Source organism: Rattus norvegicus, chromosome 2 (genome assembly GCF_036323735.1).
Source record: "Rattus norvegicus strain BN/NHsdMcwi chromosome 2, GRCr8, whole genome shotgun sequence".
Taxonomy (NCBI): domain Eukaryota; kingdom Metazoa; phylum Chordata; class Mammalia; order Rodentia; family Muridae; genus Rattus; species Rattus norvegicus.
In genome coordinates this window covers 105,626,409-105,770,587 of record NC_086020.1, presented here as the reverse complement: position 1 = coordinate 105,770,587, position 144,179 = coordinate 105,626,409, and positions in this window count along the sequence as shown.

Below are 144,179 nucleotides of genomic sequence, written 5' to 3'. Positions count from 1 at the left end.
CTTTAGGTAGTGGCTTAGTCCCTGGAAGCTCTGGTTGCTTGACATTGTTGTACTTTTGGGGTCTCGAGCACCTTCAAGCTCTTCCAGTTCTTTCTCTGATTCCTTCAACGGGGGACCTATTCTCAGTTCAGTGGTTTGCTGCTGGCATTCGCCTCTGTATTTGCTGTATTCTGGCTGTGTCTCTCAGGAGCGATCTACATCCGGCTCCTGTTGGTCTGCACTTCTTTGCTTCATCCATCTTGTCTAATTGGGTGGCTGTATATGTATGGGCCACCTGTGGGGCAGGCTCTGAATGGGTGTTCCTTCAGTCTCTGTTTTAATCTTTGCCTCTCCCTTCCCTGCCAAGGGTATTCTTTTTCCTCATTTAAAGAAGGAGTGAAGCATTCACATTTTGATCATCCGTCTTGAGTTTCCTTTGTTCTAGGGATCTAGGGTAATTCAAGCATTTGGGCTAATAGCCACTTATCAATGAGTGCATACCATGTATGTCTTTCTGTGAGTGGGTTATAAGGCTGGTTTTCAATAACAACAAAAATGACAGAAAGCCGACATATACATGAAAGCTAAACAAAGCTCTACTCAAGGATAACTTGGTCAATGGAGAAATAAAGATATTAATGACCTTTCATATTTAAAGAAAGTGAGGTGCAACATTACCAAACATATGGTACCTAATGAAAACAGTGCTAAGAGGAAATCTCACAGCTCTGAATGCCTGCAAAAAGAAACAGGAGAGAGCATACATCAGCAGCTTGACAGCACACCTAGAAGCTCTAGAGCATAAGGAAGCAAATACACACAAGAGTAGAAGGCAGGAAATAATCAAACTCAGGGCTGAAACCAACCAAATAGCAACAAAAAGGACTATATACAAAGAGTCAACAAAACCAGGAGCTGGTTCTTTGAGAAAATCAACACGATAGATAAGCTATTAACCAGACTAAGCAAAGGGCACAGTGAGTATATTCAAATTAACAAAATCAGAAATTAAAAGGGAGACATAACAAGAGAATCTGAGGAAATTCAAAAAATCATCAGATCCTCTTAAAAAAGCCTATGTTCCACAAAACTGGAAAATCTGGGAGAAATGGACAATTCTCTAGACAAATACCAGGTACTAAGGTTAAATCAGAAACAGATAAACCATTTAAACAACCCCATAACTCCTAAAGAAATAGAAGCAGTTATTGAAAGTCTCCCAAAAAGAAAATAACAAAATTCTATCAGACCTTCATAGAAGACTTTATACCAATACTGTCCAAACTATTCCACAAAATAGAAATTGAAGAACCACTACCAAATTCCTTCTAGGAAGCCACAATTATGCTTATACCCAAACCACACAAAGTCCCAACAGTGAAAGAGAACTTCAGACCCATTTCCCTTATTAACATTGATGCAAAAATACTCAATAAAATTCTTGCAAACTGAATCTAAGAACACATCAAAGTGATCATCCATCATGATCAAGTAGGCTTCATCCCAGGTATGCAGGGATGGTTCAATATATGGAAAACCATTAATGTAATCCACTATATAAACAAACACAAAGATGATCATTTCATTAGATGCTGAGAAAGCATTTGACAAAATTCAACATCCCTTCATGATAAAAGTTCTGGAAAGATCAGGAATTCAAGGCCCATACCCAAAGATAATAAATGTAATATACAGCAAACCAGTAGCTAACATTAAACTAAATGGAGAGAAACTTGAAGCAATCCCACTAAAATCAGGGACTAGACAAGGCTGCCAGTCTGTCCCTACTTATTAAATATAGTACTCAAACTTCTAGCAGAGCAATCAGACAATATAGGAGGTCAAATGGGTACAAATTGGAAAGGAAGAATTCAAAATATTACTATTTGCAGATGATATGATAGCATACATAAGTGATCCCAAAAGTTCTACCAGAGAACTACTAAGCCTAATAAACAACTTCAGCAAAGTGGCTGGGTATAAAATTGACTCAAACAAATCAGTAGCCTTCCTCTACTCTAAGGATAAACAGGCTGAGAAAGAAATTAGTAAGATGACACCCTACACAGTAGCCCCAAATAATATAAAATAACTCGTTGTGACTTTAACCAAGCAAGTGAAAGATCTCTATGACAAGAACTTCAAGTCTCTGAAGAAAGAAATTGAAGAAGATTTCAGAAGATGGAAAGACCTCCCATGATCATGGATTGGCAGGATGAATATAGTAAAAATGGCCATTTTGTCAAAAGCAATCTACAGATTCAATGAAATCCCCTCAAAATTCCAACACAATTCTTTATAGAGGTAGAAAGAACAATTTGCAAATTTCTTTGGAATAACAAAAAAGCCAGGATAGTTAAAACTATCCTCAACAATAAAAGAACTTCTAGGGGAATCACCATCCCTGACCTCCAGCAGTATTACAGAGCAATAGTAATAAAAACTGTATGTTATTGGCACAGAGACAGGCAGGTAGACCGGTCAAATAGAAATAAAGACACAGAAATGAACCCACATACCTATGGTCACTTGATCTTTGACAATGGAGCTAAAACCACCCAAATGGAAAAACTGATAGCACTTTCAACAAATAGTGCTGGTTCAACTGGAGGTCAGCATATAAAAGAATTCAAAACGATTCATTCTTATTGCCCTGTACAAAACTTAAGTCCAAGTGGATCAATGCCGTCCACATCAAACCAGATACACAGAAGAAAAAGTGGGGAAGAGTCTTGATCACATTGGCACTGGGGAAAATTTCCAGAACAAACCACCAATGGCTTATGTTCTAAGATCAAGAATTGACAAATGGGACCTCATAAAACTGCAAAGCTTCTGTAAGGCAAAGGACACTGTTGTTAGGACAAAATGGCAACCAACAGATTGATAAAAGATCTTTAACAAGATCTTTTTATCTTTATATTTGATAGAGGGCTAATATCCAAAATATACAAAGAACTCAAGAAGTTAGACTACAGAGAGACTATTAGCTCTATGACAATATGGGGGTACAGAGCTAAACAAAATATTCTCAGCTGCGGATTATCGAATGGCCAAAAAGCACCTAAAGAAATGTTCAACATTCTTTTTTTTCTTTTTTTCTTTATTAACTTGAGTATTTCTTATTTACATATCGATTGTTATTCCCGGCCAACATCCCCCGATCCCCTCCCTCTCCCCTTGTATAGGAGTGTTCCCTTCCCCATCCTCTCCCCATTACTGCCCTCCCCCCAACAATCACCTTCACTGGGAGTTTAGTCTTGGCAGGACCAAGGGCTTCCCCTTCCACTGGTGCTCTTACTAGGTTATTCATTGCTATCTATGAGGTTGGAGCCCAGGGTCAATCCATGTATAGTCTTTGGGTAGTGGTTTAGTCCCTGGAAGTTCTGGTTAGTTGGCATTGTTGTTCATACGGGGTCTTGAGCCCCTTCAAGCCTTTCCAGTCCTTTCTCTGATTCCTTCAACGGGGGTCCTGTTCTCAGTTCAGTGGTTTGCTGCTGGCATTCACCTATGTATTTGCTGTATTATGGCTATGTCTCTCAGGAGAGATCTACATCCGGTTCCTGTCGGCCTGTACTTCTTTGCTTCATCCATCTTGTCTAATTGGGTGGCTGTATATGTATGGGCCACATGTGAGGCAGGCTCTGAATGGGTGTTCCTTCTGTGTCTGTTTTAATCTTTGCCTCCCTATTCCCTGCCTAGGCTACTCTTGTTCCCATTTTAAAGAAGGAGTGAAGCATTCGCATTTCAATCATCTGTCTTGAGTTTCATGTGTTCTGTGCATTTAGGGTAATTCAAGCATTTGGTCTAATAGCCACTTATCAATGAGTGCATACCATGTATGTTTTTCTGTGATTGGGTTACTTCACACAGGATGATATTTTCCAGTTCCCTCCATTTGCCTGTGAATTTCATAAAGTCATTGTTTTTGATAGCTGAGTAATATTCCATTGTGTAGATGTACCACATTTTCTGTATCCTTTCCTCTGTTGAAGGGCCAGCATTTGCTGCCACCGGAGTTTTTGATCTTAGCCATTCTCACTGGTGTGAGGTAAAATCTCAGGGTTGTTTTGATTTGCATTTCCCTCATGACTAAAGATGTAATGTTCAACATTCTTAATCATCAGGGAAATGCCTGTCAAAACAACCCTGAGATTCCCCTTCACATCAGTCAAAATGGCTAAGATAAAAAAAATTCAGCTGATAGTCAGTGCTGGTGAGGATGTGGAGAAAGAGCAACACTTCTCCATTTCTGATGAGATTGCATACTTGTACAACCCCTCTGGAAATCAGTCTGGAGTTTCCTCAGAAAATTAGACATTGCACTACCTGAGGCCCTGCTATACCTCTCCCGGGCATATACCCAAATGATGCTCCAACATACAACAAAGACACAGGCTCTGCTATGTTCATACCAGCCTTCTTTATAATCTAGAACCAGGAAAGAACCCAGATGCCCTTCAATAGAGGAATGGATACAGAAAATGTGGTACATCTACACAACGGAGTACTCCTCAGCTATCAAAAACAATGACTTCATGAAATTCATTGTCGAATGGATTGAACTAGAAATTATCATCTGGAATGAAGTAACCCAATCACAGAAAACACACAGGGAATGCCCTTACTGTTAAGCGGACATTAGCCCAAAAGCTCGAGTTACCTAAGATACAATTCACAGACCTCATGAAGTTCAAGAAGGATGACCAAAATGCAGATGCTTCTCTCCTTCTTAAAAAGAGGAACAAAAATATTCATAGAAGGGCATATGGAGAAAAAGTTTGGAGCAGAGACTGAAGGAACGGCCATTCAGAGCCTGTCCCACATGTGGCCCTTATATATACAGCTACCAAACTAGATAAGACTGGTGAAGCTAAGTAGTGTATGCTCACAGGAACCAGATGTAGATGTCTCCCGAGAGACATCATAGCCAGAGCATGTCAAATACTGAGGCGAATGCTAGCAGCATACTACTGAACTGAGAAAGGGATCCCCGTTGGAGGATTAGAGAAAGGATGGAAAGATATGGAGGTGCTTGCAACCCCATAAGAACAACAATTCCTACCAACCAGAGCTCCCAGGAGCTAAACCACTACCCAAAGACTGTAAATGGACTGACCCATGGCTCCAACTGCATGTATAGCAGAGGACAGCCTTGTTGGGCACTAATGGAAGGAAAAGCCCTTGGTCCTGCCACGGTTGGACCCCCCAGTGTAGGGAAAAGTCGGGTATGTGTTGGAAGGGGGGTGGATGGAGAGGGTAGCACCCTTATAGAAGAAGGGGAGGTGGATAGAATGGGGGCTTATGTATAGGAATGCTTTGGAAGGGAATAACATTTGAAATGTAAATTAAAAATATCCAGTAAAAAAAAAAGGAAAAAAAATGTGATGGTTAGTTTTAATTGTAAACTTGACCTCACCTAGAATCATCTGGAGGAAAGTACTTCAGTGAGAAATTGTCTAGATCAGGTTGACTTGTGGCCATGTCTATAAGAAATCATCCAAATTGTCTTAATTGATGTGGAAGATCTAGCCTGAAAGTAGGCAACATCAATCCCTGGTTTTAGGCTCTGTATAGTATAATAATAAAGAAATTAAGCTTGGCACCACCCTGCATTCATTTACTTTTCATCTGCATACAACTATATTTGTGTTATGACTTCATGCTTCAAGTTCCTGCCCTGACATCCCTGCAATATTGGATTATAACTTAGAATTGTAGGTTTAGAACCTTTACTCATGTAGCCCTTTCTCCTATAAAGTATGTTTTGTCAGGCAATGTATCACATCAATGGAAATGAAACCGAAACAGAAATGTTTGCACATTTCACTTTTAAATTACCTATTTTTGACAAAATTGAGTGTACACATCAGTAAAGCAGACTCAAAACTGCAAAGGAGATACTAAGAGAGAAAAGAAAGCATCCTGGTATTAAATAATGCTTGTGCTCAGATGGGTGATTTGAAGCCCTGGGAAAAATGAACATGTTCAATTAACCACTTGAGGTATGAGGGATGGGTAGAGAAAAAATGGCAGTAGAGAAAGATCCACTCTAAGTGAACATGTTACGCAAACAGCACATAAAGTCCAAGCTTTCACTCTCACAGAGAAAATATTTATTTCATGAAGACTTTATTTTTCTAAGCTGCAACTATTTTTCTGCATAATATTTTTATCTACTCTGTGAATTTCACATCACTTACCCCAATTCAATTCTTGGCCACCCCTCTGGGCAATGACCTCCTCCTCTATCATCAACCTTCTCTTACAGTGTCATAGCTGTTGTATCTCCAGTTTTGCCTTGTATGTACCACTTCACTACTCCATCTTTTCTTGCCTTCCTATCAAACACTCATTCATTCATTCATTCATTCATTCAATGTACTCGCATTGGAAGTTGCAGTGTTTCACAATGTATATCCTTTTGCCTAAACAGCTTTATTTTCCAGCTACATCTTTTATCTATCCATCTTGTGTTTTAGAGTGCTACATGTTGATATGTTTTGTACTATACACTGTACCTAAACACTTTTTTAAAAAATTAGCATGGTTATTATGGTTGTTGGAATAGGCTCAGGTATTTGAACATACAGTCTGCAGTTGGTGGCAATATTTGGGAATGTGGCACAGATTCCTGAAGGATGAATACCATCTTGAGTGTCCACAACCTGGCTCTACTCCCATTTTCTCTTTTTGTTTTGTGCTTGCAGTTGAAAGTGTGATCTCTTCGCTTTCTACTCTTTCCTCTAGCTGTCATGTGCATGCTACCATTATGGACTCTTCTCTCTGGAACCATAAGCCCAAGTTACTTTTTTTCTTTCTAAAAGTTACCTGGTCATGACATTTGATCACATCAACAGAATTTCAGTGAAATTGCTACACAGATCAAGGATAATTCTGTCATTTGTCTTTCTGTGGCATCGACTCAAAACATAGCCTATCCCAAACATTCACATGTCAGGTCTTTAAGGACAGAATATGTATCCTTTAAACCATAAAGATCTCAGTGAGTAGAATACTCTAAACACATAGGTGCTACACAATGGCAGTTTATCAAATCAAACATCATTTAACACGTAATCCTAAGAATTGAGTTCAATGTTTTGTTTTGATTTTCTTTTTTTCCTGAATTCTCATCAATACGCTAGGCATACTCAAGCTCCATGATGCCAGGTCTTGATGCTCTTCAGTCATAGGTTCATCTAATGTCCCTATTCTATTTTCCTGCCATGGGACACTGAAGCCCACACTCTTATGTCCCTCAGCTAGAGTGTCTCCATATTACATCTCCACAAAGAGAAAACAAGACAAGTTTTTTAACTACATGCCTCATGTGGACACAATGACAAACTGAAAGGCTCTATTTTTCTGTGGAATCCTTAGCTCCATTGACCAACATTTTCAGTAACAGATATTCATGAAAAGGAGTCAAAGAAGGAAGTATTTTGGAGAGGAAATTAAACGTATTAGGCATCATCAAAATTTAATGACAGATTCCCAAGAGAAATAAATTCATTTTTACTAGGAAAAAAATCTAACAAGGCTTTATCTCCTGACTAGCTGTGTAAATTACTAAGTCTGCTTGATCTTACTGACTTTACTGCCACAAGGTAGAAACTTCTGATGAGCGGATTAAGCAGTTCTCATTACCTCAGTGAATAAGTTGTTTGGAGACACTCAGCTCCAACATACATCACATTTGATTAATGCAGTTCACTGACTTCCAGAAAAATCATAAAAACAGAAAATATATTCTTTAAAAAGGTCCATATTATTTGCTCAAAATTTCTAAAGAGGCAGTCATTATGTTGAAAGTTCCCTGACTAATGGAAATTCTTTCCAAGTGGAACAAGAAGTCACTGTTTTATACATTGTTTAGAATTACTTCTCTTCACCAGTTTTGGCCTCTGCTTGCTCTTGGCCCCAGATAAAGTAATGTGAATTATTATATAGATTGACTTGCTAAACATAGTCAGGAGAGGTTCACACAGTTGCTCTTGGATGGAAGAAATTTTGTCATTCTGTTTATTAAGGCAGCTTGCCACCTTGGCTCAAATCTCTAGCGCTAAGAGAAGATGAGCACCTAAGGAACTCTATATGAACTTTCAGATAAAATCAAGCACCCAGGCAGAGGTAGCAACATTAAATTCTAAAGGGCTGTTCAAATTTCCTATGCATGGCATCGTGTATCTAAACTGTTAGTGAGAAGGCTAACAAATATTTCTTGCTCTCAGATTTGTGGAATTTTCAGCATCTTATTGCCATTAGGGTGGAAAACAAAAGAGTTGCTTTGTCAAACATTCCTGGCAAGGTGATAGGACCTTAAGCAGATTTTTTTTCTTACATGTATATCTGAGACTATAGGAACAGATTGATTTTTTTTTAACTATACCTTGTAAGTAAAAGTATATTTGCTACAGTTTATGTTCTCACCTCACAAGTTGTATTTCTACCAAAGACAGTATTCTTCTTTGTACTTTTGTTCTCCTTGATATTCATCTTTAGAAATTGTATGCAATTTCTGATGGGAACATTTGTTTCTGGAATGAGCTTGACCAAATTTTAAATGCCTCCAATGAAACATCTTGTACTAATAGACATATCTTCCTCTTACTTCAAAACCTATCACTCCACAGTTTTTAAAGAACATTAATCAGAAGTTCCTAGACAATCCTGCAACTTCAACTGAACCAATTAATTTTATACAATGAAGAATCTGAAGGGATTCTCTTCACTGCCTTCCTGACACTTCAAATCCCAAGATGCTTCATTTTTAGCAATAAGTGATTGAGAGCAACATACATGACTGTTTTTAAAGGTAGTATATGAAGCTCTGACGGACTTTCTTTGTTAGCATAGCAGAATTCTTTTGCCGAACACCTCATAATTTGAAGTCTTGTCTTACTGTGTCATCTTCCATTTGAAAAAGTCTGAGAAAGCAATTAGGTTATCTGAAGAAAGGTTACAAAAATAAAATGTCCTGGAAATTTTTATCAGTTCATCTTAGTCCTAAGCATCTCATATATTTAGATGGATTGACTCTAAGAGTTATGGATGAAAACAGATTTTTTTTTATTATGGTTACCAAAAACACGTGTTTGCTCTTTCTCAGAAATCCATAATTTTTTTTTTTGTTCTTTTTTTTCGGAGCTGGGGACCGAACCCAGGGCCTTGCGCTTCCTAGGTAAGCGCTCTACCGCTGAGCTAAATCCCCAACCCCAGAAATCCATAATTTTTAACTTATAAAGACTTTTTTCTCCAAATACAGAGAATAAACACTTTCCCAGCTCTCATGCATGTCAGATTAGATGAAGGCTATACCATTGTCTTTTGCCATTGCCTTCTGAGAATGAGTAATTATTAATATATTTACAATTATATTATTAAATAATTGTTACTTAGCAAATTTCCCATTATTATTGTGTTATTGTGTTATTATGCAACTTTGTGTTTATTATCAACTTTGCCATATTGTTTTCTAATCTTGAGAATTTGCCTTATAAAATTCCAAGGGCATTTAAAAATCAAAGCTTGGAGAGATGGCTCAGAAGTTAAATGTGCTTGCTCCTCTTTCAAAATACAAGAATTCACAGCATCCACACGGAGCAGTTCACAACTGCCAGCAAGTCCATATCCTGGGAATTTGACAATGTAATCTTACCTCTGTTGGTATTCCCACACATGTGGTATACATACACAGACACACATATATGTGTTAAATATTTATTTTATGTGTACGTTTGTTTTTGTCTGAATGTATGTTGGCACCATATTCATGCAGTATGTATAGACACCAGAAGATGACATCAGATACCTTGGAACTGGGGTTACAAGTAGTTTTGTGCTGCTCCATGGGTGTTGAGAACTGAACCCTGGAAGAGAACTGGCCTCTGAAAGAGCAGTAAGTGTTTTTAATTGCTAAGCCAGCCAGCCAGACAACCTCCCCAGGTCAAAGCTTTGAGGGTCAGTGGATCCTATCTTAGTATTTAATAAAATCTAGCCTACTCATCCAGTCTCTGCATATGCCCACACTAATCTGTCTTTAAGATGCCAAAAGACACCAGTCCACCAGTGTCAGAAGGTCCCTCGACTGCAGGACACCATTACACTTTTTTCCATAAACTTAACTGATCACATTGCCTCTGACATCTGTGATCATTTCTCTGCATACAACATATTTATGTTTCTCATCAAGCAAAACAAAAGAAGGCAATGATATTATTTTTGAATCTTAGTCCATCTCACTTTCTCCTTCAGTTTGAAGACAAGCTTTCTGAAAGTGTAGGTGTCTTCCTTCTAGTGCTGTTGTGAAATCATTGTTCATATCCCACAACTGTGTGAAGATATGTGCCAGGGACCAGCTCTAGCCTTAACAGGCACTGCTAAGGTGGGACACGGTGTTGGATGAAGGCCAAAGACTGATGGACTCTAGTCTTATAACTCCCTCTTGCTGTTCCGGGGGGCCAGAAGTTCATGGCTTCTGGAAATTTAACTCTCTCCCTTTCTATTTTTTTGTGGCTTTTAGCAAAAGCCTGTTGGTAGCAGCAGGGATTTGATAAAAGCAGTTGATTACTTGCAGACCCCTACTGACCAGGCATGATGCTCAGAGTTCAGTAACTCTTTGTGTGCCATAGAAAAAGGAAAAAGAAGAAAGTCATGCATGCATAAAAATACATACTCTGGTTGAAGCTGAAAAATAATGCACCATCATTTTATTGCAGTGCTCAGTTTTTATACTTTTCTAAACAAAAACCTCATAAAACTATCAGGTAGAGTAATTACAGCAGGATAATTGATTACATAATTTTCTAAATAATTTTCCATATTAATACATGCATAATAAGTTTAAGACCATAATTCATATCACAAATTTATAAGACTTACAGAATTACAACAAAATTGTTTACATGCCTTTCTATTAAGAATATTATCTGACTAAACATTCATTATCTTCCATAAGTTCATTATAAGTTTAAAGCAATAATGTTTACATCACAAGTTAGGACAGTTTTGTCAACAGACAAATCACCTACATTGTGTCTTACTAGTTTGGAAGTTTTGTCTAGTCAATATTTTATTTTTGGTCATTGCAGTTACAATAAATAAACTGTCCAATCACAGTTTATAATGTTTAGTTACCAGATAAATCTCCCACATCTAACTTAGAAAAAATATTTTTCTTCATACATTTGTTCCAAGCCTGCTTTCCTTTCCTAGTGCAATTGGCTTGTGATACATGAAGATTTGCATAACTCTATTGGCAGCTTTTATTCTATAGAGGACTTGAAATAATTTGTATGAATTTAAGAAATCTGTAAAATCACAATCAGGTTTGAAATCATCAGTTTTTCTACATGGTATTTCTACGGGAGAGTATATCTTCATGCTGTTTCTGCAGGAAATCTGCCCAATATGGTGGACTCTTGCTCTGGGATCACCAGGCTATGTAATAGTGACAGAAAAGGCATACAGGCAGCAAGAAACAGTCCTGGGATGAAGTCTCTAAGGACCCTGCATCTCATAGCTCACCCATTGCAGGCCATGCAAAATGGCGGACTATCTCCAGAAAACTTACTTTTATGTCTCAGCCATTCCTAGATGGAGTCTGACAGATGTACCCAGATGTTTGTTTTTTTGTTTGTTTGAATGTAGCCTGCTGATTCTATATACACTAGAGTTATAGAGGACATAGTTTGCTTCTATTCATTCTGTAATATTGTCTGTCAAGGTCTACTTCTCATTGCCTCATTCTTTGGATTTTATCTTTTGTGTTTTATTTCTCTATTCTGTTTCATATTTTTAGTTTTTCTTTAGATTCTAATAGTCTCATTTTCTCAAAGATCTGTGCTTAAATTAATTTTCTCAGGGAAGTTGTTCCTAAAATAATCCCTGGATATGCTAAATATCACTTGCTCATTCAGCATTCCTTGCTAACAACATCTAATTAATTATTTTCCTAGCATATTGCATGACCTTTTAAGCACTAAGTTTTCATTTGCTCCATGTACCTTAGTAAATACAACACCAATGAAGACAAGCACAACTTCAAAGTTTAGTTGTTTTTGTTGCTGTTGTTGTTATTTTCTTTCTTGTTAAATTTGCTTGACTTTTAGAGATGTGAATTATATTGGGTTTTGGTTTTGGTTATATTTATTTTTTAAGCATCTGGTAATTTTAAATATTTAAAAAGCATGACTTTAATATCATCACATTTTATATCACATTAATGTTGGCCACATAGAGTGGTGAGAAAATGTTTCCTGTCTTTCCATATTATAAAGACATTGATCGCCTTTGGGTTATTGCTTTTCTTTAATGCTTAGTGAGTGCATCTGGCAGCTTTTTGCATGATCTCAACTCTTAGCTTATTCATAAATATAGACTTTACTGCTTATCAATTTGTTTTAGTAATTTATGGCTCACCTTTTTTCAGATTTGCTGGCCTAAGGTTATTTATCATATTCTCTTCCTGTGCTTTGCATGTTGTTTGAGGAATATGTATTGCTATCCTTTCCATTTATGACATGGAGCTTTTCTTTATTTCCTTTTTTTTTACCTTCTGCTGATGATTTGAGGTGAATATGAAAGATTTTAGAGTTTAATTTACCTTTCAGTAGCAATTATAGACAGTGTCCTTTCTGCTATCTTTGTGTTTTCAGGTTCATTTATTTCTACTCTTGCCTTTTTTGTCCCTCCTTATGTCCCTACGAGATTTAGCGTATTCCCCTTCTTTTCATTCTGGATATTTATGTAAAATATCTAGACTTTTCTGGCCCAGTGGAAATATGAGTGGGGGTACTTGCCACAGGAGATGTGTTCAATCTTTCACAGGACCCAGATTATAGAAATAGAGAATGGACTCCTGCGTATTGTCCTCTGACTTCCACATATATGCCTTGACATGTATATACACTGTTCCCCACACACAAACTAAATAAAATCTAAAAAAGTATACTAAAGTACTTATTGATATAATGTTGTTAGACATAAGCATTGTTAAATGTATATTTCAGACATTTTGTAAGTGAAGTTTTCACTTTTTATTCAGGTCGATACATTTTCTAATTTTCTTTGGGAATTCCTCTCTGATCTACTAGGTATTGTTTTCTTCCTCAAACATCTGGATATTTTCTAAATATCTTCCCACGACTAACAAATAGGGTGGAAGTGTTGTGATCAGATTATTAACTATGTGTGTTTTCAATATTTTTACCTCAAAATAATTTTATAAGACAGAACTTGAGCTGTCTTTCTTAATGTTATCATGCACTTTGGAAGGCTAGATTCTCTTGGTATGAAAACTACTCTTGATAGTGGGAGAATTGTTTAAGTATGCTATTCAGGGTATAGTAACCCCATACCTTTTTTTATTAATCTCTGATTTCTGAGAAAAAAATGAAGTCACCAGGCTACAGTAATAGATGTACAGATGTCTCTTTTTAGTTATACTGTTTTTATTTTATGAATTTCCATAATCACCTTTGGGTTTATCACCAGACAAATATGTCTCATCTTCTAGAATATTGTCAGTGAATTCTTTGCTAAAACTCCATAATCATTACTCCCTTAGACATGTCCTTTGACCATTTGCCTTTTCTCCTCCACCCTGCTCTCTGTTTTCTTATCATCTTCTTTTTTAATGTATCTGACTTATAATAAACCAACTATTTTGCCAGTAACTTTTCATCTTCTGAGAAGCCCCATGAGATTAAATCATTTCTCATGTTTACTTGTTTTCATTGGTATATGCAGCTGTCTTTCAAAGCAGCATCATAGGAGGCTCTTCCTTTCCTGGCATCTGGGATTTTTCTGGTGGCTACCCCAATTCCCCATCCCCCATTGCTACACACCCCTGTTCAATTTCCTGACCCTCCGTATATCATCCCAATGTCTCCTCCCATACCTGATCCTATCCCCCTTTTTTCCTCCCCTCCCTCCTGTCTTCTTCCCAAGTCCCTCCTACCCTCTATCTCCTGTGAGTATTTTCTTCCCCCTTCTAAGAAGGGGTGGTAAGAGAGGGGGACCACCCTTATAGAAGAAGGGGAGAGGAATGGGATAGGGGGCTTAGGAAACCAGGAAAGGGAATAACATTTGGAATACAAATAAAAATATCAAATAAAAAAGTAAAAGAAAAAATAAATAAAATAAAAAGGCATCTAACACACACACATACACACACACAAACACACACACACACACACACACACACACACACACGAACAAAAGAAAAAGAAGGACTGAAGCATCCACACTTTGGTCTTCTTGAGCTTCAAATGTTCTGTGAGTTGTATAATAGGGATACAGAGCTTTTTGTCTAATATCCGATTATCAATGAGTGTACATACATGTGTGTTCTTTTGTGACTGGGTTACCTTACTCAGGATGTTATTTTCAAGTTCCATTTATTTGTCTGCAAATTTCATGAAGTCATTGTGGCTCCCAGGACCCAATAGGAATGACATTGTCTGAAAAATCCAACAAAGGGGAGGGAGAACCTGTAGAGACAGTATCTAGAGGTTAGGCAAGGCCCCCAGTTGAGGGATGGGGAAACCCACTTATCTCCAAATTTTTAACCCAGAATTGCTCCTGTCTAAAGGAAATATGGGGAGAAAGTGTGGTGAAGAGACTGAAGGAAAGGCTATCCAGAGACTGCCCCACTTCAGGATCCATTCCATATACAGACACCAAACTCAGATTCTATCGCTGATGCCAAGAGATGCTTGCTGGCAGGAGCCCAATATAGTTGTCTCCTGATAGACTCTGCTACAGACTGGCAAATACAGATGCGGATGCTCACAGCCAACCATTGGACTGAGCACAGGGAACCCAATGGAGTTGTTAAGGAAAGGACTGAAGGAGATGAAGTGGTTTGCAACCTCATAGGAAGAACAATAATATCACCAATCCAGACACCACCAGAGCTCCCAGGGAATAAACCACCAACTAATGAGCACACATAGAGGGACCCATGGCTCCAGCCACATATGTAGCAGAGAATGGCATTGTCTAGCATCAATAGGAGGAAAAGCCCTTGGCCCTGTGAAGACCCATTTCCACATGTAGGGTAATGCCGGTTGGAGTGAGTGGATGGGAGTGGGTACATCCTCATAGAAGGAGGGGGTGGGGAAATGGGAGAGAGAGGAAAGGGGATAACTTTTGAAATGGAAGTACATAAAAAATCCAAGAAAAATAAAATTATAGAAAAAGAAAGGACTGAAGCTGAAAGGGTTTGTAAGCCCATAGGAAGAACAACAATATTGACTAACCAGAACCCCACAGGGCAGTCAGGGACTAAAACACCATCTAAAGAGTATACCCATGGCTCCAGCTGAATATGAGGCAGAGAATGGCCTTATTGGATATCAATAGGAGGAGATGTCCTTGGTCCTTTGAAGGCTTAATGTCCCAATGTAGGGTAATGCCAGGCCAGTGGGGTAGGGGTTGGAGAGTAGTGGTAGAGCAACCTCATATAATCAGGGGAGGGGTGGTGGGATAAGGAGTTGGTGGAGGGAAAATGGGGGAAGGGGACAATATTTGGAATGTAAATAAATAAAATCTCCAATAAAAAAATCAGCTTCATTCTGCACATATAATGCCCATAGACTCTGAATGTGTTACATTGACCCTGCCTCTTATTTTATTTTTCTCTTCTCTTCTCTTCTCTTCTCTTCTCTTCTCTTCTCTTCTCTTCTCTGCTCTGCTCTGCTCTGCTCTGCTCTTCCCTTCCCTTCCCTTCCCTTCCCTTCTCCGACCCTCCCCTCCCCTCTCCTCCCCTCCCCTCTCCTCTGTTTTCCTCTCCTCTTTTCTATTCTCTTCTTGTCTCTTTCTCCCCTACCTTTCCTTCTTCTTTTTGATACAGGATCGCCCTGTGTCATCCTAGTTGACCTCAAACTCACAGAAATGTACTTGCTTCTGCCCTCTAAGTGTTGAGATTAAAGGCATACCTCACCATGCCTTTCCAATCGGTTTTCAACAGTTATTTTAAAGTCTCATCTTATTTCTTCAACATTCAGTCCATTTCTATCTGGTTCCAGTGACTATTAACAATTTGTTTTCAATGTGTTGTTCCATTTCATTTGAGTCTTTATCATGTATGATTAGATGACCAAAACAGAGTGGAACAGACCTTCAGAGTTTGAGATAAACAGCATCTTGACTCCAGAAAGGACTGTGCTCTTATATAGTAAAGTTCTTAATGTGGAGAATATATTTACTGAGATCAGTAGTTGGCCTTAGCTTTGAAGGGTTGCTCTCAGTTTGGTACAGATTTCAACACCTTTGTGTCAGTACCCATGAACTGGAGCACATTATGCTGCCTGGGAAACAGGAGATCTCTCTTTGCTTACCACCCACATCTATTCTTGGTTTTACTATGTGGCGGGGAGTCCCCTCCTACCAGTTGTCAGGATGGGTGCTGAACATTGTTCAGTTATTGCTTGTTGCTTACTTTTAGAGATCCAAAGGGGCTTAAGAACTAATTTCTGTTTCTGTTGCAGTAGTGAGGATCAATATCTCATCATAAATATTAGGCAAATGTTCTACCATTGGGCTTCATGCTCCATATTTAAGAAACTTTCTTAATTTCTTTTACTCATCAGCTTTATCCAGGTCTGTGTCTGGGCCTGTGGTTTAGGATTTTTCTATACATCCCTCCTCGTTTCCCATTGAAAAGAGCACCACTCTGTCTTTCTAGGTGATCTTAGACCTCTTAATTACCCTCTAAGAATGGCAGATGCCTTTTTCTGTGAGTGTAGGATGATAGCTCAAACATAATGCTGTGTGTTCTCTTGATATTAGTTTAGTTCATTTTATGAAACAGAACACCACCAATCAAATGGTCCATAAACCACGGAATTGAACTTCTTACAGTATAGGAAGTCCAAAGTCAAAGCTCTAGACTCAGTGTCTGATGCCCTGCCCCTGAACTTCATAAGGCTATGCTTGTTTTGTGCTCTAACACCAGTCATGACCTCTCTTGGTTCTCTTTTATAACGACACTAATCCCCTCATGAAGGTTTGACATTTATGATCCTATCCCACCCCCCAAACTAATTTTTTGTATATCATTGTGCTGGGGAGTAAGTTTCATGGGATGAGAAACAAAAACATTAAGTCTATTTTGCCTCAAAAGAAGAGCCGCTAAATTTCTATTCCCAATTCACTAAGAATGAGTACTTGACTCTGGGAAAGAGGCTTTTCTGAACTCCTGTACCTGAAGCAAGGCATCTTTACTGATAACTAAAAGATGAAAGCTCAACAGATAATGGCCTTAGTTTTGTAGATAAAAACACCATGAAATGTAAGCATAATTTTGGCTTGGCTGGTAGTATCCTTCTTGATGGTCGTTTCTGGCAGTGCTGAGCTCTGTCTTCTCACCTACGACTAATCTGATCAGCACTCTCTGTAGACCTGTGCAATGGAAAATGAGAGTTATGTGACTTCTCCTGTGTCTGCTTCCACTGCCTACCCTAGTGGACATGCTGGGCCAGTTTTAGAACCCACTGTATGTTAGTTAATGTCTCTTTTTAGAATTTATGATTTAATTTCGTGTGCATGGGTATTTTGCTTGCATGCACTTTCCATAGAGACGAGAAAAAAGGGTTGGAGACTCAGGAACTGCAGCTAAAGGCAGTTGTATACCATGATATGGACACTGAGAACTGAACCCAGAAGAACAGCCTGTGGTCATCACTAAGCCATCACTCAGCTCTGAATGTAACTCATATGCATCATATCAATTTCATATGCACCATAGTATGCCAATGTAAAAATATGTGTATATTTTGATATTTTATAAAATTATTTTATGTATTTACATTCCAGTTGTTGATCCCACCATGGTCCTTCAACCCACAGTTCCTCATTCAATTCCTCCTCCCTCTTGCCTCAAAGTGGGTTCCCCCCACAAGACCTCCCCCTTCCCTACAGTCTCAGGTATCTCAAGGATTAAGTGCATCTTTTCCCACTGTGGCCTGACCAGGCAGACCTCTGCTATAATTATGCCAAGGAGCTTGGACCAGCCTCTATATTCTCTTGCTTGGAGGCTCAAGTCTCCTGGAACTCCCTGGGGTCTGGGTTAGTTAAGACTGTTGGTCTTCCTATGGTATCGCTCTCCCCTTCAGCTTCTTCAATCCTTCCCTTAATTCAACCATAGGGATCCTCAATTTCCATTCAATGATTGGGCATAAATATCTGTTTTTTTCCCAGTCAGCTGCTGGTAGGGCCTCTCAGAGGATAGCCATGCCATATTCTGACCTATAAATACACCATAGAATCAGTGTTAGTGTCAGGCCTTGGTGACTTCCCATGAGATAGATCCCAAGTTGGGCCAGTTTTTCCTTCAGTCCCTTCTCCATTTTTGTCCCTGCCGTTCTGTTAGACATGAACAATACTGGCAAATACATTTTGACTATGGGCCTTCAATTGAGGCCCTGTCTATCTACTGGAAATGGACTCTTCTACATCCCTCTTCCCAATGCTGGACATTTTGACTAAGGTCACCCCCATTGAGTCCTTAGAGACTCTTACTTCCCTGGTCTCTGGTACTTTCTAGAAGGTCCCTCTACATCCCACTTCCTGAGGTTGCTTATTTTCATTCATTCTCTTGACCCTATGGGCTTCACTCCTATCTCCCCCATATCTGATCATGTTCCCATTTCTGTTCCATCTCCACTCTCCTACCCAGATCCCTTCATCTCTCTGCCGCCTGTGATTATTTCTTTCCCCCTTCTAAGTGGGATTGAAGTATCCTAACTTGGAGCTTTCTGCATGTTATACTTCTTAAGGTCTATGGGCTGTATCTAAGTATTCTTCACTTTTTGGCTAATACCCACATATCAGTGAATATGTACCATGCATGTGAATTTGGGTCTGAGTTACCTCACTCATGATGATATTTTCTAGTTCCATCCATTTCCCTATAAAATTCATGATGTCCTTGCTTTTAATAGGTGGATGGAATTCCATTGTGTAAATGAGCCACATTTTCTGTATCCATTCTTTGGTTGAAGGGCATCTGGGTTGTTTCCATCTTCTAGCTATTACAAATAAGGCTGCCCTGAACATGGTGGAGCATGTGTCCTTGTAGTATGGTAGGGCACCTTTTGGGTATATACCCAAGAGTGGTATAGCTGCCTCTTCAGAGAGAAATATTTCCCATTTTCTGAGGAACCTCCAGATTGATTTCCAGAGTGGTTGTACCTGACATTTATTTAAGTGCTTCTCAGCCATTCAAGATTCTTCTGTTGTGAATTCTCTATTCAGCTCTGTACCTCATTTTAATTGGGTCATTTTTGTCTTTTGTAAGTTAATTACTAGAGTTCTTTCTATATTTTTGTTAGTCCTCTGTAGAATGTGGGCTTAGTGAAGATTTTTTTCCCCAATCTATAGATTACTGGTTTGCCCTATTGATAGTATCCTTTGCCTTACAGAAGTTTTTCAGTTTCATGAGTTTTTTATCACTTGTTGATTTTAGAGCCTGAGCCATTGGAGTTCTGTTCAGAAAATTTCCCCTTGTACCAACGAGTTCAAGGTTCTGTCCCACTTTCTCTTTTATTCAATTCAGTGTTTCTGGTTTTATGTTGAATTCCGTCATCCACTTACACTTGAGCTTTGTGCCAGGTGATAGATATGCTTCTATTTTCTACATACAGATTGTTAGTTAGACCAGAACCATTTACAAGAAAGAAGATGCTTTATTTTTTTCCATTGTATGTTTTTGGTTTCTTTGTAAATATCATGTATCCATAAGTATGTGGATTTATTTCTGGGTCTTGGATTCTATTCCATAAATTGATCTGTTGCTTTGAGATAAAGGCTACTTGATCATGGTGAATGATGGTCTTGATGTGTTCTTGGATTGTGTTTGTGAGAATTGTATTGAGTAGTTTTGCATTGAAATTCATAAGTGAGATTGGTATCAATTTCCCTTTGTTGGATCTCTGTGTGATTTAGTTATCAGAGTAACTGTGGATTCATAGAATGGATTAGGTAATGTTCCTTTTGCTCCTATTTTTTGGAATAGTTTGGAGAGTTTTGGTATTAGCTCTTCTTTGAAAGTCTGGTAGAACTCTTCACTTAAACCATCTGGCCCTGGGGTTTCTTTGGTTGAGAGATATTTTTATTATTATTGCTATTACTATTTTCTTAGGGGTCATATGACTGCTCACATAGTTTACCTGATCTTGGTTTGTGCCGCGCCCAACCTCAACCAGCAAGGAGACCCGACCACAGGAGATCTTCTTCAAGCAGTTTTACTCAGGAACCTTGATAAAATCTTCTGACCTCTATCTCTTCTGACTCTCTCTCTCTCTTTCTCTCTTCTGACTCTCTCTCCCTGGGAAACGCCCTGCACCACACTTAAATAGCTAGCACTGGCCAGTCCTAGCAAGCCACGTGGGTCATCTAGATAGGCTGTCACTATGCGGAAGCTAGCAGGCCAGGCAGACATAACCAAATAAGGACTTGTTTACTGCAAGGAGCGCTCACCGTTGGGAGGGTGGAAGGCAGAAACCAGCGCTATCTTTGAGGTACGGCACGTCACAGCTCTCTACAGGTTTGACTTTGGCACACAGTATCTGTCTAGAAAATCATTCATTTTGTCAAGGTTATCCAGAATTATAGAGTATAGGCTTTTGTAGTAGGTTCTGATAATAATTTGAATTTCCTCAGTTTCTATTCTTATGTCTCTCCTTTTGTTTCTTTTGCTAATTTGGATAGTGTCTCTGCGCTCTTTAATTAGTTGGGAATAAAGTTTTTTTTCCAGCTTTTTGATTTTCTGGAAGAACCAGTGCTTGGTTTTGTTGATTCTTTGTATCATTCCCTTTGTTTCTTACTGCTTGATTTCAGCCCTCAGTTTGATTATTTCCTGCCATCTACTTATTTTAGGTGTATTTACTTCTTTTGTTTTAGAGCTTTCAGGTTTACTAAATTGCTTGTATGGGATATCTCTAATTTCTTTATGAAAGTACCTAGTGCTATGAAGTCTCTTCTTTACACCACTTTCATTTTATTCCCTAAGTTTGAGTCTGATATGTCTTTATTTTCATTGAACTCCAGAAAGCCTTTGATTTCTTCAATTCTTTCTTCCCTGGCCAAGTTATCACTGAGCAGCAAGCGGGTTGTTTTGTTTCCAGGATTCTGCGCTTTTTGTTTGTTTGTTTGTTTGTTTATTGCTGTTGTTTTATTTTGTTATTGAAGTCTAGGGCTATTTTTTTCCCTTTGGATAAGACAGTTCTTTGAATTGCACCTTTCCAGATTGGGTTGTACTGTACTTGTTTCTCTCTAATTTTTATATGCTGAACTGAATGTGTTGGTTTTAGGAGGCAGAGCCTTTAGGGCATTTACAGTAGAGTGAGGACAGGATTGTAGTTTTTAAAACAAGAGACACAATAGGTTTGGTCTTACTTCCTTTATCTCTACAACGTGAGGATGTCACAAGAAGCCCATCTAACAAGCAGGAAGAGGATAGTCCAACCCCACCATACATTATTCTGTTCGATCTAGAAGGTCAAGGGCTGTCAGACATGCTTGTTTGTTATGTAAGCCACCTAGGCTCCAGTATTCAGTTATAGTAGCTAAATGGATTAAGATACATTAGCACTACAGACAACTGTAGACTCAGAACTCATTATTTGGGAAACTACATAGATTTCCTAAGCTGAGGGAAAGGGAAATTTTGTATCATTCAATATCACTAGGAAAACAACCTTGAAGTGAATGCCAGTCTACTGCGAGGTGGACGTCAAACTTCAGACACCAAGATTTCACTGTTTCTCTAGTTCTAGCTACACTTGTCAAGCTTAATGTCCCTTTGCAAAATTCTGGTCAGAAACAGATTGGTCCAGTGACAAATGCTAAGAAACTTTGTTATCATTTTTCAAGTTTCAAAGGATTGAGTGGTTGGTTGGATTGGACAGTTAGGAGCACAAGATACCTGATACAAGTTTATAGATGTAATGATAAATAGAAGGGACATTGAAGTCTCCAAATGATGTAAATCATGAAAGCATGGAACCATAACATCTTGTAAAATTTAAATTTTCTCTTTGATATACATTTGTCAACTTCTTGCAACTAGACAATGTTCCTCAATTTTCCTGTCTATAATAAAATATCCAAGATAAACAACTTTAAGGGAGAAACATTGATTTTGCCTAGTTGTTTCAAACCTTTTATCTCATGATTTGCCAGTTTCATTTTTTTTTTGTTCCTGAGACAAGAAATAGTATCATGGTAAGAATGTCATGATAAAATGAGTATGTGTTGGAGAAAACTCCTCACTTAATGATGGCCAGGAAGCAGAAAGAACATGTTTAAAGAAAGGACCACAAGTCTTTCAGCTGCAAGAATTTAGTGACTGGCTGTAGATCACCTTGACATTCATATTTTTTTTAAATTTATAATGAAAGACAAAAATAAAGTTTAAGCCTGACAGAAAGGACAGCAGGATGCCTGAGTGCTGTGAAAGAGGAAGACAGAAGTCCCTAAAACATTTGCTTTAAAAAAATATTTGTGTTAGAATTTAAGGTAAGTTTTCACACTGGCTGAGGCAATATCTTGACTCAAATTGGGCAGCCAAGTGCTTTGGGCATCACTGCATGTCAGGTGAACTCTGCATAGACTTGATTCCCTAGGGGATATTTAACCTTAGTTATTATCATGATTTCTAGTTTCTCTTGATTCTTGACTATATTATCACATATCAGGGTCTATAAAGGATTCATCAGTGGAAGATAGGGGACAAGCACATGTTTTCTTGACATGCAGATTATACCCATTAATATCTTGTAAATAAATGATTCCTATTTTATGAATATTCAAATACAGCTCATAGAAATTCTGAGTCAACAAAGTAGAAGAGACTTTAAAAGCAAGACTATGTGAAGCATGAATATTTTTAGGAATCTACATGTAAATTATACTTTTGTATCAAGTACCATAAGTTGACCTTTCTGCACTGGTTATATATACATTAAGGAAACAAAATCAATGAAAAGCCAATTCTTTCATGGTTCACTTATTCTTTCTCTCTCGGTAGAAGAAGCAAGTTTTTAAATATTTTTAAAATAAAATTCCCCTTCAAATTTAAAACTTACCAGAAAGCTTTTGTAAAAAAGTCTTACACATTCTGCTAATTCTCAGCTTTAAATATTTTAAGTTAAAGAATACTGTATCTAGGATAGAAAATTTACAAGACAAATACAACAAATACAATATCATTACAATGAAACGTTGCCATCTTTATAGTTAGCCTAGCGTGATCAACTCTCTCGCAGTAAACTGTCTAGACAGAGGCTTTTGTAGGAATAAAATCTAGAGAGACATTCTGTTTCCTGAACTGTGAAAGGCAGACTGGATTTGTAAGCTATACTCTGGCAAATGAGTAAATGTGTTCCAAGTATTCTAGCCTGTATTTGAAAAAAAAATTACCAGTCATACTTCAGACAAAAGGATTTTATTTCTGCTGTTAGTTTGCTAACATTGGTGGTGATTGGAAATGAGACATCTGAAACATTTATACATTACTCTGGCACTTGTCTCTCTGAGCTTCTCTAAATTCTTTTCTACTCTTTACTATTCAACTATTTGTTTAAGTAAGTTTCTGACAAGGAAAACAGTGAAAGTAAAGCCAGTGTGAAGGAAAGGCAAATTGGTTTAAGTCTGGGCTAGAAAGCTAGCGGGGAACTGGCCAGAGAAGAGTTTCACCACAATCACAAGAAACTCTAATACTTGAGCACCCTGTGCGTTCATACTCACTCTGATAGTGGAGGAAGTGTAGGGACATAATTTCTTATGAAAAGTCTATGAATAATGAATGTACCTTGTCTTTGACATACTGTAAGATATCTATAAATTTCAGAGCCTAAGATACAGCAGTGCCATCTACAAAGGCCATATTTAAGAAACAAGAATATGAACATTGCAATCAAGTTACAGAAGCATGTCACATACACAAAAGAGAAGCATTTCACAATGTTTTAAGCAAGTTTACAACTTTGAATTAGCTATTTTCATAGCCATGTTGGGGAGTATGCAGCACGTGGAACAGGGGTTAGATGCAATAAAAGTAGAAAAAGGACCCTGGTCCAGGTTAACATTGCTTGTCTGTATAATAATCTTCTATAAACCAACTTGTTTGAGTCTAAATAATGATAAAAAACTGCATGGTATTGCAGAGACAGACAGATAAACCAGTGGAATAGAATTGAAGACCCAGAAATGAACCCACACACCTATGGTCACTTGATTTTTGACAAAGGAGCCAAAACCATCCAATGGAAAAAAGACAGCATTTTCAGCAAATGGTGCTGGTTCAACTGGAGGTCAGCATTTAGAAGAATGCAGATCAATCCATGTTTATCACCCTGTACAAACCTTAAGTCCAAGTGGATCAAAGACCTCCACATCAAACCAGATACAATCAAACTAATAGAAGAAAAAGTGGGGAAGCATCTTGAACACATGGGCACTAGAGAAAATTTCCTGAACAAAACACCAATGGCTTATGCTCTAAGATCAAGACTCAACAAATGGGATCTCATAAAACTGCAAAGCTTCTGTAAGGCAAAGGACACTGTGGTTAGGACAAATCGGCAACCAACAGATTGGGAAAAGATCTTTACCAATCCTACAACAGATAGAGGCCTTATATCCAAAATATACAAAGAACTCAAGAAGTTAGACCACAGGGAAACAAATAACCCTATTAAAAAATGGGGTTCCCAGAGCTTCCAGGGACTAAGCCACTACCTAAAGACTATACATGGACTGACCCTGGACTCTGACCCCATAGGTAGCAATGAATATCCTAGTAAGAGCACCAGTGGAAGGGGAAGCCCTGGGTCCTGCTAAGACTGAACCCCCAGTGAACTAGTCTATGGGGGGAGGGCGGCAATGGGGGGAGGGTTGGGAGGGGAACACCCATAAGGAAGGGGAGGGGGGAGGGGGATGTTTGCCCGGATACCGGGAAAGGGAATAACACTCGAAATGTATATAAGAAATACTCAAGTTAATAAAAAAAAATGAACTGAAAAAAAAATGGGGTTCAGAACTAAAGAAAGAATTCACAGCTGAGGAATGTCGAATAGCTGAGAAACACCTAAAGAAATGTTCAACATCTTTAGTCATAAGGGAAATGCAAATCAAAACAACCCTGAAATTTCACCTCACACCAGGGAGAATGGCTAAGATCAAAAACTCAGGTGACAGCAAATGTTGGCGAGGATGCGGAGAAAGAGGAACACTCCTCCATTGTTGGTGGGACTGCAGACTGGTAAAACTACTCTGGAAATCAGTCTAGAGGTTCCTCAGAAAATTGGACATTGCACTACCTGAGGACCCAGCCATACCACTCTTGGGCATATACCCAAAAGATGCCTCAACATATAACAAAGACACGTGTTCCAGTATGTTCATAGCAGCCTTATTTATAATAGCCAGAAGCTGGAAAGAACCCAGATGCCCTTCAACAGAGGAATGGATACAGAAAATGTGGTACATCTACACAATGGAATATTACTCAGCTATCAAAAACAATGACTTTATGAAATTCGTAGGCAAATGGATGGAACTGGAAAATATCATCCTGAGTGAGGTAACCCAATCACAGAAAAACACACATGGTATGCACTCATTGATAAGTGGCTATTAGCCCAAATGCTTGAATTACCCTAGATGCCTAGAACAAATGAAACTCAAGACGGATGACCAAAATGCGAATGTTTCACTCCTTCTTTAAAATGGGAACAAGAATACCCTTGGGAGGGAATAGGGAGGCAAAGTTTAGAAAAGAAACTGAAGGAATGCCCATTCAGAGCCTGCCCCACATGTGGCCCATACATATACAGCCACCAAACTAGATAAGATGGATGAAGCAAAGAAGTGCAGGCTGACAGGAAGCAGATATAGATCTCTCCTAAGAGACACAGCCAGAATACAGCAAACACATTGGCGAATGCCAGCAACAAACCACTGAACTGAGAACGGGACCCCCGTTGAAGGAATCAGAGAAAGGACTGGAAGAGCTTGAAGGTGCTTTAGACCCTATATGAACAACAATGCAAAGCAATCAGAGCTTCCAGGGACTAAGCCACTACCCAAAAACTATACATGGACTGACCCTGTGCTCCCACCTCATAGGTAGCAATGAATAGCCCAGTAAGAACACCAGTAGAAGGGGAAGCCCTTGGTCCTGCCAAGACTGAACCCCCATGAACGTGATTGTTGCGGGGAGGGCGGTAATGGGGGGAGGATGGGGAGGGGAACACGTCCAGAGGAGGGGAGGGGCAGGGGTTAGAGGGATGTTGGCCCAGAAACCAGGAAGGGGAATAATAATCTCAATGTAAATAAGAAATACTCAAGTTAATAAACATTAAAAAAAGAAAAAGAAAACATGCTGTGTATTGATGTTTATTTTAATGGAAAAAAAAAAGCATGTAATCCTCTCTTAGGGTCTTGGTCAAAGCAGCAACATTCAAGTTTTTGTCCTGGCCTATGTAAAAATTCCAGTTAAATTCCTGTATATCTACACTGACAGGGATAGACAAGATTTAAGTTTAAAGAAAAAAACACTCAAAGATTTAATTGTGCCTATTACATCAAACTTACATAAACCAGCATGCGTCTCAATCTATTTTAAAAGTCTCAGTCTTTATGGTTAAGGCAAAAAAGAAGCCTCTAGTTAACCTTCAATTAGCTGTAGCTGCCCAGAGCTTTCTCTTAATCAAGATTGGACTTCTTCCTGCAGTATTTTTATGACATTCAATTTTGTCTGGATTCTTCAATGTATTTCTGAGATGTGAAATAGCTTTGTTTTACAGATGGAAAGTGAATCTAGACATGGGCCACTGACTGAGTGACCTTCATAAAGTCATCTCTCTGAGGATCTTTTCTCACTTTTAAAATGTCAATAATGAGGTCCGTTTCACTGTGCTGTGCAAGCATGGGATGAACCCATGAGTAGAAGGAGGAAGGTGTTGGAAAGACTGGAAACTTGAACAGCAGCATAATGTATTTTTCATCATGTTCACGCTATGGGATACCAGGTTAGGTAGTTTCTTTTCAATAAAATGAGAATGTAAATGTGCTGACTCAGCTAGAATGTCTGAGCAGAGGGACTCCTGTATCTGCCACCATCTCCACAGCACTGGATCACTGGCGCCTACTATGCCCAGCCTTTTCCATGGTGCCAGGAATCTGGGTGCACATGCTCACACGACAAGCACACACGTGAACTAAGATATTCCCCCAGCTTTCCCTCCTAGGTTTGTTTTATAAAATATTGATAAAGGATAATAAAGGGGCCACTTTTGTGGCCCTTTCATAGTTCTTTTGCTCCTCTCACTGAAATGGTAAAATATTGTTCATAGAGAAAGTCACCACTGCAGCATCAAATAGACATTCTCAAGCCTCCATGCAACAGGTTTAGCACAAGAACTTAAAACCCCACTTCTCGAGGCAGCATATTGGAAGTCTATCAGTTGGATTTGTATTCATGCTGTTTGTTTTAAAAAAGGAAAGTTGTTTTCCAGTTGTGGCAAAATATTCACAGTAAAATGTACCATCTTATCTATATTAAGTACAGTGGTATTATGCAAATTCAGATATTGACCGCAATAACCCTTTCTCTAATCTTTATCTTGAACTGACATTTTATACATATCAAACAAAAAGACCCCACTTCCTGACATTCATCACTCTGTTTTCTGACTGAATCTGACAAGTGTAGGTATCTAAATGTAAGTGAATTACACACCCTCTGTCCTTTAATGATGGGCCTATGTCACTTGGAACAGTCTTCAAAGTTGGTTCAAATTGTAGCAAGGATTTCAATAACCTTCCTTCGTAAGGCTAAACAATATTCTCTCAATTTTTTTCACCCAGATTTCTGAGGATGGGTGATATCTAAGGTGATTTCAAAAGCAATATGAAACATAATGGATTTGTGAATAGACTTTGAGCAAACTTCACACTAATCTTTCCCTCTCTCATTCCAATTTGAGTAGACATGCTGTTAAAATGAGGTGAGTACCCAACTGAATTTTGAAATTGTTGTTAAAATAGTCAGTTTCAAATGCAAGGCCATTACATACATTTAATCCGGTTATTGGTGGATTTGTTGTTGTTGTTCAAAATATAAAGAATGAGAGAAAATAGGAAAAAATTTAATCTTTAACTAATTAAACAAATTTTCTCTTTTCTTTCCCTCCCTTCCTCTATTCTCCCTCCATCTAGTTTTCATTTCTTTCTTCTCTGTGTGTATGTTGAATTAATACTTCAGAATTATCAAACACCCGTGAAAGCCACCTGACCCTCAAGTCAAGAATATAAAGAACATGGAGTAGATGAGAGATAAAGTAATATAGTGAGACAAGCTTGATGTGTGATGGAAATACAGTATTTGTTACTTTGTACTGGGAATATGTAAAATAGTCTAGAAGATTCCCATGAGTTGACATGGACTCCTCACTTTTCACTGGAGATCTAAGTATTGCTTAGAATTGAGTTATTTTTATAATGGTATGTCAGGAGTTAAAAGTGAATTCAGTATCATTCATGCACATTCCTCTTTTATAGACTATGGAGGTAGACAAAGAATGACTTGAGGCTTTGACAAAGAAATGTGAATGAATATTTGCAGTAATACAGGATACTGTCGGAGCTCAGAAAACATACCACCCATATTAAGGCTGTTCCCCATCTTTGGCATTTTTCCCCAACCATATGTAGATTTTAAATTATTGTGATAACTTCTTCCATGTTATTGAAAATATGCAGCATGTATTTATCTAAGATAAATATGATTTTACTTGGTATGTTTTTGGAAAAATAGTATACAATATGTACCAGAAAAATAAGGCAAATGTATAATAATAAAATTATTTGTGAGCCATATCTGCTTCTGCCAGACTTCTTAAAAGATATATGTTTAACAGATGTAAATGTTTACGTCAGATCATATGGAATAAAATTATTCATCTGTCTTTTGAGGGAATATAGAACTTTTCTTCTGTCTTAGCCAAGTTATTTTAAAGTGCCATAGTGTCTTCATGTGACTCTGGTTAACACTTTCTGCTAGCTACTTGACAGTGACCTTGGCATCAAAGTAAGTGAACTCAAACATTGTTTTAACTGACAGGGAGTATGGCAGGATAAAAAATAAATGCATAGATGGATGTATGAAGAGATAGATATCAATGAGCCAAAGTAATGCTGCTGATGCATTAGGTCAGACCTTAGTTTATAAAACATGGAGGCAAATTAGACATTAAGGACATTTATCATATGCCGAACCATAGTGCAAGTTTATAAGAACATCCAAAATTTTGTCTCTTCATAATATTGTGAAAAGAAAGCTGTGCACAGCTCTTAGAAGGGAAACCAGATGTTGAAATTAAGAATCTCAGTGGATCTCAGACTTTGAGTAATGGCAGTTAGCAATCAATTACTTGGGAGAATCTAAGTCCAGGTGCCACCACACTGCACTGTTGTGTGAGACAAACAGAATCCCAATCCTTCTCCTGCTCCTCCTCCTACGCCTTTACAGTTCCTCAAAGCCACTCCCAAAAAGTTTTGGAACTTCTGAACAAATATTCAAGCTCTAGTAGTTACTAATAATAACAACAAAACTCTAAGTCAGACAGAAAAGGCACCAACATTTTGCTCCTTCTCTGTAGACAGATATTGCCAAGGAGGAACAGCATTAGCCCAGCGCTGTCAGAAGATGCAGATTCCTCATCACCATGCAGGATCTGGAACTGTACTGGCAACTTTCTTTAATAAAGGCCCACTGTTGACTCTGCCACTTGGTGGATTAGGGAGCTGTTACCTCAGAGAGATTCTATCAGAAAGGCAATTATTTTGCTGAAAAAGCACTCAAACCTTAGACCAGCCCGCTCTTTATTTGTGCATCAAAATCCAAAGTTCTAAAAAAATGCAGATTTTACACAGCCAGAAATGTATGTGAATGAAGAAAACTTTTATAAAATGAAAAATGCAAGTATAAAGAAATTTTAAAAGAATATTTGCTGAGAATGAGAAAATAATCACAAGTTATACATTTTCAGCATGTTTAAGCCTTCTACAAACATCATAATTTTCCCAGGCAGCACTGTATTAAACAATTTCCTAATAGTCTAGCTCCTGAGTTTTTAAATAAAGATATTTCTATCATGTGGACACTCCATCATCCTTTCAAACTCTCTCTTGTAGGTAAATGCATAGCTCATTTTATTTTGAGACAGGGTTTTACCAGCCTAGAACTCATAAGGATCTGACTCCCAAGTGCTGAAATGTACCACCATGCCTTGTAATTTTTGCATTTTTCAATGAGAGTGCATGATCTTCCTATTGTCATATTTTCGGAGATTTATCTTCAAAGGATGCTTAGTAGTTATATCACAGAGTTTAAGATGAAAACACACATTTAGTTGTATCAGATCTCTCTAAACCTCATCTTCCAAGGGTTGGAATTATTTCCTTTCCAGCACTGATTGACCTTTGTCCTCACAGCTTTTTTCTTTAGTTTTTACATTTGCTGGGTAAGAGACAGGCTCTAGGTATTGTTTTGATTTGTATTTCGCTATTTTACACTTATTTATTGTTACCTTTTTTACATGCAGCTACTCATACATATGTGATTGTATAAATGCTACATATGGAGGTCTGTTGCACCTTGCTACTAAGTTTGTAGTTTACCTTGTCCCTCAGGGAGAGATCCACACAGTGTTGTTCTTGATTCCCCTAGTAACTGATAAAGAGCTTTACACAATGTCGGGATCCCGTGATGTCCTACAGATGAAGGAGAAGGATGTCCTCAAATCCCTTCCACAGGAATCCCCTTAGGTGGCATCAACCTTGTCTTCCAGGTGAAGCAATATATCTACAAGAGGCAACGTGACTGCTATCTATATCATAAATCTGAAGAAGATCTGAGAGACGCTGTTGCTTGTAGCTCAGGCTGTTGCTGCCACCAAAAACCCTGCTTATGTCTGTGTCGTCTCCTCCGGGAACACTGGCCAGTGAGCTGTGCTAAAGTTTGTTGCTGCCACTTCAATTGCTGGCTGCTTTACCTCTGGGACCTTCACTAACTCTATCTAAGCAGTCTTCAGAGAGCCACGGCTTCTAGTGGTGAATGATCGCACGCCTGACCACCAGCTCCTCACAGAAGCCTCTTTTGTCAACCGACCCACCATTGCTCTGCATAACATAGACTCTCCTGTATTATGTGGACATCGCCATTCCATTCAACAAGGGAGCTAACTCAGTGAGTCTGATGTGATGGATGCTGGTCCGGGAAGTACTCCGCATGCGTAGTACTATCTCCTGTGAGCGCCCGCAATAAATTATGCCTCATCTTTACTTCTACAGAGACCCAGAGGAGCTTGAGAAGGAGGAACCGGCTGCTACTAACAAGACTCTGACGAAGGGAGAAATTTCAAAGCAAATGGACTTCATTAGCTCTTGAGTTCAGTGCTGCTCAATCAAAGGTGGCTGACTGGTCTGATGGTGTGAGCATATCCTGTGTCCATCCAACATTTCCCTACTGAAGACTGGAGCACACAGCCAGTCACTGAGACTGCTAAACAGCTCCTACAGTGCAGGCCATTAACTGGGTTGGAGCCACCACTGAGTGGTCCTGAGTTCCTCTGCAGATACCTGAGCCAAGGGGTAAAATGGAAGAAAATGATATTGGGCTCCTCAGATCAGGCAGAGCAGAAGAAACTCTGCTAATAAAAGGGAGCTCTCTATTTTGCACTGAGCTTAGGAAAGCTGTCTGGACAGGCTAGACTACAACCTTACTAGCGAGGGGAACAGAGGTCAGAATTGACAACTTGGGAATCGGTCTTGTCTTGTAATATGTAAGTCTGGGAATCAAACTCAGGTCATCCAACTTGGCAGCAAACGCCTTAACTGACTGAGCCGCCTCATCCGCCCTGGGGCTTACGTGTTTCATTTCTTGAATTTTTGAGTAAGGTTTAACATCCAAGTCTATGTTTATAGGTTTTATTTCTTATCTTTCTTGTGAATTGACAATTTTAGAAATAGAAAACTGGAATATTCCAGTTTTTGCCAGGTGTGACAAACACACTGTAATTTCTCCATATCAGTTTCTTTATATACAAACTGTATTTTTATAATTAATGTAAGTGGTGCAATTATATGAACAAACTATGAATAATGACATTCCATTCCAGGTGACACATTTAAAAGGCACATGCTTTAATTTCTGTAATTAAATCTTCTAACTGGAAAAAAAATACTGAGCCGAACCCATAAAAAGTAGTAGAAATAGTTAATAAATAATTGTTTTATTTCTTTATCCTAGGTAGTAACCAGTTTGTTACCCTATATTTTAGAATGCATTTGTGTATAAGTGTAGGTGCCAATGTGTATCTATATACACGTGCCTGCAACTGCCTGTGGAAGTCAGGACAGGGCACTGGGTTCCCTGGAGCCTGAAGTCTTGTGTCCTAGCAACTGAACACAGGTTATCTGAAGACGAACAAACAACAACAGCAACCAACTATCACATGCTCTTAACCACTGAGCCATCTTTCTAGTCCCAAAATTAACACCACATTTCTTGCATGATTTCATGTGTTTAACACCATAAAATCTAGAAAATCTAGAATTTTCCACTATTTTATGTAACATTATAGTAATAATTATATAGTAATAAAATTATGTATTGTTATAGTAGTTACATGTTGTAGATAGTAGATTCAAAAATTTGTTCCACAAACATTGCTTGAGAGTTTTACATCAGTGGATATTTATATTTATTTTAAACCACAGCTTTGGATATTCTTTTACTATTTCCTGTCTAGCCATTGTGCCTGCAGTTGAGTGTAAATGGTTTTGTGTTTGGTGGTGTGTGTATGACTGAAGTATCTTTAGTCACTGATATTATAATGGCCAGAAGACATACAGGTTATGAGACATGTCATAGAAAAGAAAAACAATCTTATTTTTTTTTTACTTCGGATACAATTGCAGGTTTCATCGTTTTCTACTATTTGGAAAATTGTGGATGCAAATAGAAATCTCTAATTGCTCAGGCAATGGAAAAAAATTCAAATCAGATAAAAAAGAGGATGACATGAGAAATCAGAATACCACAATGAAACCGTGTCCTTGTTGCTGATCTAGAACTATCATGAAATTTTGGGTGTTTATAATTTTAAAGTTCAAAATAAATATTTTATAATATTGTGCTTTAAGATGTTACATAATTTATATTCAAAAGATATATCTGTAATTGTATTTTTATGTGTTTGTTTTAGAAAAGTTCACCAGATTTATTTTAGGGTTTTAGCACTTTTCTCTGCAGGTTGTATGCATTTTTTCCACTATAAGATATTTTCTGTTTCAGTCGGGATTATATGATGCAAGAAATAAAAAGTGCTAATTTAATGTCATTTACACAAAGTGAGTATACAGATTTTAAAATGTTAAACCAAAAACCAAGATGCTAAAATTTTAAAATAATTTTATATTTTTAAAATAGTTTTTCTAAAAAACTAAATGTGTTATTAATATGTATTAGTATTTTAAATCAAAATGCTTTACAACTCAACCTTAAAATTTAATAAATTCTAGATTTTATTTTTATAAAATATTTTTATAGAGTTGAAAGTATCTGCAAGTCCATTTTCTAATCAGGATCCTGATTCACATAGGCTGCAGGCATACACTTTGGCTAATAAATTACATAAAATCAAAAGACATTTTTCTACCACCGTGTGCATGAGTTAGAGCAATTATCTGTCTGTAGTTCCAGAAATATGATTTGGAACAATGAAAGAGGCTGGACGTGGAACTTGTTCATTATGCAGGTTTGTGTGATCAGCATGAACCAAGGGCAAGGAAGAATTTGTCCAGCTTCCCTTGGTTCCTTCCTGTCTCCAAAGTAGTATGGTCCCTGTTTACAACATGGGAAATGTTACTTTCTGCCTTCATTCCAGAACAGGCCTGAAGCCTTCTCCAGGAGCCTGAGTAGAGTTGGTTGTAGAGTGGCCCTTTGCTGTCTTGGGGCAGTTTGGGACTTTCTTATTGTATATTGCAGGATTTCAAGACAAGCAAGCTCAGAGTAGTGCTCCTCAACTATGCATAATCTTAGAGAATAAAGGAATGACTTTGTCTCCTTAACATTGTCTTTGTGTGCAATGTTTTTGTAGCCTCTAGCTGGCACTCAGCTTTAGAGAGAATAGCTTATGCATTGTATTGTTGCATCACATGTCAATTAAAAGAAAAACCCTATGACCTATAGAAAAAGGTAGAATAAAGGGTGGGACACCTGGGAAGCAAAAAGAATTCTGGGATAGAGCCAAGCAGGAGAGAATGTGAGAAGATGTGGTAAGACAGACACGTGGTACTTGAGCACAGGTAACCAGCCTCATTGCAGAATGTAGGTTAAAGTAAATGGGTTACATAATAAGTTAGGATTTAGTCAGAGAAGAGCCTAACTATAAGGCCAAGGTAGTTATAAATATATTTTCAGTCTGAGCCTTATTTCTGGGAGCATAGGTCTGGGAGGAGGAAGCAGCGCTAACTTCTATACTTAGCTTTGTCCTCTAGACCATATTTCTACAACAAATACATATACATTTACCTTAAAGACTCAGGAGGAATCCTATTGAATAATCAATATTTACCGTTTCAGATAATTAACACAACAACTTGGGAACAAACAGTTGTTCACCAATCTGATTTATTTCTAGGTCTCTGGTTAATGTGTTTATTAATTAGGCCATTTATTTTCCTTTGAAATAGAAATGGAAACATATTGATATTTTTCTCTTTTAAAAGATTCCACATTCCCCTAAATAAAAAACTGAACTGTTTTTCTTTTAAAGTATAAGAAAAATTGAAATAATTTCACTACATTCATGTCAACTGCCTGGAAGGACAGATGGAAGACAGTTCATTATTCTGCTGAGTGCTTTATGGGCTGTGCCCATTGGTATGGGTTTTAAAATGTAGGGCTGGTCCTGCTTTTCCAAGCCTTTCTTTCCCTCTTAGAACTTTCATACTACACAGAGGACTGATGGATCCAACCCGGAAATCAGATCTTGGGGAGACTTGTCTTTTTACAGTTTGAGACCCTGCAGGTTCCTCAGGCTCTTAGCCACAGGGCTATGCCGTTCAAAAGTTTCTTCTGGTTGTTTCTACTATAGAGTTGTTTGAACCAGAGGTCATGTGTGTTTCTTTCTTCCTCTTTCTTGCTTTTATTTGTGGATTAGCACTTTCTTGCACTGCTGGGTTGGATTCCTCTCTTTCTCTTGTATGTGTCTGTTCTTCCAAATGGACTCTGTGTACACTAGGCACATGTTCTCATGATGGCATCCTTTTGCTTCTAGATGTAGGATTCTGTGCATTTTTAATTAGCCCCCTGTGTTAGTAATAATGTGAGAACTTACGTTTGATTCCTGGAACTCTTATGCAAAGCTGAATATGTTGGAGTGTCCTTGTGATACTATTGCCAAAGAGACTTGAGTATCACTCTGATTTGAAAGAGTGCAATGTGACAGGTGGACGGCGCCTGAAACACAATGTCTAAGGTTAGTCTTCTGGCCTCTCTCTCTCTCTCTCTCTCTCTCTCCTCTTTCTGTGTGTAAGTATGGTGTGTCTGTCTCTGTCTGTGTCTCTGTCTCTCGCTCCTTATTCTTATCTCTGACAACTATGAAAGATTTATCTTTGGACACTGTTCCAGACTGTTCAAAGCCACGTCTTAGCTCTCCTGCTTTTCCAGCTAAGCTGAGACATTACAACACTGAAGGTCTATGTGGGGAAAATTTGTGCTCCCTATCCAAAAGAAGGACATTGAACCCTATGTGCAGACATGACACCATATTTTCCCTTAGAGTTAGTTCAGTTGGGTAGGTCAGATACTTGGCCAAGGAACCACCCTACAGAAAGTCAGGTTCACCTTAAACCATGATAAAGAGAAAGATGATTATTTCTTTAATAACATAATATACTTTTTCATCATAAATTTCCAGCCTTCTATAAGCTACTAAGAGGTTGTGGTGGGTCTTTCCACTTTTGGGAGTCCTGACAAAAAGATGCAGCATTTTAACTCCCCCCCCCCTTTTTCTTTCAGATGCTAGCCACAGCCAAAGTATGATTTCTGTGGCATTTTAAGCTGTGGTATATATGTTGGGATTTAGCTGTGATTCTGCCTCTTCCATTTTCTTCTTCATGGTATCCAGATACCTCTGCACACCAGGCTGGAAAGATAAAGAGAAGTCCTGAATGGGTGGGGTCTGCAGGATCTTTGTCAGGCTGGGAATAAATTCAGGGGAGGGGCATACACATACACTTTATTCAAGATTACTAATGCTATATATCTATGAATGTTAGAGAGTGGGAAGACATTTTGAGGAAGAATGAAACCATTGGCTGCACTTTAAAGGACTCTGCGTGCTTCGTTTGTATGATCACTCATTGCAATAATCCCAGATACTTGCTGGGAAAAAGAGGAAGTTGAATTTGTCAGTTTGCCAAGGACTACGTGACATTCCTCTGGTAGAAGACTGGGTTGGGTCCCAAATACATCAAAGAAGAGGAAGCCCTGCAAGAAAATAGAGTCTTTCAGTCCTCTTTCTAACATCTCCACTGGGGACCAATTCTCTGCTCAATGCTTGGCTGCAAGAATTCACCTCTGTATTTGTCAGGTTCTGGCAAAGCCTCTCAGGAAACAGCTATATGAGGATCCTGTCAGCAGGAACTTTGTGGGATCCCCAATATTATCTGAGTTGGTGGCTGTATATGGGACAGATCACCAGGTGGGGCAGTCTTTGAATGGCCTTTCCTTCAGTCTCTACTCCATGCTGTGTCTTCATATTTCCTCCTCTGAGTATTTTAGTCCCCTCTTCTAAGAAGGACTAAAACATCCACACTTTGGTTTTCCTTTTGCTTGAGCTTCATGTGGTCTGTAAATTGTATCGTGGCTATTCCGAGTGTTTGGGCTAATATCTACTTATCAGAGAATGCATATCATGTGTGTTCTTTTCAGGCTGGGTTATCTCACTCAGGATGATATTTCTAGCTTGATACATTTGCTTGCTAATTTCATGAAGTCATTCTTAATAGCTGAGTAGTACTCCTTTGTTTAAATGTACCACATTTTCTGTATCCATTCCTTTGTTGAAGGATATCTGAGTTCTTTCCAGCTTCTGGCTATTGTAAATAAAGCTGCTATGAACATAGTGGAGCATGTGTCCTTGGTGTATGTTGGAACATCTTCTGGGTATATGCCCAGGAGTAGTATAGCTGGGTCCTCAGGTAGTACTATGTCAAATTTTCTGAAAATCTGCCAATATGATTTCCAGAGTGATTATACCAACTTTCAATCCCACCAACAATGGAGGAGGAGTGTTTCTCTTTCTCCACATACTCACCAGCATCTGCTGTCACCTGAATTTTTGATCTTAGCCAGTCTTACTGGTATGAGGTGGAATCTCAGGGTAGTTTTGATTTGCATTTTCCTGAAAACTAATGATGTGGAACATTTCCTTAGGTGCTTCTTGGCCATTCAATATTCCAAAGTTGAGACTTCTTTGTTTAGCTCTGTGGCCTATATTTTAATAGGGTTATTTGATTTTCTGGAGTCTAACTTCTTGAGTTCTTTGTATATATTATCCCTCTATTAAATGTAGGATTGGTAAAGATCTTTTCCCAAACTGTTGGTTGCTGTTTTGTTCTAATGTACATTGTCCTTTGCCTTACAGAGACTTTGCAGTTTTATGAGGTCCCACTTATTGATTCTTGATCTTAGAGCATAAGGAATTGGTGTGCTGTTCAGGAAATTTTCCCCTGTGCCCATGTGTTCGAAGCTCTTTCCCACTTTCTCTTCTATTGGTTTTATGTGAAGGTCCTTGAGCCTCCACAGGACCAAGGGGCTCCTCTCCCAGTGATGCCTGATAGGCCAATCCTCTGCTATTATCCAGTTGGAGTCATGGGTTGCCCCATATGTATGCTTTGGTTAGTGGTTTTGTCTCTGGGAGCTCTGGGGGATCTGGTTGATATATATTTTTGTTCTTCCTATGGGGTTGCAAACCCCTTCAGCTCCTTCAGTACTTTCTCCAACTTCTCCATTTGTGGTCCCCATGCTCAGTCCAATATTTGGCTACATGCATCCACGTCTGTGTTGGTCAGGCTCTGGCAGAGTCTCTCACAGTACAGCTATCCCAGGCTCCTGTCAGCAAGTGCTTCTTGGTTTCAGCAATATTGTCTGGGTTTGGGGTCTGCAGATAGAATGGATCCCTAGGTGGGGCAGTCTCTGGATAGCCTTTCCTTCAGTTTCTGTTCCACTCTTGGTTGCTGCACTTCCTTTTGACAGGAGGAGTTCTGAGTTAATATTTTTGAAGTGGGTGGGTAGCCTTATCCCTCAAGCGGGGGCTGTGTCTATCCACTAGATATGGTCTCTGCATGTTCTATATCCCCTTTGTTGGGTATTTTGGCTAATGTCCTCTCTATTGGTTCCTGGACACCTTTTGGGTCCCTGGCATCTGAGACATTTTAGTGGCTACCCCTGGTTCCCCCTTCCCCCTGCCATACATCTCCTTTCAAATTCCTGACCTTTCGTACTTCTCCCCCATCTTCTCCCTCATCTGCACTGGCCCCCATTTTTCCCTCCTCTTCTTCTCTCCCTCCCTAGTCCCTCTCTCCTACTTCCTGTGATTATTTTCTTCCTGCTACTCAATAGGAGTATAGCATCCACACTTTGGTTTGGTCTTTTTTTTCTTCTTGGGGTTCACATGGTTTGTCTTGTGGGTATTCTGAAATTCTTTATGGCTAATATTGACTTATCGGTGAGTACATGCATTAGTGAGTATATACAGTTTTTATGTGACTGGGTTATCACAGGATATTTTCATGTCCCATCTATTTACCTGCTAATCTCATGAAGTCGTTTTTTAATAGCTGAATTGTACTCCATTGTTTAAATATACCACCTCCTCTGTATCCATTCCTCTGTTGAGGGACATCTGGGTAATTTCCACCTTCTGACTCTTATAAATAAGGCTGTGATGAACATAGTGGAGCATGTGTCCTCGTTATATGTTGGAGCATCTTTTGGGTATATGCCCAGGAGTGGTATAGCTGGGTCCTCAGGTAGTACTATGTCCAATTTTCTGAGGAACTGCCAGACTGATTTCCAGAGTGGTTGTACCAGTTTGCAATCCTACCAACAATGGAGGAGTGTTCCTATTTCTCCACATTTTTGCCAGCATCTTCTGTCACCTGAGTTTTTGATCTTAGCCATTCTGACTGGTTTGAGGTGGAATCTCAGGGTTGTTTTGATTTGCATTTCCCTGATGACTAAGGATGTTGAATATTTCTTGAGGTGCTTCTCAGCCATTCAGTATTGCTCATTTGAGAATTATTTTTTAGCTCTGTACCCCATTTTTAAAAGGATTATTTGATTCTCTGGAGTCTAACTTCTTCTGTTCTTTGTATATATTAGATATTAGCTCTCTATTGGATGTAGAATTGGTAAAGCCCTTTTCTGAATCTGTTGGTTGCCATTTTGTCTTATCGACAGTGTCCTTTGTCTTGCAGAAGTTTTCAGTTTTATTAGGTCCCATTTGTTGATTCTTGATCTTAGAGCATAAGCCATTGGTGTTCTGTTCAGGAAACCTTTCCCTGTGCCAGTTTGTTTAAGGTTCTTTTCCACTTTCTCTTCTATTAGATTCATCCTATCTGGTTTTATGTGGGCATCCTTGAGCCACTTGGACTTGAGCTTTGTACAAGGAGATAAGAATGGCTTGATTTGCATACCTTTACTTCCTGAACAGCAGTTGAACAAGAATCATTTTTTGAAAATGTAGTCTTTTTTCTACTGAATGGTTTTAGCTCCTTTGTCAAAGATCAATTAACCATAGGTATGTGGGTTCATTTCTGGGTCTTCAGTTCTGTTCTACTGATCTACCTGCCTGTCTATATACCAATACCATACAGTTTTTATCACTATTGCTCTGTATTACTGCTTAAGTTCAGGGATGGTGATTCCCCCAGAAGTTCTTTTATTGTTGAGTATAGTTTTCCCTGTCCTGGGCTTTTTGTTATTCCAAATGAATTTTCAAAATTCTATGAAAAAGTAAGTTGGAATTTTGATGGGGATTGCATTGCATCTGCAAACTGCTTTTGGCCAAATGGCTATTTTTACTATATTAACCCTGCCAATCCATGAGCAAGTAAGGTCTTTCCATCGTCTCAGATCTTCAATTTCTTTCTTCAGAGATTTGAAGTTCTTGTCATACAGATCTTTCACTTGCTTGGTTAAAATCACACTGAGGTATTTTGTATTATTTGGGACTATTGTGAAGGATGTCATTTCCCTCATTCCTTTCTCAACCTATTTATTCTTTGAGTAGATGAAGGTTACTGATTTGTTTGAGTCAATTTTATTTCCAGCCACTTTGCTGAAGTTGTTTATCAGGCTTAGTAGCTCTCTAGTGGAACTTTTATGGTCATTTTGGTATACTATCACATAGCTGAAGGGGTTTTCAACCCCATAAGAGAAACAATATCAACCAACCCTCTCAGAATCCCAAGGACTAAACTACCACCCCAAGAGTACACTGGGATGGATCTATAGATCCAGCCACATATGTAGCAGAGGATGGCCTTGTTGGGCATGAATGGGAGGAGAGGCCCTTGGTTCTGACAAAGTTAGATGCCCCAGTGTAGAGGAATATCAGAGTGGAGAGGTGTGAGGGAGTGGGTGGCTGTGGAGCACCTTTATAGAAGCAGGGGGAGAGGAGATGGGATAGCGGAATTCTTCAGGGAAATCTGGAAAGGGGCTAACATTTGAAATGTAAATAAAAATTTATCCAGTAAAAACACCAAGTATGGTAAAACAAAGAATGAAAGAAAGAAAAGAGAAATAAAGAGTCCACCATTTTGGGAAGAGCTCAGAGAAACTATCCAGCACTGCAGACTGCAACCTTAAGTAGGAAGGTGCAACACTGAATAATTTTGCTTTTCTCTTTTATTCCCCCTTTCACACTACTTGTCAAGTCATGTGGCCGATTTCCATTTCTAATTTATACAACCTCTCTCTCTCTCTCTCTCTCTCTCTCTCTCTCTCTCTCTCTCTCTCTCTCTGTGTGTGTGTGTGTGTGTGTGTGTGTAATCATCCAGCTACGATAATACATTCTCTCTAAACCTCATCCTCTGTGTATCATCACAGAATTTCATTTTTTATTATGATTTGAACCACTGTGCCAAGTGGCTTTCAGTGTTAATTGAGTTTCCTGGATATTCTCTCATTAAAGAGACCTCTACTCTTTAGTGAGACAGAGATTTTCTTATTTTTATTTGATTTTTTATCTGGCTATACATTGCAAAGGTAAATATATCAATCATGAAACAAGTCACATGGCTTATTTCAGAAAAATGAAACTTTTGCATTTTAACTTCTTGGGAAAGGAACATACTTTGTACAAACTATTTTTACTTCTTTTGAGACTATTGTATTATATTTAATTTAAGGAGTAAAGTACACATTGTTATTGAAAATATGCCTTTTTGAAAGATCCAGACAAATTTATGTAAAGCAGAATGAGTGAGGGACCACGGGATTACAGGAATATGTAAATTCTATGTGCACTATGTAGAGAAGCTCATCATTTGAATCCAGTGCATGAGTCTGGGCTACACACATGTTGAATTTTATAATTCAGAGTGAGGAGTGAGTCCTTCTAATTCTTCAAATTTTAGAAACAATGCAACAAGAAACTGCAGTTTTAGTTTTAAAAATCCTCAGTGACCTGGGGCTACTCCTGTTAGAGTAATAAAACCCTTCTGGTAGGGCAATAAACAGAACCTCTTCTGGTGGAGAATTTGGGATCTGGAGCTTGCTGTTAAAAGAGAGATAATGTTTCATCCTGTCCTCTTAAGAAGAGTGAGAGTGATTCTCTCTTTGAAGAGATTGACCTATTTACCATCTCATGTGTATGTATGATGTGGGTGCTTATGTATGCTTAAATTATAGGACATACAGCATATGCTTGTGAAGATGGCCTGAAGTTTAATAGCAGCCCACATATCAATCAAAGGACAAATCCACTACATTGCCTTCTCTGGAGGTAGGCCCTTGCTTTGCCTAAATTTATAAGTAGGATCCCCAAACGGAACCTGTGTTGTTTGCCCAGGCCCACTTCCATCCTGGGGAATTTGTTTTATTTTTCCTCTCACTTTTAATAAATCTACATTTTCATTCATCTTCATTATTTATTTCTTTGTTTGAAGCACAAAGAATATGGACATCCTATATGGGAAAACCCAAGGACTCCTACTGCTAAGAATTTACATCCTTGTCTCCATTGCCAACCATGTTTAAGTGGTGGCATTCTCTGTTTACAGAATTTTCTTTTGGCATATCTATTGAAACTACTTATTAATGATTAATGATAATGAGAGGATGAATATGGAAGTCTATTAATCCCATATGCCTATCGTCAGCAAATGATGTAAGGTTTGGCTTAAATAGAGCCACAAGATTTGTGCAGCAAGGAGCCCTGCTCAAGACATGGTTCCACTCAGCATGGTTATATCTACTCTAGTTTTTCCTGCAAGGTGGTCTGACAAGTTGAGTTGACAGAGCAGTTGTGAAATCTCTTTCCTGCAGAAAGTTTATCTTTGGATAACATCAGATTCCTAAGCTTTTCTATAACCTATGAGAGTCTTTGAGAAGTTCCAATTTCTCTCTCCACTGTTTCAATTTTCTGTTAGCCAGAAGAAGGGGCATAAGTGTCTCTTTACAATATCACATTCATACCACATGACTGTACTCCCCACTCTTTGCTTTTGGACTTTAGTCTTGAGGGCAAATTTGTCTGTAAAATACATTCATGTATATTGTGCTATTGGATGTTTCATGAAGATTTGTTTCATGTTGTCATTAAAACCAATTTCTCTTTCTTGCTTTTAGACCCTGGATGGATTTCAGTGTTTCCTCCAAGGTTCCCTTGGGTTACTCATCTCCCAGAAGGAGAATAAACACAGGCTATATCGTGTACAAAGAGGATCCTTGGATCCAGATACAAAGATAGTAGAGAATGGCCATTTCTGACATCAATGGGTAAGGAGGCCCTTGGTCCTGGGAAGGTTTGATACCTCAGCATAGGGGGATGCTGGAGAGGTGGGGTGGGAAAGGGTGAATGGGTGGGGGAGCACACTCATAGAGGCAAAGGGGAGGTAGGAGAGGGTGGTTGTGGGATGGGGGATTTGTGAGGGATGGCTGAGATATCATTTGAGATGTAAACAAATGGAATGATTAATAAACAAAGAAAAATAAAAACAACGACCAAAACAAAGCGTTTACAACTTTCACTCACATCACCAGCCATTGCATACTTAGTTTATAGACAATCTCCAAAAATGATTTTATTTGTTCAGTCTACTTCAATTGTAAGCATTAGCAGGCAGGAATCTTGTTAAATCTGTCATTCTTCATTCATAGAAATGGAGGTTCAAATAAATTAAAGATTAGTCGAAAGCAAAACAGATATAGATTGTGTCAAAAGCTGTGTTTCTCTGGGCTCTCATCTAAACACAATCTTCTCCCACCCCTACTACCAGCAGCACACACATTTCTCCTGCTGATAAACAAACTATGCTGCCAAGCATGGCTTTCTATGCGTGGGTGTTGTGGTAAAATTAAAATAAAATGCTTCTTTTACCCCGCACTAGATCTGGCACCGTAGTGCCCCAAGACATCTGTTTTCTTTATCTCAGTCAGCACTTTGCTCCATCCCATATCACAGTGCCAATGGCTACTCTCTGAGTCTGGCAGCAATCTCTCTACCCATCTCATTCCCGAGGTGGGTTGCCACCATGCCAGACATACACATTCCAATTCCGTGGCAGCCCAGTGTCTCTAGCCACCACACACTCTCTTGACTTGAATTAAATCACCACGTGAAAGACCACACAACACTATAACCTTTGATCCAATTGATATGATATAATTGCCCACCTAGACATGCAAAGCCCTGTACACAACCATCATTTTAAATTATTCATAACAACTTGTAAATGTGCAGAGAGGAATCTTAACATCTACCTCCATATTCTCTCAGGTACCTCCATCTCTGTTGTCTCTTCCTCCTCTCTAAAATTTTTCTCCTGCCCACCTTTCCTTTTTGTCCAATGACAGGCCTCTTTCTATCTTGTATCTGCCTTCACCTGCCTAATTACATCATCCTACAGGTGGACACCATCCTCACACTCTCTGAGCAACCTAACGAATAATGGTATGTCACTTTTTACTTACAAATTGGAAACAGTCCTCCAATGGCCAGCTTACAATTAGGGCTCAGACCTCTGTTCATTCTTAGAAATTAATACACATTTTATCACTTCCTTCCATAGAAATCTAGATAGAAGGGGCTTCCTAGATACGTATCCTAGAAAGAAAATTTAATATAATTTGTTTCAATAAGTTTAATCATTTTAATACAATTTAAACAACCAACATGTCAGGAAGAGATGTTAACATCCATCTTTTATTAAATTACCTTAGTATCAATGATATCTTTTACACGTCTTTAAAACCCATAAATGTTAAATTATAAAAATGAAATTATAAATATATTAGGAAGCAAATGTCAGGATTTTATTTCAATTGTTGGAAGAATGTCACTTTTTTTCTTAGCCTTTTCTCTGTTGGCTTAAAAATAATCATGAAAAATAACACACAATATCTCCAAGTTATATTTATTTTTATTATTTAAAGCAATTTTCAATTTATATATATTTTGCTCATATTCCTCCCCTTTCCCAAGTCCTTTCAGATCCTAGACCTCCCTGCTCTTTCTTACTCAATATACAAACAAAACCTCAATGTAACAACAAAACTCACCAAAACCAAGATAACAAATGAAAAAATACAAACAACAAAAAAGAAACCTCACCAAACTATAGTCAAATAAAAGCATGTGAGTTCACATGGGCATGCATAAACACACACACACACACACACACATACACACACAGATACACACACACACACACACACACAAAGTAGAGTTCATTATGTGTTGGTTAACTTATTCTCAACATAAAGTCTGTCTTATAGTGGTTGACATATCTGGTGCCACTCAATTGGAGAAAACTTATTTTCCCTCCTCCAACAGTTATAAATGTCAGTTCCGTTATTAGCATTTACGCTAGTGGCTAGGTTTTCATTCATTCATTCATTCAATAAGTCATTCATTCATTCATTCCTCAAAATAAAACAAAATAAAGTATAGTAAGATAAAACTATCACATCAAAGATAGACAAGACAAATCAACAGAAGGAAAAGAACTCAAAAGAAGGCATAAGAATTAGAGACCCATTTGCTCAGACACTTAGGAACCTCATAAAACACATTTATGTTTCTCCATGACCTTTTTCTCACAAATTTATTTATTTATTTATTTATAGAATAATTTATTGCAGAGCACAGTTCTCTTTGTGGGTTTGGGAAAGACAAGAAATTGGGTAGTATTAAGCAGGTTTTTCCTTATGCTGTTGCCTGGCCAGAGATAAGGTTGGGACAGGTGAAATGGTTCTGTGCTTTGGTGCCCCAAGGTGCTATTAGGCATCAGTTACTTTGTGACACTGTCCTTAACTGGCTGACTGAAAGTTCATATTGTTTCAAGAAGCGCTAATGAATCCACAAGAGCCATATTCTTTTTTTTTTTTTTTTTTTTTTTTTTTTTTTGGAGCTGAGGACCGAACCCAGGGCCTTGTGTTTGCTAGGCAAGCGCTCTACCACTGAGCTAAATCCCCAACCCCAAGAGCCATATTTATGATGAGAGAAATGTCAGCACTTGGGAAATCACTTCTCTGTAAAGGATACTTCATTTCTTAGAAGAACTGACTTAATGTACTTTGCAAATGGCTTCATATCATTCAATTTGAGAATTCTCTTCACTTTTGTTCATACTACATCGGGAAATTAACTGAAATATTTATCTTTGCTCCTAAGTTTTATATCACTAATCTAAAACTAATTAGACTCTGGCAATTAAATCCTACATGCATTTTTTTTTTTAAATTTGAACAGGTTTACTCACTACTCATGCAATTCCTTCTATTCATATGAGTGTGACCTGTTTAACTTAAGGAACTTTGATTTGGCATTCTCTTAAATGTTAAATTTATTTAGTTTTCTGTGTCTGTCTGACAGATGATTTGGAACAAATAAAAAGAAGGGAGCTGGGGTTGGGGATTTAGCTCAGTGCTAGAGCGCTTGCCTAGGAAGCACAAGGCCCTGGGTTCGGTCCCCAGCTCCGAAAAAAAAAAAAAAGAACAAAAAAAAAAAAAAAAAAGAAGGGAGCCATCCATTAGGAGTAGGTATATCATTTCTCATGACTTACCAGTTAGAATGAAAAGCTTCTTAGTTGTTAAGGAGAGTAGCAAGAGGATGATGCTTTTCACCCTTTCATCCATCTCTTTACATGGCAAGTTTGAGTACTACTACAACAAGCTCAAGTTCACTAGTAATCTACCAGCTCAAGGCATATACATATCCCTTTTTCTTTACAAAATCTCAAAACGTTTGTGTGTGTGTGTGTGTGTGTGTGTGTGTGTGTGCATGTGTGTGTGTGTGTGCATGTGCACTTGTGCACATTTATGCCCATATTCTCAATGCTAAATATTCTTTTTGAAATTACTAGATTTGATTGTTGTTTTCATTAGTATGAGTTATATGTCTGGTCCTACATGTTAAAGTGTATGTATGTGATCCGCGGATCCTGGCCCACAGCAGCTCTCTGCTCCCAGACCCCGTGAGAGAGAGACCCAACCGCCTGGTCAGGTGGGCACTCCTGAGGCTGCAGAGCGGAAGAGACCACCAACACTGCTCACCCCTGCCAACATCCCTGGCCCAAGAGGAAACTGTATAAGGCCTCTGGGCTCCCGTTGGGGAGGGCCCAGAAGCGGCAGGACCCCTGCCTGAGACACCGCCTGAACCTGAAGGAAACAGACCGGATAAACAGTTCTCTGCACCCAAATCCCGTAGGAGGGAGAGCTAAACCTTCAGAGAGGCAGACAAGCCTGGGAAACCAGAAGAGACTGCTCCCTGCACACACATCTCGGACGCCAGAAGAAAAAGCCAAAGACCATCTGGAACCCTGGTGCACTGAAGCTCCCGGAAGGGGCGGCACAGGTCTTCCTGGTTGCTGCCGCTGCAGAGAGCCCATGGGCAGCACCCCACGAGTGAACTTGAGCCTCAGGACCACAGGTAAGACCAACTTTTCTGCTGCAAGAAAGCTGCCTGGTGAACTCAAGACACAGGCCCACAGGAACAGCTGAAGACCTTTAGAGAGGAAAACTACACGCCCGAAAGCAGAACACTCTGTCCCCATAACTGACTGAAAGAGAGGAAAACAGGTCTACAGCACTCCTGACACACAGGCTTATAGGACAGTCTAGCCACTGTCAGAAATAGCAGAACACAGTAACACTAGAGATAATCTGATGGTGAGAGGCAAGCACAGAAACCCAAGCAACAGAAACCAAGACTACATGGCACCATCGGAGCCCAATTCTCCATTCAAAACAAACATGGAATATCCAAACACACCAGAAAAGCAAGGTCTACTTTCAAAATCATTTTTGATCATGATGTTGGAGGACTTCAAGAAAGATGTGAAGAACTCCCTTAGAGAACAAGTAGAAGCCTACAGAGAGGAATCGCAAAAATGCCTGAAAGAACTCCAGGAAAACATAAATAAACAAGTAGAAGCCCATAGAGAGGAGACACAAAAATCCCTGAAAGAATTCCAGGAAAACACAATCAAACAGTTGAAGGAATTAAAAATGGAAATAGAAGCAATCAAGAAAGAACACATGGAAACAACCCTGGATATAGAAAACCAAAAAAAGAGACAAGGAACTGTAGATACAAGCTTCACCAACAGAATACAAGAGATGGAAGAGAGAATCTCAGGAGCAGAAGATTCCATAGAAATCATTGACTCAACTGTCAAAGATAATGTAAAGCAGAAAAAGCTACTGGTCCAAAACATACAGGAAATCCAGGACTCAATGAGAAGATCAAACCTAAGGATAATAGGTATAGAAGAGAGTGAAGACTCCCAGCTCAAAGGACCAGTAAATATCTTCAACAAAATCATAGAAGAAAACTTCCCTAACCTAAAAAAAGAGATACCCATAGACATACAAGAAGCCTACAGAACTCCAAATAAATTGGACCAGAAAAGAAACATCTCCCGTCACATAATTGTCAAAACACCAAACGCACAAAATAAAGACAGAATATTAAAAGCAGTAAGGGAAAAAGGTCAAGTAACATATAAAGGCAGACCTATCAGAATCACACCAGACTTCTCACCAGAAACTATGAAGGCCAGAAGATCCTGGACTGATGTCATACAGACCCTAAGAGAAACAAATGCCAGCCCAGGTTACTGTATCCAGCAAACACTCAATTAACATTGATGGAGAAACCAAGATATTCCATGACAAAACCAAATTTACACAATATCTTTCTACAAATCCAGCACTACAAAGGATAATAAATGGTAAAGCCCAACATAAGGAGGCAAGCTATACCCTAGAAGAAGCAAGAAACTAATCGTCTTGGCAATAAAACAAAGAGAACGAAAGCACACAAACATAACCTCACATCCAAATATGAATATAACGGGAAGCAATAATCACTATTCCTTAATATCTCTCAACGTCAATGGCCTCAACTCCCCATTAAAAAGACATAGATTAACAAACTGGATACACAACGAGGACCCTGCATTCTGCTGCCTACAGGAAACACACCTCAGAGACAAAGACAGACACTACCTCAGAGTGAAAGGCTGGAAAACAACTTTCCAAGCAAATGGTCAGAAGAAGCAAGCTGGAGTAGCCATTCTAATATCAAATAAAATCAATTTTCAACTAAAAGTCATCAAAAAAGATAAGGAAGGACACTACATATTCATCAAAGGAAAAATCCACCAAGATGAACTCTCAATCCTAAATATCTATGCCCCAAATACAAGGGCACCTACATATGTAAAAGAAACCTTACTAAAGCTCAAAACACACATTGGACCTCACACAATAATAGTGGGAGATTTCAACACCGCACTCTCATCAATGGACAGATCATGGAAACAGAAATTAAACAGAGATGTAGACAGACTAAGAGAAGTCATGAGCCAAATGGACCTAACGGATATTTATAGAACATTCTATCCTAAAGCAAAAGGATATACCTTCTTCTCAGCTCCTCATGTTACTTTCTCCAAAATTGACCATATAATTGGTCAAAAAACGGGCCTCAACAGGTACAGAAAGATAGAAATAATCCCATGCGTGCTATCGGACCACCACGGCCTAAAACTGGTCTTTAATAACAATAAGGGAAGAATGCCCACATATACGTGGAAATTGAACAATGCTCTACTCAATGATAACCTGGTCAAGGAAGAAATAAAGAAAGAAATTAAAAACTTTTTAGAATTTAATGAAAATGAAGGTACGACATACCCAAACTTATGGGACACAATGAAAGCTGTGCTAAGAGGAAAACTCATAGCACTGAGTGCCTGCAGAAAGAAACAGGAAAGAGCATATGTCAGCAGCTGGACAGCACACCTAAAAGCTCTAGAACAGAAAGAAGCAAATACACCCAGGAGAAGTAGAAGGCAGGAAATAATCAAACTCAGAGCTGAAATCAACCAAGTAGAAACAAAAAGGACCATAGAAAGAATCAACAGAACCAAAAGTTGGTTCTTTGAGAAAATCAACAAGATAGATAAACCCTTAGCCAGACTAACGAGAGGACACAGAGAGTGCGTCCAAATTAACAAAATCAGAAATGAAAAGGGAGACATAACTACAGATTCAGAGGAAATTCAAAAAATCATCAGATCTTACTACAAAAACCTATATTCAACAAAACTTGAAAATCTTCAGGAAATGGACAATTTCCTAGACAGATACCAGGTATCGAAGTTAAATCAGGAACAGATAAACCAGTTAAACAACCCCATAACTCCTTAGGAAATAGAAGCAGTCATTAAAGGTCTCCCAACCAAAAAGAGCCCAGGTCCAGACGGGTTTAGTGCAGAATTCTATCAAACCTTCATAGAAGACCTCATACCAATATTATCCAAACTATTCCACAAAATTGAAACAGATGGAGTACTACCGAATTCCTTCTAGGAAGCCACAATTACTCTTATACCTAAACCACACAAAGACACAACAAAGAAAGAGAAATTCAGACCAATTTCCCTTATGAATATCGACGCAAAAATACTCAATAAAATTCTGGCAAACCGAATTCAAGAGCACATCAAAACAATCATCCACCATGATCAAGTAGGCTTCATCCCAGGCATGCAGGGATGGTTTAATATACGGAAAACCATCAACGTGATCCATTATATAAACAAACTGAAAGAACAGAACCACATGATCATTTCATTAAATGCTGAGAAAGCATTTGACAAAATTCAACACCCCTTCATGATAAAAGTCCTGGAAAGAATAGGAATTCAAGGCCCATACCTAAACATAGTAAAAGCCATATACAGCAAACCAGTTGCTAACATTAAACTAAATGGAGAGAAACTTGAAGCAATCCCACTAAAATCAGGGACTAGACAAGGCTGCCCACTCTCTCCCTACTTATTCAATATAGTTCTTGAAGTTCTAGCCAGAGCAATCAGACAACAAAAGGAGATCAAAGGGATACAGATCAGAAAAGAAGAGGTCAAAATATCACTATTTGCAGATGATATAATAGTATTTTTAAGTGATCCCAAAAGTTTCACCAGAGAACTACTAAAGCTGATAAACAACTTCAGCAAAGTGGCTGGGTATAAAATTAACTCAAATAAATCAGTTGCCTTCCACTATACAAAAGAGAAACAAGCCGAGAAAGAAATTAGGGAAACGACACCCTTCATAATAGACCCAAATAATATAAAGTACCTCGGTGTGACTTTAACCAAGCAAGTAAAAGATCTGTACAATAAGAACTTCAAGACACTGAGGAAAGAAATTGAAGAAGACCTCAGAAGATGGAAAGATCTCCCATGCTCATGGATTGGCAGGATTAATATAGTAAAAATGGCCATTATACCAAAAGCAATCTACAGATTCAATGCAATCCCCAACAAAATACCAATCCAATTCTTCAAAGAGTTAGACAGAACAATTTGCAAATTCATCTGGAATAACAAAAAACCCAGGATAGCTAAAACTATCTTCAACAATAAAAGGACTTCAGGTGGAATCACTATCCCTGAACTCAAGCAGTATTACAGAGCAATAGTGATAAAAACTGCATGGTATTGGTACAGAGATAGACAGATAGACCAATGGAATAGAACTGAAGACCCAGAAATGAACCCACACACCTATGGTCACTTGATTTTTGACAAAGGAGCCAAAACCATCCAATGGAAAAAAGATAGCATTTTCAGCAAATGGTGCTGGTTCAACTGGAGGTCAACATGTAGAAGAATGCAGATCGATCCATCCTTATCACCCTGTACAAAGCTTAAGTCCAAGTGGATCAAGGACCTCCACATCAAACCAGACACACTCAAACTAATAGAAGAAAAACTAGGGAAGCATCTGGAACACATGGGCACTGGAAAAAATTTCCTGAACAAAACACCAATGGCTTATGCTCTAAGATCAAGAATCGACAAATGGGATCTCATAAAACTGCAAAGATTCTGTAAGGCAAAGGACACTGTGGTTAGGACAAAACGGCAACCAACAGATTGGGAAAAGATCTTTACCAATCCTAGAACAGATAGAGGCCTTATATCCAAAATATACAAAGAACTCAAGAAGTTAGACCGCAGGGAAACAAATAACCCTATTAAAAAGGGGGTTCAGAGCTAAACAAAGAATTCACAGCTGAGGAATGTCGAATGGCTGAGAAACACCTAAAGAAATGTTCAACATCTTTAGTCATAAGGGAAATGCAAATCAAAACAACCCTGAGATTTCACCTCACACCAGTGAGAATGGCTAAGATCAAAAACTCAGGTGACAGCAGATGCTGGCGAGGATGTGGAGAAAGAGGAACACTCCTCCATTGTTGGTGGGATTTCATTCTGGAAATCAGTCTGGAGGTTCCTCAGAAAATTGGACATTGAACTGCCTGAGGATCCAGCTATACCTCTCTTGGGCATATACCCAAAAGATTCCTCAACATACAAAAGAGACACGTGCTCCACTATGTTCATCGCAGCCTTATTTATAATAGCCAGAAACTGGAAAGAACCCAGATGCCCTTCAACAGAGGAATGGATACAGAAAATGTGGTACATCTACACAATGGAATATTACTCAGCTATCAAAAACAACGAGTTTATGAAATTCGTAGGCAAATGGTTGAAACTGGAAAATATCATCCTGAGTGAGCTAACCCAATCACAGGAAGACATACATGGTATGCACTCATTGATAAGTGGCTATTAGCCCAAATGCTTGAATTACCCTAGATCCCTAGAACAAACGAAACTCAAGAGGGATGATCAAAATGTGAATGCTTCACTCCTTCTTTAAATGAGGAACAAGAATACCCTTGGCAGGGAAGAGAGAGGCAAAGATTAAAACAGAGACTGAAGGAACACCCATTCAGAGCCTGCCCCACGTGTGGCCCATACATATACAGCCACCCAATTAGACAAGATGGATGAAGCAAAGAAGTGCAGACCGACAGGAGCCGGATGTAGATCGCTCCTGAGAGACACAGCCAGAATACAGCAAATACAGAGGCGAATGCCAGCAGCAAACCACTGAACTGAGAATAGTTCCCCCGTTGAAGGAATCAGAGAAAGAAGTGGAAGAGCTTGAAGGGGCTCGAGACCCCAAAAGTACAACAATGTCAAGCAACCAGAGCTTCCAGGGACTAAGCCACTACCTAAAGACTACATGGACTGACCCTGGACTCTGACCCCATAGGTAGCAATGAATATCCTAGTAAGAGCACCAGTGGAAGGGGAAGCCCTGGGTCCTGCTAAGACTGAACCCCCAGTGAACTAGACTATGGGGGGAGGTCGGCAATGGGGGGAGGGTTGGGAGGGGAACACCCATAAGGAATGGGATGGGGGAGGGGGATGTTTGCCTGGAAACCGGGAAAGGGAATAACACTTGACATGTATATAAGAAATACTCAAGTTAATAAAAAAAATAAATAAAGCTGTTATGTGTTATGAGCATAAAAAAAAGTGTATGTATGTATGAACTTCCTAAACAAGGAGTCACAGCCACAAGGAAGTTATATTAATTGCTCAAAGCCAAGGATAAATGCTTTCTTTCTTTACCACTGATCTCTTCACAGTTACCTTTGTCATATCTGTGGAAAACTGGCAGGGCCATGATTAAGGTATAGCCTGTCATCGATAGAGATGATAGTTTTGTTTCTGATCTACTGCACGTTTTCAACTAAAGGTCAAATACCTTCACTGTTGCTCACATAGTATTTGGCTTTCCTCATCAGATTTAGGCTAAAGGTTTCAAAGCCTTAGACACATTTTTTTATAGTAACGTATGTTTTACGAAGATACTTGCTATATACTGAAGACCAGAAATACTAGCAATCTGTAGGGTTTTTTTCTTTTATATGGCTGATCAATGTTTATTTTTCATACTTTAAAGTAAATGGAAACAAAAAGGCACGTTATAGTAATAAACCACAAGTGAGTACTTTGTTGTTTGTGGTCAGCTCATGTTAATTGCAAATACAAATTGCCTACGAACACATAAGCATGGAGGAATTCACACTGGGATTTGTAATGATGTGGCTAAGAGAATGCGAAGAAGACATTAGCAGTGTTGCCTCTGCAGTCACAGCCTACTCATCAGTACCATTGTGCACACGCAGAAAAAGGTTCTGACATCAAGCTATAGCAGTTGCTCATTTAGACAGTAACAGCCTTTTATTCATCCAGTCACTCATTCAAAGCACTGCTTGCACTCTGTGACAGCCCAACGCACTCTGCACTTGTGGACAAGCAGAGACAGATGAGATGAAATATGGAGATTACTTATGCCTGCAAAGTGATTGAAAGTCTGTCTATTAAAATGATAACAATGCATTAGGAAGACAGGTCATGTACTAAGGAAGTCTAAATGAAGAAGTTATACCCATGTGTATGAAGTTTGCAAGAAAGAAGGAGCTTGAGGTAAGCATTTTTGAATTAGAATAAGTATGTAGCTTGTTTGAAGGTTAGTAGCATTAGAGTTGCCAAATTTGTAAAATTTAAGGAATTCCATTATGTGTAGTAGGCAGAATTCTTCATGTACACTAATATTCCTAGTTCTTTGAGACTCTGCCTCCTTATAATTTTTTCCTGGGGTACAGATGGAGCCATGAGGTCTAACAGGTGCCATTCTATGATTGGGTTAAATTTTATGGAGAAAGTGAAACAGTTTGTCTGATAAAATTATGGGTGCTATGTTTTTAAAGCTAGGTGAGTCCAGCCTAATAAATTGACCCCTTTCAAACCTATTGAAATTAAAATCAACATAGAGCACACACTATGCTAACCTTTAAGATACCCTGATTACCTAGTATGTAGGAAAATAAAATTGGTCAAAACACTTGAGTTTGCAAATGGAGTGGGTCTTACCTGAAATGACTACCAATTGTAACATGTAAGACCAGTGAAGAAGAAAAAAAGGATATGAAACATGCATATTGTTGATCCTCAAAAATTCAAAAGATAATATATATGTCTGTTTTAAGTTGTTACAAAGAAACAAAGAGTAGCATACCTGGAGATATGAGCCAATTCACCCCAGATAGGGAAAGAGCCCACCCAATCAACAATAACAACAACAACAATAGTGATGATGGTGATAGTGGTGGTGATGGTGGTTGTACAGAGATACTAATAATTCCATCCAAGTCTGTCTTGATGTGCCATGAAGTCTTATTGGTTTTTCCCCATCCATTACTGAACATTAATGGACTCATCTTGTACAAGTTTCCTGTGGGTTTGACCTGAGAGTTCAAGAAGAAGCCATGACATGCATAAAAGACAACATTCCACAATACACCCCAATACAAAGCACATCAGTGCCATCAAACTAAAGCTTAGGCTTTCTGGAATGGAAAAAGCCTTTCTAGAGTTTTTCAACCACGTAGTGCTTTACACACAGTCATTTTTCAGATCCTCAGATCTCATGTCTTTAATAAAACCCATTCCAAGTTTCATGTCTTTGTTGCAACTCATTTATTTAAGAATTTGCTTTTTCATATTACTCATTCTTAATTTTATAGCCTGTTTTCTGTCATTGTGCATTTTTGCCATGTGGCAATCATTCCGAATATTCTTCCTATGCACATACTTTGTACTGAGAATCCTTTGTGGTGCTGGGTAAAAAGCAATACTCTTTGAAGGGCTAGACAGCCTACTCATCATATCTGGCTCTGCCCTGTCAATAGTTAAGAGTCCGTCCCAAAAGTAGACTTGTTGGGAATCCTCAGCAACATATCAAATAGATTATGCATGCTAGACAAACAAGTATAAAATTCATTTTTTGACCTGGACCATCAGATTATTCTTCAGTGAAAGGGTCCTTAGGGGAATATCCAGGAAATGAGAAGATAAATGAGATAGAAACGTTTGGAATCGAGAGATCTTACACAATCTGATAGCATACAAAACTAGTGCCTTAGGAAATACAGCAACCTATATACAGTTTATAAAGGAAAAATGTGACAGAGTCAGCAAAAACTGTCCTACAATGGGACAAAGTCAGTAGGAAGCTACCCAAGCAATGTTACATGTATGGAATATCTCAAGTTGGTCACAGACTGAGCATGTAGTGGCTTTGGGATAGATAACTATAACCTCTTAAGTAAAAAGGAGTTGAATTCTCAGGAAGTTGCAGGTCTCTTAAAGTCCTGCTCCCAGACCATTATTGGCCTTGTTAATCATGATCTTCATTTAAGACAGGAAACTGTGTTCCTTCTTCATAAATTGGTCCCACCTAAAAATGTTCCTTTAAGACTCTGACTCCAGGTTATTATTGGACTTACTGAACATGTTCTAAGTTTTGTAAAGAAAGTACAATCCTTCTCAATACAAGAAAGCCTCAAGGAAAACTTTAGTTTAGTATAATTTCCCCCAAATTTTGTTATTTTCTTGACAATAGTCAGTGGATGCAACAAGAAGGCATTGATACCCAGAACTGAGTTCATTTATGTACATACTAAATCCAACACACTTTATTTGCCTCATAGTACAAATTCTTCTTAAAATGTTTCCTATTTCGGTTATACCATTTACTACATATTTACAAATGTTTTTTCATCTCTAATTCCTTGTTCCAACTATCTATATCTACAGTTTTCTCATCATTGTGTCATAAACATACTGTAACTACCAAAAACAAAGATCCCTGTTGACACTTTAGTGATGTGAGCATTCCATTCTGAGCTGAGCTTTCTGTCTTGGTGTATCAAATCTGAATCTAATGCCCCTGCTATGTGAATATCAACATCCTGGGATATAATTTTTTTATCCTATCTTTCCAGTATCTTCTACTAATTTAACTGTTTACTCACGGTACAAATATCCACCCTCTCCCTTACTCTAGTAATAAATCAGCTTCTGATGAACAGTGATGTCTTGACATTGTTTGAGTCTAGAAAATGGAGATGGTGATGGTAACTCAAATCTCGTAGTATGGATTTTGTGGGTAAGTGATAAAGAAAAAAGGCTGATTTTCACACATTTCTGCATTAAGGTCTAGGACTTATGTCTTATCATTACTTTTTTTTCTGGAAGAATTCTAAGGTAGTCTAGGACTTCACATAGATGTAGACAGACGTAGGCATATATGTGGCTTTTGCACTCTATTTTTACAAAACCATCACAGGCAACTGTAGGAACTGCATCATATGTTCACCATATCTCAGCCTCTAAATTAGAGTTGAGTTTTATACTGTCAGAACCTCATAAATGAAAATAAAGATTAAATTTCATCCAGTAAATCTATGTGAATCAGACTACAACTGTCACAGGACCACCTTGTCACTTAAAAGCAAACTGTATGGATGGATAGAGATGGAAATTTGGAAAGGGCTGCTAGCCATATCAATAGAAGACATGGAATTTTCAAAGAAAAGAGTCTAGGTAGTGGGCAGTAATTTCTGTTCAAGCATGAGAACTTGAGACAAACGAATTCTGAACTAGGGACACAGACACAGGAAAATCGCTGGGGCTTGCTGGCCAACAGTCTCACTCCCCATTCAGTGAGAACCCTGTCTCAATAAGATAAGGTAGAAAGTGTTCGAGCAGACCCATCACCTTCACCATGCCCGCACCTCACTGTACATGTTAGTTCTTACCCCTACCATAAACAAAACTTAAGAGAGTATTTAGTGTATTGTCAACTCTCTACTGACCTAGAACTGAAGTATGAGTCAATGAAAGCTTTTCAAAAGGAAGCTTATATCCTCTGGTGAAATGACATCTTAATATGCAGTGTTATATATCCACTCAAACTCTGTTCTTGTTCCAAAGTTTAAAACATGACTGACTTCTAATTTGGCAAAAGAGCATCTGCTGCTTATTTAAGTCAGAGACATTTCCTCCATTGGATTCTTTATGCTCTTTGGCAAACCCTCCTTTGTCTCTTAATTTAACAGGAGTGTAGTCAAATATTGGTGCATATCTATAGAAAGCTTCACTGACAGTTTATAGCATGGTCACATTCAATTTAATGAAACAGAACTCTGCTGCTACAACTGGTTTTCCCCATCACAAAGACATTCAGAAATCTTTAATGTCATATGTTGCTCACTTTTCTATTTAAAGATGGACAGATTGTCTTGTTTGAAGCATTTGCCCAGATACACAAAAAGTAACATGAAAAAAGGGGATTATTATTATTGCAATCAAAGAATCTCCACTTACTAGCATCACCGTTGTTTTTCATATGCGGATTGCTCTAGCTTCATCTCCATTGCTGTGGAAAAACACTTTAAGCAAGAGCTACTGAGGGAAGGAAGGGTTCATTTTGCTTATGCTTACAGGTCATCACTGTCCATCACTGAGTGAGAGGAAGTCTGGGCAGCAACTGAAGCCTGAACTTGAAGGAGAAACCATGGAAGATGCTTGTTGGCTTATTTATTCACAGGCAGGGACATGCTTGACCAGACGTCTTATACAGCCAGGGCCACATACATAAGGACTGGGTCATCCACAATGAGCTAGGCTTTCCCATATCAATTAACAATCAAGAGAATCCCTGAAATGAATTTTCATAGACAAATCTAATGTATGTAATCCCTCAATTGTGGCTTCTCCTCTCAGATAACTATAAACTATGTCAAGCTGACAGTTAAACTAACTGGAATCCAGGCTTAAAAGGCTTCCATACATAATACAACTGTATTGCATATGCATAGGGGCCTCAAAAGAAGTATGCTATTTTGTGCACTAAGTCAGTTGAACAAAATACCACTTTTATAAAGGGAACATGGAATTTTCAACAACAAGCAATATTAAATAACTTTTATTTTACCATAGAAATATTAAAAATGGAAAAGAGAAGAAACCATGCTTACGTTCATTCTATATGAGATAAAATAGACTTTCATTGTGTGAGGAAACAAAAAAAGATATTGCATGATTCTAAAAGAACTGCATCCACAACATAACATAACATATGCAGAAAACAGCACTGCACTTAACTATGTAAATCAAATGATATCAGAAACAAGAGACAGACAGATACAATAAAAGCTAGAAACTCAAACTTCTCAGTTTTACAAATGAACAAATTAATTTAAATAAAACAGCCTCAAAAACACTGGACCTAAGTAACATACTATATGATAGACTTTTATGGATTTGTTAAGAAGATAGCCTGACTTAAATGCCTTCTCTGCAAAAATAAGTTTTCAGCATACTAAAAAGAGCCATGCAGGTCTCCAGAAGAAGGAAACACATGTCAGCCCTACTCAGCTATTACACTCATGAACTACAGTAACAACCATGCATCATGATAATTCCATAGTGTGGTAGTGCTACACATACCTTGTCAGTGACTATCAGCTCTCTAATTGGACTTTAGACATATTCACCAATAAGGAAAGCATGTCTGGATTGGAAACCAAGAAAACAACCTATAGCTAGTGAAGAAACTACAACTACCACTTTACTAAAATATCTGTAGCAACATTTTAAATATTTATCCTTATACCTGTATGTACGCATAATTTTTACCCTTCATCAAGGAAACTTCTCTTTTGCAGCAGACTGAAACCAGTACAGAAAAACGCAACCAATCAAAATGCTAAGTTGTCCTTTTCCTCACTCCTCTAAAGGGAAAGGACTAAAGGAGCTGAACGCGTTTGCAACCCCATAGAAAGAAAAACATTATCAACCAATCAGAACTCCCAGGAACTAAACCACCAAACAAAGGGTACACATGAAAGGATCCATGGCTCCAGCCGCATATGCAGTAGCTTATCTTGGCATCAATGGAAGGAGAAGCCCTAGGTACTTGTGAAGGCTCAATGCCCCAGTGTAGGGGAATGCCAGGGCAGTGTTGTAGGAATGGGTAGGGGCGGGCACTCTCATAGAAGCTGGGGGAGAGGCTATGCAATAGGGGGTTTGCAGCAGGGAAACCAGGAAAGGGGATATCATTTGAAATGTAAATAAATAAAATATCCAATAAAAAAGGGAAAAATCAATCAAATAAACAAATACCAGAACAAAGAAAAAGCAGAGTTGTTATTTGAGTCCCAATGGATATGTCTACAAAATAACTTCCACATCTAAAGCTCAGGCAACATTGCAGAAGAGAGGACAGAAAAATTGTAAGAGCTAGATGATTACAGCTGTTTCCTGGTAATCTCAGATAATATATTCATAAAGTCTCACCAGGAGACTTTATGACTGAGGATGACAGTGAACATGCCAAACGGAACCAGGGGAATATTATAAGGCCTCAACCATATAAAAAGAACTACAAGTAATTGAGAATGCTGAAAGTTGGAGAAATAGTTTTTCCCAGGGAAAGCAAATCAATTATTTATCCAAAACAAGATGATCAATTTTAGGCATATTTGTCAATTTTATTTAGGTTCTTTTACTTCTACCTGCCTTCCAACCTTTATCCACCTCAGTCCTTTCCAATTTCCCAACTCCATGCAGAAGAAAAAGAAGGCTAGGAGGGAAAGGGGACATAGACTTCTATATGATACTTCCTGATGAATGACATAGTTCCTTGGGCCAAGTCCAGTCATTGTAGTCAGGATATCCAGCAGTCTAACAAACCAATAATAATAAAAGAAGCAGCAGGACAAGCCAGTAGCAGCAGGATGAATCAGCAGCAGTGCGGGCAGCAAACAGGGGAAAGCAGCAGGTATCACTGAACCTCTCAGGGCTCCACCATTTATACCCTCTCGAGAGTTCCCAGAATTAAACTATTTGAGGCTGCCACAAATCACACTCCTGCCAGAGTATGAAACACATTGTAGTTAGCTGATAATCTGAAGCAGCCCCTATCCCATACCTGGGATATTCACATAACATAATTGAGTTTTTAAAGTAAACCCTGAAACATATATACAAGGAACATAATACAATGGAGCAATGGGTTATATATGTGTATACTTATATTTGTGCAACAATGATTAATGAGAAAGAATATATTGGAGGGTCTGGAGGAGGAAAGGGAAGGGGGAAATTATGTAAATGTTTTATACGATCAAAACTAAAAGAAAAAGTATAATTTAGACCAAATTATTATGTTATCAGATCTCTGAAGTCTTATGACTATTTAATATTAGAAATTCTAACTATACTTAGGACATCTTTGTCACACAAAATTATGTTTGCTTCATAAAAGAAATTGTATTCCAGTTTTATACAAAATTTTACAGATATTGCAGAGCAAAGTCCTAGATTTTAATTGCTTGTTCATAATATCTGATTGACTAAGTACATTTCTTTTCCACATATATTCTTTAATTATCCACTCTTTTGTCTGTAGAAAAAAAATGTACAAACTTGTGTTTCTGTAAAAAATCAACATAAATTCAATTATTTTCTTATTCACTTGATAGAGATTTCAAACAAGCACACCTAAGTAGAAATCCTATTGTTTTATTTCCTGCATTATATAATTGAATTAGTATGAAGAACAAAGTATCAAGTAAAAAATATATGGACTAACTAATTATAGAATTCATCAGGTAAAATAGCCACATATTTATAAATATTTTTAATAATAAATGACATATCAAATAGTTATATGTAAATCAGTTGATTAAGAAATATCTCATTGAATAATAAGTTAAAATTAAATGATTGGAACAGTTTGTTCAAATCCAAAGGCAATGATGTGTAAGAAGACAAATATTACTAGGATACTTCATTACTATGGATGAGAGGTATATCCATAATTCTCAGACACCACAGTTGGAACTGTTTTGTTAAATGCAAAGAAAACACCCCAGATCAAAGATAGTACAAAAGAACAATAGTGGTGACACCATTATAATTAGAATTTCATGGGGTCATAGAACAGTCTAGTAGGGACTACTAAGTTTAAAAGTCTTAAGAATGATAGCTAATTTCCAGTGCAAACTTGTTAAATTTTAGGCTTTGATGAAATCACTTAGCATTTGGTATTTTTCCCAGAGTCTGTAAGTAATCCATGGACAGGGGGACAAATGCTTATTTTATGCTCTGGTTTACTAGAAAGAGATTTTGAGATATTTGATTGATTTATTGCAGATCACACAATGAGTTTCCTTATTAAAATATAAAGAAGTTGACAATGAAAAACAATTTTCAAGAAGTTTCACTTCTTACCTCATTATTCAAATCAAAATAGCTGATGAAGTTCCTTTGTTTGCATTAACTACTTTTATGACTATGTAACAAACACCTGGCAAAGGAACTTTAAAGAAAGAAGGGATTATCTTGGCTCACAGTTCAGCAAACAGTCATTCATGGAAGGGGTAATTATGGAAGCAGGAGCCTAGGACACTTGTTCACATTTTAGTTGCAGTCAGGAAGATATAAACGCTGGTACTCAGTACTGTTTATCCTTTTGATCTTGTCTAGAAACCAAGGATATGAAATGATTCTACCCACAATTAAGGTGGGTTTTCTCTTCTTATTGAAACTGATCTAAATCTCCCTCACAGTTTTCCGTAAATCACATCAAGCTAACAATCAATATTAACCAGTAGTGGTATACTATTTTATTACTTTAGGTAAAAAAATATTATTGATGATTCTATGTTCTAAGTACACAAATTGGCTTCCTGACTCTTCTACAAGTTATTGTTTTGGAATTCTTATTGTGGCTGTCACCTAAGAAATAGCAATGTTTCCTTTCAAAAATAGTATTGGAGGAAGTACTGCAAGATGACTCGGTGGATAAAGGTGTTTGCTGCCAAACTTGATGAGCTGAGTTTAGTCCCTGAAATTCACATGGTAAAAGGCAGAACAGACTACTGCAATTTGTCCTCTGACCTCCGCACGTGAACCGTGTGGCACTGACCTCACGTGTGAGCACGTGCGTGTGCCTGCGCGCGCGCGCGCGCACACACACACACACACACACACACACACACACACACAGAAACTATTATACAAAAATTTTTCTATATCTATTTAAATGAATAAAATTTCCATATGAATTATCTTGTGGAAAGATTAAACATGAATATTCTAATAGCTACTTATCTTATGAATATATTATTTTCATGTGTATGATTTTTGTATTTCTTAGTCTTTTTTATATCATGTATTTTATGATATGAATTACTGCCAATTATCTTTGGTTTGTGAATAATTAATTTTTAGAGCCTTTATGTTCTAAGGAAATATTCTAATTTTTGAATATAAATCTTAATTTGCTGCCTAGTCACTTCTATATTTAATGTAAATACAAAAGCTTTATTTGCAACTGCCTTCTCTATAAGGAACATATATTCTTCAAATAAGATCCAAAAGTCCTTGGCGATCCTCAAAGCCACAGAACACTTATTCACTCAGATTGTTTGGGGTTTTATATGGACATTCCTGAAGCAGAGTTTCAAACAGGTCGGGGAAAGTTGAATTTCACCCTGAAGAGTAAATAGAATCAGGATACACTCTGGAAGGATGGAATGAACCAAGGACAAAAGAATCATACCGGGCTATGTGGTCATGAGAACATGTGCTCCTTGTTACCTTCCAGTTACAGCTGAGAGGGAATAGCAAAATCCAGCCTCCCATTTTCTAGTTCATGCTCATTCTGTATAAGTCCCACTCACATATCCCAATATATAATGTCCTTTTATAATCATAAATGTCAACATAGAGCTTTGTAGGAATAGTTTCTCTTTGCGAGTTTCCATTAGTGATTGCAATGGCTGATTGGTGTGGTGTTTGTACTGAAGAAAAGGTCATGTGTGCAAAAGACATCGAACTCTTCTTTTTTTTTAATTGATTTCTTTGGAAGATAATTGAATAGACTATAATTAAAGTCCCTTCATTTCCTGCCATTCCAATTGTTAAAATAAAGTTCCAAGTAACAAAATTAAATATATTTTCTTTTTTTCTTTTTTTTTATTAAGAGTAGAGAAACAAGAGCTGTCCTTAGAGATGACCATAAGAAACTGCAATCATATTCTTTAAAAATTTCTGTGAATGTCTTTTAAAACATCAACATGGAGTTTGAGGTCATTGTTCCTTCAAGTAAGGCTGGATAACTGCAGCTGATGAGAAATATTTTCAGATTTTGTTTGGTTGCTAGTTGCATTTTGTTTTTAATAGATACTGGTCTCACACTGTATGTAGATCTACTTGGTTCATCCTCCCAAGTCCTGGAATGACAGACTTGTGATAACATAACTAGATTGATATGATTTATGAATAAAATAATGAAATGTGAATGAAATTGGTTTATGATGATCACACTTTTATTTCTGATGTAACCTCAAGCTTCCAACCAAATTTTTGGCTTCTCATGCTAACATTCCACGTAAACGTAGGTTATCATGACCTTTAGTAGCCAATTTTAGAGACAAACATTTGTATCGCCACATAATGATAGACTAGAGATCTCACTTGTCTACATTAAAAAAGCAGTGAGGGTCTAAGGAAAATAGAAAGTGTTTCTGGACCATTGTTAGTCTTTAGACTCACTCTACAATGTCTAGCAACTGTCAGGTCCAAGGAGAGGACCTAATTATTGGTTAGTTCTTTACCAAGTTTTCAAACTATAATTGAGTATGTAAGCAATCTATAGCCATGCTGAAAGACAGAAGGAATATCATCAGTAGGTGCAACTGAAAAAAATCTTAGGAACAATGTTTTCAACTAGATTATGTTATTTGAACAAAAAAGTTCAGTAGAGATTATGAGCGTAGCTTTATTAAAGCCACATCCAGATCTTAAGATCTAAGGGAGGTGAGCCCAATGTTGGCACTGAATGAAGGCAAGCATGTCAGCAACAGGTTTCTAGTCTACTTCTCCACACTGTCAAAGTGGGGTTTGGACTTTCAGATTATAGCGCACAAATGATAATCTCTAAGTGAAATAGTTTGTCACGGTGGACAGGATCCCACTTTACACATCAGGTCTAGAGAAATGAGGATGATTAGTAACCTCTGCCTTTTAGAACTCAGGTCAAGGAAGAGTCATGGGCCTGGGCAGAAACTCTTCAGGCTGTAGGATTCCTGTACTTTTCTGTAAGTTCCTGAAAGCTTGAATTCTTTTTATAGGCAGCAGAGTAAGTTTGCACAGGCGCTAAGGAAATAGAGCCTATCATGCTGATTAAAGTCTGGGAGTTAAGGTAAAAGAAAGACATAATAAGGAGGTGGTGATATGAACATATAAATTCATTCATTACTGGAGAAACAACACACAAAGCAAAAGAAAACTTTATGCCAATGACAAGAACAAGGAGCAGGAACCATCATAGAGTAGAAAACATGGAAGAAATTGAAAAGTACTCTTTTTAAAATTAGTTGAAGTCTCAACAAGAAAGGAAGATAGCTGAAAATAGAAAACCTGTAATTAATAATTAAGCCATTTATTAATATTATAATTAACTTGTGAATAGAGAGGCTACTATGTTGAATTCATGTGCAGAAATGCTAAATTCTTTAGCATGAACAACAAGCAGCCCAGTAACAGAAATTCTAGAAGACAACAAGTCAGGAGAAAACTACAGTATCTTCACAAAGAGATTAAGACTTTGCAAGACGGTATACAAAGAACACGAGTTTTGATAAATCTTAGTAAAAATTGATGAATTCAAATTTCCAAAAAAATAGAGAGCAAAGAGGAGGAGTTAAATGGGTTCCTAGTGGCTGAGCTGGAGATTAAAGGATTGTGGCAAAATAGCTATACTTTAATGAAAAAAATAATGATCCTAGACTTCTACAGAAAAGCATGACCAAACAATCTAATTGTTACATGAACACTAAATGGAAGAAAAATAAACAGTGCAGAAGAAAAATATGAACCTCTGAAGATGTTGGATGAAAGGAAGAATGACAAAACCAACACCATGAGTGTTTGAAAAGGAATAACTGCTAGGAAGGAGTGCCTGGAATCAGAGAAACTTCATATCAAGAGAGGGAGGGGAGGAGGGAGATTTTAACACTATAGAGGGATGGATAGTATAAAGTACTATGCAAATGCTTATCTTAAATTATTACTTTTGCCTTTACAAGGAAAGTTCTTAATATATCTTTGTAAATTTAAGAAAAATTTCTAAGATACTATAAAAGTGAAAGACAATTACTGACCATTCAAAGAAACCAAAACGATGAAAGATAGATTGACAAATCAAAATAAAAAAAATCCAGATTGCATACTTTCAACATACAATCTTACAGGATTACCATTCCTATTAAGATGAAAAGGAGCAGAGTGAGGAAATACTAGACCAAAGCAAGGCCAAAAACACCCGGAAAAACTCCAAGTTCTACATGTCTGTGTCTGATGTCAAAGCTCTCTATAGCGCTCCAACTCCTTTCATCCTTGTTGATGCAACACACTTCTTTCTTTTAGATTGCTTCCACACACTGTTAGCACCTTTCCTTGGCAAATATCCTCTGGCTCTGGTATCTCTAACATCTTGGGGTCTCCAAGGCAATCCAAGTGTCCTCTTCTTAAGTTTACACAATATCCTCTCTAGGCCTCCATGCAAGGTCACCCTTGACATATACCTGTCTTCAGCTGCTTTCCTTAATTGCTGAGTTCCACAAACCATGTCTTTTCTCCTTAATTCTAAAGACTTATTATTCTGCTGCTCTTGAAGCCTCTGGCTCCTCCAGTCCTTCATACTTGTCTTCCACATGGATCCTTAAGCTTCGCTTAATGTTTGGCTGTGCATAAACTTCCAGCAGATGCCAGAGGAAGCCTCTGATGATGATTGGCCTAAGTACTGATATGACTGTAGCAGAATAGAATTAGTAATCATTTGATTGACTTTTCATGCTTTTTTAAAAATGCCAGTTGTGTTTGGTTCTACCCTAGGTCACTGAACCATCCAGTTTCTGCTTCCTGGCTGTCAAGGCAGTGTCAGGTATGAACTCTCTCTCAAGGCAGGACCTTCAAGTTAGACCAGTCATTGGTTGTCAATTCCCACCAGCTCTGTACCCCCATTGCCCCAGCACATTTTACAGGCAAGGCAGGTTGTAGGTTGAAGGGTTTGTAGCTGTGTTGTTCCCAGTCCCACCACCAGAAGCCTTGTTTGGTTATAGATGATGGTCAGTTCATGGCAGGTATTCTCCATTTCTAGGAGTCGTTGCCAGGGTCACCCTTATAGATTCCAGGAAGTTTCCATTGTACTGGGGTCTAACATTGCCCTTCTCCAAATAAATTCTAGTTCCACTCATTTCTTCCTATACTCTCTCCCTATGTCCCTTCTTTCCCTGCCTTTTCTCACCTGTTCCTGTGCTCACCCACCCAGAGTCTACCCTCAGCTTTTATTTTGTTTCCCTTTCAAAGATGATATATGTATCTCCTATAGAGCCTACTTAAATATTCCAAGTCTGTGAATTATAATTTACATAATAGCTAATATATACTTACTTATGTGTATATATCATATTTGTCCTTCTGCATCTGGGTTACCTGACAGGATTATTTTTTTCTAGTTCCATTCATTTGCCTGCACATTTCAGGATGTCATTTTTTTAAACTGCTAAATAGTACTTCATTGTGTGAATGTATCATATTTTCTTTTTCCATTCTTCAGTTAAGAAATATCTTAAATTGCTTCCAGTCTCTGCCTATTGTGAATAAATACGCTGTGAACATACTTGAGCTATTGTCCTTATAGTTGGATGGACACTTTTGGGTATATGCCGAGAGTGGTTTAGTTGAGTCTTAAAGGAGATCAATTCCCAACTTCTAAGGAACTGCCACATTGATAGGGATAGTGGCTGTCAAAGTTTGTACTCTGTCAGCAATGGAGGAGTGTCCTCTTGCTCTACATAATTGTGAGCATAGGGTGCCATGTGTATAATTGAAGTTTGCATTCTGAAAAGAGAAAAATGGAGTCTCAAAGAAGTTTTGATTGGCACTTCCCAAATGGCTAAGGATATTAATATTTCTTTAAGTGTTTCTGAGCCACTTGAGTTTTTTCTATTAAGAATTCTCTGTTTGTACCTATATCCAAACTTTTAAATTGGATTATTTGAGATTTAGATCTTACTGTCTCTGCTACTGGTGTTCTGTTCTGGAAGTTGTTTTCTATGCTGAGACTTTAAGGGTTACCATTAACTTTATCTTCTATCAGGTTCAGTGTGTCTGATTTATATTGAGGGTTTTGATCCACTTGGAACTGAGTTTTATGCAGACTGATAAATATGAATCTTATGTACATTCTTCTACATGCAGACATCCAGTTAAACCAGCCCCATTTATTGAAGATCCTTTCTTCTAATGTATATTTCTGATTTCTTTATTAAAAACCAGTTATCCCTAGGTGTGTGGATTGATCTTTGTTCAGTAAAGAAATTGAATTGTTATTCTCCACTGAATAACAGAATTGTCTGGTTTCTGCCAATACTATGTGGTTTTCATTACTGTAGCTCTGTAATGTAGCTCTGTAATGGAGCTTGAGTTCAGCGATGGTGATACCTTTGAAAGTTTTTATTGTTTAGCATTGTTTTAATGTCCTGAACATTAAATATCCTGTGGTGTTTGTTTTTCCATATGAAGTTGAGTTCTTTCAAGTTCTGTAAAGAATTGTGTTCAATCTTTGAAGGGAATTGCACTGAATCTATAGATTGCTTTGGTAAGATAGCCATGATTACTGTGTTAATTCTATGGATTAATGAGCTTGGGAGACATTTTCATCTTCTGATATTTCCTTTCAATTTCTTTATTCTACAGTTCCCCAGGATGTTTCATATTATTTGGGGCTACTTGAATGGTGTTGTTTCCCTGATTTCTTTTTCAGCCCATTTGGTATTTGTACGTAGGAAGGCTACTGTTTGATTTGAGTTAATCTTGTATCCAGCCACTTAATTAAAGATGTTTATCAGCTTTAAAAATTACGTGGTAGAATTTTGGGGTTTGCTTATGTGTACTATGATATCATCTGAGAACAGCAATATTTTGAGTTTTTCCTTTCCAATTTTTATCTACTTCATCTCCTTTAGTTGTGTTTCTTCTCAACCTCAAAGTTTAAATACTATACTGAATATATGGAGAGAATGGACAGCCTTGAGGAAAAACCAGTTCCTGGTTTTAGTGGAATTGTTTTGAGTTTCTCTCCTTTTAATTTGATGTTGTCTATCATCTTACTCTAAATTGCTTTTGTTATGTTGAGTTATGTTCTTTGTATCATTAATTTCCCCATGACTTTTAACATGAAGGAATGTTGGCTTCTGTCAAGGGATATTTTACCATCTAATGAGATGATCAGGTGAGGTTGCTTTATTTTTTTCTTTCAGTTTGCTTATGTGTGTATTACATTGATGAATTTTCATGTATTGAACCATCCCTGCATCTCTGGAATGAAGGCTACCTAATCATGGAGGATGATGTTTTTGATGTGGTCTTAGATTTGGTTTCCAAGTATTTTATTGAGTGCATCAAAAGTTTATAAAAGAAATTGATCTGAATTTGTTGTTTTTGTTGTTGAGTATTTTTGTAGTTTAGCTATCAGGCAACTGTGGCCCCATAGAGTCAATTTAGTAATGTTCCTTCTGTTTCTATTTTGTGGAATAGTTTGAGAAGTATTGGTACACACAGTTCTTTCAAAGTCTGGTAGAGTTCTGGGATGAAATAATCTGGTCCTGCGTTTGGAGACTTTTAATGACTGCTTCTATTTCCCTTGGTTTATTTAAATATCTAATGCTGAGTAGATTTCATAGAGAAAGTTATCCTATTGTTTTTTATTCTTTTAGATTTTATAATGTGATGGAACACAAGTTTTTAAAGTATGATCTAATGATTCTTTGGATTTTCTCAGTGTCTGTTGTTATGTCCCCCTTTCTGTGCCTCAATTTTGTTAATTGAATAGTCTTTCTTCTTATTTTAGATAGTATGGATAAGGGTTTGCTTATCTTTTTGATTTTCTAGAAGAATAAACTCTTAGTTTCATCGATTCTTTATATTGTTCTCTTTATTTCTATTTTATTAACTTCATCCCTGTGTTTGATTACTTCCTGCCATCTACTTCTCTTGGGTGTGTTTGCTTTGCTTTGTTCTAGCACTTTCAGGTGTGCTGTTAAGTTGCTTGTTTGAAATCTCTCTAGTTTCTTTATATGCCACCTAGTGCTATGAACTTTCTCCTTAGTGTTGCTTTCATTGTTTCCTATTAGTTTGAGAATGCTGTGTATCATTTTTATTGAATTTTTAAAAATCTTCAAGTTCCACTATGTTCATAGCAGCCTTATTTATAATAGCCAGAAGCTGGAAAGAACCCAGATGCCCTTCAACAGAGGAATGGATACAGAGAATGTGGTACATCTACACAATGGAGTATTACTCAGCTATCAAAAACAATGACTTTATGAACTTTATAGGCAAATGGAGGGAACTGGAAAATATCATCCTGAGTGAGGTAACCCAATCACAGAAAAACACACATGGTATGCACTCATTGATAAGTGTATATTAGCCCAATTGCTCGAATTACCCTTGATGCACAGAACACATGAAACTCAAGAAGGATGACCAAAATGTGAATGCTTCACTCCTTCTTTAAAAGGGGAACAAGAATACCCTTGGGAGGGAATACGGAGGCAAAGTTTAGAACAGAGGCAGAAGGAACACCCATACAGAGCCTGCCCCACATGTGGCCCATACATATACAGCCACCAAACTAGATAAGATGGATGAAGCAAAGAAGTGCAGGCCGACAGGAGCCGGATGTAGATCTCTCCTGAGAGACACAGCCAGAATACAGCAAATATATAGGTGAATGCCATCGTTAAACCACTGAACTGAGAACAGGACCCCAGTTGAAGGAATCAGAGAAAGGACTGAAAGAGCTTGAAGGGGCTTGAGACCCCATATGAACAACAAGGCCTACCAACCAGAGCCTCCAGGGACTAAGCCACTACCCAAAGACTATACATGGACTTACTCTGGGCTCCAACCTCATAGGTAGCAATGAATAGCCTAGTAAGAGCACCAGTGGAAGGGGAAGCCCTTTGTCCTGCCAAGACTGAAACCCCAGTGAACGTGATTGTTGCGGGGAGGGCGGTAATTGGGGGAAGGTCGGGAGGGCAACACCCATAGAAAAGGGTGGGGGAGCAGTTAGGAGGATGTTGGCTGGAAATCAGGAAAGGGAATAACAATCTAAATGTAAATAAGAAATATCCAAGTTAATAAAGATGAAAAAAACAAAAACAAAAACAAAAAAAATCTTCAAGTTCCTCCTTTATTTCTTTCTTGACCCATTTTTCATTCAGTAGAGATTTTGTTCAGTTTCCATAGGTTTATAACCTTTATGTTGTTTCTATTTTTCTTGAAATGTAGCTTAAATCCATGGTGGTATAATGGGATGCAGTGAGTTATTTCAATTTTCTTTTATCTTTTGAGACTTTATTAGTGAGTAAGTATGTGATCACTTTTAGAAAGAATTCTGTGGTGTTTGAAGAAGCAGATGTATTCTTTTTTGTTTCTATAAACAATTCTCTAAATATATTAGGACTGTTTGGTTTATAAGATCTGTTAGTGTTAGTTTTGTCTGGATGACCTGTCCATTGGTGAAAGTGGGGTGTAGAGGGAGGTGTTGTTTCCCTAATTGGTTCTTGATTGTGTCAAGAAAAAAGGTGGAAGCCAATTACTGGGAGAAGGGTAAAAGGTGGAACTTCTGGGTCCAAGAGAAAAAGAAGGGACTCGGAGAGAAGCGAATTTGGACCAGGCTTTGGGATGAGAAGGAAGCTACAGTCATATAAGGGCTTGTGGCACCTAGAGTTGGTAGCCTTCACCGCAAGCCAGGGTGGCTAGGAGGTTGGAGGAAGCTGGCTATTAGAATTAGGACAAGAAATTCTTCACCCAGACATTGAGTTATCTGACTACTTTAAAATAATAAAACTGTCTAGGGTTTTCTATCCATGCAGCTAAGGTGGGCAGGAGGAGAAAGAGGGCAGCTGGGGCAGTTGTTGGCGGATTGGCGAAGAAGCTGGCCTGGAGGAGCTGCGAGAGCTATCACAGCTCCCAGGAAAAATGGCCAGTTGGCTATTGGCAGAGAAGAGAAAAATTGTGGAGGGTGATCTTGGATCTTAGCTGGGAGTCAGGGCAGAGATCCAAAGAAGGCAGAAGCATGATTGTTTTTTGTTTTTTGTTTAATTACACGATACAGATGATATCCAAAGTAGTAGGTGAGAATCCAATATTAGGAATTCTCAGATTGATAACACACAGTGAAATAGGTTTGGAAGGAGAAGGAAGGTGGTTTCGCAGCAAGAGAAAGAGTCTTGTGGTGGCTCAAGCTCAGAACCTTTAACAAAGAACATAAGGGTAGACTCAGCTCACAGGCTCTGAGATCCCCTACTGTGAAAAGACACAAGATGGATGCTCCAAGGCAGAGTCCAGACAGGAAAACTGCTTGCTTCCTACAAGCAAGCAATCATAGGATAGAATTCTAAAGTTTGGTTTAATTTTTAAAGTTAGAAGAAAATACAGATTTTTGCCTAAGCCACATTGGGAGTGGGGAATTCTTCCCAGGATAGAAGAGCCCAGAGGTGCTGGGATCCCTTGATGTGCAGAGACAGGCTGACCTGGAGGTAGGCAGAAAAGAAAGGCTGCTGCCTGTAACAGAAGGTACAGGGGGATTGAATGAAGAAAAGGTGCTTTAGAAAATTTTTGAAGAAATCTTGCAGGATAACTCATATTCTTCGAAAGTGGGATCCCCCTGCATTTTGAGTTATATTTCCTGACATGACAGATTAGAAAAAAGCCAGAGAAATAGGTTTATACCATAAGCAAATGGTTTTAAAGGATAGAAGGGAGATTTAAGAAAAAAATTAATTTAGGGAAGTTTTGAAGAAGTCTTGCAAGATAACTCAGTTTCTTTGAACATAGCTTCCACAGGAGTTCTCGGTTAAATGTCCTGGCTTGACAGATTAGAAGAAGGCCTAAGAATAGGGTTATACAATAAACAAAAGGTTTTTAAGGATACAAGGGAGATTGTATTTAAAAAGTGCTTTAGGGAAGTTTTGGAGAAATCTTGTAGGATAACTCAATTTCTTTGAATGTGGCCTCCACGGAATTCTGTGTTCAATTTCCTGACCTGATAGATTAGAAAAAGCCTATGAATAGGCTCATACACTATTTGTTTAGTTTACTTCATTTGTTTTTAATTGTTTTAATTGTCAATATGGGTGTGGTTTTGAGTTTTGTGATTTATATTATTGTTCCTCTGGGAGAGAAGCCAAGTTAAAAGTTTTTCTGCTTACTGGCTCAAGGACATGCTACTTTGGGAGAAAGTCTCTACCTATGTGTTCACAGAAAAGGAGAAAAGTCTCCGAACCCCTTCCAGGGTTATATGGATCATGTTGCAGTAAATAAAAATAATAATAATAATAAACCAACCCACGCTAGTGTTGGCTCTGGTGGACCACATGACATCAGCAGGGTATTTTCATCTTAATTAGCAAAGCATCTCAATCACTAAGTTCCCAGTCTCTATGCTGTCACCAGTTACTCTCTGAGCCCAGCAGCAGCTGCCTCTGTGACTCTCTTGCTGCAAACTCCACTCATATTTGCAGCATTTGCCCCCTATGGTTATAGTCATAAATCCCAGTAACCCGTTAAAATCAAAACTCAATAAACTTATAATTTATCAATCAGATTTCTTTATCTTAAGTTCTTACTCCACAAAACATCCACACAATAAACTCAGAGTCAATTAATTAAACTTGTTATAAACTGCCCACCTAGATAAGACAAATGGTCCTGGATTTTCATACCTACCTGTGGCCATTTAAGGCCACGTTTAAGATCTGAGTCGTCCTTCTCTGCCTCCATCTTGATTCTTCTCCCTTTTTTCTCTTCTCTCTCTCCTCCTACCAAAACTCCTTGCCCACCTTTCTTTCACTGCCCAATCATAGGCCTTGCCTTATCTTGTGCCTGCCTTCACCTGCATATAGACAACAATCCTCACTTCACCCTTTCTGTCTAATTAAAAAAAGGAAGTATTCTCTCAAGTGTAAGCTGAGCACAGATATTACCATTCTATAATTTAGAAAGTATAAAATACTCCTAACACCCAGCCCATCATTTTTGTCAATTAAATAGTACATTCTGTTATCTATCCTAGCTTAAGAAAGGTTTAAAATCTATGTGTTATGTTTTGGCTAGCTTGTATACTATCTGAAAACTATCCAGTTAAATATGTATTCTAAATGACAAATAGCCTGAGTGGGCTATGAGACTATGATTAGTCTTCAACCCCACCAGAAATCTGAGAAAAACCAATATTATTTGAAAATATAGGAAGCCTAACATCGCTTCCAGAACTGAGACAAGTCATAGCGACAACTGCCTACCTATAGAGTCCCCTGTTAGCAATATGTAAGAGCATCAGTGATCAGCCTTCTGGCCAAGTATCATCTGACAGACCTTTGTAACACAGAATTTTGAAGGACTGATTATTCTGACTTGGCAGAGATTATCAGTTGACTATTCTATGTGTCCTTTTCTGGACAGTATTTTGTCTGTACATGAAATAGACTATTTCTGCCCAGTAACTACATAGCTATAATGTATTACCTCACCTGGAGGTAGAGATGCTCAATTGCTTCTTTAAATCCACAAAAGGGGAGTTGCTAGGAACAGATATATCTCAACAACAAAAGAACAAATAACATTAAATGTCACATCTTGTGGATTTTTGATGTTTTTGAAAATCATCTATGTAAAATAATCTGAACTGCTGTCCATTAACTATTCTTAGTTATTTCTAGTAAATTATCTTGAAAACACCCTAAAAGTAAATTTAGAGCCATGAATTTGCTATCTGGCCCTTAACTCATATGGTTAATTATCTCAGATCAATTTCTAATAGCAGTTATAGAACTTAGTCTAAGCTTTGTATTTTTAAGTGTGTTGTATAGGCACCCTCCCTATATGAGAGTAACAATACTAATCTTAATTTTATATCAATAAGAATTTACACCAATGAAAGCCTTAAATTTGTATCAAATAATTTCTATATCAATGTAAGAGATTATAACTTCAAGTTAGTGACAAATATAAGAATTTCTATCAAATGAGATTATGGCTACATGATCAATTCTAGCTAATTTCTTCCTATTAAATTATGACCATTTCTAAATTCCCCAAAAAGACAACCTCAGAACAACCACCCTCAGCCACCCAAGTCCAGAATATGGGATTGATGACACTTCATAACTTGTTCAGGCTGAATATGGGTGTTGAAATATCTTGGAGCGTCATTTGGCCTTAAGAAGGCCACCCAATGATTGTTGTAGTCTCTGATGTCTGTCCTGACTAGATCTGGCTGAAAGTCCCTGATAGCTGGAGTTCAAGCAGGTCAGTTCAGCATGTGTGATGATGAGACTCACTGAACCCATACATTCTGTAATACATAAATCTCAAAACAAAATTTTAGAATCATCAAGATATCTCTATGGTTTGTATCAGTCTGTGTAGAGTGTTCAGACTGGTGAGGATGAAATTTTGTTCTTTCTGTTTTGTTTTCTTGAATCTAGTACTTCAGGAGGTATCCCTCTATCAAATCTGATCCTTATAGCTCTGGAAGATGTCCAGAACCTAATCACCTTTTCTGAAAACACAAAGAGAAAAACTTTTTCCCAAATCAGGATATCCTTTAATTGGCAACCAGAAAAGCTTGCATCTTGTATTCTCTTCCAGAGAAGTAATATCAAAATCACACCCATTTTGAAAATTAAAACAATTCAAAAATAATTGAAGGAAGCTAAACAATACTGTATGAGCTTATTTTAGGCTTCTCTAATCTGTCATGCCAGGAAAATCAACCCAAAATTCCCATGGAGCCTACATTAGAAAGAATATGAGCCTTCAGATCAAAATATACATCTATCTGTTATGCTCTCTACCTGGAGCATCAGACTTTCACTCACTAACAACTTCTATAATATATGTCTGTTATGTACTTTGCCTGATGCTACAGACTTCTATTTTTCCCTGTACAAGTAGTGAATCATAGGCAGAATTTTCCACATGACTTGGGCAAAATCCGGACTCTCTCCTAACTATAAAAACAAATTTTTAATCACCCTGTTATAATACCTGTTGTTAATAAGAGGTAGGTAGCTTGTCAAACCAGGATTTTAACCCAAAATTCCTTGTGAGCCCATGTAAGAGAGAGTATGAGTATCCCTAAGATTTATTAGTGCATTATATCTTTATACCATCTATCTGTTAAGCTCTCTACCTGAAGCTTCAGACCTCCACTCACTAGCAACTTTTATCATACAGGTCTCTTGTGCAATCTGCCTGGTGCTACAGACTTTTATTATTTTCTACCTTAGTTTCAAATTCTGGGCGAAATTCCCCATGTGATTCAGACAAACTCTGTATATAAATCTATTCTAAAACAAATAAACCAGTCTTTGAATTAAGCCACACTCTGGGCTTTTTGACTTAGAGCAGCCTGTTTCTTTTCACAGCAGGGGACCTAGAGTCTGTGAGCAGAGACTCCCCCTCTGTTCCTTTGTTTCAAGGTTCCCACACTTGAGCCCTGTGACTCATCTCAGTGTCGTCACCTTTTGAACTTAGAAAAATAAAACTCTAACTCTCAGTCTGATAATCTTAACTTTTTAGTAGATTCTTACCTAATTTTATACACACACACACACAAACACACACACACACACACACACACACACACACACACACACCCGAGAGAGAGAGAGAGAGAGAGAGAGAGAGAGAGAGAGAGAGAGAGAAACACTCCCCTCCCCAAAGAACTAGAAATTTTCAAGAAAACCAAACCGACAGAAATTCTTTGTGCCATCATTTACGTGGTGCAAATAAAGACCTATCATTGGTTATTATTAAAATTGGCTCATAAAAATGCAGCTGTCTTTAACATGCTCAAACAAATAACAAAACTTCATCCTTAGTTAGTCTGTGCACCCTACACAGACTAAAACAACCCATAGAGATGTATTGATGGTACCTAAATTCTGTTTTGAGATTTGTATACTGCATAATGTACAGCTTTGGCTAGACTCATTATCACATGTGCTGAATTGACCTGCTTGGACTCCCTATGTCATGGATTCCAGGTTACCTTGTCTCATTCAACCTTTCAGACATAGCCAGTCAAAACTTTAGTCAAGTCCTGAGCCTTCTAGACATCAGAGACTAAGTAACAATTGCTGGCTGGCTTGGCTTTCTTAAGGCCTAACCAAATCTCCTACTTTTCCTACACTTCCCCTCACCTTTAAAGATTTTCATTGACCGTGTTCAAACAGAAGTTATGGAGAATTGTCAGCCCACTTCCCTGGGTTTAGAATGGATGGTTCTGGTTATTTTATAAATTATATGTAGTCATTTTAAGGGATAATTTACAAAGATTATAGCTTTAGACTGGGAGGGAACCAGAGTGCTTAAATTCAGGGATTTCTACCTTTCCTTTCCTCTTCTCTATCCTTCCTTCTTAGGTAGGAAAAGAAGGGTAGAAAAGAAAATGGAGGATATAATAATATCATAGGAATTAGAGGAATAAACAGAAGTAGGTTATTAAATTTACAAAACATTACCATAGCTATAGCTTAAATTGGTAGAATTTTCATAATTAATACAAATTAAAGTTATAATTTTACGTTTGTATGTAGTTTATAGATTGGTACAGATTTAAGGTCTTTAATGGTGTTACTTTTTCACATTTGATACAAGACTTATAATTAATATTGTTAATCTTTGAAAGGCATTATGCCTATACAAATCACCTAATACAAAGCTTAGACCCAATTCTAACTGCTAAAACAAATTGATTTTAGTTGACTGAGAAATACAGGTTAAGGGCCAGATAACAAATTTATGGTTCTGAGTTAATTATAAAAGAATATTTTCAACATATTTCAATTAGAAATATCTGAGAGTAAAAAAAATTAACAGTTCAGATTACCTTACATAAACAAATAGTCTTAAAAGCATCAGAAGTCCACAGAATATGACATTTAAGGTCATTTCATTATTAAAAATCATTTGACAAGAGACACGTCTGCTTCTGACACCCCTCCCTTTTAGGTTCAAAGATTTGAGCATCTTCACCTCCAGGCAAGGTTGCTTATTGTGGTAAGGCAGCCACTGGGAAAAATTGCCCATGTCATCTACAGACAATACTGTCCAGAGAAGGACATTATTTTTTTAACAAAATAGTCAATTAATGATTTGTTGAGACAGGGTCAGCAGCCCTTAAATTTCTACATTATAGTCTGTCAGATAGAGGATCCTGGGACAGAAGACTGAAAATTGATACCCCAACAATTCGAGGAATGAGAAACTGTTCTGGCAATCAGTTTTCTCTACAGTTGGTTAAGTTTAGGAAGCTATGTTAATGCTTCCTATATTTTCAGGTAATATGCAGTCATTCTTGGATTTCTGATGGGGTTGAAGACTAATTTTACTCTCATAATCAAACTAAAGTTGATTAAAATAGAGTTTGTAGAGTAGATGACAAGGTGTTCAAATGATGTTACCGGTTAAAATGCTAAACATAATCCAGGGATAGACTCATAATACTTTCAATTAGGAGATATGGTAGAGTATTCTGTGTAACTGACAAATTGAAAGACTACATGTCATTTATACCTTATACTGTATGATTTAATTAATTGTTATGGTTTTGTTCCAGTTATAGATGAGAGAAGACTTGTTTTGTTTTCTGTTTAATGTTTAAAGGTCATATGAATTGACCTTTTATTTTTTAATTTTTTTTGAAAAAAATTATATGGTTATTTTATTTATTTACATTTCTTTTCTTTTTTTTCTCTTTTCTCTTTTCTTTTTATTTTTTCCTTTTATTGGATATTTTTCATTTACATTTTAAATGTTATTCCCTTTCCTGGTTTCCTGAACATAACTCCCCTATCTCATCCCCCTCCCCTTCTTCTATAAGGGTGTTTGCCTCCCCTTCCAACAACCCCCTTACTGCTCCCCACCCAACATTACCCTACACTGAGGATCCAACCTTGTTAGGACCAAGGGCTACTCCTTGCATTGGCGCCCAACAAGGTCATTCTCGCCTACATATGTAGGTTTTCTGTGGAGGTCCTTAATCCACTTGGACTTAAGCTTTGTACAGGGTGATAAGAATGGATTGATTTGAATTTTTCTGCATCCTGACCTCCTGTTGAACCAGCACCATTTGTTGAAAATGTTTTCTTTTTCCCCTGTGGATTATTTTAGCTCCTTTGTCAAAGATCAAGTGACCATAGGTGTGTGGGTTCATTTCTGGGTCTTCAATTCTATTCCATTGATCTACCTGCCTTTCTCTGTACCAATACCATATAGCTTTTATCACTCTGTAATACTGCTTGAGGTCAGGGATGGTGTTTCACCTAGAAGTTTTTTATTGTTGAGAACAGTTTTTGCTATCCTGGGTTTTTTGTTATTCCCAGTGAATTTGCAAAGCACGCCTTCTAACCCTATGAAGAATTAAGTTGGAATTTTCATGGGGTGATTGCATTGAATCTGTAGATTGCTTTTAGCAATATGGTCATTTTTTAAATAATAATAATCCTCACAATCCATGAGCATGGGAGATCTTTCCATCTTCTGAGATCTTGTCATACAGATCTTTCACGTGCTTGGTTAGAGACACACTGAGGTATTTTATGTTCTTTGTGACTATTGAGAAGGGTGTCATTTCCCTCATTTCTTTTTTTTTTCACTTATAAAGAAAAAGATTTAATTGGGGATGGCTCACAGTTTCAGAAATTTATTTCATTATCATCTTGGCAGGAAACACAGTGACATTCAGGTAGATATGGGGATACAGAAGGAGTTGAGAGTTCTACATCTTGATCCACAGGCAGCGTAAGAGGAGATATACTTCTTCTAACAAGGCCACACCTACTCTAAAATAGCTACACCTTCTAATAGTGCTACTCCCTATGGGGCTATGGAGCTATTTTTATTTAAACTACCACATGGACAGAGGTGAGTTTCAGGTGGCAGTTAGTCCTGCCTAATTAATGAGATCTGAGTTTTGTGAAGAGACCTTTTTCTTTGTCCTCAAGGACTTAGGAGTAATTGAGAAACATACTTGACATCAACTTCTGGCATCTATGGTCATGTGCATACATGTGCAGTACACACTCAACCATTGGAACATGTCCATATAACTCTCTCTCTCTCTCTCTCTCTCTCTCTCTCTCTCTCTCACACACACACACACACACACACACACACACACACACAAATTTAAAAAAATAGAAGCAAAGAAATGGTGTATTTCTAATCATGAATTGATGAACAAACAAATGGGCAGATGGTCGAACAGATGAATTTAGCAGTACCAAAGATCCCAACCAGGCTCTCTCCCATGCTATGTTAACCCCCACAGAATAACATCCTTAGTACCATAAGTTTCTTCTCCTCTCCCCTACATGCTTCCTTCTTAAGTAGGCAGGGTAGGGTAGCTTCTCTGGTTCAACCCTACAAGACTTTATCTTACATTAAACTCTGTTTCTAAACCTTAAGGCACTTGGAGGTTGGAGTAGATGCCTTTTGCTTTTTGGCATCTGCTTCAAAGATTCTGCATCAGGATTTAGACTTTTAGATCCTAGTTACCCTTGACCTGTCTTATCACAAAGGATGGTCAGTAGATCTCCTTCTTCCCCTCTTCTGCAGTCCTCTTCTGAGAGGCTTAGACTTATGTTCCAAATTATGTTCCCAACCTTTCCACAAAATTTTAGTTCATTTCCAGTTTCATTGCTAAGGTTTTTTTTCTTCCATTTTAATTAAATTTGGTATTTCTTATTTACATTTCAAACATATTCCCTTTCCTGGTTTCCAGTTCATCAGCCCCCTAACCCCTTCCCCTCCCCTTCTGTATGGGTGTTCTCCTCCACATCCACTACCCATTACCTCCCCACTCAACAATCCCCTTCACTGGGGCTCCCACGTTGGTAGGACCAAGGGCTTCCCCTTCCACTGGTGCCCCAACAAGGCTATTCACTACAACCTATGCAGTTGGAGCCCAAGGTCAGTCCATGTATAGTCTTTGTGTAGAGGTTTGGTCCCTGGGAGCTCTGGTTGGTTGACATTGTTGTTCTTATGGGGTTGCAAGCACCTTCAGCTCTTTCAGTCCTTTCTCTAATTCCTCCAACGGGGGTCCTGTTTTCAGTTCAGTGGTTTGCTGCTGGCATTAGTCTCCGTACTTGACATGTACTGGCTGTGTTTTCTAGGAGAGATCTATATCCAGTTACTGTCAGCATGCACTTCTTTGCTCCATTCATCTTATGTAGTTTTGGTGGCTGTATATGTTGTAAAAATATAAAAAATAGAAAAAGGATTTGTCTTTTATCCGCACTAGGTCCAGCACCTCAGTGCCCCAAGATATCTGCTGGATATCTTAATTCTCAGTCAGCAAAGTGTCTCACCAGCTTTGCTACATCCCATATCCCACTGCTGAAGGCCTCTCTCTGAGCCTGGCAGCAATCTCTCTACCTATCTAGCTTCCAAGGCAGATGTCCATGCCAGAAACACATATCCCAACTCCATGGTGGCCCAGACCAGCCACCCCACACTCCATTACACTTAAATCTACACACGAAGGAACACAACACAATAACTCAGTTGATAAGATATAATTGCCCACCAAAACATACAAAGCCCAATACAAATGCATCCCTTAAAAACATTTGTAACAACCTGTAAAGGTATAGCCTGGAATCTTAACATCACCCGCCATATTCTCCTCCCACGGCTTCTCTCCCTCTTCCTCCTATCTCTTCCTTCTTTCCATTTCAGTCTCCTCCCCTTCCTTCAAACTCTTCTCCTGCCCATCCTTCCTTCTCATCCAATGACAGGCCTCCTTCTATTCTGTTCCTGCCCTCAGCTGTATTTTAAATTTTAAATGGGGAGAAGGTTCTGGTGAAGTCACCTGAGTACTGAGTATGTGAGTAGGCAGCTGTCCTCTGGGCAGTGGAATTAGCATCAAAATACAGATAACTCCGGGGCAAACCACAACATGTGTATATATATGGGCCACATGTGGGGCAGGGTCTGAATGGCCCTTTAGTCTCTGCCCTAAACTTGGCCTCCTATCTCCTCTTATGGATATTTTTGTTCCCCTTTTAAAGAAGGAGTGAAGCATCCACATTTTGGTCATCCTTCTTGAGTTTCATGTGGTCTGTGCATCTTGGGTAATTTGAGCATTTGGGCTACTATCCACATATCAATGAGTGCATACCATATGTGTTTTTCTGTGATTGGGTTACCTCACTCAGGATGAGTAGGTCCTCAGGTAATACAGTATCGAATTTTCTGGGGAACCTTCAGACTCATTTCCAGAGAGGTTGTACCAGTTTGCAACCCCACCAACAATGGAGGATTCTTCCTTTTTCCACATTCTCGCCAGCATCTGCTGTCACCTGAGTTTTTGATCTTAGCCATTCTGACTGGTATAAGGTGGAATCTCAGGATTGTTTTGATTTGCATTTCCCTGATGACTAAGGATGTTGAACAATTTTTTTAGGTGCTTCTCAGCCGTTCAATATTCCTTAGCTGTGAATTCTTTGTTTAGTTTTGTACCACATATTTTAAAAGGGTTATTTGGCTCTCTGGAGTCTAACTTCATATGTTCTTTGTATATTTTGGATATTAGCCCTCTATCAGATGTAGGATAGGTAAAAATCTTTTCCCAATCTGTTGGTTGCCATTTTGCCCTTATGATAGTATCTTTTGCTTTATAGAAGCTTTGAGGTTTATGAGGTCCCATTTGATTCTTGATTTTAGAGCATAAGCCATTGGTGATCTGTTCAGGAAATTTTTCCCAGAGCCCATGTGCTCAAAACTCTTCCCCACTTTACTTCTATTAGTTTGAGTGTATCTGGTTGATGTGGAGGTCCTTGATCCTCTTGTACTTAAGCTTTGTACAGAGCAATAAGAATGGATTGATTTGCGTGCTTTTACATCTGACTTCCAGTTGAACCAGCACCATTTGTTGAAAATGCCATCTTTTTTCCTTTGGAAGGTTTGTCTCCTTTGTCAAAAATCAAGTGTCCATAGGTGTGTGGGTTCTTTTCTGCATCTTCAATTCTATTCCACTGGAATATCTGCCTGTCTCTGTACCAATACAATAAAGTTTTTATCACTATTGCTCTGTAATAGTGCTTGAGGTCAGGGAAGGTGATGATTCCCCCAGAAGTCTTTTTATTGTTGAGGATAGTTTTAGCTATCTTGGGTTTTTTTGTTATTCCAAATGGATTTTCAAATTGTTCTTTCTAACTCTCTGTAGAATTGAATTGGAATTTTGATGGGGATTGCATTGAATCTGTAGATAGCTTTTGGTAAAATGTGTATTTTTACTGTATTAGTCCTGCCAATCCATGAATATGGGAGATCTTTCCATCTTCTGAGATCTTCTATTTCTTTCTTCAGAGACTTGACATTTTTATGATAAAGATATTTCACTTGCTTGGTTAAAGTCACACCGATGTATTTTATAATTTTTTGGTACTACTATGAAGGGTGTTGTTTCCTTAATTTCTTTCTTAGCTTGTTTAACTTTTGTGTAGAGGAAGGCTACTAATTTGTTTCAGTTACTTTTATACCCAGCTACTTTGCTGAAGTTGTTTAATCAGGCTTAGTAGTTCTCTGGTAGAACTTTTGGGGTCAAGAAGTATACTATTAAATCATCTGCAAATAGTGATATTTAGACTTTATCCTTTCCAATTTGTATCCCTTTGACCTCCTTTTGTTGTGGGACTGCTTTGGCTAGGACTTTAAGTACTATATTGAATAAGTAGGGAGAGAGTGGACAAGCTTTTCTAGTCCCTGATTTTAGTGGGATTGCTTCAAGTTTCTCTCCATTTAGGTTAATGTTAGCTACTGGTTTGCTATATATGGCTTTTACTATGTTTAGTTCTGGGCCTTGAATTCCTGTTCTTTCCAGGACTTTTATCAGGAAGGGGTGTTGAATTTTGTCAAAGGCTTTCTCATCATCTAAGGAAATGTTCATGTGGTTTTTCTCTTTGAGTTTGTTTATATAATGGATTACATTGATGGTATTCTGTATATTGAACTATCTCTGCATACCTGGGATGAACCTACTTCATCATGATGGATGATCATTTTGATATATTCTTGGATTCAGTTTGAAAGAATTTTATTAAGCATTTTTGCATTGATATAAGGGAAATTGGTCTGAAATTCTCTTTCTTTGTTGGGTCTTTGAGTGTTTTAGGTATGAGAGTAACTGTGGCTTCACAGAAGGAATTTGGTAGTGCTCCATCAGTTTCTATTTTATGGAATAGTTGGACAAAATTGGTATGAGGTTTTCTAAGAAGTTCTGATAGAATTCTGCACTAAACCAATCTGGTCCAGGGCTCTTTTTGGTTGGGAGACTTAATAACTGCTTATATTTCTTTAGGAGTTATGGGGTTGTTTTAGATGGTTGATCTTTTCCTGATTTAACTTTGGTACCTGGTATTTGTCTAGAAAATATTACATTTCCTCCAGATTTTCATTTTGTTGAATATAGGCTTGTGTAGTAGGATCTGATGATTTTTTAATTTCCTCAGAATCTGTTGTTATGTCTCCCTTTTCATTTCTGATTTTGTTAATCTGGACACACTCTCTGTGTCCTCTCATTAGTCTGGCTAAGGGTTTATCCATCTTGTTGGTTTTCTCAAAGAACCAGCTTTTGATTCTGTTGATTCTTTGTATAGTCCTTTTTGTTTCTACTTGGTTGAGTTCAGCCCCAAGTTTGATTATTTCCTGCCTTCTACTCCTCTTGGGTGTATTTGCTTCTTTTTGTTCTACAACTCTTAGTTGTTTTATCAAGCTGCTCACATATGCTCTCTTTTACTTCTGTTTCCGTCCCACAGAAAGGAGCGACACCACAATGTTCTTCTCAAAGCAGTTTATTCAGGAACCTTTCTTTCTGCATGCAAGCAGCAATCTTTCTTTTTCTTTTTTCTCTCTCTGTCCCTAGCCGCCGAGCACACTCCCTTATATCCTCTCTCAACTCCGCCTCCTCAGTCCAGACTGTGTAATCTCAGTTCATAGGTCCATGTCACATGGCCTGATCTTGTGTCATGGTGTGCCTGCGCAGCTCTCACAATGGATGTGGCTAGTTTCAGGTGTGTGAGGAAGTCAGGTGCTAGTCATGAGACTCAGCTGCAGTCCCGGGCGCCATCTTGGGACTGCCGTCACACCTGCTCCCCACAGCTCTCTCCTGTTTCTTTTTGCAGGCACTCAGAACTATGAGCTTTCCTCTAAGCACAGCTTTCATTGTGTCGAATAAGCTTGGGTATGTTGTACTTTCATTTTCATTAAATTCTAAGAAGTCTTTAATTTTTTTCTTCATTTCTTCCTTTACAAAGTTATTGCTGAGTAGAGCATTGTTCAACTTCCATGTATATGTGTGCTTTCTTTCCTTATTCTTGTTATTCAAGAACACTCTTATTCTGTGGTGATCTTATAGAATGGATGGGATTATTTCTACCTTTCTTTATCTGTTGAGGTCTGTTTTGTGACCGATTATATGGTCAATTTTCGAGAAGGTACCATGAGGTTGTGAGAAGAAGGTATACCCCTTTGTTTTAGGATGGAATGTTTTATAAATATCCATTAAGTCCATTTGTTCATAACTTCTGTTAGGCTCTCTTTGTCTCTGTTTAATTTATGTTTCCATGATCTGTCCATTAATGAGAGTGGGGTGTTGATATCTCCTACTATTATTGTGTGATGTGCAATATGTGCTGTGACCTTTAAGAATGTTTCTTTTACACATGTAGGTGTCCTTGTATTTGGAGCATAGATATTTACCATTGAGAGTTCATCTTGGTGGATTTTTCCTTTGATGAATATGAAGTGTCCTTTCTTATCTTTTTTGATGATATTTGGTTGAAAATCACTTTTATTCGTTATTAGAATGGCTACTCCAGCTTGCTTCTTCAGACCATTTGCTTGGAAAGTTGTTTTCCAGCCTTTTACTCTGAGGTAGTGTTTGTCTTTGTCTCTGAGATGTGTTTCTTGTAGGCATCAAAATGCTGGGTCCTTTTTACGTATCCAGTCTGTTAATCTGTATCTTTTTATTGGGGGATTGAATCCATTGATGTTGAGAGTTACTAAGGAATAGTGATTGTTGTTTCCTGTTTTCATATTTAGAGGTGGAGTTATGTTTCTCTCTCTCTCTCTCTCTCTCTCTCTTTCTCTCCTTTTGCAAGGAGATTACTTTCTTGCTTTTCTTAGGGTGTAGTTTCCCTCTTTGTTTTGGGCTTTTCCATTTATTATCCTATGTATGGCTGGATCTGTAGAAAGATATTGTGTAAATTTGGTTTTTGTCATGGAATATATTGGTTTCTCCCTCAATGTTAATTGATAGCTTTGCTGGATATAGTAGCCTGCTCTGGCATTTGTGTTCTCTTGGGGTTTGTATGACATCTGTACAGGATCTTCTGGCTTTCATAGTCTCTGATGAGGTCTGGTATAATTCTGATAGGTCTGCCTTTATATGATACTTAACGTTTTTCCCTTACTGCATTTAATATTCTTTCTTTGTTTTATGGTTTTGGTGTTTTGACTATTATGTGACAGGAGGAATTTCTTTTCTGGTCCAATCTATTTGGATTTCTGTAGGCTTCTTGTGTGTTTATTGGCATCTCTTTCTTTAGGTTAGGGAAGTTTTCTTCTATAATTTTGTTGAAGATATTTACTGGCCCTTTAATTTGGGAGTCTTTATTCTCTTCAGTACCTATTATCCTTAGATTTGATCTTCTCATTGTGTCCTGAATTTCCTGTATATTTTGGACTAGGAGTTTTTTCCATTTTCCATTACCTTTGACAATTGTGTCAATGTTTTCTATGATATTTTATTCTCCTGAGATCCTCTCTTCTATCTCTTGTATTCTCTTGGTGATGCTCACATCTATAACTCCTGATCTCTTCCCTAGGTTTTCTATCTCCAGGGTTGTCTCCCTTTGTGCTTTACTGTTTCTATTTCCATTTTTAACTCCTGGATGGCTTTGCTCATTTCCTTCTCCTGTTGGTTGTGTTTTCCTGTCGTTCTTTAAGGGATTTTTGGGTTTCCTCTTTAAGGGCTTCTATTTGTTTATTTGTGTTGTCCTATATTTCCTTAAGGGAGTTATTTATGACCTTCTTAAAGTAGTCCATCACCATGAAAAAGATGTGATTTTTAATCTAAATCTTGCTTTTCTCATGTGTTTGCTTATCCAGTGTTTGCTTTGGTGGGACAACTGGGCTCTGATGATGCTCAGTAGTCTCGGTTTCTGTACCTTGGGTTCCTGTGCTTGCCTCTTGCCATCAGGGTGTCTCTGGTGTTAGCTTGTCTTGCTCCTTCTGATGGTGACTTGAACCTCCTCTGAGCCTGTCTGTCAGCACTCCTGTAGACCTGTTTTCCTGTTTTCTTTCAGCCAGTTAGGGGAACAGAGTGTTCTGTTCTCAGCCATGTAGTCGCTCCTGGCAGCTGGCTTTCAGCTTTCTGTGGGAGCAGCAACCAGAATTTTCCTGCTCCTACTGCTCCTAGGTCCCTCTGTGCAGGGGCACAGATGGAACTACGTATTTTCCTCTTGAGTCAAGAATGTGGGCAAAGAGTAGTCTGCTCTTGTTTCACAGAAGTGTCTGCACTTCTGAGAGTCTACCACTCTTTCCTCCTCCTCTCACACGATTTGGGTACAGGGAGCTATTTGACTGGTTCAATTCTGATCTGGGACCATATCTGGACCTTGGAGCTCTCACAGGTGACTGCTCCTATATTCCTGTGTCCAGAGGCACTATGCAGTTTCCTTTTGGGCCAGGGATGTGGTCAAAGGTGGACAGAAGTGGCAGTCAGTCCTGCCCTACAGTCTCAGGATTGCCCGCACTTCTGGGTGTTCTGTTCTCTCTCCCAAGGGATGTGGGAGCATGGAGCTTGGTTTTGTTGATTCTTTGTATAGTTCTTTTTGTTTCTCCTTCGTTGATTTCAGCTCTGAGTTTGATTATTTCCTTCCATCTACTCCTTTTGGATGTATACGATTCTTTTTGTTCTAGAGATTTCAGATGTGATGTTAAGCTGCTAGTGTATCAGTACTCCTGGGAGATAAAATCTCTCTGGACACATTGGGTTATAGATATCTGTGGCAAAGGGTCAGCTCTGGTGGGCAGATGGAATTTGGAAGTATCATGGCCCTGATTGCATGTTCCACGATGCTCTGTGGTTCCTGGTTCCTGTTGGTTCTGGGCAGGTCCCCTTGGGCCAGGTATTGGGACAATACTGGTGGTCTCACCTGTGATCTTAGGTGTGTAAGCACTCCTTGGAGAGAAGCTCTCTCCCACTGCTATTGGGGTGTGTACAGCTGTTGCACAGAGTTGACTCCAGAGTGCAAATGAAAACAGGAGCTCAGATGGAAACAGGAAGGATCATTTCCCTGGCTTCTCTGTAATTTTTGGTTCCTGTGGGTTCCGAGAGGGTCCCACTTGGGCCAGGTATTGGGGCAGTAGTGGTCATCTCATCTGTGCTCTTAGGTGTGTCAGCACTCATGGGACACAAGCTCTCTTTGAACAGGATTGAGGCACAGATAGCTGTGTCACAGCGTCAGCTCTAGGGGGCAGTTTTAAAGAAATATAGTCAAGAGGTTCCCCCCACCCTCCTACCCCTGACAGAACCAGTGAGATGTAGAGAGAGGTGTTGCTTCCCTAATTGGTTCTTGATTGTGTCAATAAAGAAGCTGGAAGTCAATTTCTGGAGGAAAAAGGAAGAAGGTGCGACTTCCTTGTCCCAATAGAAAATGTAGTGCTGTAGAGAGAGAAGAGAATTTGGACCAGGCACAGTCATGTAGTTCTTGGAGCACCTAGACTTTGTAGTCTCCACCATGAGCAGGAGTCCAAGGAGGTTAGAGGGAGTTGGATGACAGGATCAGTACAAGAAATTCTTTGCCCAGCCTTAGAGCTATCTGGCTAAATTTAAAATAATAAAACTGTCTAAGGTTTTCTATCCATAGTGCTAAGAAGAGCAGGGGAAGAAAGAGGACAGCCAAGGTGAATGGCAGCTTGGTGAGGTTAGCTGGGAGGCCTGGGAGAGAAATTTCAGCTCTCAGTGGTTGGGGTGGGGGTTTGGGGGTGAAGGTGGCAGTTGGCCATTGGTGGAGCAGAGTGAGACCTGCAGCAGCTGATCTTGGAGCCTAGCTGGGAGCACAGGGAGAGATCCCAGGAAGGCAGAAGCATGATATTTTAAAAGTATACATATCAAAGTCTCCTACTAATATGTGTGTGTCAATGTGTAATTTAAACTATAGTAATGTTTCTTTTACAAATATGGATAACATTATGTTCTAATCATATACATTATTAATTGAAATTTTTTCTTGGTGAATTTTTCCATTGATGAGTATGAAGTATCCTTCCCTGTGTCTTTTGATTACTTTCTGTTTGAAGTCTATTTTCTTAGATATTAGAATCTACACAAGCTTGCTTCCTATTGAGCAAGTTTTAATAAATGCTTTACTTTAAATTTTAACTATACCTGACCAAATTTTAGACCTACTTTCTATGTTTATATACTAAAACTATTTTTCATGACTTGATTCCTTTGGTCTTAACTTAAAACTGAAAATAAGGTAAGTTTGAATAAAGCAAGAGCTAGCTTTCCATTGCTGTGAGAATAAGAGGTACCTGTCACCACATTCCTAGCAATTCTCTTGCAATTTTTTCAAAGTTATAGCTCTAAATTTGTAAAAAATAAATAAATAAATAAAAGACAAAGATAATGCTTCTCTTCACACCCTGTATTCCTCAAGAAAAATCTTACCTGCTGGAGTGAGAAAAGTTGAAAGTGGACCCACTGAAGCTGTATACACTGAAAGAAATAGTATTTTATGTTATCTCCCTTGCATGGGAAGAATGATAGTTCAGTCTAACTGGTTCCTTATAATAGTTAAATAATCTAATTACAGAAAATATAACTACTAAAGGTAAATCAATCTCTCTCTCTCTCTCTCTCTCTCTCTCTCTCTCACACACACACACACACACATGCATGCACACACACACATGCACACACACATGCATGCACACACACACACATGCACACACACACACACACACACACACACATGATGATACCTGTAGCTTGGGCTGAAAATAGTACCTGATTATCTATCTATCTAACTATCTATCTATCTATCTATCTATCTATCTATCTATCTATCTATCTATCTATCTATGTTTCTATCTTCTATATCGTAAGTATCTGTTAGCTATCATCTTTCTTACACACACAGACACACATACACAGAAACACACACACACACATACACACACACACATGTAAATGTCACTTTTATTTTCTTAAATGAAGTGAACACATAACAGCAGCACCCAAGCTGTGCAAATATATAGCTTGGATGGATCCCAGAGTTTTTCCTACTGTGTTCTAACTATCCCTAGACTGAGATCTGGAAGCTTCTAGACTATGAATAAACTAATGTTCCAAGTGGACTGACTCAATCTGCCTTCCCTCAGCTTACTCAATTTCTCTGCCTGGCTGCACATTAACTTTGGCAATATGTTGTAATCTTCTGATTTCTTCTCATTCATTGGCTTGCTCTGTCTTCACCTATGTCTGGCTTGCTAACTTTGTAACCTGTCTCTGGAAAAATGTCCTTGTAAAACTTTTATACACACCTGCCATCCATCATACACTACACCACATATCTTTTCTTTTTTTCTTTTTTTTTTCTTTTCTTTTTTTCGGAGCTGGGGATCGAACCCAGGGCCTTGCGCTTCCTAGGCAAGCGCTCTACCACTGAGCTAAATCCCCAACCATATCTTTTCTTTTTATTGCTGCTCTTAATTAGTCTTTTTTCCATGTGCGGCTCTCATGTGAGTTGGGCATATCCTATCCATTTGGCCAAATCTTTCTCTGATTCATCACTTTGTCTGCCTCTAAATTTTATTTCACTTTCAAACATGGGTACTCCCTTCTACAAACTAATATTACCTTCATTATTAGGGATTAATATGTGTAGTAAAGGCATAAGTATATACCAACCAGACCATACTATAATTAATGGCAGGTCTATCTGTAATATTCTCATTGGGTCATATCTGTTGCTGTGATCCCTTGCAAGAGCAGCCATGTTGCTGGATGATAATTTCTCTACCACTCTTACACATACCACCTGTACCTATTTGCTATGTATGCCATAGACTTAAAATACTATATCATATATAGTTATCATCTATCTTTCATACCTATCTGTCTATCTCTGTAGTAGGCTGAATACTTTAGTACATACTGAGTCTGTTCCTTCAGGCTAGTTTACATACAAAAAGCAATAATTCATCAGTGCATACAAGGCTCCATACCTGGATGAATGTCAAGCAAGTATTCTGCATCTTGAAAAATTGGTCATTGGTGTAGGGCATGAGAAGTGCAGGTATTTCTTGGCAGCCTGACACAGGGCTGTTGAAAAATCACTCAACACACAGGAAGAAAACAACATTAAGGGGCCAGAATTAGATTTCTAATCCTTATGAAACAACTTTTTATGGGAAAAATATTAAAATTATTGAAAAATAAGTGCTTTGATTTTCAAAAAAATATGTAATGACATGCCCAGTGTGAAAAATGAAACAGGGATCAATCCTGATTTCCAAGTCTTGTTGCAGGAAATAGTTCTGATGTGTGTTTGCTCAAACAATTACATTTTTGTTATAAGCAGAAAGATAGAAGCAGAGGGGATTCTTGTGCAGACTCCCTATAAAGATCAAATTGTCATCAGTGATACTTGTGTTATTTAAAATTGTTTATGTGTGTTTTTTCTTTGTTTTTAGACTGACTTACCTCATGATTTCAAGAATACTGGAGAAGATGCATCCACTGTGCCCTTACATATGAATGGAAACACTTTGAAAAGAGATGATTTCTGTGCTTCCCCACTGGAGAGTAATGCATTGTGCAGAATTTCCCAATTGCACCCCCCTTTTTCATTTGATTACTGGAATTTTCTCTATATAATTATTAAAATGGCAAATAAAACAACTATGAACAACATAGACATATTTTTTGTAAATATCATGGCAACTACTACATGGCCATAAGAAAAGGAGAAAATTGATTAGACAAGAATACAGAAGAGAACACACTAAAAGGGAAAAGAATCTACAATGAAAATAATTAAAAGTAGTAATAAATTTGAGAACATTGAATTGACTTCATTAAATTTAAAAAGTTCCTGTGGGGCTGGAGAGGTTGCTCAAAGCTTGAGGGCCATAGCTCAGTTTCTAGCACCCAGTCAATTGCTCAGAACTACCTGTAATTCCTGTTCCAGAGGATCTCATGCTGTCTTCTGACTTCCACAGGGAACAGAAACACACATGTCAAATAGATGTACATGCAGACAAAATATTGAAACAAGAAAAATGAATAAGGAAAAAAATTAAAACTCCTAAGTTCTTGCATTTTACAGAAAAATAAGATAGTGTTTTTAAAAGAGTAAGAAAAAAAGACAAACGGAGAACAAAGACTAAAGTAAGCAAAAACACTGGATGTGAGTTTGACTAAATATGTTAGAGTTTTTCCTCAATTTTTTCTTGGCAGTGGGTATTTTCCAGTTTTTCCAATATGACAACACATACACAGGCATCAAAAGTAAATCTAAACAATAAAACTATATAAACCCCAAAACATCATATAGAAAAAGCAATCAACCAGAATTGGCAAATAATCTATGAAATGAAAGAAAATATTCAATAACTACAATAACAACAACATCATCATCATCAACAACAATAACATCATCATCATCAACAACAACAACAACAACTACACAGAGGTCTGAGCTGACATTCTCCTAAAAGAGACAGGCATATGGTCAGCAGGGATACAAAAGGAAGTCTCTAATCTCAGAAAAGTACCAATCAAATTCTAAAGCATTTTCCCTCACACATGCTTGGATACTGCAATCAAAAGGCAAGAGAAAATAAGTATTATTGAGGATATGGAAAATGCAGATTTCTTATGTGATATGGGTAGGAATGCAAATTTAAACAGTGATTATGAGAAGAATTGTAGAAAAGCCCAAAAGGAATAAATATAGAATCACAGTGTAAATCTGGTATCACACTTAAGAAGTACATCAGCATTGCAAGGAGATATCTATCCCACTGAGTTCTATGCTTCATAACAAGCCAATAGCCTAAAATATGGAAACAAATTAGATGCCTCTCAAATGGACAAAAGCACTTGGTGTACAGATATGATGGAATATCATGTAGCCAAAAGAAGATCTTTCTAGCCATGCAGAGCAACATGGATGAATGGATGAATGCAGAAACATTACATTAAGCCAGATATGTCAGCATGGACCGAACCCTGAATGATTTCACATGTGAGCCTAAAATTCCCAATGTCATAGAAACAGAGAGGACCATGGTGGCTGCTGGGCTTTGGGATTGAAGGGGCCCTGTTTATTAAAGGGCCACACATTTGGCTGTAGGATGAATAAGGTCTGAATATCTAAGGGTTTTATCAGAAGAAATCTCACATACTTCAAGAAGTATTAAATAAGATGTGCAGAGCCACTGTCCCACAAATTATTCTGGAGAAATAAAAGCCAACAGCAAATTATATAATGTAACACAGTTTTATTTGCAATGATGTTTTTCAACTTTTGTCACAATGTAAACTAAGGACAAGTATTACTAAAGAAAATAATGTTGAAAATTTACATATTATGGAATGCAAGGCCATAGATTCATTAAGGTTCATTTTAAGACCACATCATTCCACTAAAAATTCTGATTAAGATAAATCAGTAGGAATTGGTAGTTAATTTGGTAGTCTAGATATTACAATACTAAAAAATATGTGTAAGTTCTGGAAAATATATGCCAAAGAAATGATCACTGTTGACTCTCAGGGTTCTAAGTACATGTGACTTCTATAAATTTCTAAGTTGTATAACTTTTTAAAGATAATCCTGAACTAAAGATTATATCTAATTCAGATTTTCATAAATCAAAAAGTAAATAATGGATTCTTAAAATACACTTAAATTCTTCCCCTAGTCATCTATGGTTTAGAATCACAAAGATGTAAAGAAAGTTGATTGTTCAGTTACTCAGCTTTAAAATGTTAATATTTAAAAATAATTTGTGTGCTTTGAATGTAGCACTTGCTTGTCAGAAGTCTGGGAAGAAAATACAAAATAGTACACACCCCTAATGAGCAATGTGCCATCTTCTGTACTTCAAAACTCATACCAGTGAGAATGGCTAAGATCAAAAACTCAGGTGACAGCAAATGCTGGCGAGGATGTGGAGAAAGAGGTACACTCCTCCATTGTTGGTGGGATTGCAGAGTGGTACAACCATTCTGGAAATCAGTCTGGAGGTTCCTCAGAAAATTGGACATTGAACGACCTGAGTGAGGTAACCCAATCACAGAAAATCACACATGGTATGCACTCATTGATAAGTGGGTATTAGCCCAAATGCTTGAATTACCCTAGATGCACAGTACACATGAAACTCAAGACGGATGATCAAAATGCAAATGCTTTACTCCTTCTTTAAAAGGGGAACAAGAATACCCTTGGCAGGGAATAGGGAGGCAAAGATTAAAACAGACACAGAAGGAACACCCATTCAGAGCCTGCCCCACATGTGGCCCATACATATACAGCCACCCAATTAGACAAGATGGATAAAGCAAAGAAGTGCAGGCTGATAGGAACCGGATGTAGATCTCTCCTGAGAGACACAGCCAGAATACAGCAAATACATAGGCGAATGCCAGCAGCAAACCACTGAACTGAGAACGGGACCCCCATTGAAGGAATCAGAGAAAGGACTGGAAGAGCTTGAAGGGGCTCGAGACCCCATATGTACAACAATGCCAAGCAACCAGAGCTTCCAGGGACTAAGCCACTACCCAAATACTATACATGGACTCCAACCTCATAGGTAGCAAAACAGCCTAGTAAGAGCACCAGTGGAAGGGGAAGCCCTTGGTCCTGCTAAGACTGAACCCCCAGTGAAGGTGATTGTTGGGGGAGGGCAGTAATGGGGGGAGGATGGGGAGGGAACACCCATATAGAAGAGGAGAGGAGGGGTTAGGGTGATGTTGGCCTGGAAACCCGGAAAGGGAATAACAATCGAAATGTAAATAAGAAATACTCAAGTTAATAAAGAGAAAAAAAACTTAGAAGACAAGCTTTTATATTTTATTAAATGTTTATATTTCTTAATATTTATGTTTGAGATCTAGAGTACTTGAGAAATTGTCTCAACAAAGTGAAAATTCATTTCAGTGTTTGTTTATGTTAAACCCTTAACATGGTTGAGAGCAACTATTTTTCAAATAATTTTCATCCCCTAGAAAAGAGTCCATTCTTGTGCATCACATTTCTTGTACCCTTTACCTCCAAAGACTATGGTGGTTTTATAATCTAATGTTTAGATTTGAAGGGCTTTATGTTTTCCCACTGTCCCTTCACTAGTCTGGGTTTTCAATTTTCTTGTAACTATGTTGATCTCTTTCTGCCACTTTGGAAATCATTGTCTTACTTGAGGAAGACAGGTGCACTCAATGGCAGCTGATTGGTCTTGTTCATTTTTCTTCATCTCTTAGCTTGTCTATCTTTTTCTAGCCACATTCTTTCTTTACCTCTTGTCTTTCAATCTAACCAACCAATCAAATAAACAAATATCCCAGCATTTTATCTTCAGAAAGAACTCAGGTCTTAATATTTGTGGGCCAACTTTCTTAATACAGACACAAATGAATATATAATCATCCCAGATGGGAACTCAGAACAGACCAAAGTGCCATTTTACCAAACTCCAAACTATTGAGTCCAATGATTTCACTGAGCTTGTTACAGAGCATATGTGAGGGGTTACAGAGCTATGAGGCTTAAACAGTGGCACTTCAGCAAAGTCCCATGCCATCTTGCATGGAGACATAATGGAAGCCTCAGCATGGAGTCTGCTTTTCCCCACCTTTCCTTTCTTAAATGTTTTAGCCTCTCAGGGTCATTTGAAGCTGGGAGGTAGATTGATGGGTGGCCCTCCATAGTAAGATCCAATAGCTGCATGATCATTGCCATAGATGTGCCTGCCTCTCATTGTTCTTTTTACTTGCCATGACCATTGCTCCAAATTTAAGATGGCATTATGTTATGACCAGATAAAAAAACACCTCACAAATTTTTGCTCTTTTCTTGAAACATCTAAATGGGTCTTCTTATTTAAATGTTAGAATTTTGTTTTTTATTCTTCCCTTAAATGTCCATTTATGTAGTCTATCCAAGTCCCATGGGTTTTGTTTCTGTATCCATGACTCTTTTATCTAGACCTGTCCATGGACCATCATTGAACCTTTGAGACAAGCATGCAGGGCATTGCTCCCACGTGCTGTGTTCTTTTTGCCTTTTTTGACAACTGTTTTTACTCTGTTCCTTTTCTAAACTCTGGTGATTGGCCATGGTTGAATGTATTAAAACCCTCTATGGACAACCTGAAAAAGGTGACCAGCTGGAGTTCTCAGACCAGTGTTAAGAATCACAAGACTGACAACCTATTGTAAGGAAATTATCCATTTTACAGGAAAGTACCAAAACACAAGAGAGTACACACACGTGCACAATCACCCCACACCCCCCACCACATGTATGTTAAAGTTGGTGGAGGAAGGAAGGAAGGAATAGAAGTAGAAAGAAGAGGAGGGAGGCTGGTAGAGTGAGGATCAAAGGAGGAAGAGAAAGGCCACCTCATAATTTTAATGTAACTAGCTACTAAATTTTTATTTAGTTCAACTATCTGTATAAGTAACAAAGAATGAACTTTATCATGTAGAATTAAGTCTGACAACTCCATGTTTTACTCTTTGTTTTATGCCTTTGTTTTGTGGTTACATGTCTTTGTGAAGCCCAACAAACATGCACATGTACAAAGATATTGTTTTTTCCCAATTTATTCTCTCTGAATATTGACATTTAAACTTCAACCTCTTTAAAGAACACCTTCTAGGGCTTAAAATAAGGCTTAGTGTGTAACTCACTTTCTATTCAAGTATGAGGTGATGAGTTTAAATCCCAGGAATTCAGGCAAAGCTGGGCACAGTGACAGTCCTTGGAAATCCTAGCTCATATATGGAAGGTAGAAATAGGAAGCTTGTGGGTCATCAAGCCTGGTATATACAGCTATGAACAATAAGGCAACCGTGGATCAAATAAGGTAGAAGACAAAGACAAATACTCATGTTTGTCCTCTGAACTACACACTCACGCACACACACACACACACACACACACACACACACACACAAATACACACATACACACAAACACACACACACACACACACACACACACACACACACACACACACACCCTTTCAATATTTCTAAGTCCTCCAGGATCTTGTTATCCTCAGTCCATATGAAACATTCATATACTGTGCATTTTTGTGGTTATGTGTCTTTGTGAAGCCAAACAAACATACACATGCACAATACATACATACATACATATACACACTATGGGTATAAAATGGGCATATATATGTGTGTGTGTGTGTGTGTGTGTGTGTGTGTGTGTGTGCATCTATGAATGAAAGGTCCTGGGAAGAAGTTGCACCTCCTAGTAAAGCTTCTACAAGGCTGTCTGATTAACCTATTAAAAATTCCTTCATAGGGAACTAGAGAAATGGCACAGTATTTAAGATGTACTTCTAAAAATCTCAGGTTTGAACTCAGATGTGGCATCTCAGTACCATATGTAAACCCAGTGCCTGGAGATCCATCACCTTCTTTTGGCCTTATTGAGCACCCAAGCTGCATAATCATACATGCATGGAAAACACCCATACAGATATAATTTACAAATAGAGAATGCAAATGATTGTAGCAGGTAAGAATATTTTATATCGAGTCTAATTAAAATGTATCCTAGTTTATCTTTAGCCCCTTGTTGACTATTCTTTACCCTCATCGGAGTCTGATCTAATACAGCCGTTTGATGTGTACTAATTTAGCAGGTCACTGGTTTCTACCACACTGAAGTTTACAGCATCACCAGACAGCATGAAGCGTAACAGAGGTTTCCCCAATTGATTATAATCTACCCGCCTAATGAATCTACCAATGTATTTTAAAACTGCCTTGATTTGTGGCCTTCTTTGTTTTACTTCTATGTGAAACGTCACAAAATACCTCATTGGGACACAGAATTTGAATAATCTAACTATGTGTTCCTGGGACATAGCCACTGATAGCACCAGAATATAAATGATCTTTTGTCCTCTTTGTGGTGAGACATGTGGGGATTTTTAAAATCAGCATAGTGCATATACATGTAGTAAACATTCTACTTCTTTCTCTGGGATCACATAATTGGAAACTAGATTTATCATTATCAAATGTCACATGCTCATCAATCACACTATTTGCTATGGATATAAATCAACCATGTCAACACAGACTTTAAGTCAGCCATCAGAGCGACAAATCTCTCTGACTGCCATGTACATCCTGTCTTTATTGCTTAGCTCACTTTCATTCCTCTTCTGTGATCCTCCACGACGAATTACATTTCCCTTATTAGGCTTTTGTTTTCTTCCTAATACAGGACCACCTTGGGTGCTCACTTTCCTTGACCACTGTCCTGATGGTGGTACTTAATGAATTGGCTGGGGTGCTACTGTCATACTGTAGCATCACCCAGAAAAGTTCCTTTGTGAATTCTCTCCTTGTTAGAAGGCACACTTTTATAGAAGTTTAGAAAAATTGATTTTCCTGGAAAATAAGGTATCATGAGATCAGGCTCATTTCTACAATGCTAGAGGGAAAGCTTCTCTTAAATTCTCCTGTAGCTGGAACATCTGCCCTCCTTGGCTCAATTTTCTCACTCGTGGTCATCTGAACCAAATTTGTTCAGTTGCACTCTCCAGCTCTTGCCTCAGTCATGCACTGCAGACAAAAGTCCAGAAAGATTTTCCAACATGAGCGGCGATGTGTCCACAATGACCCACCTGGATAATTAAGAAAAACACTCTATCCTCATACTCAGTGCTATCAGAACTTCACAGCCTATAATCTTTGAATCTGGCCATGGAGATCTGAGGGACCCATCACCCTGTTAACAACATTAGTACTCTTTTCTTTGTGTTCAAGGGATTTCTTGATCCTCTTTATTTTAAATGCCATCTGTGTGACTATGACAGACACATTTCACATACACAGCCCTGTCTTCTTTGAGATATCAATTCATATGTCAAATGTCTTCTTCCTTCACCTTCTCCTCAAACTTCCTTCCCTAATATTACTCAAAATTGTTAACACTGCACCCCCAGCTGACAAGTGTTCAGTGAGATGATCATGTCAGATTCTGTTATTTTATGTTATTCTATGGTTGAAGCCCCCAACTCCATTTTCTGTTAATATGATAAAACAGCATTTGGAGGTAGGAAGAATTTACTTCACATACAGATTATAGTCTGTTCTCCAGAGAAGTGAATAAAGGTACTCAAGGCTGGAGCTTGAGGCAGTAACCGTGAAAGAAGACTGATTACTGGCTTGCTAAGCTACATTTCTTTAAAAGCTGTGGTCCACTGCCCTTTTGTTGTACTGTTCACTGTTGGCTGGCCTCTCCTCCATCCATTATCAACCAAGAACAAACCACAGAGGCATGCCCATAGGTCACTCTGATGGAAACAACTCTGCAAAGGAAGTTCTCTCCCCAAGTGTGTCAAGTTGACAACTAAGATTATCGATCATATCCTTTGGCACATAAGCTCACACATTTAACTCACCACAAACATTGTGCTTACTCCATGCCCTCCATAATATTAGTGATTTATTTCTCTGTTCAGTTCCTAACATCTGTGTAGCTTTATAAAAACTTTCTCACATGGGTTTGGGAAGATGGCTCAGTAGATAACATGCTTACCACTCAATTAGGATGGCTTAAGTTCAGATCCTTACATCTGTGTAAAAAGCAGAGCGCAGTGACACCTGCCTTTATCCCTGCATTGGTGAGACAGACAGGACTATTGGGGCTCCAGATTGGACAAATACATGCACTCTAATGGTTACCCTTTCAGTTAAGAAGTAGGACATTTCCATCACACTAGTCTTCCTAAAGTCCCTGTTCTGTCCACACAACGGTATTATTTCTGAAAGAATTTTTTTTCTTTTCTTTTTTTCACCTTGAGTTCATTGGCACCTTTGGCAAACTTCATCCTACTCTGCCTCCAGCTCTATTTGCAGACATTGTGTTCTGTTTCGTGATGTTGAAGTCTGTTTTGATGTCAGAGCTGTATATTATTGTTGGCTTATGTATTTTTACTTATGTGCTACCATTCTCATCTTAAATGCAAATTACAGGAGAGCTGAGACACGAATGCTTTGTTCATCATTTTTGTCTCCATTATTGGAAAAAATTCCTTGAAAATAAACTGAGCACAGTGATGAATACCAAGGAAACCAAAATACGCCCCCAGAGTATCAGAGGAACAAAGTAAGCTTTCAGAAAACACAGGAACAGAGAATATTTCATTCCACACTGGAAGACCTCCTCCAGTTTCTGTTGCAAGAACTTGGTGTCTAAAGATCAGCTCCTAACAGCAGATTGTTTCTGGTTATCTTTCTTGGTCTTGAAATCTCTCTTTCTTTCCTCATTCTCCCTAATCTGTTCATAGAAAAAGTGGATTGATTTGTTCATCCTGGGTTGCTTTTTTTCTGTTCCCTGATTGCACTAAGTAGAGAAAAATTAAACCCTGACAAAACCAGAAAGGGATATAAGATACATTACTTCTGCAATGGTGGAAGAACTGTCTTGCTTGGCAGGACAGCATGAGCCTTTTCTGGTAAGTTCTTTGATCTCTCATCTATGAGATATCACAAGTCCTTTTAAGAACTAGTACTGTTACTAGAGAAGAGGAACTAAACCTCCATGATAGAGAAAAAAGGATATGCTTCCTCTAGCTCCTGACCCTCAATTCCTAGAGGAATAGGACATTTTCCTTTGATTCTACCTGAATTTGTCATGTTTTCTTGGTGAATTCAATGGCAAGAGAAAGCTAGCCTATGGAGCAAATAAAATAGCAAGTGTTGTAGTTTGAATATGAACTACCATGCCAGGATCAAGATGCAGAAGCTTATATTGTCAGCTGCTGTTGCTGCTGCTGCTGCTGCTGCTGCTGCTGCTGTACCAGATGTTGGTTAAATGAAGGAGGACAGGAAGTTCTCTCTCCTTCTCTTTTTCCCTTTTTCTCTCCCTCGCCACAGCCCAGTCTTAACAGGGTCAGAGAAACACAGAGTGTGAAGAGGCTAGACTGATTCCATAGCAGGCTTCAAATTGACAGTTCAGGAAAGTAGTTCTAAATCTCTGTTTCCAAGAACTGGGCAATTCCAGGCAAGTCCAGGCCTCAGAAATTACCCAACTACCTGGCCACAATGGGTCAGCACCAGTTCCTAGACCTCCCCAGCAAATTTCCAGTCCTCACATGCCAGTAATGGAATGTCTGTAAAGATGGATCCAACAGATTGACATAAAGGTCACCTACTCTGGAATTCCCTAATGTGCTTTAAATCAGGCCTTCAATCTCACTTGGGTGTATTTCTTTTTTGGTAATGGGAGACCCCAACATGCTAGCTAGACTTCAGCACAATAAAATACTCTATATTTTTGGAGTTTGGGGCCATTACAACAGAACTAGAACCTGTCAAATAATGAGTACAAATAACTCTTATCCCCCTAAGTTACTTCCCTCACATATTGGTCCTAGTGATGAAAACTGTACTTGTTATAGTGACAGAGTAGGAATAAAGGGAGTACACATAGCAGCTCCAAGTACTCCTGAGTCTCCCCTGTTGACTTGCAGAAAACCCAAATATTGTCTCTTTTTTTTAATTCACAGCTCAGTGCATCACTTAATCCTCTCTTCTGTTGTCCCAGTTTTAAACATATAGTTCTGCTTTTCAGTTACTCTGATTCCAACCACAGGCTTCTGGCTGCTACATGCCATCATGGCTCATAACATTCTCTACTGCAGTTGCCAAGAACACTGGACAAGTACTATGAAGCTTTGAGGATGCCAGAAATATACTGCTGTGTGCCCTGTGTCAGTTCTTCTTAAGTGATGAAACTGGCCCATATTTCCTGATGCACTGCTCTACTCAAACTAGAAGGTCTTAAAATGGTGCTTCCCTGTACCATGCCAGCCCATTCTATCCCTCTTCCTTCTCTCTCATCTCACCCATTTCTCTCTCTCTCTCTCTCTCTCTCTCTCTCTCTCTGTGTGTGTGTGTGTGTGTGTGTGCGTGTCTGTGTGTGTGTGTCTGTGTCTGTGTCAGTGTCTGTGTGTCTGTGTTTTGATACAGAATTTGCTATAAAAGCCTAACTATATCAAAACCACAACAATCCCTCTGTCTCAGACTGAGTGCTAGTTTCAGCAACCTTGGCTCTCCATGTTTTAAAGAAAAAACTTTTCAGTGTGACTTATCAATCTTCCTACATAGCTAAGAAACTTTTACTTAGATGTGTAGTTTGTTACCACTTTTAAAGGGCATTTATGAAGTAAACAAGATTAGTGACAAATAACATCAATCTTTAGTATTTCTCTTTAAGAACTTGGTCCTAGGAGGAAGAGACAGGAGAGGAAAGAGAGGGAGAGAAGCTATAGCAGTCTGCTACTGGGAGGTACGGTCTATTGGAAGAGTCATCCCCCTCAGTTAATCCTTTCTGGAAATACCTCCCATAGACACATTCAGGGCTGATGCCCAAACTGCACTGATCCTGGCCCACAGCTCCCTGCTCCCAAACCCCATGGGAGAGAGAGCTGATCGCCCAGACCTATGGGCAATCCTGAGACTACAGGGCAGGAACTTCTGCCCCCCCCTTTCCCACATCCCTGGTCCAAGAGGAAACTGTATAGGGCCTCTGGGAAAAGGAAGATAGGGGCAGTCAAGCAGCAGGAGTCCTGCAGTCCAGACTGTGTCCAGATCTGAAGAGACCCGGTCAAATGGCTCCCTGCACACAAATCCCATGGGAGGGAGAGCTAGACCTTCAGAGGGGCAGACAGACCTGGGAAACCAGAGGAGACTACTCTCTGCCCACATTTCTGACTCTACAGGAAAAGAGTCTGGGCCACCTGCACACATGGACCCAGGAAAAGTAGGGGCAGGCCCTTCTGGATGCTGCCCATAGGTACAGCTGAAAGCCAGTAGACAGGAAAGACTACATGCTGAAAGCAGAACACTCTGTTCCCATTACTGGCTGAAAGAAAACAGGAAAACAGGTCTACAGTACTCCTAACACAGAGGCCAATAGAACAGTCAAGCCACTGTGAGAAATAACAAAACAAGGTAACACCAGAGACAACCTGATGGTGAGAGGTAAGCACAGGAACCCAAGCAACAGAAACCAAGATTACATGGCATCATCAGAGCCCAACTCCGCCACCAAAGCAAACTCTGGATATTCAAACACACCAGAAATGCAAAACCTAGACTTAAACTCACATTTGATCATAATGATGGAGGACTTTAAGAAAGACATAAAGAAATCTTTTAGAGAAATGCAGAAAGTAAACAAGTAGAAGCCCTTAGAGAGGAAACACAAAAGTCCCTGAAAGAATTACACGAAAACACTATCAAACAGATGAACGAAGTGAAAAGGGAAATAGAAACAATAAAGAAAGCACAAAGGGAGACAACCCTGGCTATAGAAAACAAAAGGAAAAGACAAAGAGCCATAGATACAAGCATCACCAACAGGATAAAAGAGAAGAGAGAATTTCAGGAGCAGAAGATCCCATAGAAATCATCAACACAACTCTCAACGCTAATGTAAAACAGAAAAAGCTACTAGCCGAAAACACACATGAAATCCGGAACACAATGAGAAGATCAAACCTGACAATAATAGGTATAGAAGAGAGTGAAGACTCCCAACTCAAAGGACCAGTAAATATGTTCAGCAAAATCATAGAAGAAAACTTCCCTAAACTAAAGAAGGAGATGCCAATAAACATACGAGAAGCCTACAGAATTACAAATAGATTGGACCAGAAAAGAAACTCCTCGGGGTTGGGGATTTAGCTCAGTGGTAGAGCGCTTGCCTAGGAAGCGCAAGGCCCTGGGTTCAGTCCCCAGCTCCGAAAAAAAAAAAAAAAAAAAAAAAGAAGAACCGAAAAGAAACTCCTCCCATCACATAATAGTCAAAACACCAAATGCACAAAACAAAGAAAGAAAATTAAAAGCAGTAAGGGAAAAAGTTCAAGTAACATGTAAAGGCAGACCTATCAGAATTACACCAGACTTCTCACCAGAGACTATGAAAGCCAGAAGAACCTGGACAGATGTTATACAGACTCTAAGAGAACACAAATGCCAGCCCAGGTTATTGTACCCAGCAAAACTCTCAATTAACATAGATGGAGAAGCCAAGATATTCCATGACAAAACCAAATTTACACAATATCTTTCTACAAATCCAGCCCAATAAAGCAAAATACATGGTAAAGTCCAACACAAGGAGGCAAGCTACACACTAGAAAAAGCAAGAAACTAATCGTTTGCAACAAAACAAAAAGAAGAAAAGCACACAAACATAATCTCTCCTCCAAATGTGAAGATAACAGGTAGCAACAATCATTATTCCTTAATATCTCTCAACATCAATGGATTCAATTCCCCAATAAAAAGACACAGATTAGCAAACTGGATACACAATGAGGACCCAACATTTTGCTGCCTACAGGAAACACACCTCAGAGAAAAAGACAGACACTACCTCAGAGTAAAAGGCTGGAAAACAACTTTCCAAGCAAATGGTCTGAAAAAGCAAGATGGAGTAGCCATTCAAATATCGAATAAAGGCGATTATCAACCAAAAGTCATCAAAAAAGATAAGGAAGGACACTTCGTATTCATCAAAGGAAAAATCCACCAAGATGAACTCTCAATCCTAAATATCTATGCTCCAAATACAAGGGTAACTACATACATAAAAGAAACCTTACTAAAGCTCAAAGCACACATTGCACCTCACACAATAATAGTAGGAGATTCAACACTGCACTCTCATCAATGGACAGGTCATGGAAACAGAAATTAAACAGAGACATAGACAGACTAAGAGACGTCATGAACCAAATGGATTTAACAGATGTTTATAGAGCATTCTATCCAAAAACAAAAGGATATACCTTCTTCTCACCACCTCATGGTACTTTCTCCAAAACTTACCATTTGATTGGTCATAAAACAAGCCTCAAAAGATACAGAAAGATAGAAACAATCCCATGTGTCGTATCAGACCATCACGGGCTAAAGCTGGTAGTAATAACAATAAGGAAAGAATTCCCACATATATATGGATGTTGAACAATACTCTACTCAATGATAACCTGGTCAAGGAAGAAATAAATAAAGAAATTAAAGACTTCTTAGAATTTAAGGAAAATGAAGGCACAACATACCCAAACTTATGGGACACAATGAAGGTGTGATAAGAGGAAACCTCATAGCTCTGAGTGCCTGCAGAAAGAAAAAACAGGAGAGAGCATCTATCAGCACTTGACAGCAAACATAAAAGCTCTAGCACAAAAGAAGCAAACACACACAATAGGAGTAGAGGGCAGGAAATAATTAAACTCATGGATGAAATCAACCAAGTAGAAACAAAACGGACTATACATAGAATTAACAGAACCAAAAGCTGGTTCTTTGAGAAAATCAAGAAGATAGATAAACTCTTAGCAAGAATAACCAGAGGTCACAAAGAGTGTGTCAAAATTACCAAATTCAGGAATAAAAAGGGAGACATAACAACAGAAACAGAGATAATTCAAAAAATCATCAGATCCTACTACAAAAAACTATATTCAACAAAACTTGAAAATCTGGAGGAAATGGACAATTTCCTAGAGAGATACCAGTTACTGAAGTTAAATCAGGACAGATAAACCATTTAAACAATTTCTAAAGAAATAGTAGCAGTCATTAGAAGTCTTGCAACCAAAAAGATCCCAGGTCCAGATGGGTTCAGTGCAGAATTCTATCAGACCTTCTTAGAAGACCTCATACCAATACTTTTCAAATTATTCCACAAAACTGAAACAGATGGAGTGCTACCACACTTTCCATGAAGCCACAATTACTCTTATGCCTAAACCACACAAAGACCCAACAAAGAACGAGAACTTCAAACCAATTTCCCTTACAAATATCAATGCAAAGATAGTCAATAAAATTCTTGCAAACCGAATCCAAGAACACATCAAAACAATCATCCATCATGATCAAGTAGGCTTCATTCCAGGGATGCATGGATGGTTTAATATACAGAAAACCATCAACATAATCCACTATATAAACAAACTGAAAGATAAAAACCACAAGATCATTTTATTAGATGCTGAGAAAGCATTTGACAAAATTCAACACCCCTTCATGATAAAAGTCCTGGAAAGAACAGGAATTCAAGGCCCATACCTAAACATAGTAAAAGCCATATACAGCAAACCAGTTGCTAACATTAAACTAAATGGAGAGAAACTTGAAGCAATCCCACTAAAATCAGGGACTAGACAAGGCTGCCCACTGTCTCCCTACTTACTCAATATAGTTCTCAAAGCCCAGCCAGAGCAATCAGAAAGTGAAATGAAATCAAAGGGATACAGATTGGAAAGGAAGAAGTCAAAATATCACTATTTGTAGATGATATATGATAGTATATTCAAGTGATCCCAAGTTCCACCAGAGAACTACTACATCTGATAAACACCTTCAGCAAAGTGGCTGGGTATAAATTAACTCAAAGAAATCAGTAGCCTTTCTCTACACAAAAGAGAAACAGGCTGAGAAAGAAATTAGGGAAATGACACCCTTCATAATAGTCCCAAATAATATAAAATATCTTGGTCTTACTTTAACCAAGCAAGTGAAAGAACTGTATGATAAGAACTTCAAGACTCTGAAGAAAGAAATTGAAGAAGATCTAAGAAAATGGAAAGATCTCCCATGCTCATGGTTTGGCAGGATTAATATAGTAAAAATGGTCATTTTACTAAAAGCGATGTAAAGATTTAATGCAATCGCCATCAAAATTCCAATCTAATTCTTCAGAGAGTTAGACAGAACAATTTGCAAATTCATCTGGAATAAGAAAAAACCCAGGATAGCTAAAATTATCCTCAACAATAAAAGGACTACCAGATGAATCAAAATCCCTGAACTCAAGCAGTATTGTAGAGCAATAGTGATAAAAATCGTATGGCGTTGGTACAGAAACAGGTAGATAGACCAGTGGAATAGAACTGGAGACCTAGAAATGAACTCACACACCTATGGTCACTTGATTTTTACAAAGGAGCCAAAACCATCCAATGAAAGAAAGATAGCATTTTCAGCAAATGGTGCTGATTCAACTGAAGGTCAGCATGTAGAAGAATGCAGATCGATCTATGCTTATCACTCTCTACAAAGCATAAGTCTAAGTGGATCAAGGACCTCCATATCAAAGCAGATACACTCAAACTAATAGAAGAAAATGTGGGGAAGGATCTCGAACACATGTGCACTGGAGAAAATTTCCTGAACAAAACACCAATAGCTTATGCTCTCAGTTCAAGAATCAACAAATGGGAATCTCATAAAACTGCCAAGCTTCTATAAGGCAAAGGACACTGTTGTTAGGCCAAAACGGCAAACAACAGATTGGGAAAAGATCTTTACCAATCCTACAACAGATAGAGGGCTTATATCCAAAATATACAAAGAACTCAAGAAGTTAGACTGCAGGGAGACAAATAACCTTATTAAAAATGGGGTTCTATCAATGACAACCAACCAGAGCTTCCAGGGACTAAGCCACTACCCAAAGACTATACATGGACTGACCCTGGGCTCCAACCTTATAGGTAGCAATGAATAGTCTAGTAAGAGCACCAGTGGAAGGGGAAGCTGTTGGTCCTGCTAAGACTGAACCCCCAGTGAACGTGATTGTTGTGGGGAGGGCGGTAAGGGGGTGAGGATGGGGAGGGGAACACTCATATAGCAGGGGAGGGGGACGAGTTAGGGAGATGTTGGTCTGGAAACTGGGAAAGGGAATAACAATTGAAATGTAAATAAGAAATACTCAAGTCAATAAAGAAAAAGAAGAAGAAAAAAGTCTGAAAAAATGAGGTTCAGATCTAGACAAAGAATTCACAGTTGGGGAATGCCGAATGGCTGAGAAGCATCTAAAGAAATGTTCAACATCTTTAGTCATAAGGGAAATGCAAATCAAAACAACCCTTAGATCCCACCTCACACAAGTCAGAATGGCTAAGATCAAAAATTCAGGTGACAACAGATGCTGGCCAGGATGTGGAGAAAGAGGAACACTCCTCCATTTTTGGTATTGTAGACTGGTACAACCATTCTGGAAATCAGTCTGGAGATTCCTCAGAAAATTGGATATTGCACTACCTGAGGACCAAGCTATACCTCTCTTGGGCATATACCCAAAAGATACTCCAACATACAACAAAGACACATGGTCCATTCTTTTAATAGAAGCCTTATTTATAATAGCTAGAAGCTGGAAAGGTTCCAGATGCCCTTCAACAGAGGAATGGATACAGAAAATGTGGTACATCTACACAATGGAATATTACTCAGCTATCAAAAACAATGACTTTATGAAATTCATAGGCAAATGGGTGGAACTGGAAAATATCATCCTGAGTGAGGTTACCCAATCACAGAAAAACACACATGGTATGCACTCATTGATAATTGGATATTAGCCCAAATGCTCGAATTACCATAGATGCACACAACACATGAAACTCAAGAAGGATGACCAAAATGTGGATGCTTCACTCCTTCTTTAAAAGGGGAACAACAATACTCTTTGTAGTGGATAAGGAGGCAATGTTTAGAATAGAGACTGAAGAAATGCCCATTCAGAGCCTGCCCCACATGTGGCCCATATATATACAGCCACCAAACTAGATAAGATGGGTGAAGCAAAGAAGTGCAGCTGATAGGAACTGGATGTAGATCTCTCCTGAGAGACACAGCCAGAATACAGCAAATACATAGGCGAATTCCAGCAGCAAACCACTGAACTGAGAACGGGACCCCCGTTGAAGGAATCAGAGAAAGGACTGAATGAGCTTGAAGGGTGTTGAGACCCCATATGAACAACAATGCCAACCAACCAGAGCTTCCAGGGACTAAGCCACTACCCAAAGACTATACATGGACTGATCCTGGGCTCCAACCTCATAGGTAGGAATGAATAGACTAGTAAGGGCATCAGTGGAAGGGGAAGCCCTTGGTCCTGCCAAGACTGAACCCCCAGTGAACAGGATATTTTGGGGGAGGCGGATAATGGGGGAGGATGGGAAGGGGAATACCAATATAGAAGTGGGGAGGGGTTAGGGGGATGTTTTCCTGGAAACCGGGAAAGGGAATAACATTTGAAATGTAAATAAGAAATACCTAATTTAATAAAGATGAAAAAAACAAGAACTAAACTAAAATTGATTTGCAAATAAAAAAGAAGAAAAAAATAACACAAAAGAACTTGGTCTTGAAAGTGGTCCATTTGCATTTGATTCCTAACCATACAAAGCTAAGCAGAACTTTCAGTGGGATCCTTTGCTGCCAATTAGTTCAGGTCCCTTGTTTTCTTGTACAGACAAGTCAAATGGAAATTTGTGGCATTGTTTTGAATAGATACTTGGTTCAGATGGACCATGAGAATTTTAGGAAATATTCTGTTTATATTGGGAAAATTATCTAAACGCATTGATGTTGTTGGCCTTTTCCCCATCCCTGCTCCCTTTCTCCCTCTTTTCCTTGCGTCTTTTTTTTTCTTCTTCTCTTAATAGGTAGTTTGTCAGAGATGACAAAAATCCCACATGGTCGTTCTGCACTGTATGAATTGTAAACAGAGTTGCCTTTATATGGAGCTGTCTATCACAAGCAAGTATCCCCCATTGGTGGTGAGTTATTCCCATATCCTAGGACTGCAGACCACCATCATCTGAAGAATGTTGAAAGTTGTCAGCATTTCTGTTGAGATGCAGTCTCATCTTCATTATTGGCTCTGCTTTCAGTCTAATCGTTCCTCCAGAGAACTAAGTATTTGCTTTTAATCATTTCCCTCTTTTTCTGTGAAATTTTAATAACACATACCAGCACAGATTCATTTCTTCACCATACTCCATTGAATATTGTATTCAGTAAGAATGTTTCATGGCCCTCCTCCTCTGGGAAGCTAATTTATACCTTTGGAGGCAGTTGCCCATACCTATGGGGAGTGTTTGCCTAATACAAATAAATCTTTGTTCTATTTTCTTTCTCTTTTTTCAAAGGATGCAATCATGGAAAGATAAGAGAAACAGGAGTCAAATATATTTGAATCCTAGTTTGCCAGGACCTGTGGTGTGCTTCTGGAGGGACATTTCTGAGACTTCATGAGTGAGAAATGGAAGAAAGCTTAAGTTCATCAGAAGGATGTTTGGGGATGACTATTTCAACTATTTTAACTATTAATGCCATGCAAAACCCTTAACACAGTGGCTTACATGTAAATTGAGTCCCACCAATTATCTTAGGTTACATTAAGTCACCCATGTATATTATTTATTTTTATATTGATTTATTGTGTATACTTCTTAGACAAGGTTTTGATATATACATTTTGTTATTGAATTCGCTATGCAGTCATATCTGGTTTAGAGCTCAAAATTTTCTTGCTTTCCCTTGCCAGGAAATAGGATTAAAGGCATGTACTACCATGACCCTCATAAGAATTTTTATTTTTCTAGAAATGTGCTTGCTTGTATAAACTCTATTAGAATATTTTTTCTTTAAAACAAACAGAAAAGCCATTGGCATATTTGAAAATTTTCACAGAATACCTAAATAAATAAAAGAGAGGGCATGAAGTCATTACTGGATTAGGTACCAAATATAAAATCCTTGGCTCAAGTTTCTTTTATTGAGGAATTTTATTTCCTCATTAAAATTTTAAGTAAATACACAGAGTGATGGGTTTCATTAATCATATATATATATGTACATATATATATATATGTTTTTTTTTCCTCATTCGTTTCTATCTCCACCCTCCTCTATATCAACTATCTTTTGATTAAGGCTCTTTCTTCTGCCAGATAGTCCCCACCTCTATTCTCACAGCACATGCATTCTATTACCTCTTTACCTTATTCTACATTTCTCTTCCGTTTTGATCATGTTTCCCTTTTTAGTTTCATTACACAAATAGATAAATACACATATTTATGTATATGCACATACAAGTTCAGCACAATGTTCCATCTACATTCCTGCTAAGGTTATGATTTTGTCATTTTTTCAGGGTTGAAGAAAATTCCATTGAATATATTTCTAGGTTTTCATTATCCTTTCCTCTATTGATAAATTTCCCAACTGGCTCCATTTCTGAGCTACTGTGAATAGTACAGCAGTAAACATGGGTGAGCATATGTCTCCGTTTTGTGTGAACTTAGAGTCCCTAGCTAACATGCCCAGAAGCATAAAACTGGGTCATATGGTACTTTTATTTTTAGGCTTTTGAAAAACCTTGTAGTGATTTTTTATAGAAGCTGTACAATAGATAATTCCTCTGGCAGAGAGCAATATTCACTTTCTCCACATTTGCTTCAGTGTTTGGTATTACTTATTTTCTTGGTAAAGGCCATTCTATCAATTATCAATCCCATGATGTCAGTGACTCTTTGTCTTCTTAAAATTGTGTTAATCTTGAATTATTTCACGAACTGTCTCAAATTTTCATTCCCAAATTGTGACAATACAGATATTTATAAGAAGTATTTATTTGATGTATATGAGTGTTTTGCCTGCTGGGATATCTCTGTATCATGTGTGGGACAATAGTTTGAGAAGAGAGGATCAGATTCCCTGGATCTTGAATTATGAATGGTTGTAAGCTACATTGTATGTTGGGAACTGAATCTAATTCTTGATGAGAACAGTAAGTGCCCTTAAAGGGTGAGCCATCTCTTTAGCACGCAGACATTTGCCTATTTGCTGCCCATTTTTTTTCCTAGATAAGAAAACACGTGACAGTGATCATTCACTGAGGGTTAGCCACCTTTCATAGGAGACACTAGTTTGAAGTATATCTTTACTAAAGCATCTTAGGAGTATTGCGTTCCAACTTCTTAAACCTTGCAACTCAAACTTAGATGTATTTATAGGCCAGACTCCAATGCCCTGTTGCAACATTTTACAAATACAGAACATCATTAATACAGCAATAATTGAAGAATAGTAAAGCCTTCTTATTTAAAAAATGCAACTTAAAAACACTACTATTATATGATTGAGCATTTCATCTGCTAGGTATATATGTACAAGACAAATGAACTTGACACAGTGAAAACACACCAGCACTCACATGTTTATTGTGGCACTCTTTATAAGCACTGAAATGTGGAATCCACTCGTGCACATCAACAGACAAGTGGATAAAGACTAGTACTAGATAAAAAGATTAATCTACACCTTGGACTACTCTTTAGCTATAAGAAGCATAATTGTCATTTGTGTCAACACGGATGGAACCTGTTCCAAAGGATAAGGACCACATGAAGCCTTAGAAAGTTGAGTTCACAGAAGTTGAGATCAATATGGTTGTTGCCAGAGACTGAGGTAAATGAAACGTAAGAAAGGAAGATAAATTAAGCAAAAGATATCATGTAGTTGAACGATAGGCCTATTAAGTTCTGGTACTTCAAGGCTCAGTGTAGATAAAATTAGGAATATTACATTATATATCTCAAGATAGTTAGAAGAGAATTTGGATGTTGTTCCTCTTAAGGAAATGTTAAATGTTTAAAATGATGGATATGCAAAGTATCTAGAGTTGATCATTAACAAATGAATTAAATGCACATTATGTTAACATATCATACCCTCATGCATATTACAAGTATTCTATGTAAATCAAAAGAATTTCTAAACTTGAGAAAGATAAAGAAAGAAGCACAGACTCTTAAGTCACACTCAAGAACTACTAAATTGAGATCTTCATTTGAACAAGAGCCTTTGTTGATCTGTGCATTGTAAAAATGATTTGAACAATGATTTTTCTTCTTATTGCATTCAGTCTTCTTTCAATAACCCAGAATTAGATTAGCACTACTTGAAAATGTTGGCATTACCTAATGGTATGTATTGACACTGTCAAATAAATGTTAAGTCCAGCCTTCTTCAGCAAATACACTGACCAGATGCATAGCAAACTCTGTTATATTTATTCCTTGCTATAATGCAGATACTAGGAGACCACACAGAGATACCAGATATTGAATTTGAATTTTTTTATCATCATGTAAGGTTATTAGGTTTTGTTTTTATTTTTAAAATATGACTATTTATGTCCCATAATTAATAGAAAATGGTGCTATATCACCCTATTAAACAGTCTCCCATTTTAAAAATAGTTAACATATTTTTATTTTAATGTCCACTGGTGTTTTGCCTGCATGTACGTCTGTGTGGGGGTGTCAGATCCCCTGGAACAGGAATTACAGACAGTTATGTGTTGCCCTGTAGGTGATGAGAATTGAATCTAGGTCCTTAAGAAAAGCAGCCAGCACTCTTAGCTGCTGAGACCTCTCTCCAGTCCCCAGTCACATTTCTGTTTTCCAGAGAAGAACATATCAGAGAAAATCAGAGAAAATTCAGAAAGAGCCTCAATGTACATCTACCTCCAGGTTACATGGAGAATTCAAAATGGGAGGTTGTGGATAGCAAGGAAATAGCACTTTTTCCCACCAGATACAACAGGACTGATATACATACAAACTTACAGTGTGTGATAGCATGTACAAGAGCTGCAGAAATTCAAACTATACAAATCCCAGCACACAAAATGGTCAGTGGGCACGAAGCCCCACCCTTAGCCAAGAATCTATTTGCTTTGAGAAGGAAAATCAATTTTCTCCAGTGGAATGTCACTGGGTCTGTCAACCATAGTCCAGGGCAGGCTTCATGTTCAAGAGAACCTGGCCTACATAAATAAGAGCCCAGGCCACTGTGTGTGTGTGTGTGTGTGTGTGTGTGTGTGTGTGTGTGTGTGTGTGTGTGTGTGATGGTGTGGCATTTGGTGTGTGTTTTTGGTTGTTGCTTTCTGTTTTATGTTATTTTGGTTTTTTTTTAATGAGAAAGAAAATATAAAGTTGAGTGGATAAGGAGATGATGGGGTGGTGAACCTGAGAGAAGTAGAAGAGGGAAAGCATTTGACCAAACTATATTGTACGACATTTTCAATGTATATATTTCTTTTAAAAGCAATGTATATAATGAAACACAAGAGAAGAGTCCAATGGCTGCTACAGGAATTGAAGCAGGCAGAAAAACTTTGGTCAGAATGCTTCCCTCGCATGCATTGGGCCCCAGCTTCAGTTCTCAAGACTGGGAACGAAACAAAAGTAAAGGAAGAGGGAAGAGGAAACAAGAGAAAAGAAAGAAGGAAAAATGGAAGGAAGGGACAGAGGGAAGGATGGAGGGAAGGAGGAACTATGACAGTGTAAGTTGTGCTGCAGGACTCCTCAGAGTATGGAAATGCTACTAAATTCATAGAATTCAAAGCAATGTGGAACTCCCAAGTACCTTAATTCAAATCTGGTCTGATTCATCCCATTTGATTGCTGATTGTCTTGGGTAAAATAGAAAGTAAAGAGTTGGATTTATTCACAGTCATGCTGTTTCTCAAGCCCTGGCCATGGAGAAAAGCATCTTCCTTTCAACTGGAGACATTAAGAGTAGCATCCCCTGCCCACCCCATTCCCCAACTCCTATATAGGTTGACTTTAGAAATGTGATAGTGTAATTTGACATTTACTCAGCCAATCCCAAAACACACAAGTTCCCAGTGAAGTTAGGAAGCTGGGCTTCATCAGGGAACAACTGAAGCTAGCTTGTCACACATTTACATCACACATTATTCCTGGGTACTCAGGGCAATATGCAGCACATGACTTGTTTTTGTCTCTTCTTTGTTAACATGAGCTAAACATATGTGTGTCCTAAAGTGAAATCAGTATTATAATTTCAGATTGGCACTAAACTGGAACCATAGCATAACTTGTTTCAAAGAGTATTTTTCTCCCTATACTTTTTTTTGATAACTCCAAAGCATATCCAGAATGGGAACAAAAATGCACAGAAAGGAAAGTAGAAGAAGAGGAGGAGGAGGAGGAGGAAGGAGGAGGAGGGGAAGGGGTAGATGGAGCGGGAGGGAGAACAGAGAAAGCTTAGCTTGCGTTTCTGGATGGGAAACAGTTTGATAAACAATTTGGCAGGAAGAATTCCTTGTATGCAGAAGTCAGAGTGACCATCCACCCCTCTTGTATGTTTTGTAGGCCATATCAATATGTAGTGCATTATAACTACATCATTGGAACAACCAGGAATGCAGAATTTGTTTACATTTTTAACTATGTTTATTTTGTGTGTGGGGGTGTGTGTGTAAGGGAGAGTACGCATATTCTACAGTACGTTTGGAGGTCAGAGGACAGCTATTATATATCAATTCTTTTTTACACTGTGGATCCCAGGGATCAATTTCAGGTTCTCAGGCTGGGAAGTAAACATCATCCTCTAATGAGTCATTGCAACTGACATTTTATCTTCTAAAATGAAAGTTGATACTGACTAGTTCATCAGCATATAAGCCATATCTCTGGCTAAGATATCCAAGATAACACAGATTACTCAAGTTAAAACAGTGGATCTCTTCAATATGATACCTTATCTAAAAATCCCTGGTGGCTAATGCCATGCTTAGCTGCCCCCTGAAGCAGCATTGGCTACATAGGAGCTGCCATGGAGCAATAAAGAAATTCTACACTGGTTTCTGCTGTGACAGTGACTGAAAGGGAGCACAGCACTGCAGATACACTTTATCTTCCAGAGCTGTACCTAGGAGAGGAGTATTGTATATTTCAGTGACTTTTGCTACTATTAAATTGTTAAAGCTAAATCTGTGTTTTCTTGTTTTTTTTTAACCCACCAACTTTTTCCAAATCCATGTTTTTAAATTATGTATTCACTTTAGAGTATATACTTGTATTTTTTTGCCATATAGATGATGAGTGGGAGGTAAGTGTAACAATACAAGGTACAGTTCTCTAAAGGAACATTTTTCATAGTTGTCTAGGGCTGCCTGAGAGTGAAAAGTTAAGAGCAAGAAGTTAGGTTCGGCCTCTTTCCCTCATTTTGGCATTATATCCTCACAAAATCGTAATGACTTAAAACATACCATTCACACACATGACAAGAAGAAAACTAGGTTTATAAAGGTTAAGTAATTTGCAGAGCTGAGACTTGTAATCAGATTGTGCCTAATACTCAGATCTTGTGTTTTAGATCAAAGTCTACTTGCTTGCTTTCCAAAAGCAAGGGAGTGAGAGTGAGTCCAAGTTCATGTATAGGGTCAGTGTGGGTAATTCCTCCAGGCCTCACACTAATATAATAAGCCTCCTTTAGAATGCAGGGAAGCTATCGTTCATCCTGTAAAATCCCTTCTGGTCCCACATGAGAGGGAAGAGATTAAAGGGATGAATATTCTTCACAAGTAAATACCCCCTCTGTCTCTTACCATCTGACCTAGTTTCTCAGAGCAAGCCAAATGCTACAGTCCTAAATAAACTTTTCCAGACCTGAGCTCCCATCAGAGTCAGACTTAAGCACTCTGCCCATGATGTCACTGCCATGCTCCACATTTGTTATTTCCTTCTTCCCTCTTCAATTCTCTGCAGAGTTTTCAGCGGACCATGTGCACATCTTATTTGCAGCTTTATCATCAAAGCACAGAGACAGACTGAAGACGGTGGAATTGAAGCTAATCTTACCCAAAACAGGCTGCTTCTGTGGCATGTGCTTAAGTGGTTTTCTTTGCTAAAGTACCTATGAAAGATGAGGGAAGAGCAGCGGCCAGGTCTAAGGATCAATTAGTGGACCAGAGCTTGAGTACCAGGCAGGGTCTGTGTAAGGGAGTTAGTTTGTTGCATGTTTCATGTGAGATCACTACTGTATTCTGGGTAGATCTATCATAGAAGGATGAAACCAACATACACAGCACTCACTGTGCTGGTGCAGTAGAGGTGACTCAATTCTTCACCCCTTTTATAGGCCAGATTGAATTATGTAATTATCCAATGAGCTGCAATTGTATAGTGAACACTTCTAAGTTCAGTAGGGATTAAAAAATTTGGGCCGTTTTCAGGTGAGGGAAATTACAAAGGGGAACAGAACAGTCTTAGTTTCCATAGGATTCTTTTCCTAGTACAGAAGACATTCAGATCTTCACTGCTACCCCATATTTAGCATTTCAGTTTGACATACCGCAAAAGCAATGTTCATGTAATGAACATTAAAGTATACAAAGCTTCATTTTGCTTTCACAATAGGTCCCTAGCCAACATCATACTGATGGAGAACGCCAGACTTTGTTATTTCCTGCATCTGCTTTTGAGAATTAGAGAGGCAAGCAATGGAAGGTCATGTTAATTCAGGTCATGCTGATGTTATAGAGAAAACACTTCTTTTTTTTTCTAGCTAGAGACACTGGAAGACACATTTCTTAGGCAAACATTCCATATTGATAAAAGTCAGTCCTCACATTACAGTTTTAGCTCTTAGCCTGAGAGGAAAAATAAACTATCTCCTACCCCCCACCCCAACCCCCACAATACCCCTAAACTTGAAGCCACATCAACTACTTCATGCTAGATTATAGCTTGTATCTGTGAGTCTGTTTCCCTATTTGGATGTTGCACCTCAGGCCATCCTTGTTCTCTTATGTCATCAAAAAAGTCAAGAAAACAGGGCAGGGGACTCTTATGGCATTTATTAGTTTAAGAATATGGAAGGAACATAATTGACAAGCAGGAAAAAAGCCTTTGCATATAAATGAATGGCATGTCTGCACACATTGTTTTCTACCAGAGATCATCTAGATATGCTTTCCTCTGATGTACAGTAGTGATTGTACCTGATGCTGTGGACATGGCTTCAATCATCAGGTAAATGAATTTCATGATGGCTGTGAAGAATGGGTGTCAGAAGGATGTTTGGCTGTTTGAAAATAATTATGGAAGACCTACTCTGATAAGAAAGGCTGATATAGTATGACTTGAGCTTCATGTACCCTAGTAACAACTGCTACTCTAACTGTATTCCAGACCATAATAGTGCAGTCACATATTTATAGATCCTGTCACTCTGCTTTTGAAATGAAAAGTGACTCACCAAGACTTGGGTATAGGGGGTAAGTGGGTTCGAGAATTTTGAAAGAAAAGTTCATGATCAAGGGATAGTGGCTGAATAATGGATGTTTTCCCCAAAACCAGCATGAAGAATTTCCTAACTATCCACATTTCCTGGGGTTCCACTCATAGACAATGAACTACAATTACTAATGGCTTCTTGGAGGGGAATTAATTTCTTCCTGGGATGGGTCTACTAAATGGTTGTCCAGTGTAGAGTAGCAGAGTATACAGTCTTGAAGCCACACACAGACATTACCAAGAATGGAATATGCATGGTGTGTGTGTGTGTGTGTGTGTGTGTGTGTGTGTGTGTGTGCATGCATCTCTCTCCTCCAACCTTCCCTCTGTGTGTTGGGGGGGGGTGAGTGGGTGTGTATGTAAAGCAATACTAATCAAAGAAAAAAGGTTATCAACTTGAGGGGGGAATGCATAATGGTGGTAAAGAAGAGAGGAAACTGATGCAATTCTATTTCAATAAAAATATGTTTTTAAATACTTGTTTGCACAATGCACATAATACATATACACACACAAGAAAAAGACAATGTAGATATATTGACAATGAAGGTTGGAGAGAGAACTCTAGAAGTGTTCAACACATTTGTTTTGCAAGCCTGAGATTCTGAATCACATATTGAATGCCCATTCAATGCCAAATGTTTATGACAGCCTTTCTGTATCATCCTGAAATTTAGCACCCATGAAACAGAGACAGAATTCACTAGCCACATTAGCCTCATCAGTACAGTATCTCAAAGAATAAGGTGGAAAATAATGGAAATGGCTCAGCAAATCTCTGCGCTCTCTCTCTCTCTCTCTCTCTCTCTCTCTCTCTCTCTCTCTCCCCACCCCTCTCTCTCTCTCTCTCTCTCTCTCTCACACACACACACACACACACACACACACCACACGCACGCACACACGCACAGCAGCTTTCGATTGTTTTTCAAGGAAATCAAGGGAATGAAATGCCATTAGTTAAGCAGATGGTTAGTCCAGGAATTGTCCATTAAGACTAACATTCAAAGATTTCTATCTTCAAACACCATTTCCTTTATAAAGAATGATCTTTTGAAGATAGAATTTTTTTCTCTCCCATTACATTCAGATGAAGTAGTAGAACACAGAAATCTACATGAGTTTTGGGAAGACTTTTCTAAAGAAAATGCCTGAGGATTGGGAAAATATTCTTGTTAGGGCTTAACAAATTGGTTACATTTTTCTGCTGGCACAGTGGCTGTGGTTCTGAACATGTGGAGTTAAAACGTGCTTCTCAGAATTATTTAACCCACAACTCTTTCAAAAATTGTCTTATACTCTTTTATCCATTTATCCAGTGTGTGTGTGTGTGCACGCGCACCCATGTATGTGTGCATGTGCATGCGCATGCGCGTGTATGTATGTATGTGTGTAGGCCAGAGGACAACTTGTAAGATTCAAATATCTCTTTCTACCTTGTCGATCACAGGGCTCAAATTTGGTTTGTCAGCCTTGGCCAGTTCTCTGATTCTTATAACTTTAAAAATATATTTTTTTGTTATGAGATAAAAGAAAGTACACGCAGCTGTATGAAATAACACACAGTGGTATTTTTCTTTCCCTAGAATGAGAATGCTTGAACTTTTTTCAAGCAAGTGGTACAAGTTAGTGAGAAGATGCGTAAGAGTCCATTCTATGCCAGCATGAGGATCAGAGCTTGGGTCCCACCTAAAGACCTAGGTGTGACCCCATGCACTAGCCCCAACACTTAGGTGGGAGATAGTTTGGGACACCATTGTGTACTGCCTTTAATCCTTGCAGCATGAGACTTTATAGTTTAAAAGATTTTAAATTTTCTTCAGATTTAAATTATAAAATGTTCTTCGGATTTCAAGCCTGTGACCACTTAATCTAGTCTTTTAAAAGTCTGGAATTTTTCTCTCTTTTTTTTCTAGAATTTTTAAAATTTAGTATTACATCTCTGTGTCTATAACTCTTTTGAACTTAATAATCTACCTCTCATATAAGATTTAAGCTGAAGTTCGGATTTGCACAGAAATTTATAATTATCTCTGTGTCAATTATTACAAACCAGCTCCTTTTCTGAGAGTCTGAAAAGTTGCATAATCCCACCTAGAAATCACAGTGCTGATGGCTGATCTTATGACCCTTTTCCAAAATAAACTCCTTTTCTTTTTAAACATTTATCCTGCCAAATTGGATTCTTGTCTCCCTAGAAAAACCACAGTACAGTACGTAATTATGGAAATGAAGGCTATATGGAGAGATGCTGTACTAGCAATGCTGGCACAGAAAAAAAAATCAGTGCAGATAGTAAACATTTTGTTTCCTTTGCGAGAAAGAAAACAGATTCAATCTTGTAAACAGTGATCAATTTCAAAAAGGTCTACAATCAGTTAAAAAAAGAAGAAGTAAAAGCACCAACTTGGGTTTTTTTTTTTTTTTTTTGGCAAGGATATTTTGGAATCATTATTTACAAATGCATTTCTGAAGTTACTAAATATGATACAGATGAGATCCAAAGAGGCAAAAGTTCTGTCTCAATAGTGAGCTAGGAGTGACTTGAGTTAGAGGAGAGTTGTTTAACAGAGTTGAAAATTTTTCTCCTTATTTTGCTCACCGGGAAATCTCCCATCGGGTCCATTCTTATGAGTGATTCTTGGGTCATTGTGCCTCTTTTGAGAATAAGAGTCTAGGATCAAATCTACTTGAGAAGTTTTAATGTCCTAGCATGAAAACTAGTTGGCTTGGCCGTAAAGCTCCCAAGGTATTCTGAGAGTGTCTTTCTGGTTTTCAAATATACCTCTAAATTATGTCTTCATGCTCTGTGATAGATCTGTTATATATGATGGATAAATGTATATGCAAGGCGTTGGCTAGAAACTGCTGAAATAAAGGACTCTATAACTGGAGCAGCAGTGATGAACACAGATGGTGGAGATTGTAGAAGACTAAACACCCAGTCAGGCTTCACCAAAGTATGGATAAATGATATCAAGGACAGAACATAGGTATCTTAGTGATTGTCAATCCTCTGCACATTCAATGAACCATGAACAGAAAATATTTTAATTCATTTGTGTTGTATAAATTCAGATTTCATCCTAATCATTTGTCATACAACATGGCATCAATGTAAGATTCAAATAATATTGGGTATTGTAACAATTTTAGTTTCTTATTGCTGTGACAATATATACTAACAAAGAGCAGTGTATGGGAGAAAATTATTTCAGCTCATAATTTTAGGTTTCCTTCCATCTTTTCAAGGAAGTCAAGGCAGGAACCTTCAAACATCTAGTCAATATCACATCTATAGTCGCCGGAGATAAAATAAATGCATGCTAGATGCTTAGCATTTCTCTAAAGTGGAGTCCAGGATCCCTAGCCTAGAGAATGGTGCCACCTACAAGATTTGGGTCTTCCCACATCAATTAATGCAACCAAGACAATCCACCTAGAAGAACCTATCTGATTTAGATCGTTCCTAAATAAGATTATTTATGATTTAGGCTATCTTAAGTTGACAATTAAAACAAACCATCTCAAAAATAATATAGAAATGGTTTGAAATATATAAGGGCATGCTTGTATGCTAAATAACATCTCTACACAGTTTTGTATGTGGGACTTTCAACAATACTTATGTTGTGTTAGATGGATTTATCTATGTATTTATGTATGGAAAATTCTAAGTCATTTGGTAAATCTAGTTTGGTTGTCTCACAAAGGTGAAGTAAAAACTATATTTAATAAACATTTTAAAGCCTCTTTGAATACTGAAGGAAGCATAATCAAAAGTTTCTTCTTGATTAGCTAAGGTGAATTTAGGGACATGAAAAAAGAAGCTAGCTTTCAAAAAAAGTTTTCTGTTTTGTTCTTTTCAAATAGAAATAGGCACAATTATAGCAAGAAATTTAATTGTAGGTCATTTGAAGATTCATTATCAAAATTAAAGCAGACAAAAGTAAAGTAGAATATAGCTCATGGAATAAAGTGTCTCAGACTGTGATGCGACTGCTTAAATAAAGAGAATGTAAGGTGGATTCCCCTCCACTGAAGCCACATGCAATCATGACCTTCTGCACATAGCAGTTAGCCTGTTATGTTTCTGTTGGTTCAGATGGTTCTTTGCAATATTCCTTGAATGATCCTTGGGAATGCAAACAGTATTTCATGTGTACTTACCTCAGGCTTTCCACATCACTTACAGAAAAATAAGTCCTGCCATTGGCCTTCCTATACCTTCTACATCCTAGTACTCTAATTTTACCTCTGGCCTCATCTCCTGCCCTCTTCAACATTTTTACATTATCTGACCTGTCTACTTGGACTATTCTCAGTCCCAAGATATACACATGGCTCGTTCTCCCCTGCCTCTGTACATTCATCTCTCACTCACACATATGCATTCCTGAGTCATGATCCATAGTGCTTGCGACCTAAGCACTTCCATGCACTTTAGTTTTTTCTTTGGTATTTTCTAAAACCTAACACTGAATATCTCATTTTTCCTTTCATAGAAGAGATTTCATCTCATATATTCTCAGAGACCAGAAATCTTTAATTAGCAACTCTGAGTAAAGCCTGAGTGCTGTCTGCAAGACCAAATGCCCTCAGAGACTGTGGTATAAAAACATCTCTCAACTCTCCCAGTCTGTGACTGCTGAAATTATGATCACATCATACTAAGGTCTGTATCCTTCTGTACTTTGCCTCTCACTTTTGTATGCAAACTCACTCTGACAAGGACAATTAAGCGCTTTTTATGAAAAGAAAAACAGAATGGCATTCAGATAATCCAGAATTATTTCATTATTTCAAGAATCATAACTTAGCCAAATTTACAGACAAGGCTTTTCAGATAAGACAACATTTATAGTTTCCTGGAATTAGAGTATATATTTGTTTGGATGATCATTTTTCAGTCTACAGCCTATGTCCTTTAAAGATTCAAACCTTAATAGCTTTATTTTTTCTTTATCTTTTTTTCTTCCTTTTCTCAAACCTATAGCCTACCTCCTAGCAAGGCCTTTACCCCTAATATAGTTTGTAGCTGTCAGCACAGTATGCCTGCTCTCAGCATGTATATGCTACCTTTGCACTTTCTATGTCTATTTTCTGGTCAAAATGTCTATTTATGTCTTCTGAGAAACAGCCTCATAGACTCTAGGAATCTAAGAAAGGACAGTAAATTCTGTTCCTATATCTTTCTGTCTTGTGATAGAGATGGCCAACTAAACAATCATTTGCAAAGAAGAATGTTTGGCATATATATACAAATGGTTAATGAGTAGTTAGTTAACAAAAAAATCATTAATTATTGGTGCTGAAGAAATGAATCAGTTGGCAGAAAGCTAGTCTTGTAAACATGAAGACCAATGTGTGATTACAGAGTCCACACAAGAGAAAACAAACAAACAAACAAACAAGAACCACAGTGTTTGCTTGTCATATGCCACGAATGCTTGTCATACCAACACTGAGGGCGTAGAGATAGATGGATTCCAATGGAGAAATTGATCTACTTGGTAAACTCTAGGCCTATCACAAAAACAAACAAACAAACAAACAAACAAACAAACACCATGAAATATGCCTGTTTTATAAAAGTTTTCTATTGCTGCGATAAAACACTGTGATCAAAAATCAACTTGAGGGCAATAGGATATATATTATCTTACAGATTGTAGTCCAACATGCAGAGAAGTCAGAGTAAGAACTCAATATAGGAAACTGGAGGTAGAAACTGATACCGTGAAAGGGTGTTATCTCCTGCTTGCTCCTCATCGCTTGCTCAACTTGTTTTCTTGTAACATACCCAGGATCATTGCTGAATGGGCCCTCAGACATCAATCATCAGTCGAGAAAACTGATTTTCTACCAGCCAATCTGGAGGAAACCTTTCCTCAGTTGAGTTTTTTGTTTGCGAAATGAGTCTAACTTGTGTCAAGTTGATGTTGTGTCAAGTTGATGTTAAAATAGCCTGCTCAGTGCCTAAAGGACACCCAAGATTGAATTCTTAATTCATGCATATGCCCACACACAAGAACAGTTGTATGAACATGTGTACTTACATTACAAATACCCTATAGAAATGAAAATTAAGAATTATTGTTGGAGTGGGTAGAAACTAGCAAATGTACTATGAACCTAATGAAATCTTCCCTAATCCTTAAAGATGAGCAAAATAATAATGGGTTAATAATACCTGGAAGATGTTTCCAAAAAGAGACACATAGAATGGAGCTCACTATTCTCAAGCATAACAGTCTCTCTCTCTCTCTCTCTCTCTCTCTCTCTCTCTCTCTCTCTCTCTCTCTCTCTCCCCGCCTCCTCTTTCCCTGGTCACTGTCCATGTACCTGAACCTACACCTCTTCTTCAACGCTCTATGGAGAAAACTACCTTGTTTTCTCAGTTGCCTACCTACTAGCTGCTTTGGGGAAGTGAGCCTAACTCTTGTTACATGTCCAGCTCATAGCTCATAAAATGCCCCAATACAAAAAAGGAGAGCATAATGACAGGAGTAAATGTTATTGGAATTTTATGTCCTGTAAAAGTACATACAGGCAGAGAATATTTTTCAACCACACTTACTAAGTAAGCTTATTATTACTGAAAGCAAAGAAAATGACAAGCATAGGAGATATTTTTGAGCTACAAAATTTCAGTTCCTTTTTATTTTTTTATTCACCATGGTGCTGCTGCCATTAGAAGAGGATTCTGCTTCCTAATCTTATCCATGCTTCGGGGGAAAAAAGAATAGAAAAAAAAAAGACAGAGAACCATTTTTAACTTCTCTTCACATTTTTAAGAAGCAACTTGGAAAGCAATGGACAGAGATAAATCACACAGTCCTCCCCACCCACTTCTCTGCTAATTCAGAATGAATTGGATATACACAGGCAACAGGACTTAAGCAAAACTGTTCCCATGGTTACACAGAAGGCTTTCTAAATGTGGTGCCGGATGCAGGCAGCCAAAATGACTTGACTGTTTATGTTAAATATGAAGTCTATTCCCTATTGAAATTTAATGATCTACTCTCTGCATTTTAGCAGCTTGCTCTCTGATAGAATTAACATTTTGAATATATTTTGAGAGATAAATTGCTTCAGCAATTGGCAAGTATTCACTCATATTTATTTGATCTCATCAGTATATCAGATGAATAAGTTTCCCATGTATGATGGGAAACTGAGTCTATAAAATTATCCTCATCTCTGGGCCCTTAAGTCCCCAATGAATTCTATTATAATTTATAGGTTATCTTATACAGATGTTAGACCTAACACTTGGCAAGAGAGCTCAGATAAGAATAAAAAAGGGCCCCTATTCCCATTTATAGCAGCTAGGCAAAACCAACAGTATTGTGGTAGACATTTTTTGAGTCATGCCATGTCTCTCAAATTTCCAACAGGAGTAACAGTTCAGATAGTGTGCAGTCTGCACTCCTACCTCCCCTTTGGCTTCTGTGTGGTTAAAAAAGGACGATCTTTGTGTTAGGCAAAGCCAGCAGGAATTTGAACAGGGAAAGAATACTATGAATACTTTACCCGATACCATTTAAATTTGGTACATAAGAACATTTCTGCTACTTGTAATCTCCCTTTCAACAAAACCAGCAAAAAATGGCCATAGAATGACACTTGCTTATATTTAGTTCACTAAATTTGATGAACCATATAGTTTGGATAGATGAAAGGAACTATAGATATGAGCACAAAATCCAAATCCGAACAACTTTTGGCCAACTAATAGAGCAAGTAAGTTATTTCAAAGAGTGTCTATTCCCCTCTACTGGTGTTTCAACTTCATTCCATTTCTGCCCTTGTCCACTTAACTGCAACATTCCCTCTCACACTCTTCCTGTGAAAGTCTCCACTGACAGGTTTCTTCTCTTCTTCTTTTACAGAATCCCAAATCCTTAGCTTCTTTCTTATCCTTCAAGATGCGAAATCAGCACTCGTATTTTTACAAATTTTCTAAGAGTGAACCTTTGGGAATCAAGTTATTGTGGAATTCAAACTGCAACATATTTAAAGCTTGAAGCACAGAATTAGTAGAACTTCTAACTTTCTTTGTATGAAACAAAACTTTTTCTTATAAATCACAAAACTGACAAATTGAACATCCAGTAGTAATTTAATTATAATCTATCTCTTCAGATCAATGCATTCAACAAACTTGGGAATTATCATCTGCATAAATTTATTTTGTACTGGCAAATGAAAATACATTCATCACATATTGATCTGTTTGTCAGGTTAATATCCACACTCAAGTTACCTCTTGGAGTCCTAATTAGTCATTCTTGAAGCAGGTCATTATGATCACTGTTATTAATACTTCTGTTGAAAATCTTCATAGCTTTATTCCCTACCTAGGTAGTTAATAAATTGATGAAGGAAACTATATTGTATTTTTATTATTGAAAAAGAAACTTTAAGATCTTTTTTATTTAAATATTCTAGAGTCTAGGAACTGATATTCAACATACAACAGCTGACGAAAGTCAGTATTGTGTCTGGGTTACAGACTGTGTCCTGTCAGAGAGTCAGTTCCAAATGTGACTCACATACTTATAAGGTTATCCCTTGTAACTGAGAAGAGTTTAAAGGAATTCTCTTCCACCTTTTATAGATCAGGACATCTTTAAGGGGAATAGTACTCTCTAACATGGTTCTGCAAGAGTATATGAAAGGGCAAATTACTGACAGATACAATATTTCAGCGTCTTGGTTAAGAAAAACTGCATACAATTTTAGTTCCTTAGTGTTTGTGATTAATCCATAATATTTATAGAATAAGGACTAAGAGCTAATTCTACATCAGTAGTCTATATTGTTTTGAGAATCACTTGGATTACCTTGACTTTGGAAGGTAATTGGAAAGGAAAGGAGGTTTCTCATAGGGCTACTGGGGATTTTGTTCATCTATGGATCCTGTGGGATTCATTGTCAGCCCAAAGACTTAGCTTTCATATACATGTGTGTATATGTGTATATGTGTGTGTTTATGAAAGTTAGTCATAGGTTATATGTGTATGTATATATGTATGCACATAAATATGTGTATATGTGTTATATCTTGTTTATGTGTATAGACACACACATGCATATATATGTGTGTGTATATATACATATATATGTATAAAATTATAGGTAAATAAAAAATAATGTGATTCTTTGAGACTTAACAAACAACCTCATTCCTCCTTCTCTTTCTGTTTTGACCTTCCTCCCCAGGTAAAGGCTCTGCCCACTTTTACATTTCCCACTTCCTATCACCTACATCCTGCTCTTCTCTCATGTCCCCACACTTCTAGGGTTCCTTTATATATTTCTGGTTTCTGTGGTTACTCCATGTTACATACTCACATCTGAATATTTGAAGCTAGGAACCACAGATGAAAGAAAACACATGGTGTTTATATTTCTAGGTCTGGGTCACCTCATTCAATATAAACTTTTCTAAGTCTATCTGCTTATAAATTTCATAGTTTCATTTTTTTCTTTCACTGTGTGTATGGACCACATTTTTTAAATCATTCATCTGATTACGGACATTTAGATTGCTTCCATTTTCTTGGTATCACCAATAGCATGGCAATGGATATGGCGGAACATGAATCTGGGGAGTATGATGTACATCCTGGTTACATCAAAGATTTATTTTTAGTCTTTCTTCTGCTTGTATTTTTAGTTTTGTTTGCTTTTTTGTTTGTTTACTATGATATTTTCAATATGCTTAACCCAGGGAGTGACACTACTAAGAGGTATGTCCTTTTTTGGAATATGTGTGGCCTTATTGTAGGAAATATGTCATGTGGGGCTGGGCTTTAAGACCCTCCTCATAACTACCTAGAAGGTAGTCTTCTCCTGTTTGCCTTTGGAACAAGATGTAGAAGTTCAGCTCCTTTTCCAGCACCATGTCTCCCTGGACATTGCCATGATTCCTGCCATTATGATAATGGACTGAACCTCTGAACCTGTAAGTCGGCCTCAACTAAATTTTAAGAGTTGCCTTGGCCACCTTGTCTCTCCTCAGCAGTGGAAACCCTAACTAAGACATTTAGTCTTTTCTATACTGACTTCCACATTCCTTCCAACAGTCAGTAAGGGTTCCTCTTACTCTACAACCTCACCAGCCCCTATTATCAGCTGTTTGTTGATCTTAGCCATTTTGACTAGAGTAAGATAAAATCTCAAAATTGTCTTAATATACATTTTCCTAATTGTTATGAAAGAAAATCCTTTTAAAAGTATTTCTTAGCTCTTTCCAGTTTTTATGTTGAAAACACTTTGTTTAGGTCTCTAGCCCATTTCTAAAATTGGGTTTTCTTGACTCTGTTTATTAGTTTGTTTTATATTCTGGATAATAATCTTCTGCCAGATGTATAGTTGGCAAATAATTTTTTGTTTGCCATTTTGGAAGTTTCTTTTTTCACTTGACTTATTGTTTCATACCTGTACAGAAGCTGTGTTTGCCTCTCAGATATTGTAGTTTAGCTTTTTGGTGAAAGTTCTGCATGCTCAGGATACAGTACTCTCAGATGATGAGACAGTCTAAGTCTAACCTGAAAGCCAGTAGGCTCCTGTGGTCTAGCTTCCATGATTAGATAAAATATGATGGATGCAGCAATAGAGGAAAGAAATTGATAGTCTTATCCAGCTGTAATATGTATGAACCACAACAATAACCAGCATAAAATGATAGGCATACTAATGCAATAAAAAGTCCTTACATTTTGGTATAACCAATGGTTACATTTATGACCTACTTAACAAGAGAGAAATCATGTGTGGCATTAGAAATTTAGCCAATTTCCTAGGGCTAGTGATATCATGGTCCTAGAAAAGAATCTACAAGTGCTACTTTGGTGGACCAGCATAATTCTTATCTTTATTCTAAATCCCAGATAAGTGTAGTTACCAACTCATCCTGACCAAAAAAGGCTTCTCTTTCTAGCACGTGGAGACCATCACAGAAAACCACATAGACACAATTCAAAGATACGCAGATAATGGGTAGTCCACCCCTAATTAATATACATATATATGTGTATATTCATACATACATACATACACACACACACACATCACAGTTCCTCTATGGCTCTGGCTATGTAAATATGGAGGGAGGGAGAGGAGTGAGGGTGTAAGATCCAGGATATCAGAATGTGTGCAGCCAAGCAGACTTTCTAGGAATGGAATAAACAAGAATGAATTAATGGCAATTATCAATAGACAGGCTAACATGAAAGGGAAAACTTTCATGGGACCTTACTCATAAATCAAGAACTACAGACAACTAATGACTTCTGGGAAAAGTTGAATTAGCCTTTCCTGGAGATGAGCCTCCTTAGAGTTTTTTCAAAAAATGTTGTCAAGCTTCAAACCATATACATGCAAATAACAAAAATGAACTTAGTATGTTGTCTTTATGTATTTGTATAAGTACACACACATACACACACACACATACACACACACACACACACACACATGGAGAGTGAGAGAGCGAGAGCGAAGAGCGAGAGCGAGACGAGAGCGAGAGAGAGAGAGAGAGAGAGCAACAATCAAAGAAATAAAAATAAGCCTACCCATTGGCCAGTGGGGATCATTGAAAGAAGGGCATAGAGAGAAAAAAGAGTGACATAATTCCACTATACATAAAAATCTAAAGCCAGCAAAAAATCCAAGAATAAAATTTAAAACTAATAAGAACTATTAGAGGTCGGAGTCTGATTCAGTACATACAGTACTTTTCTGGCTTATGGTAAGCTTATGATTTATTATCATAACCACAAACAAATTTTGTATCAAGTTGATTAAAATGCAAACTACTTTTTCCATAGTCAAGTTTTCACATAGGCCACAGCTCCAAAAGCTGCAAAAGAAATTCTATAGGGAGGGTTTGTGTGAAAGACAGGTGCTGAGAATTCTGAGTAGAGAAGTTTGCTTTTGAGAGACAATTACAGGAAATGTCACACATTTGACATTATGGAATCATGTACAGGAGTGCTGTGCCAAGTCCATCAACTACATGACTGTGACTGCAAGAGACAGATCGTATCTTTGGAACCAAGTGCCAAAAAGAACAGAGGTCTATAAAAATAAAGCTGTTTTTCCAGGAAAAGATGAGCCATTTTTCTATCCTAAACTCACAATTTCAAATGCAAACAGAAATGCTCATTTACACAGTAATTTGGAATCCTACACGTGTTCTCTGTATTCCCATTCCCTTACCATTTTTAAGGGAGGAGTCTGAAGTGGGGGAGGGGTATAAGACTTTATCAAGTAGTTCCAGACAGATTTTTCCAGCAATTCAGGAGAATAAATAATATATTTTATAGAATAGAAACACTTCATTTCCTAGGTCAGATTTCCAGAGTTCCCATCCAGCAACCCGTGCATGACATGATGGGAGATGTATTTAAATACCCTAAAATAATTTCAACAGGCGTGAACTATGTTGATGTTCTGGTTTTTCTTACTTGGAACACACTCACTAGTGCACTTAGCATCCATTGACTTTAGCTTGTATCAAATTCTTATTGTCCGAAGTAACAGTGGGTAAGGGCACGGCAGAAAAAAGTACTGCTGTGCACTCCTGACACATGGTGAATTGCTGTATGCTGTGTCCTAGCACTGTTAGCCAAGATTCCTGTGTTCAGTGCAGAGCTCATGGCGAGAGGTACACACTGCCCCCACATTGCATTTTTGTCTAACAGACATTCTATAGAGGGTGATAAAAATGAAAGCCTTTCTTGTTTTGTTCAGAAAAGAAGGGAAATGGACCATGGTAGATCTAGTTTTCATGATATCATTCTATAGGCACACGTTTTAAGACTCATGTTTGAATGCCTGCTTATTATTTCTTTAGTGAAAAATATAGAGAAAATAGAAAATCTGACACAAAAATGAGAAAGTGCTCGCATATTTGTCTCAAAGGTCAGGGATGTAAATTTGCTTCAGATGAAATTAAAATCCTCTAGGGTGGGTGGGTATGTGTGTGCGGTATCTATCTCATAAACATACTATGGATTAATCAAGAAAGAATGGATCAAAAAAAGCATGTTATATTTTTTCTGTAAGGCAAGATTAATGAAATAAGCAAGTCTGGATTTGTGATTACTTTAAAGCACATTCCTATTCAACACAGCACAGCACAGCAGGGAGGGGTTTACTACTTGGAGTCATTTGCATGAGTACTGTGAGAGAGCCTAGGTAGACACCATTTCCTACAGAAAACAAGGAGGACATTTATTTCTCCTTGCCATACAGAGGCAAATGTATGTGCAATTTGAAATTCTGAAAATGTAAAAATATGTTTATAGTTATTTTTCATTGTCAGTTGGGCCTTGATTCTCTGACCCCCTGATAATACCAACATCTGCTGATGTCAGAGTCTTTTATATAGAATGTGATGCTATTTATCTCCAACCTATACATATTCTTCTGCATGCTTTAAATCATTTCTAGATTGCATATGATACCTATTGCAATGAAAATGCTGTGTAAATACTGTTATATTGTATGCTGTAGGGATAATGACCTGAAGAACATTTATTTTGTATTGTGTATGCTCAGCACCATGAGGGAAAGTGATTTCCAAATCAATTGTGAATTCAAAGAGCTGAATGTATATATACATTTAATGTGACTATCCAAAACAGTTTCAGGTGTTTGAGCACTTGGTCCCCACTGGTAATGCTGTTTTGGGAAAGTTGTGAAACCTTCAGGGTGCTGCCTCGCTAGAGGAAGAGAGTCAACACTAGGGGTGAAGCCTGTGGGATCTCTAGCCTAGCCCACTTCCTGTTCACTCTGGTTCCTGAGGGCAGATGCAGTGTGACCAGCTTGATTTTTACTCAGATTGCCATGTTTTTCCTGCCTATTGCTTGCTAGCCAGGATCCTGTAGTTTTGAACATCTCTTCCACTTTGGCTTAAATGTGACCATTATAGTAACTATAGAAATTTGGTTTCTAGAAGTAAATTAACTCATTTCACTTGATTACCACTAGTAGTGGCCAACTTCTGACAAAAATGAACCCTTTATCCTTCTATCCTATCCTGGATGGTAAGTGGATGGTGGGCTCTGATTCTTGAAAAGACAGTCTCTACAGATTCCTCCACATAGCAAAAAGAGCCTGCACTGTCTAAAGTTATTTCTTTCCTTGTCTGCTTTTCCTTATCCTGGCATTGTAGGCATAATGTTATTGTGCCTTGGGTAATTCAAATGCTAATTTCTGGCTCCATATCTGGTTACAATTTTTATTAAGTATTTTCTACTTCAACATTGTGCAAGCTTTACTCTCCATGTATTCACTGATTTGTCAGTAAAAGCTGATCAGTCATTGAAGGGGTGGGGGAGAAAATAGGGCAGGACTTCCTCCCAGTGAGGGGAGGGGCAGTCGGGAGAGGAAGTGAAGATAAGCCAAGGGTAGAAGAAGATGAGAAAACACCTGGAGCAGAGAGTGCCAGAGCAGGATTAAAACATAAGTGTCTCAGGGATTTTGGCTGGGAGATAGTCAGATTAGTGTAGAGTATTAAAATAGAGTGATATTACCCAGTTGTTGTGTCTTATAGCTTGATAAAGAAATATAATAGTGCTGTCTTGATTTTATGGGATCTAGAGAAAAAGAAAAACTGTAACAACACTTGTTAAAGCACAGGGACCCCAATGGAGAAGTTAGAGAAAGAACTGAATGAGCTGAAGGTGTTTGCAATCCCATAGGAAGAACAATACCAACTAACCAGACTCCCCAGAGCTCCCAGTGACTAAACCACCAACCAAAGAATATATACACATGGAGGGACCCATGGCTCCAACAGCATATACAGCAGAAGATGGCATTGTCTGGCATCAATAGGAGGAGAAGCCCTTGGTCCCATTAAAGCTAAATTCCCTATTGTAGGCAAATGCTAGGGTACTTAAATATGAGTGGTTGGGTGGGACTATGGTGGGAGTGGGGACATCTTCATAGAAGTAAGGGGAGGGAGAGGAGGAATTGGAGAACATTTGAAATGTAAATACATAAAATTTTCAGTAAAAAACAAACAAACCTAAAAGGACATGAACATGACCCTACCATCACCATGTCTTCTTTGCCTTGATGATGTAACAATGCAGTTTGACTGTAAACCAAAATAAATATCTCTCTCCTTATATTGTTTCTTGTTAGCTATTTGGTCTCAACACATGCACATAAATATACACGTGTATGTATATTTATATGTAATATTCCTAGTCTTAAAATGTATATACCAGGTCTTTAGTTAAATGGAATCTTCACAGCATTTGATCCTAAAGAATAGACATCCCAATGTTGTAAACTGTCCTTTCTCACTGAACTGTAGACAGCTAATTTGAACACATTGTAGGAAAATAATCTCAACTGTAACAAAAATAGCCATTTGGACTTCAACTGCACAATACTTCTTTGCTTCTTTTTATAACTCAGTTTAGATATTTCCTGCCTGAGCAGAGCACTGATACATTCCGTTATTGCAGTCATTTAACAATGTTACCATATTTCAAAGGTACTCTCCCTGAAGTTTCTTCTGTTTTCTTACTCAGTCTGTGCATGGTGAAGGACCCAGGAGAAGAAAATGCTATTGACTTCTCATCACATCCATACTAGCTTCTCCCTCTGCCTGTGTGGATGCACTCATGTTGATTTTCTCCCAGACTCCTTTGCCTCCCTTGAGGCAATTTTGAAATTATTGGTCAGTATCAAGGAGCAGCTTAAATAGGTGAAAACTGAGTGTTCTTTGATGAAAAGTATCCTTTGCTGCAGGGATATCTAGAAATTTGGTTATTTAGACAGCTAATTATCATAACTCAATTTTCTCCTTTTAGGCAAGTTATTTAGAACAAATTGTCCTTTGTATTTATGTAACCTACCCTCTTCTCTTCTGAATGGGTGTGGTGACACAAATAACTTTGTAACAAAAGATGAAAACAAGAGGATCACAAGGTATTTCAAGGTCACTCTTAACCACTTAGGGAGTTTGAGAACAGCCTAGGCCATCTGAGACCCTATCCCCAAAAACCGAACCAAACCAAGCCGACAAACTTTATTTCACTTTAATTATATTTGCTTTTGAGAAATGCGGCTTTGCTTCTATACTATATATCTTGAATTCAGAATCCTCTTAGCTCAGCCTTCTAAGTATTGGAACAAAGGCAAGCACTGTCACATTTAGATTAAATATATTTTTAAATGTCTAAAAAAAAAACAGTAAAATGACCAGTTTCATATATCTCAGCTACATTCAAAACTTGCAGAAATTTCCTTTTCTAAACAAGAGTTTTCATGAAATACTTGGAATTTGCAGACAACCTGACAGTCCTGTGGAAACATTTAACCATGAATGGTATGAAAGACAAGGATATTCTGCCATAGGGATGATCCTCTCATTCCAACTTTTAAAAATAAGGAAAATGATTGAACGGCATTCTGATCTAGTCCACATGTGTTTGGATGCCCTCATTTGTCTTCTGCATGACTTTTATAGCTTCCTATTGCCTCATGCACTCATAGGACCTGATCACAGTTTTCTATCTAATGCAGTTGTTTTTCAAGGTAACCTGTATTATTATTGATCACACACAAGCTGTCTTATTATGGTAGGTGTTTATTTAGGATGACCTGATTGAGGAGATAATCAAAGAAGGAATAAATGACCAATAATACCAAAAATATGAAAAGTTTAATTTTTTATTGCTGAATTTATAAACATAGTGATGTTTTGAAGTTATAATCAAAGTTATAACTGGATTTTTTTTAAATCTTTCTTTCTATGTGAGGTTGTTTTTAATTTCTACTATAGACTGCAATATAGGTGGTTTTTAGTTTTAGCAATAATAGCTAGTGTGATTTTTGGTCATTTATTGAGAAATTTGTATGGATCTATGGACTGAGTATTCGTATATTAAATCTTCACTGCAAGCCCACAGGGCACAATTTTATAGACTACAAGACTGGAAAAAATAAGTATTTTGTGAATGATTTCAGACTTATTAAGAAAAAAATCCACAGATATACTTGAGCTCCAGGACCACAGAGTCAAATGGTTGAGAAGCCAGTGCTGAATGCAGGAGATTTCAATGACATTTCTCACCCCTAGTCGTGATGCTGGTATTTGTCCTCTAGTCTTCCCAGATGCAGCATTTTTTAACACTCAGCCTGGTTTAAGGGAACTGAAGTCCCTATGAGAATGCTTTCTGAAATCTAAACAAACATTACCAGCATGCTGGGCAAGGTCCAGGCTCTTTCCTGAGTAGACAGGATGAGCACAGAAAAGCTGGAGTGTTTCCCAGCTCAAAGGGAACCAGATTTTCACTGTGTGCTGAATTATTCTCTTTGAAGTGACTTCCCAGAAAATGAGGCACACCCATCATAAGTTTAGGTATAAAACACATTCCAAAGTCAATCAGAAATGCTTCAGGGAGTGCCCGCTATTGGAGGCTGGATAGCATATACTTCTGTCTCTTTCTGTTAGAGAAGAGAATCACACATTTCATATAACTTCGTGGAATATAGATTAATCCAGGGGCATAATGTATCTTAAATTATACAAAGGGCAAGTCAAGAAAAGACAGGGATCTACTTTAGTGAACATTTGATCCAAGTACAACTGAGGGATTAGTTGGGTCTGTTCTTTCAATATCTCATAGATTCTCTTTATTTTGTGATACCATTCATTTCTGATCAAGATTATGTGTTATCACCAATTCTGCAAGTCAGTGATTTCTTAGCAACCAGCATACTTGTAAATCTGTAGAAATCTATTTTAAAAGAATCCTCTCCCAAACAAAACAAAATAACATGTGTCCAAAAATTGATCTTGTGTGGGAGTTCATTTTCTTGTCTTTTTTTTCTTTTCTTTTATAGGGTATTTTCTTTATTTGAATTTCAAATGTTATCCCCTCAGAAATCCCCTGTAACCATTGCCCCTCCCCCTGCTTTTGTGAGGGTGCTCAACCACCCACCTACCCACCAGATCCCTCCCACCTCCCTGACCTGACATAATTTTCCCTACAATGGGGTATCAAGCTTTCATAGGACCAACAGCCTCTTCTACCATTGATTCCCTTCAAGGGCATCCTCTGCTACATATGGCTGGAACCATGGGTTGCTCCAAGTGTACTCTTTTGTTGGTGATTTAGTCCCTCACCACTCTGGGTGGTCTGGTTGATTGATATTGCTGTTCTACATATGAGATTGCAAAACCCTTCAACTCCTTCACTCCTTTCTCTAATTCCTCCATTGGGGACCAAGTCTCAGTCCAATGGTTGGGTGTGAGCATCCACATCTGTATTTGTCAGGCTCTGGAAGAGTCTCTCAGGAGACAGCTATATCAGGCTCCTGTCCCCATGCACTTTTGGCATCCATAATAGTGTGTAGATTTGGTGACTGTAAATGAGATGGATCACCAGATGGGGCAGCCTCTGCATGGCCTTTCCTTCAGTCTCTGTTCCATGCTTTGTCTCCATACTTCCTCCTGTGAATATTTTGTTCCTCCTTCTAAGAAGGTCTGAAACATCCACCCTTTGGTCTTCCTTCCTCTTATGTGTTCTTTTGTGACTGAGTTACTTCACTCAGTATGATATTTTTTAGATCCATCCCTCTGTCTGCAAATTTCATGGAGTCATTTTTTAATAGTTGAGTAGTACTACATTGTGTAGATGTACCACATTTTCTGTATCCATTCCCCTGTTGAAGGGCATCTGGGTTCTTTCCAGCTTCTGGCTATTATAAACATGGCTACTATGAACATAGTGGAACATGCATGCCCTTATTACATGTTGGAGCATATTTTGGGTATATGCCCAGGAGTGGTATAACTGGCTTCTCAGGTAGTATTATTCCAGGTAGTATTATATACTTCTCAGGTAGTATTTTCTGAGGAACCTCCAGACTGATTTCCAGAATGGTTGTACCAGCTTGCAATCACACCAACAATGGAGGAGTGTTCCTCTTTTGCCACATCCTTGCCAGTATCTACTGCCATAGGACAAAACAGCAACCAACAGATTGGGAAAAGATCTTTACCAGTCCTATATCTGATAGAGGGCTAATATCCAATATATACAAAGAACTGCAACCCCAGAGAGCCAAATAACCCTATTAAAAATGGGGTACAGAACTAAACAAAGAATTCTCAAATGAGGAATATCAAATGGCTGAGAAGCAACAAAAGAAATATTCCACATCCTTAGTCATCAGGGAAATGCAAATCAAAACAACCCTGAGATTTCAGCTCACACCAGTAAGAATGGCAAAAAAACAAAAACAAACAAACAAACAAACAAACAAAAAACCGAAAACAAAAACAAACAAACAAACAAACAAAAAACCTCAGGTGTGAGTTCATTTTCAACTTTGAATGAACTAGGTTCATTTTCTCCCTGCCAGGATTAAACTAAATCGAATTTCAATCAAAGTCAAATGAGATCACTGCTGCCCAAGTGAAAAAGATTTGTCCTTAAAAATCTCATAATATAGGGACCATCTGGTCTTGAGATGCCTGGTGAGGACTATGCTGGAGAAGAAACCAGAGGTTTGACCACACAGTAATGGGACTTGTCATTTCCCTGACTCATTAATCACCACCTAGTGGCCCAAGTAGTTCTATGAGTACTAAACTGGAGGGCCAGAGTGATGGTTTGGTGGATAAAACCACTGGTTGTTCTTCCAAAGGATCTGAGTCCTATTTCTAATACCCACACAGCTACTAAAACTGTCTCTAACTCAGTTTCTGGGAATGCAATGCTTTCTTCTTTCTTCTACCTCCTACTCCAGGTACCAAGCACACAATTGATTCATAGACATGTATGCAGGTTAAATGTCCATACATACAAAATAAACAAATTTTAAAAAGTCGTGAACAGAGTAGCAGTTCCATTTCCTCTCTACTAAGAGAGTCATTATTTCTGCAGATTTTTTGGACAAGTGAGCATATTCAAAACCAACCAGGAGTGAAAATGTGACTTCATCTCTTTTCCTGTGCCCAAACTGTTTTATAAACCACTGGAGACCACAGCATGTCACTGTTTACTCCTCACTTATAATCAGGCCTATCCTCTCTCAAATGCCATGGGGTTGCAGCAAGTCTGATCACCATATTTTATTTTTTTCATTAAGCTGTTGGATGTTGTTGATTTAATACAAAAGGTAGTTTAAGAAAGATCCTACATACTTTTTTCCTTTTTCTCTTTGGAGAAATGAAACTTTGTTTCCCTGCTTATCTAGTTTCTGTAGTTGTGGTCTCTTTTCAGAAGTCCTTTGGAAGAGTTCGCTTATACAAATTCATACGTCTTTTATGTAGAAAATCACAAAAATAAATGGGAACTATTAACATCCAAATACTTACTACTTCTACTCCTCTGTGTTACTGAACCACCCTCTGAATGATAAGTACTGTGCCCTAAACATTGTTTACCTTTCCTGGATTCTGGAAAGGACTGACCTTCTTCTGTCCACATCATTGACTTTTGGTTAAGCATATCTCTGTACCCTGTTTTTCTCCCTTTTCTCCCTCTATAAATGCCTACTGTCTGAATAATTGATATCATTTCTGTGGCAGTTAATATTGAAACTCCAATGAGTTCCAAGATACAGTTGGCATCTTTGATTTTTATACCAGTTCAACACTGAAATCTCAACTCATATACAGAGTTTACAAACATCTCATGACTTGAAGACTCAGTATTTTCTCTGCATTTTACATGTCAGCAAAATGTGCAGACACCTGGTCAGTCCAAGATCACATTGAGTACCCTTGATTTTTCCATATCTTCCACTTTTCCTCATGCACATTATAATGAATTTCAGCTCTCCCTAAAATATGTTCTGACACCAGACTCTTGATAAGACTTATAAGTCACATCCTCTCTGCTTATAAAATGCTGCAATAGTGTCTAAGGTTGTTTTTATTTCAGTCTTGTCTTTGAAAATCAGAATAACTAAATCAACAAAAACTGTATGAGTTGATTCTGCATTGCTCTTACAACTTAGAACTACTTCCATTATAAGTCATGTAAAACAAGAATCCTTATTATGCCCCAGTAAGACCCTGCTTGTTCAACTGCTTACTCTGCTATACTTACCTTGACCTACAAATTTGGATATTTGATGTCCATCACTACTTTACTACCTCTCCTCCCAGAGTTCTCTTATAACCACATAGTCCAACATCCTTCACACCCTTCTAGCCTTTACTATACAGTAATCTCTCCCTTTTTTCCTTTGCCCTTATTTTCACAAAGTCTTCTTCTCTCTTCCTCAGGTGGTCTCAAACTCTCTAGGATTTTTTTCATGGCATTTGTTACTACCCAGGAATATATATTATTATACTTCTGCATGCCTACCTCCTAGATGAGAAAGGAAACTCATTTGAAACAAACAACTTTGTGTTATCTGGACGAAGGTCCAGATCTTCTACACTGGGGAAATAGTCTAAATTATGCAATTCCAGGTAAAGATGATGATTTACATCATGCAAACTAGTCTGTCAATCACTTATTTTTATCCCTTAGCTCAGCAAACTTTAAAAATATAGATCTAAAATATAAATGAAAAAGTTGATGAAAGAAAAATAAACAGATAGATCTATGCTGCTTCAAAAGGAACTCTTCCTAAAAGTCTGAGTAGACTGATTTGTTTTTAACATTTAAACTTGAGCTTGTACTCTCACTTATTTATAGGAAAAGAATCTCTTTTTCATTTTAGTCTGTATCTTTGATAGGAGTGCATTGCAGGTTGATAGATATGGATCTATTACAGTCTTCTGCAAACCAACATCCAGTGAGACCAGCACCATTTTTTGAAGATGCTTTCCTTTTTTTCAGTATGTATTTCTGGCCTCTTTTTTAAAAAAATCAGGTATTTATAAATGTGTGGATTTATGCCTATGTATTTAACTCAATTTACTTGATCAATTTTTATGCCCATTTTTATGCCAATACCATGCAAGTTTAATTACCATAACTCTAAAGTTCAGCTTGAAATCAAGAATGGTGATATCTTCAAACGTTCATTCATTGTACAGTATTATTTTAGTAATCATGATTTTTTTGCTTTTCCACATGAAGTTGATTAATGTTCTTTTAAGTCCTGTAAAGAATTGTTTTGGGATTTTGATGGGGATTGCATTGAATCTTGTATGATGGACATTTTCCTCTGTTAATAGTATTGATCCATGAGCATGGGAGATCTTTCCATTTTTAATATCTCCTTTAATTTCCTTTTAAAAAGACTTTAAGGGGGCTGGAGAGATGACTCGGTGTTTAAGAGCACTGACTGCTCTTCCAAAGGACCTGAGTTCAATTCCCAGCAATCACATGGTTGCCCACAACCATCTGTAATGGGATCTGATGCCCTCTTTCTGGTCTGTCCAAAGACAGTGACGGTGTACTCACATACATGGAATAAAAAGACTTTAAGTTTTTATGATACAGAAATTTCACTTGCTTGCTTAGAGTTACCTCAATATATTTTTACATTGTTTTGCGATATTTTTAAGGATGCTGTTTTCCTGTTTTCTTTCTCAGCCTGTTTATTATTTGTATAAAGGAGTGATACTGATTATTTTTTTCATTTAATCTTGTATCTATATACTTTCCTGAAGGTGTTTGCCAGCTGTAGGAATTCCCTACTAGAATCTTTGGTGTCACTTATTTAGACTATCATACTGTCTGTATATAGTATTACTTTGACTTCGTCCTTTCTCATTTTTATTCCCTTGGTCTTCTTCAGTTCTTTTATTGCTCTAGTTAGAACTTTAAGTACTATATTGAATAGATAGGGAAAGAGTGAACAGCCTTGTCTTGTCCCTGATTTTAGTGGAATTTCTTTGAGTTTCTCTGAATTTGATATTGACTGTAGGCTTGCTATAAACTACCTTTATTATGTTTAGGTATACACCTATATCCTGATCTCTTCAAGACTTTTATTCTGAAGGCATGTTGGATTTTGTCAAGGGCTTTTCAGCATGTAATGAAAATGATTGTGAGTATGCATACATCTGTGTGTGTTTGTGTGTGTGTGTGTGTGTGTGTGTGTGTGTGTGTGTGTGTGTGTGTATGGTGTTATCTCTCTCTCTCTTTTTGTTCATATGGTGGATTGCATTGCTAGATTTTCCTACATTGATCCATCCTTGCATCTCTTGAATGAAGCCTCCCTGATCATGCTGGATGATCTTTTTAATGTGTTTCTGGATTTGGTTTGCAAGTACTTTGTTCAGTAATTTTATGTCTATATTCATGAGAGAAATTGGTCAACTGTTAAAAACAATAACATCATGAAATTTGAAGGCAGATGGCTAAAACTAGAAAAGAAAATCATCCTGAATGAGGTAACCCAGAACCAGAAATATAAAAATTGTACATACTCACTTATAAGTGGATATAGGCTATGAAGTAAAAGATAGTCATGCTACAATCCATAAATCCAGGGAGGCTAAGTAACAAGGAGGGCTTAAAGGGAGAATAAAAGGATCTCCCTCTCAGTGGGTATCTTATTTAAGGTTTTACTGCTGTTAACAGACACCATGACCAAGGCAAGTCTTATAAAAGACAATATTTAATTGGGGCTGGCTTGTAGATTCAAAGTTTCAGTCCATTATCATCAAGACAGGAACATAGCAGTATCCAGGAAGGGGCAGGAGTAGCTGAGAGTTCTGTATCTTCATCTGAAGGCTTCTAGTGGAAGATTGATTTCCGGGCATCTAGGGTGAGAGTCTTAAAACCCATACCCAAAGTGACAAACGTCTTCCAACAAGGCCACATATCCACATAGTGCCACTCCCTGGGCCAAGCATATTCAAACCGTGACTGGGGGGGGGGTTACAATAGATACCAAAAGTGGACTATTGGCAGGTAGGTTTGGAAAAGGAAGGATGAGATGAGGAGGAAGAAAGAAAATACTAAAAGGAACTATTGGGATTGGGGGCATTTCTGGAGCAGGGTAGAAACCTAGTGCCATAAAATTTATGAGAGTATACCTAGCAATAGGAGACATAGAACCTGAACCTTCCATCTTCTGTTACCAGAAAGTCCTAAAGTGGGGAGATCGGGACACCAACACAGCCATGACACAGGTTATCCTGGCTATGTTCTGGGACAGGAGTCTAGCACAATTGTAATCAGAGAGACTCCATCCAGAAACTAATAGGAGTAGGTGCAGAGTCCCACAGACAAACATTAAGTGGGGCTTGGAAAATACTGAGGAGGAGGTAAGGAGAAAGAATTGAAAGAGGAACCAGGAACACTACAAGAACATGACTCACAGAGTCAATTGATCATGGATCCTACATTGGTATGAATTAGGTCCTTTGCATATATGTTGTGCATGAATAGCCTGGTGTTCTTGTGGTCTTTCTAACAGTGAGAGTGTCTTCACTGAGTTTTTTTTCATTTTTTTTATTATACCTTGAGTATTTCTTATATAAAATAAGAGTGTTATTCCCTTTCCCGGTTTCCGGGCAAACAGCCCCCTAATCCCTCCCCTTCTTTATGGGTGTTCCCCCTCTCCATCCTCCCCCTATTGCCGCCCTCCCCCCAAACAATCTAGTTCACTGGGGGTCCAGTCTTAGCAGGACGCAGGGCTTCCCCTTCCACTGGTGCTCTTACTAGGATATTCATTGCTACCTATGAGGTCAGAGTCCAGGGTCAGTCCATGTATAGTCTTTAGGTAGTGGCTTAGTCCCTGGAAGCTCTGGTTGCTTGGCATTGTTGTACATATGGAGTCTCGAGCCCCTTCAAGCTCTTCCAGTTCTTTCTCTGATTCCTTCAATGAGGGTCCTATTCTCAGCTCAGTGGTTTGCTGCTGACATTCGCCTCTGTATTGGCTGCCGGCTCCTGTCGGCCTGCACTTCTTTGCTTCATCCATCTTGTCTAATTGGATGGCTGTATATGTATGGGCCACATGTGGGGCAGGCTCTGAATGGGTGTTCCTTCTGTGTCTGTTTTAATCTTTGCCTCTCTATTCCCTGCCAAGGGTATTCTTGTTCCCCTTTTAAAGAAGGAGTGAAGCATTCACACTTTGATCATCCATCTTGAGTTTCATTTGTTCTAGGCATCTAGGGTAATTCAAGCATTTGGGCTCATAGCCACTTATCAATGAGTGCATACCATGTGTGTTTTTCTGTGATTGGGTTACCTCACTCAGGATGATATTTTCCAGTTCCAACCATTTGACTACGAATTTTATAAAGTCATTGTTTTTGATAGCTGAGTAATATTCCATTGTGTAGATGTACCATATTTTCTGTATCCATTCCTCTGTTGAAGGGCATCTGGGTTCTTTAAAGCTTCTGGCTATTATAAATAAGGCTGCAATGAACATAGTGGAGCACGTGTCTCTTTTATATGTTGAGGCATCTTTTGGGTATATGCCCAAGAGAGGTATAGCTGGATCCTCAGGCAGTTCAATGTCCAATTTTCTGAGGAACCTCCAGACTGATTTCCAGAATGGTTGTACCAGTCTGCAATCCCACCAACAATGGAAGAGGGTTCCTCTTTCTCCACATCCTCGCCAGCATCTGCTGTCACCTGAATTTTTGATCTTAGCGATTCTCACTGGTGTAAGGTGAAATCTCAGGGTTGTTTTGATTTGCATTTCCCTTATGACTAAAGATGTTGAACATTTCTTTAGGTGTTTCTCAGCCATTCGGCATTCCTCAGCTGTGAATTCTTTGTTTAGCTCTGAACCCCATTTTTAAGGTTATTTGTCTCCCTGTGGTCTAACTTCTTGAGTTCTTTGTATATTTTGGATATAAGGCCTCTATCAGTTGTAGGATTGGTAAAGATCTTTTCCCAATCTGTTGGTTGCCGTTTTGTCCTAACCACAGTGTCCTTTGCCTTACAGAAGCATTGCAGTTTTTTGAGATCCCATTTGTTTATTCTTGATCTTAGACCATAAGCCATTGGTGTTTTGTTCAGGAAATTTTTTCCAGTGCCCATGTGTTCCAGATGCTTCCCTAGTTTTTCTTCTATTAGTTTGAGTGTATCTGGTTTGATGTGGAAGTCCTTGATCCACTTGGACTTAAGCTTTGTACAGGGTGATAAGCATGGATCGATCTGCATTCTTCTACATGTTGCTCTCCAGTTGAACCAGCACCATTTGCTGAAAATGCTATCTTTTTTCCATTGGATGGTTTTGGCTCCTTTGTCAAAAATCAAGTGCCCATAGATGTGTGGGTTCATTTCTGGGTCTTCAATTCTATT